At 40.7% G+C, this 107,884-nt stretch overlaps 5 protein-coding genes across 7 annotated transcripts; 2 read left to right on the top strand and 3 right to left on the bottom strand.

The window, feature by feature from the left end:
- Positions 1-33,993: 33,993 nt before the first annotated feature.
- Positions 33,994-42,675, bottom strand: ESM1 (endothelial cell specific molecule 1). 2 transcript variants are annotated; one of them, XM_074855589.1, is made up of 4 exons: positions 42,178-42,675; positions 40,368-40,478; positions 38,077-38,232; positions 33,994-35,965 (listed from the first exon to the last, which is right to left on the bottom strand). In XM_074855589.1, exons 1-4 carry the CDS (start codon positions 42,476-42,478, stop codon positions 35,865-35,867), a joined length of 669 nt encoding a protein of 222 aa, XP_074711690.1. In that variant the 5' UTR covers positions 42,479-42,675; the 3' UTR covers positions 33,994-35,864. The 2 variants fall into 2 exon arrangements, with proteins under 2 accessions (XP_074711690.1, XP_074711691.1); XM_074855590.1 differs by lacking the exon at positions 40,368-40,478.
- A 15,485-nt stretch (positions 42,676-58,160) lies between these two features.
- LOC141937878 (granzyme K-like) lies at positions 58,161-65,353 on the bottom strand. The gene is made up of 5 exons (XM_074856163.1): positions 65,293-65,353; positions 65,064-65,205; positions 62,212-62,359; positions 59,413-59,679; positions 58,161-58,727 (listed from the first exon to the last, which is right to left on the bottom strand). The coding sequence occupies exons 1-5, from the start codon at positions 65,351-65,353 to the stop codon at positions 58,566-58,568; spliced, it is 780 nt and encodes a 259-aa protein (XP_074712264.1). The 3' UTR covers positions 58,161-58,565.
- Positions 65,354-67,610: 2,257 nt separating this feature from the next.
- Positions 67,611-73,120, top strand: GZMA (granzyme A). Its single transcript, XM_074855817.1, has 5 exons — positions 67,611-67,686; positions 68,650-68,797; positions 70,468-70,606; positions 71,274-71,546; positions 72,322-73,120. Exons 1-5 carry the CDS (start codon positions 67,626-67,628, stop codon positions 72,478-72,480), a joined length of 780 nt encoding a protein of 259 aa, XP_074711918.1. The 5' UTR covers positions 67,611-67,625; the 3' UTR covers positions 72,481-73,120.
- Positions 73,121-78,652: 5,532 nt separating this feature from the next.
- Positions 78,653-99,987, bottom strand: CDC20B (cell division cycle 20B). The gene is made up of 11 exons (XM_074856938.1): positions 99,943-99,987; positions 99,355-99,571; positions 97,664-97,782; positions 93,530-93,635; positions 90,735-90,845; positions 88,912-89,108; positions 87,966-88,060; positions 84,307-84,535; positions 83,171-83,296; positions 82,344-82,461; positions 78,653-78,816 (listed from the first exon to the last, which is right to left on the bottom strand). Exons 1-11 carry the CDS (start codon positions 99,985-99,987, stop codon positions 78,653-78,655), a joined length of 1,527 nt encoding a protein of 508 aa, XP_074713039.1.
- A 2,176-nt stretch (positions 99,988-102,163) lies between these two features.
- Positions 102,164-106,519, top strand: GPX8 (glutathione peroxidase 8 (putative)). Of its 2 annotated transcripts, XM_074855818.1 has the most exons (3): positions 102,164-102,370; positions 102,987-103,248; positions 105,716-106,519. In XM_074855818.1, the coding sequence occupies exons 1-3, from the start codon at positions 102,164-102,166 to the stop codon at positions 105,877-105,879; spliced, it is 633 nt and encodes a 210-aa protein (XP_074711919.1). In that variant the 3' UTR covers positions 105,880-106,519. The 2 variants fall into 2 exon arrangements, with proteins under 2 accessions (XP_074711919.1, XP_074711920.1); XM_074855819.1 differs by lacking the exon at positions 102,987-103,248 and having other exon boundaries at positions 105,716-105,895.
- The last annotated feature ends 1,365 nt before the right edge of the window (positions 106,520-107,884 follow it).

The following is a 107,884-nucleotide window of genomic DNA, read 5'->3' as shown; positions in this document are numbered from 1 at the left end:
ATTAAAACATGCAGACATGCCTTCAGTTACATACATCTTCCGTGCCAGGAACAGCCTTGCAGTCATAAAATTTTCTCTGATGTTATCAGCTGGCAGGGAGCATTGCAATATGCCTCAACAGGTCAGTTGTTTTTTTAACTTGTTACTCCCTTACACACAGGTCAGTTGTTCTTTTAACTTGTTACTTCTTTACACACAGGGCTGGAGTTTGTGACCTGATATCTGACACTAAGCAAGCAGAATAAGTAACGGAGATAATTTTCCAAAGCTGCAGAAAGAAGAAGAATGGTGATGGCATGAACCGCTTCGCTGGGTCAGCCGTCTGGTTCTTCTCTTCCTTTGCGGTTTGCAGACATCATTTAGTCTAGATTTTCATTAGCAATTTCTGGCAGGCTTTGCTGTCTTTACATTTTTAGAACAATGTACATGGCGGGAGGGGGGATCTGTGCCCGGAAAGGAATCAAAGGGAGTGATCTTCATCCAGATAGCGCTTAACAACTTTATTAAAGATCTCAAAGGCAGAGGCCTAATAAAGTTTGTTCTCTTGAGACTGGCATTCGAAGAAGATTTGTGAAGAGCTGGAGAAGGAATTGTAAAAAAACCATCAATCTAAGATGTGAACAACAAGGGCAAAAAAAAAGGATTTAGCGTGGAGTAACAATAATACAACTGAGGCTGGAAAAGCAGACCTGCAGGTGTGCAGCAGTGAAACTCTGTGCTGTGACAGGGAAGCCTGGGAAAAAAATCTTGCCTTTGTACCATTCACGTGTTGCACAGGTCTTTCTTAACATATCCCCATCTAGGAGTATTTGGCTTCCCTAACCCTGTGCAGAGAAGTTTGCCATGAGAGTGGATTATACCTCAAAACACACAGCATCGCTTGCGCTGTAGGCCTTGGGAAGTAATCTTCACATCAGGAAAAAAATAGTGCAGCAAGATGCTTGGATGAGAGGCAGGCGGTAGGTAAATGGGAGTATCCCATACCTACTGGGGTTTTGGGCCTAAATACAGAGATAGCGGGACAGGGAGGCAAGAGCCCCAGTACTGCGTACAGGCTTGGTGAGACCACATGCAGGATGCCATGCAAGCGAGGGCACTTCCATACTGCACCGGATGACCAGCTGGAGGTCTGAGTTCAGAGAAGGGGAAAACAAATGAGTAATGTCGTCAGAGATATCACACTGGACACTGAGCTACCAAACTTTTGTGAAAAAGAATGAGACTTTTTTTTTAAGTACCTCGTGATTCATGGTATAGGATGAAATTTGGGAATATGATGCATTTATTTCAGGGTATGTGAAACTTAAAATCTATTCCACATTGTGTCTACACCAATACAGTCACAAAAATGTAATCAGTCCATTAATAAGTTATATGTAACTCTAGTGAATAACTCAGCAGTTACTGAACCAATATTTTCCTTAAACAACGTGATCTTTTTCTTAGTATGCTCATTTCAAAATTACCTCTCGTCCAAAGAAAGGCTATCCAACCTGACACAGGAGAAGGGATTGACAGAGCTGGGAATGTTCAGACCAGAGAAGAGAAGGCTTAGAGCGATCTCATCAGTGTCTATGAACAGGTGGTGGGTGCATGTGAAGAAGAGGGACTTCTTAGAGGTATCCAGTGAAAGGACAAGAAGTAATGGGCACGAAATGAAATACAGGAATTTTCATTTAAACACAAAAAATATTTCTCACATTGGGGTGGTCAGGCACTGGAACAGGTTGCCCAGACAGGCTGTTGGGTCTCCATCCTTGTTAGTATTCAAAACTTGACAGGACACAGCCCTGAGCAACCTGCTGTAGGTGACCCTACCTTGAGGAGAGGGGTTGGACTGGGCTATCTCCAGAGGTGCCTTCCTACCTCAACTGTTCTATGATGCTGTGACTCAGACAGAAATGTCCATGGTCATTTAAAACAAACATTAAGAGACTTCTGAGAAGAGAACGGCTACATCTTGAGAAAGGCCTAATTGGCTTATAACTTAAAGCCACATTTTCTTAAGTCACTGAGGAGTTTCCCACCATGAGTCCTACTTGCTTTCAGCAGGACTTAAGTTTCTTAAGAAATATAAATCTGAATTTTTGTTTGTGCACTTCTGGGGGTGGGGGGGTGGGGGGGGTTAACCATCTTTGCCTTTTATTACTCAAGGTTTTCTTATGTCTTGAAACCATAACAGGACTTGTTTCCTAAACAAAAAAATCCTGGTCATGTGGTCAGACAGGCAGAAATCCAGTATGTAAAACATTCTAGTTTGTGTTCATTTTTCCTCCTCTGGTTCCTGCATGCCAACTGCATATCCAGTAGTTGACCTCAGTGCTGAGTACTTCTGTGCAAATATGAAAAATCATTCAACTAGTTGACAGATTCTTTCTTATTAATGATGGAGATCTGTTTGTTTACATCTGACAGCCTATCAGTCTAATAGTTAAAATAGAATGCATGGTGTTACTGACCATTATAATAAACCACACATCAGTTTCTTTTTATTTGATTTGATTGGAGAAAGGCTCCACTGAGAAGAAAGGAGTTTCATGTGGTAATACAAACCACTTTAGAGATTAGTTTCTATTCCATTTTCAACCAGCCATACTCTTTGCAAATTGCTGCTGCAGCCAAGACTTCCTTAGGGTTCCCCTAGGCTTTCAACCAATTAAAAAAAACCCAAAACAAACAAAACAACAATAGCAAAAAAATCCTCTCCACATGTTTTGAAACAACTTCTGTCAGATTTCTTTGGTTTGAGTTAAGTTATGCTGAAATTACTGTTGTGGATAAGTAACAAACACTCAGAAGACATGCCTGAATAATTCTGATGGGAAAGACTGAATACTGGCTGCAAGTGGTCAGGTAAGGTCCTGTGCTAATAATGTAAAGATCTCCAGCTAAATAGAAGAAATTAATAGTCTTTAGATAAAGCAGTAGTAACCCAACATTTATTGCATTAAAATGACAATTTGACATCTTAATTTAACACTGTATCAGATGGCAAATATACAACTTGGATTTCCTATGTTGCTGAGGGGGAGCATAGTGGAACAAAGCTTCTTAACATCTCAGATATAAATAAGAAGTTACAGATGTATGCTCTGTAGTCTTCATGGAAAGCAAACAAACCTGCAGTGGTCCATACAGATCCCCAGAGAGCCTGTCTGTGATGACACTAGAGGGAGTCCTGACGCTGCAAGAAAATCTTCCCCCGTAACAATTTCTTAAATAAATAGTGCCTTATAAATGAAAATGTTGTTGAAATAGAGCTTCTGGGGAAAATGAAGGAGCCATTCAATTCAGATGAGATCAAACAGTATTCAAGTTCTAAATTCCAAGTTTTCCAACAATTCATTAAGCCAGCCAAGAGTGAATGAAAAAAAGGACATTGTTAATAAGGACTTTATTTTTTCAGTACAGAGAATATTTAAAGCCAGCATTCCAAATGGAGTAAAAGAATCTCTCACATTATTGTTCTGGTAATTTAAATTATAAGGGCCCTGTTCTACAAAATCTATGCTCTTTTTGTGATTCCCTCATTGAAGACTTAAAAGTGAGACCATGTTGTCCTGAATTAGCGAGTTAGACAACTGAATTTTTATTGAAGTCAATGACAGCTGTCAATGCTCAGCACCTTGAAGTTACTACACATTTGCAATTAAAAAAGGTTTCCCAAAAGTGCATAGGTGCATCACATAAGTTAGTGTGGGCTGCTGGTCCATGCATGTTCCTAAACCACTTCAACAATTCTGAATTTTGTAGGTATCTGAAAGAGAAATTCACGTGCACCTAGGGCTTGCAGTCCTCAGTGGCTCAGAATGATAGTTTATCCTGTGCCACTGGGATTGGGAATACTGTGCTCTGTGTGGGAGATCATAACATGCAAGCCTAAAGCAAGGCAAGACTTTATGCTCTGAATGGAGAAGGCAGATGGCACACGCATTCACGAGGGATCCAAATTTCTTCCCATTGGTGGCCTATATCTCAAACCAAGACCCCTTAGTCTGCTTCAGGTATTCACCATACAAACCCTGTCCCTTCCAAGATATCACAGAAAGAGTGCTCAGCTGTTGCTCCTCTCCTGATGTTGGGTGAGCTGTATCAGAGAGTTCTGAGATTGCATTCAGGAACAGGTCATCCAGGAAACTAAAATACTCCTCTTTTTCAGCCAGAGTGGCATAGCCTGAGGGACTGCAGCTGCTATTAGAAGGAAGAAGTTTGACTGTTGGAGGACCCAGAGGGGACACTGGTGGGATGACACTGGTGGATAGTGGTGACCTTTACCTGCACAGCAATAGCATGCCTTTGAGAAGAAGCTGCTAAGTGTCAGTCCTTACTGGGCTGCTCACATGGCCAGCCAGATGGATATCCCCAGTATAATGTTACGAGGGCAAGAGAAAAATCACAGCCGTGTAGGCAGGCCAGATACTGCATTTTCTCCTGGAGCTATCCATGGGGTGAAGGCTTAGGCCTGCTCCTCCTCCTCTTAGCCTGTGGGTGGTAAGGCCCACCTGCTGTCCTCATGTTTGTGCATGGCTGCTCAATTACACTACTAAAGGCTGCTCTTTCTGCTAAAGCAATACAGTTCTAGAAAAGACATGCCGTGAAGGAGCATGAGTGTATATTACGATGCTGCCATGGTGTAAACTCTGCCTTATTCCCTACAGGATATGTGCTAGCAAACGTAAGATGCTCTCCATGTGGTATCTCCTAGTCACAGATCAACTTCTCATCATTTCTTAACAACACAATTCCTTAATTTACAGAATATAATAATGAGTGTGTTAGCTTGCTATGTTAGCAGACTATGATTATTAAAACAAAGGAGGCAAGTGCACCGAACAATGCAGTAGCCTTAGCTTGTATTATTTTAGCTTGTTCAGTTTCAGTATGTGGAGACGTGTTTCTTTATCTTGGGTATTTACTGATATACATACATGCAAGAGTCTGAACTGCCACACTGGCCTTAAATACTAATTTGCCCCAGGTTCAGTGTTAAGTGTTGCAGTTTAGCGTTCTCTCTTCTGCAAATCCATGCGCAAGTCTCAGGTCATTTCTTTCAAGGGAACCTATTTAAAAATTTCAACTCCAGAAGCTTCCTCAGAGATAATCTGCCAGAACTGGGAATTGTGACCCAGATCTTCATCCCCATCTGCCAAAGCAAAACAACTGTCAGTCAGCCAAAAGTCCATCAAAGAAAAACCAGAAACACAACTACAGCAAAACTATGCAATTTATCTTAGCACACAGAGGAGGCTAGAATCTGGCTTTTGTACAGGTCAAAGGAGGGAGGGGAACTTGAAGGGATGGTGCTGAAGAAAATGCTTTCATGTCCCTGGCTTCAGTGTGCTGAAAGGGAAAAGAAACTCCCCAGAGAGGGCCCCACTTCTAGGGCAGTGGTATGTGGTGTCCCTCAAGACATCTGCAGAATTTAAGTTCTTAGGTTTTAGTGAAAAATATAGTCTTATTCCATGACATGGCTGATTTAGAGACTGTATAGGGATCAGACACTGCAACAGCACATTTACAAGCAATGTATGTCAGAATGCTGAATAAAAGTAGTGAAATAGAAAAAAAACTTTCATACAGTTGTAAGTTTGGGGTGGTTTTATGTACTTTGCTTCACTGATTTATGCAGTTTTACTAATCCTTTTTGGCTTCAGCAGGATTTTTATGCCACTCATTATTTTTATGCAACTTCATGATTGTTTTTTGTAACTCAGTCCCCTTTCATTAGACCCTTGTTGTCTAGGAAAATCATTTATATTCATCCACAGTGATCTGGTTTTCTCATTTGCCTGTGCAAGCAGTTCAGATTCTTCCAAAACATAACACATCTTTCTTTCACCCAGGGAATGCTGAATTAGTGAGAACTGTCCTCAGCATCATTGTTATTACTCTGAGCATCTGGTGCTTTCTCATGTGCTGCCTTTAATATCACTAGAAGTGAGTGATGTCTTTACAGCCCTCCTGCTCTGATACTCACGTGGCCCTCATTCCTACTGCCTATATTAAAAGGTGCATTTGCAAATGCACTTTGTACAGCTTTGCTTTTGAGATTACTTATCAAATTGCAGCTGTGGTAAGTTCACACCATTACCATGCAGAAAGCTGCCTCTTCCTCTAAATCAATACCCTCTGTTGATAGTTGCTTTTGCATCTATGATTTTGCATCTATGGTTTTGCATCTAGCTATGCAGCTATGTCCACAGCTTTCACGATTTTGACCATTTTGCTCTTATTAAAGAACTTGCATTAGAAGTAATGGGAGCCTCTCTTTTTGTCTGTAGGTCATAGGTGCAGAAAAATGTTGGCTGCAGGTACATAATAATGTAGGATGGAAGTGACAACATGAATCATTAAATTCCCCCTCCCAGCTACTGCAGCCATTAGCTCATATAATAATCACTGTTATTCATTTATTGAACTCTTAAAAATACTCAGATGGCTTGGTCTCATCCCTGTCCTGTACCTGATTACCCCTTTGTAAAACTGCCCCTGAATGTGATTATTCTAATGGTTTGGAAACTTCTGGTTTTCAACTGATATGTCATTGTGCCAACTTTGCTTTTTAACCTAAACAGTTACCAAACCCTTGGTGCTGAGCTTTTTCCTCAACATATTTGTAGATGGCACTCTTTTTCCCCTCAGCCCTGGCTGAACAAGCCTAGCTTGTCTATCTAGCCTTCTCTCACAAATTAGGTTGTCAATACCCTCACTGTTCTTTTCAGCCTTCTCTTACTCCCTTTGTAGTTTGAAACCATCTTTCAGAAACACAGATACACAGGTGACCAGAATAATGTGCAGCCATCCAGGTCGCAGAAAGGCCTTGTCTCACACCTTCCCCTTTTTCCTTCAGAAGGTCTATCTCAGCCTTAGTCCATGGACCAGACTGTCAAATCAGAGGACACTCATTTACCTCAAACCTGGCAAAGGAGGGGACAACTATAACAGCTGGGACATGAGGTGGTAGTCATCATGGTGCTCTCCAGAGGCCCCAGCTTTCTCTCTCTGTGTTGTCTGATAGTGACCTCTCAACGATGGCTCAAACCGATAAGAACTGCTGGACTAGAGCGTACGCTTCCCCACGCCAGAAGTGTGGAGCACAGTGGGGAAGGGTGTGGGCCTTGTGCCACAGCAGAATTTGCCACACCTCTCACGGCAACCTGGAGCCTGTGTAGTACACAGTATGTTATGTTCATTGTTGTGGCTCTTTATTCCTTAGAATTTGGACATTATTGATTTCACGCACCTTTTAGAAGCTGTGTTTTGTTTTTCTCATATCTAAACAAGTTGCCTCACTGAAGCGTTTTCTTGAGGACTCTCTGCCAGTTCTCTGTCACTTCATCATTGTCATTTATTTGCCTGGGGTAACAGAAGTGCTGCACTTCTCACTGTGTAGGCAGTCTAGAAACAAGCACAGCCCAGTGGGATAGGAAATGGATCTGACGAATAATGAGGAAAACAGTGAAATGGTAGACTGAGATGAGGTGTGATGAGCTGGGCTGCAAAAGGGACATCATGAAGAACTGCCTCTAGGTTTTGAATACTTTGGTGATATGTTTCTGTAATGGTTAATAGCGTTAATATTTCATATATTATGTAGTTTTTGCCACAGAGTTTGGAAGAACGGGATTTGAAGGCTTGGGTGTTGGCTTGACACTCAGGTACTTGGGCACATTGCATCAGATAAGAGGACCTGGGAAAGTACAGGAGGGATTTCGAGTGAAGAGAATATCAAAAAAGACTGTCAAAGCTGCTGTCCTTGAAGCAGATGCCACAAACTCAGTGATGTATGTCCTTGAAGAAAGTACTAACCTAAAGGCCTACTAACACCAGCAAAATCATTTGCATTGAGCTTGACAGGGCTAGGATTTGATCAAAAAATTTTTAACCTAGTATACATAGAAACATGGAGACATGGCAGGTCTGAAGGTGACTTGGTCACTGGTAAAAGCTGATTCATAATGGCTACAATTTTTGCAGGCCGGGGGCACAAGTCCTTACATAGTTTCAGTTTTTGTTACTCTGTGGCTAACTTGTCATCCGGCCAGGTTTCCCAGTGTTTCCCAGCCAGGACAATTCCTATTACAAAGAAGAGCAAGATTGTTTTAATTTTTAATGCATTCATTTCCTTTAAGACAGAGGGTGTCAGTTTGAAAAGCTACCTCTCAACACTTCAGGCATGATTGACTCATCCTGTCTGGCCGACCCCTCAGTGCCCTAATAAACCTGGTGTGAACACTTTGTTCTGGTGTGTGGTATTTCAACCCCAAGATTACATTTTGGAAGCAGCCTCGTTATTGTATCCCACTCCACTGTCCAGACCAACTGAACGGGAGCCAGTTCACTCTGCATTGTTACTACTGAGGAATGTTTCAGTGGTTTGAGTAGCCCTGTGGGAGCTGGGAGAGAGAAAGACATGCTCTGAAACCAACACAAGCTACAGACTTCCCCATCTGTAAATGGTGTCTATGATACCTACTCCATTTTATAGAGTGCCTTCACTACTCCAGGTAGTCTGCCTGTAGACTACTATATGGGAGGTACTGGACTCTTAACCCCTTCCCTACCCTGAGTGTAAGCAGTCCATAAATCCAACCATTGCTCACCCACTGGCAGTACACATAGTACCTCACTTGACTGCACATCTGCCCAGCCACCCATTCAGATAGGGGCTACAATAACAGTAATGTTGTCGCTCCCTGTTTTTTCCATCTGTCTGATCACGTACTATTCCTGTATCTTTTTTAGACTGATCACTGCTGAAAGCTTGTTACCTTGCTGTCATTTAGCTAGGAGAACTTGGTGTAAAAGCCACAGATGGCAACAAGATAATCTGAGAGACATAAAGTTTCTCCCTTGTTCATGACGGACTGCTTGTAAGACAAGAAATATGCGTTCAGGCCCTGATCAACCAACCACAGGTGATGGCAGGGCTCATCTGCAATGTCTTTCAGTGCAAAATCTCTGTCACATGTTGTAAGAGCTAGTTTCTCCTTCAAGCTTTTACTGGTCATCTCAGATCTACATAGTTCTGTTCTTCAGCTGGTGCTTCAGGGTTCAGGGTTGGGATCAGAATCACTTTTCTCTTTAGCCCTTTAAGAACAACAGCTCTCGTCTGAGCAGGCTTTCCCCACGCTTTCCCACTGTCCCCAACCGGGCAGTAGCACTATCAGCACTAGTAAAACTTGTGCTCTTGTTTGAGACTGGACTCTCTAAACTTGTAATGACACTCTAAGCACTAGGTATGGTCCTCCCAGCCAGGGCAGTGTAGTGATATGGTGGTTGAAAACCACAGCTGGGCCTGGAGAACCACCTTCACTGAACCATGGCATCATACAAGTGGACTTGAGTTAGCACTGAGGACAGAAATAAGGCCAGGTATGTGGTGTCCAAAACTATATCCAGGCTGCCTCAGGCTGCTTTAAAGGTACGTACATTCCCTGGGGCAGTTTCAAAGTAGAAATTCTTCACAGCAGCATCGCTGGAGTCAAAATCTGCTCGAGGGTAGGGAGGCTCTACAGAGAGATCTGGACAGGCTGGAGCGATGGGCTAAGGCCAACTGTAGGAGTTTCAATAAGGCCAAATGCCGGGTGCTGCACTTGGGCCACAACAACCCCCAGCAGCGCTACAGGCTTGGGGAGGAGTGGCTGGAGAGCTGCCAGTCAGAGAGGGACCTGGGGGTGTTGATTGACAGCCGACTGAACATGAGCCAGCAGTGTGCCCAGGTGGCCAAGAAGGCCAATGGTATCCTGGGTTGTGTCAGAAATAGCGTGGCCAGCAGGGACAGGGAAGTGATCTTACCCCTGTACTCAGCACTGGTGAGGCTGCACCTTGATTCCTGTGTTCAGTTTTGGGCCCCTCACTACAAAAAGGACATTGAATTACTCGAGCGTGTCCAGAGAAGGGCAATGAAGCTGGTGAAGGGTCTGGAGCACATGTCGTACGAGGAGCGGCTGAGGGAACTGGGGTTGTTTAGTCTGGAGAAGAGGAGGCTGAGGGGAGACCTCACTGCCCTCTACAACTACCTGAAAGGAGGTTGCAGAGAACTGGGGATGAGTCTCTTTAACCAAGTAACAAGCGATAAGACAAGAGGGAATGGCCTCAAGTTGCGCCAGGGAAGGTTTAGACTGGATATTAGGAAGCATTTCTTTACAGAACGGGTTGTTAGGCGTTGGAATGGGCTGCCCAGGGAGGTGGTGGAGTCCCCATCCCTGGAGGTGTTTAAGGGTAGGGTCGACATAGTGCTTGGGGATCTGGTGTAGTTGGGATCTGTCAGTGTTAGGTTAATGGTTGGACTAGATGATCTTTAAGGTCCTTTCCAACCTAGATGATTCTGTGATTCTGTGAAAAGCAAGTAGAAATGAGTTGCTTCAAAACAGAGGGAGCCTGGATGCTGATGGTCGATCCGACTTCCATCAGGAACCAGGAAGACCTAGAAAGGATTGTGAGGGATGGATAAAGAATAGTAAGAAAGAAATGTTGACAGACAAGGAAAAGCAGAAAAAAAATGTTTAAGGGAATAAAGAGTAGAAGGAAAAGAGTTTCTTCCTTGCTTGTACCTGCCTTGCTGTCTGACATGCAGACAGTAGGTAGCTATCTGTAAATGTGTGGCTGGAATATAGATACCAGAAAGAAGAGTAAGTATCCTAATGATTTAGAGAGGAGGTTCCACTGATCATTTATTTTGACAGTCTGTCAGCGTTTTCCCTAAAGCCAGGGTAATCCAGAGAGTTGATAATTATTTCATAGGCAGACCCCCAAGCTTCCAGTTGCAGTCCTGTTCCCCTACAAAAGAGGGGAGATTCTCTCCCTGCTTTTTTATGCTTACAATGAAGTGTGATTTCCTGAGGCTCTAGATCTGTATTCTTTGCACAGAAGAACAATACTTTTTATTGTTACATACTCTGGCCACGCTTCTTCTGCAAACACTTTAGCTTTTAAGCACAGCATGTCTGGTTTATTTTGGCTTCCTTACTCTCTTTACCCAGCATGTGAAGAAAATAGACATGCATCTCCATTGCACTCTGCTCAGCTCTGTATTCACAGCACACTGATCTGTGCCATTTTCTGGAGACACTCTTGCATCTTCTGGCAGGGTTGATCTTGTGCTTCCAGTAAGACCCCTTTGAGGTAGACGTTGATCAAAACACCCTAAAACTAGAAAAAGCTTTGCTTTCCCAGTATTGTCCCAATTTTCTCGTCAACAGTGGCAGAGGTCAGCCAAATCTAATACAATTCCCGTGACAAGATCTCAGGCCTAACTACTTGTGTGGGTGTTTCCTGAGGAACAGTGGGCCTGTGGAGAGCCCAACTCCTGCCTCACTCCTACTGATGTGGCACCATCGAATTCAGTTGAACTCCAGCTTGAAAACTGCTGACAATAAGAGCAGCATCAGACCCGCACAATGGTGTGCGTTTTATAGGTCTCTAATTTTTTCTGACCCACTCCTGACTGCGTCAGGGCTGTAAAATTGATGCTCATAAAATATAATGCTTGATAGGTCAAGTGAGATTTTTTTGTAGTTCTTAAAGAGTGTAGAGTTTTGAAAGAAAGCAATCAGTTGCCTTCCTCTGTGCGAGTGTGGTTTTTCACATGGAAAAAACAGAATTAGTCATTTGATAGCTAACATTTGAATAGTGTTCTGTTGCAGATAGTTATTTTTCCCTTAAATACGGTGTGGAGGCTTTTTTTTTTTTTAAGCAAGTAAGCCGCACCTTTCAGCCATGTGGTCCAGTGAAAAAAATTAGAAGTAGGAAAGGGACTCCCTATGGATCTCAGTGATCCAAGTCTCTTTGACTACACAAGTACCTGGTGTTTTGACCATCAGAATCCATCTGTTGTAAAAATGTCCTTAACATTTGGGTTTGCTCACAGAGGTAGTTTTAATCCTCCACCTCACAGTCAAAAAGGGATTTTGCTACTATCATCCACCTTAGAGCTGTATTTTGCAATTGCTCAGAATTCTCTGAATGCAGCATGACTTCAGAAATAGACCCACTGAGAGCGTTACTTTCCTTGATACATAATCTTTATAAGCTATTTCCCCATCTGTGTCGCAGTCCTCAAGAGGGAAGTAATAACAAAGGGAGAAATTTACTTGTTCCGTTATTCTCCTCCTTTGACACTATTGCCATGCAGGGTGTGCATGGATGAACTCTCTATCCTCCAGCAGAAAGAAGGATTTCCTTTGTGCTTCCAGTCCTTTTCCCTGAAAGTGTTGAGCATCCAGCACCTCCTTCCAATTCCAAGACAAACTGCTCTGTGGCCAGTTTTTTTCAAAAACCAGGGAGTCTATTCACCTGCCTAGAAAATGGAGTTAGGAGTTGTATGCATCTTAACCAATGGGCTTAACATCTTGTCTTTGTCTTGAAACCTAATACTCCCCAGTTGCTGCTGTTTTGGATAATCAACTTAAGCAATTATGTTGTTTTGACTGTTTAACACTTCCCTCATTATGTTAATTTTCAGTGGAAAGACTTGCAGTAAAAGGTCAACATTTGCCAAAGAAACCACAAAGTCACCAGTTATTTCTATTTGTGAAATCAGAGAATAACTGTGGAATTTCGCATAGGCTCAGGAGTGAGGATAGTTACATGCCAGCACCAATGTGACAGACACCACAGCAATATCAAGCAAAGAAAACTTTTGAATTGTGAAGGGAGATGCTTTGGAGACCACTGAGACTTAGGGAGAAATGTCCATTAATTAATCACTAGAATATGAACACTACAGTGATTTGCTTTCCCATGAAGACTTTGTGAAAGCTTCTATCAGACTAACTGAACCCCAAGTCCAGCTGAGACAGAAATCACCTCAGCTCTGCTTCAGTGAGTGCAGCAGTGCTGATTTACACCATCTGAGCATCTGGGTTTGTGTTGCTGCTTGTAACCATGGTGAGAAAGTTATATTCCAATGAGCTGAGTGAATAGCATAGCATGCTGGGCTTTAACTCTTATTTTCTTCTAGTAGTACTAAATCATATTATAGAGCCTTCCCATAGAAAAAAGAGAGCTCCTCACTTTCTCTTCATCTGATTAATGTTATAAGCAACAGCAAAAGTGATATGAGAAAGACAAATACAGATACAATTTTTTATGAGTAGCTTTTACAGATTTGTACTTGCTGAGATGGGGACACAGCAAGTTGGTATGTTTATTTGTCTGCAAATATTTTGGTAAATTCCAGGAAATATTATCTATTGTCTGGTCAAAAGATCAAAATCTTAGAGTATTATATACCATTCATTTTCCAGTGTGAATGTGATTCACTCCTGATTTTTCTGATGACTCATTCCCTCTTCTCATCTTGGCTTCTCCAGATGTAAACTGGAAAATATATGCAGCCTTTGTCTAATTCTCAGGGCTGTTTTGATACCTTGGTAAAATTCACTAGGTGTTTTAAATAATTCTTAGGAAGCATGCAAGACAGTCACATTGTTCTGGCAACAATGGAGAATACTGCTTAGATTAAAATTATCTGCTATCTTTCTTGGTTAACAATTTTCTGAAAACACCGAGAACAGTCAGAGGATCAGTTAACTCTAAAGTATTTGGGTTTTGGTCATATGCTTGTGAATTGTGTGAATGATTTGATTTTTCAATTAGGGGGGGCTAAACCAAAAGAAAACATGGGGAAATATTTTGAGCCTACTTTGGAAAAAAATGTGGTTAAAAAATGTGGTGAAATAAAATATTTTATTAGATCCATAAACCAAACATTTATTTATTTTTCAGCAGTGCTGGGAAGCAAGCAGAGTGAAACAGAGTTTGCTTGCTTATAGGCATGTGGATGTTGAAGTAGTTTTCCTAAATAACAAGCAGATGAGTTTGCCCACTTCATCACAACAGCAGTGATTTCTTCTTTGTCAGAGGCAGCAGGAAGAAGAGGCTTCTTTAAAACTTTTCTAATTGCATTTAGCTGAGCTTAATTTTAAGCATGTCTTTTAGCTTTGGTTTTTAGTCATAATAAATAATCAATTGAAAGAATACTTTTAAGAACTCATAAGCCAAAAATAACAATTCTATTGCTGACAGCACCTCCCCTTTCCCTCCAGCTCTGGCAAGTATTTCCCTTCCTCTCTTTCTCCTCTTATTCAGCCATCTCCTCCAACACAACCAGAGGTTGGGGTCTGAAAGTATACAGGAAGGCAGCTGGGGAGAGAGGAGATAAAAGCAGTTTAGGTATGGAGAGGACAGAAATGTTTTCTCCTATTCCTTATATACTTTCTAAGCATCCTGCCTGCCTTAGAGGGAAAAGACACCTTATCTGCCAACCAGCTTTTATGTCTTTTAAACTGATATCCTTTTCCTAATCTTGGAAAACTGGTATGCAAATGGACAGTCCTGAAGTGTCATTTCAAAAGGTTGATTTGGAAACTTTTTATAATTACTCATCTTGAATTTTCTAAAAATAAATACATTGTCTCCTTTTTTTCACTCTGAAACTGTTTACAGAATCTACCTGACCCATACTGATAGCTCTATCCAGCCCCAGCAGTGCCTTTTTTAACAAACAGAATGTCTACAGCCTGCTCTAGTGCTTTGTCAGATCCTGAATGTCATCTGCAACCTGCCTGCCACTGACTTAGATCTTGATAAACGGTGTTTTTCATTCCATGTGAACTGGATTTTTTGTTCTTGTTTATACCCAGTGGTATAGAACAGCTCCTATTGTTCATTGTTCCCTTATGTACTTTCAGAAAACCTGTTTGCTTCTGGCAGCCTTCTCTTTGAGGAATGTGATGCAGAGCACAGATAAAAGCGCGAGCATCTGTTAAGATGATTGGCATTGTCCTGACAACAGTGTAGAAATTGTCTGCTTGGGATGGCAGGCAGGCACAGCCAAACAAAATTAACAGTAGCTTCAATTTGCAGTAACTATGATAAAGCATATGCTTTAATTCAAGGAGACTGTACAAAGCTTGCTACTTATTTCCTATGCTTCCAATGCATGACAGTCGTGCACATGCTGATTCATTCAGCAGGAGCTGACACTTACATAGGGGCTAAGCTCCAAAATACTTCTGAGGATAATAGTATGGCTAAAGGCAAAAAAAAATTAGACTTCTTCAAATATTAGTTTGTTCTTGGGAGCTTTACGGAATGTTTGTAATCCTAGAAACTGGTACTTGACAGACTTCAAGTGTTGATGCTTTATTTCAGTCCTGAATGATGGAGAAAAGTCTCCCCAGTCATCGGTGCTATTTCAGGCAACACTAAGAAATTTCTTGATGTTTTCTCATTCAAGCTTTGACCTGACCTGACCCTACTTAACTTTAAAATCTGACAGGCATGGTCTGGAATTATTTTTCTGTAGCTAAGGTTTGAATGCATATTTAGATACTTTAGACCTTCTACTATCAATGTTAGTCCTCTGTTCAAAGATATATTGTTCTTTTTGGCTTTTACAGAGCTGATTTTGCCTTGGCATCCCTAAAGAATAGTTCTGTAGGGAAAAATTCCTGAAAACTGACAACCTATGTGTTTTTTATATTTCTCACTAAAATACATTTTAAATAAGGAACTAAAAAGCTTCACTGATGTCTGTTGAAATTTACTGCTGTGTTTCTGCAATGGTGTTTTTTATCATTATTCCTCATTTGCTGGCTAGATTCAACAATATAACTTTCCTGAAAGAGACCAGCTGTTTCATTCTCTCCTCCCCCAGTGTTTTATTTTCAGTTTTGTAATGCAAAATGCAAGAAATCATTCTAGATACTTTCAGCAAATACAAGTGTCAAATTCCCTAAACATCAGCAAGCAAAAATAGCTGTGGAGAGTCTTCTGCAAGACCCCAGTCCCCAGCACTTTCATAAAATCATCAAAGTGAGATGACTGGCATACAAACCAGGGAAGGACTCTCTCCCATCACTGATGTTTCTCTGTGGGCTGCACAGAGATATCAGGTTGATACTTTGATAGATTGCAATCTGTTTTCAGCAGCTGACCCAGACATAACATCATCATTTCCTGATTATATTGATATGTGTTTCTATTATTTGCTTATTTTGCGCCTTGAGAAACAATTCCTTTTTGTTGTTAAACTGTAAACAGCATTGCAAGGCCTCATATTAAATCATAATTATTTACCATGCTGTTCACGCACCTTTGTCCCTGGGGAATGTGGTGACGTGAATTTACAGGAAGATCGGGGTATTTCTCACCAACAGTTTCCTGTTATTGATATGCTTTTGTTTAGTTGTGATCTTTTTTTTACCCTTTCAGGTTCTCAGGGGAAAAATAAACAGGCACATGACATTAATCACAGTCCTCGCGTATCGTATTGGAGGCCTCACAAATACTTGTGATATGGAATTGTGAACTGGATTTGGATCTTTCAGAAACACCAATGACAGATTATTGTTTATTAGTACTTACTCTCCTATTCTGATAAATTATTCTAATAATTCTTAAAATTCTTTTGTGATTGTATTCCTTTTTAGAAGTCAGAAGGGTTCAAAAGTTTATGAAGACAACCTTGAACAGTTTGTGTCTGTGGGTGTAGATTTGCATAATTGGGCTGTTTCTATTTGAGAGAAGACACAGATCACGTAGAGGTAATTCAAAAATCCAGAGTCCTTTCAGCAAATACTAGTAAACATGGCCAAAAATGTTTTCTTCAAGTTGGTTTGCCAACTTCTTTCTTTATAAATAAATGAAGCCCATATTCTTTTCGCAAAAAAAAAGTAGCATATAAATTGCATTCACTAGTGTGTCAAGACCCACCAGCATAACTACCAGGGTAGTTATGTAACACATCTAACATGTAGATCTTAAATCTTTTTCAGTGGTTTTGGCTATCCTACTTCTATTTCTGTCTCTGTGGACATGTGGTACACTCCTAGCCTTTGCGTAATATCTTGATTTTGCAATAAGGAGCTGCAGCAGAACAACCAAGAAATTTAATGTCAAACCATTTTCTGGGAGGTTTAGATTTATTGCTTCCAAGGCATTGTAGAAATATTGTGGTAAAAGGCAAAATGGCAGTGTGTCTTAGAGAACTCACACCAGGAAGACCACCAAACCATTAAAGTAAGCTCACAAATTATGTAGTAGCTGTTCATTACCAAATTCTCAGGGTTTAATATCTTTGTTTCATATATTGTTAAGTAGCATCTTTCTTAGAAACTGTGTTGTAAGATTCAGAGCAAAATCTCAGAGTCAAACCTACATGTCTACATCCTATTAGTGACTGCGGATTTATTGTATTTGGTACTTAGTGTTTGGCTTTGAGTGTGTGACACAATTGTTTTCCTTCATTACTGCTGCTAGCATTAAGGACTACTAAGAACAGACCAACAAAAATTGTATGTGATATCATACGAATAAAAATCCATGTTATATAACTTCATACAGAGGTTTTTTAATTACCTTCTATTCTCCTTTGGAGTATTTAACTTCTGGATAACATGTAGATTTTATTTAAATTCTTAAAAAACTCAATTGTTCCCTTTCTAGCAGGCTATGTAATCCAAAAGACTCTGTAAAAGTTTCTCTATGGCCATGCACAGTCCTGCTCCCACTGGATTTCTGTGAATTTGTCCTCACCTGTAAACTCAGCCAGCTGAGATCTGACTGACTTTCAGATGAGGCAATTCTAAGAAATTTCAGGTTATTAGGTTGTTCTAGCTGTGACATTTCATCCTCTGGACTTCCAGGCCTTGAAAGCAATTTGGTGGTTCCATTACTGAATCAGATATATTTCCTCCCAACAGCATCAGTTTAAGATTTCACAAGCTGAACAAAATAGCTTTTTCTTTCTGGAAATCCCAATGGAAAAAAAAAAAAAAAAAAAGAAGTGAAAAAACCACAGATGTTTTATTAAGCAACCATAACACAGCTTCCTATCCGATTTTATCCTCTAAGCACATTCATCCCTCAAAACATAAAAGTGTGCATTTCCCCCAGTCAAGTTCTTTCCATTTCAAGTGAAGCTCAGGACTAATAGATGAAGTCCTCAGCACACCAGCAAGCTCACCTCCCACTCTGTTACCACCCTTGAAGACATTTGGTGCTGGATTCTCTCGCAGCACATAGACCTCTAGGTTAGGGTCTCCTCTTACTTTTTCTTCCAACATGCTGCCTTTTTAGCAGCACCTGTTGGGATGTCAGCTTCGAGCTGTGTACCCATGCACTGTGCCCTGGCTATGCCTGAGCAATTGTGTGGTCTGAACAAAACTGTGGCTTACTATTTCATTCATACAGCTGATGTATCCTTTCACCTGCCACCAGAACTGATTGACCTGGTGAAGATGGACTCAGTTAAATGTTTTAGAAATGAATGAAATGCCTAACTCCCTTGTCATATCCGCAGTTACTCACCCTCTCACACTCAGAGTTTTAACACAGTTCTTCCTTCCTTGGTAAGGGCTTAAGATAGGGATCTGGATCTTCTATTTAAGTACCAGACAGGACGGAAGGAAGTCAAAATTACATTTCATCCAAGACATTTCAGGCTCTTCATTCCTCCTGGTTGGTGTTTGAGATCAGTCCTCATCAGAGAGGAAGAGAAAGGGTCCATCATTTCTCTGAGTCATTGGACATTTTGTTCCTGTGTAGTTCTTACTCTCTGCTAACCACCTCAAGAGCCCTTTCCACTAAGATGATGAGACCAGCTTGTATTTTGTTATATCCCTCTGAAACCTTAGTTAGTGATTTTGATACTTCTATTATATCTCTGGAGAATTTTTATTATTATTCTTTTGTGCCACAGTAAAAAGTTATTTCTATTGTTGTTAAGTGCCTTTGGAAAGCAGAGATGTCAGTCATGATCATTACAGAATCATGGCAACAGATCAAGATGCCTTTCCTTCTGCATGGATGCTCATGACCACTGTGGTTGGGTTTATGTTCCACTAACTGATTGCTTTCATATTTGTCACACTTAGGAGGATAGATGTTCAAGATAACAGATGAAGGCTAGGTGTTCAGATAAAAAACACTTATTCACAAACACTGTCCCATTTTCAGAAATACCAAGTTCTGGAAAACTAAACTTTCTTAAAAGCTCACAAGTCTCTCATGTTTCCACAGTTCAATGTCTTGTTGAAAAAGATTAATTTCACCCAGGATATGCACTTATCTGTTAAATCAGCAGATATTTTGCGTATTCTTCTCTTTATTCCCTAATGACAACTCTATAATGTTCTTATTACTTCCCGCTGGTCAAATAACATTAAAAAGGCCTTGATTTTCTTGCCACTGCATTTTAGCTTTGCATGATGTTTAACTGGTCAGGCATTTGGACTAGATGATCATTGTAGGTCCCTTCCAACGGAAATATTCTATTCTATTCTATTCTATTCTATTCTATTCTATTCTATTCTATTCTATTCTATTCTATTCTATTCTATTCTATTCTATTCTATTCTATCCTATCCTATCCTATCCTATTCTATTCTATTCTATTCTACTCTATTCTATGCTATGCTATGCTATGCTATGCTATGCTATGCTATGCTATGCTATGCTATGCTATGCTATGCTGTTCTAACTTCCATTCACCAACTGCAGAGTAATGTACTCCCTTGATGAGCTCGGGCACTGTGTTATCCTCATGATATTGGTTCACTATTTCCAATCTCTAGGTAGCTATAGATGTTATCTTGACACAGGGGCCAGAAGAATACTGTGGTATTTATCTCACTTGAAAGCATGAGGTAACTCAGACAACTGCAATGTGGACACGTACCGCTGACCTATTCTCCCTAGTTCCCCTACAGAATCTATAGAAAAAAAAAAGTTACCTGAGTGAATTCCTCTCACCCTCTAGAGGACACCAAGAGTAGGTCAGATGAGTCTGTACAGTTGTTGCAACTGATGTGGGTTTAGGAGCATAGAGGATTAGCAGGAAAGCAAATGACACTGCAGCTACAGCTGTACAAACACTTTAAACACAGAATTGTGGAAGTGGTGGTTGGAGGGGACACCTGGAGGGCTCTCCAAGCAAGAGTCACCATCACTGGATCAGGTCAGCCATAGCTTTGTGTAGCCCCATGTAGCCCTGGGACTAACACACACTAACTGGCCACACTATTAAGCTCTCTTAGACTAGTCTCTTGGGCTCTGCAGCATATCTCCATTTAGTGTGGTAAACCCCATTCAGAACCCTAGCACTGCGTGTGCATCCCCTTCTTGCTTTGGCAGTCTTTCATTGTTGCTGAGGGTTTTGGCACTGTTCACCATCTAAGTGTGATTTAAGCCTTGAACTCAGTCTCTCAGAGGTACCCAGCACACAGTAGGCAGTGCAAATGGAGCACTCTGCAAATTGTCACCAGGTTGTGAAATGAATGCTCAGAGGGCTCAGCCACAATAACAAGGAACAGCAGATATATTCTGCCTTTGAGATGCAGGGTGCAATCAGCAGGTCAACTTTACGTGGACCTGTGCACTGTCTTAGATTCCTAAATAAGATCTCAGTGTTGCAATTTAAAAGTATATTGTCTACCTGAGAGGTCAGTTACACAGGTGGGACTTCACATGTGCAAATGCCTATGGGTTAAATGTGCAGCCCTCTTACCTGCTGTTTTGTTTGCAGAGAGCAGTGTCCCTTAGTATGTAAATCTGACTGATCTGAAGGTAAATAAATGTAGGCTGAAGTTGGGCCTGAAAGCCAAGTGTAGATCCCAGAGTTACTGTCTTGCTGGGCAAGGCTCTCAAAGCGATTGGCTAATGTTGCCCTGGACACAGTCTGATCTCATCGATATACTGCTCAAACCCAACCCAGAAAGAGGGAAAGCAAATATAAAATCACTCCACTCTGTTCAAGAATTCCAGTGGCAGGATCACCGGCCCCAAAAAAAGTCTCAATGAAATCCAGACTGTTCAAATCCGACTTTAGTTTTAGCTGAGAAAGGGTAACACAGGTATATTCGAGTCCAGGTCCTGAAGACATTTCAGCTGTGGTGGTGTCCTCTGCTGACTTACTAGTTAATGAGAGGTGAGTTACAGCAATCAGGAAACTCCCAGAAATGGGAGTGTTTGAGTGCAGACACCCTCTCCATTTATTCCAGAGGTGTTTATGGTGTCCCACACCTGTGAGATGCAGAGCACTGTTATCTCATGCAGACAAATTTCCGAGTACTTTTAAAGATGCACAGTTGAGTAGAGCTTACAGTATTACTTATAAGCTTAAATTTAAACACAGCAGTCAGAAAGCTGATCCCACTGGAGAACTGAGCTCCCAGCCACTGAGGTCTACCACAGAGAGTACATTTTTAAAACATAAAAATCCACTATCTTTTCTCCTGCAAAATATTTATTCTTGCTTTTCCTAAGCTTTGTTTTCCTCTGACATTTTTCAGATATTGGTGCCAATGTCGTTTTACAATGATTTTGGCTCAGAGTACAATATATTAAACTCTTCCTCTCCACACAAAACAAACAAATGAAAAGAGAAACAGAAAATCCTTTATCTGTTGTCTTTTTTTTTCTTGGAAGTAAATAATTACCCATTGTTATGATAACCACAAATCACTCATTAATGTTACCAACAACATTCTGGGGAAAATGAAGAACAATATAGATGCTACTAAATAGTTCTTAGTTTAAAAAAAAAAAAAGAATATCATAGCAATAGGCACTGATTTTATTTATAGAACTTAATTTTAAAGGACAAAATGCTTATTTGCACTTGTGATGAATTATGGCATAATACAAAGATGTATGTTTTTCATTATTTTTTCTCCAGATTGTATATAAAATTCAGCAAGCTACAACTGAAAATAAAAGTTCAGTAGAATCCAAACGTCCAGTGTTCTCAGAGCATTTTGCTGCCACTTTTAGGAAAAAATAATGCAATAATTGTTCAAAATTTCCAGGTTGCATCGCTTGTCAATTCCTTATTTGATCCCCCCTGATTTCTTCCATTGCACTTTCAACTCCCCAGATGCCATCCAGTAAAAATCCTATTTATATAAGAGATTTAAATCAGCATGAGCTAAGCAAAATTTTTTTAGTCAAGGTGGTGGAATACAAGTACAATCCCAGGAAAGTTTACGCAAGTAGAGAAATTATTTCATTCTTAATGACAAGAAGGGAGTGGAGCACTTGACCCTTTCCCTTGGAAATGGAGTTCTTTGGCATTATGATTTGAATGAATTGTCACCCCACAGTGGGCTAGTGCATTATGCTAACATTGCCTGTGAGCCTGAAGAGAATTGCTAACAAAAGCCTTACTGGGTATGCAGTTATCCTGGAAAAAGAGTCACCTGCCAGCGGAGCTTATTCCACTCTGAACTGGTTTGAGCAACACCAACAAAAGTAACCTCTTGCTCAGGTGAAGACATGTTGCCAGTATTGCTGAAACAGAAAGCCTTTTACATGCAGACAGCTCAACAGTGTGAGTGCAGCATGCGCTGCCAGTGCTGCACTGCTACAGAGTTGATGGGTGAGCCCTGGGGGATGCACATGGCCTGGCTGGTCCCCCAGTGCCTGTTTTGTATAAAGAGATGGTTTCAGATTGGCAGCAAGAGGAACAAGAAGGACCCACTTGTCAGCTCCCTGCCAAGCTGCTTCCATAGGTCCTTGATCCCTTAACCCACGCATGCATTACTGGTTGTGTTCATGTCACCCTGCAGAGGTGGCCACCCCAGGAAGGGCCACAATTGCAGGTTCACATTGCCAAGTCTGGAGGGTAACCTCCACACAGCCCACCTAGCTCTACCCAAAGCATTTTCAGGAGGTCTGTGAATGAATTGCAAGACAGAAGCCTGGACAGAGTTTGGGAAGCATATGGTGCTCAGCAAGCAGCGTGCCTGGGAGGAGGGAGGGATAGCCAGGGAGAGGATGAAAGCACTAGCAGAGCAAGCACGCCTTGGGGGAATGAAAGATAAAAAAGAAATCAAGGTGGAGGGAAGCAATGTGACAGACAGGACCTGACCAGGGCACAACCTGGTAGGCAAAGATGCGGCATTTCTCCCCAGTAAGTGTTGCTGGTTGTTGCTTTATGTTTTCTCTTTCCTTTTGATTTATATGTTTGCTTGGTTTTATTTCTCCCCAGAAGTTCAAGTGTGTGTGTGAATTCAGTGCTTCTTCTCCCAAACTCAGAAATACTCTACAGGCTTTGGGATTTATACTTCCAACTTGCAAGACACAAAGAAAGTTCTCTTCCCAAAATGATGCTTCATTTTAACAAACCAAGTAGTAAACAAAAATCCCAGGCACAAGGAGATTTGCTGTTCAGTTGGTAGTGAGTGTCTGAGTTTAAACAAGGTTTCTGGGGTTTTTTGAAATGTACTTTATTAGACTATTTCTCAAATATAACTTTTGACTGAATCATTTATTTCAAACAAGAAGACAGCATCCTGTGGCTGATGAAAACATTTGAAAGTGCTAAGTGTACAGATCAGAAAGAAAAATATTTACCTTTCATGAAGACATGATAGCAAATGAGACATTTTCAGCTGCTGCTTGGAAACTTGGCACCATGGCCAAGGGGCTCATTCTTTCAGTCTTTGTGCCTCTCATAGAAAACCCCACTTGCCCTCCTGTAAGCACTTACTGGGGAAGCACTGCAGAAACAGACCCATTCATCCTCAAGGACAAAAATCCTAAGGCATAAGCTTAGTTTTTAAAAAGTCACAAAGGATTTTCAACATCTCAAGGATTAGCAGGAGACATGAGTCTGTTTCCAGCCCTCCCCCATCAGGTGGGTATACCCAGCTATGTTAGATCAGTACTTTGGGTCTCACTTTCTTCCTCTTTAAACAGGAAAGGGAAATGTGTTTTAGAGATGAAGATGCAATCATACAAAAGGTAAATGTGGCTATTATTTTTTATTACAAGTGTAGGACAGTCATTGCACTATAGTGTTCAAACACTGGCTCAATGTTTCTTCTATTTTTTTCTGTTTATTGCATGTTCCAGATCATGAAAGAAACTTATCCTTACCAGGAAAAAATGGTACCAGAAATAGTATAAAGAAGTAAACATTTTAAATTTAATTGAAGAAAATAATTTAAACTTGTGGTGTGGGAGAGGGAATAGATAATCAGTTTTAGAACAAGATGTCATTCTGTCTTACAGAATTAGAGGAGAATGAGATATGGTTTGTCTGCCGAAATAACTTTCACTGCACCATGGAAAAACATCTGTGGTGATAAAAATATATAAAAGAATTTTTTATAACAAGAATTAGAAAAAATGCAGACAGGAAGAAACAAATGAGCATAGTAGGCTGAGTTTACTTTAGCTCAGCAAGAGTCAAGAAGAGAACACTAAACAGAAGCTCAAAGAGCTACTCTAGTACAGGCAGCAGTAATATATAACATATTGTCCATGTATGAGGATATACTGCCAGTCTGATTCTCCTTGTGTGTAACTCATGCTTTAGAGTCATAAAGGGAATATCAGCGATATTGAACCATTATTGTGAGTTACAGGTGTGATACATCACTATGCTTGTTAATTATAGCCAACATTTCAAGTATACGTGTTTGCATATGTGCACGCTTAGCTGCTGAGGTTTATATGCGTGTGCTTTCCTCAGAGCAGCATGAGTTTGCACAGCTCCGCACAGGACTGGGACTTCTTTGTACTTTACTCTGTGTAAGCTCACAGGAAGACATGGTCTTTGTCCCAAAGCATTTTAATGTCTACCTAGAAACAATGGCATGAAACAAAAGGAGGGAAGCAGAGAGGGAGAGGGACAATGAGGTCTCACGTGAGTCAACTCCATGTACAATAGAATTGACCTGAATCATCTGACAGGCTCCTCGGGTAAATAGCTTTGCTGTCCTGGTACATGTCCGGGCAGCTGGTGCTTTTACACGGCTTTGATGGTGTGTCTATTCAGTTTTTGTTCTGATGTGGAGGATGTTGTTTGCTTTGTAGGAGAAGCAGGCCTGGTTTTGAGGAGGGAAGCAGGACTTCCAGGTTTCCATGCCACTGAAATGAGTTTGGGAAATAAAATAAGATGTAGGACATACAATATTTTTTACAGCATGTCTGAGGACTACAGCAGGAACAAATATTGGTGTTACTACCTGTTCTTCTGGACTTTTCTGCTTCTACAGTCTCAACAGGTTCGGAGATATATGTGGGCAGGGACTGTGGAGAGGATCCTCCTGTGATTTATGTTCCCTTAGAAATCATTAAAATGTAATCACAGGTGACAGTCAGTCAGCATCATTCATGTGCACCTCCTGTCTTACATACTTACTTGTGTGAAAAATGCAGGTTCCCAAAATATCTGTGTGAACAAAAATATTTTCACATGAGTCTTCCTGGAGAAACAGTTGTGAAGATGTACAAGCCTGCTAGAAGCAAACATCTGTCCAGAGACGTAGGAAACATTCGTGACTGTTGTGCAAACTTGCTGAGTTGTTATAAACTGCAGCTGTAGCCATCTCATGCTCAGAGATTCTTCATTAGAATTATAAGGTTCTAGGATACAGAGAAAGTGTACACCCTGCACCCGTACCAAATCATAGCAACCAGAAGTCAAACTAATATACATCCTTCTTATTAAGCCACTGGATGCCTGGAGTTTTGCCTTGCAAACATTTTCAAAGCACTATGTAAAGGGGATGATCCAATATGTAGGTCACTAGTCTGGTACCTTCAACAGCTGGCTGCAGCCCTTGCTCCGGAGTACCAGGGGGGTCCTGGGTGGGGCACTTGGCCTCCTCTTTCCTCTGCCATCTGCAAGGTGTAGTGCCTTTCTCTCTATGAGTGCAACAATGGGGAACACACTAAAGAGTGAAAGATGCTTGTGAAATGGTGGAGGCAGCACCACAAGGTGGTGGAATGTTTTTGTAAAACATAGAGCTCCCCATTGTTGTTTTCAGAAGGAAAATATTCCTACCTGCTCAGTACAGATTCAGCTGAGTTCCTATAGAAATTGCACCTGAGCTTCTCAGAGCACAAGAGCTACAGCTAGCTCATTTGCTGTTTCTCCATATGTGAGCACTGCCAGTTGAACTCTAAACATTCTGCCTCCTTTCTTATTAAGGGTGCTATTTATAGCCCCTCTGGCTGCATTCCACCTGAAGGTCAGATTGTTTACGTGGAGTGAGGATATATTGTGTTTTTCTAAATAGAGGGCACATTTTTTGATTCATTAAAAAAACTCTTTTCCCTGCACAACATAAGGGACAGACCTTACTTCTCATTCACAGCAGAGACCTGGCTGCAAATCCAAGGAGTTCCAGAGAGCAGAGATGGCTGAAAAATTAGGAAAGTACAGTAAGGGTATTCAAATGCATGCAGGAAAGTAAAGAATATCCAAGTAATAAACACAAATAAATACAAATAAATGCAAGGGCATTTATCTCTATTGAATGTTCAATCCAGTTTTATGTTTGTATTTCTTGCAGCAGCTCCTGCTCTGCTAGTAAGCAGCATATGGAAGTCCTGCACAACTTCATACTTCTCAGGCAGTGCTACTGTTCCCATTATTTATTTTCCAGTCACAGAAATTTTCCTATTTCCTTTATTGGATACACAATTGGATCAAAAGCTTTGGAGATCTACAAACCCAAACAGAAAAGGAAAATGGCTGATGCTGTATAAAGTTAAATGTCAGTTTATGTGGATATATTATGTATTATATCTTTTTTTTGTTTTCCTACAAAATTCCCCATGTAATATAGAAGTACTTCATATTCTGGTGGAACAAAAGAGCCCCTGAATAAGACATGATATGGCTCTCTCCTTTCTCTGTTGTTTTTTAGTTCTTCAGTGTCTCCTCACCTTAATATAACATAGGGGGAAATATCACAAAGATAAGAACTATTCTCTCCATTCCAACATTTCAAGACATAAATAAAGAAGATGAGCCATTTTAGGACTTTGATAATGCAGTAGTTTGCAGGGTAGAAGCACATGGAACAGGTAGCAACTCTTACACATGGAACCAGGTAGTGCACATTGATCAGCCAAGAGAGCTATTTTTGTCATTTTATTTTGATCCTAGGAAATTAAGTGTCCTGAGAAAGAATTCTTATTCAGTGTACAGTAAGAGATGCCAGTGTATGACCATTGAGCTGATTATAGGCTCAGACTTAATTGAAGAATTAAGGTCTTTAGCCTCTCCTCTGCCATTAGTTCCAGCCACTACTATGTCACACAGTTGCAGCAGTACAGCCTGCCCCTGAAATACAGCCTTTCAATGGCCTTTAAGCCAGGTCTTTTCATTCTGTTACTGAGACTACTACAAAGTTAAGAGCCTAATTAAAAGAAAGAAAAGTAAGGAAAAAAAACCAACAGTGTTTGAAATGAAGTGAGTGAAAAGGTCTGTTGAGTACCCATCACACTGCAAAGGCATCCAGGGAGTTTTGAGTGGGGTTACTGCCCAGCTGAGCTCTGCCCAGACATACCCCAAGGGGGAAACAAGCAGGTTCAAACCCCACAGTTGAAATTGCTAATGTTCTGTGAGCCTCTGGGAGGCTCACGTGACTCACATCAGAGAATTAACACTGTGGGGCCAGAGGTTAACGTTGTATGGTACTTCTTCAAGAATCACTCAAGATAATAGAAACCCAAGGGTTTCAAAGAAGTCATCCTATTTCAGTCTAAAAGATGTGAGAAGCTGCAGATGGACCACCAGTTCATGAAGTGATTAGACTGGGGTCTGCCCAACACCTCCTTTCACAGATGAGTCTTTCAGGGCTATTCTGCAGCACAGCACAAGCATCTCTGCCACCTGCATTGGTAGGTGCTTCCCAGAACAGTCCCCTGTCTTGTTGTTATGATAGACCTGATCACTGGAAAGACCTGCCAGATCCTAGGGAGGTCCTGAGAAAAAGACAGCAGTTTGGATGGCTGTTAGGGAGCTAAGGGTCATTATGAAGAGGATATTGGACTAGAAGTATCTTCAGTCTGATCTAATATGACCATTCTTACTCCCTCCTTAATTTACGCTCTTCACTGAGGTGAGCAGCAGCACGGGAAGACAGGTCTACCTTACCAAGTGTTAAGGTTGAGATCAGCTACCATGTACTTCCTATGTGAAGTCATCAGGTTCCTGGTGTCCCAGTATTTGCCTCTTTGAGTCAGTTGAGATTGGTCTCACCTTTTATTTTTTTGTGGTCACCCCAGGGATCAATAGAAAACAGCCCCCATGCTATGATCATCTGCTTATCCAAGACAGAGCCAAGCTAGCTATAGACTTGAACACCATCAGGACCTGGGAAAGATCTGAACCCGGGTATAGCTATGCTGCCTTGGTAATTATTTAATTTTGTGCCCAGGGCATTTGTACATAGTTTTCATCAAACATTGTTTTACCAGTGTTAAGCTGGGTGTTGTGGTGGAAAGGTTGGCAGTGCTGGGTATGCCTGCCCTCATGCTGGCTGAAGGGAGCCAGTTGTTGTTGCTTGTCATGGTAGCAGTCAAATTTCAGCAGCTTGAGGAGGCTTTTTAGAGTAGGTAGATGAGAGAATTAGGGGAGGGAAACATATGCTTTCACTGTTCACCCTCCTTTGTTGTGTCCTGAGTCTCTGTGTGCATACCAGCAATGAAGTGCATTCCCCTGCAGTGAGGTTTATTGTGGGGGAAATAAAACCTTTCCCAAAAAAACTTTCTATTTTTTTAAACATCAGCTGAGGTTCCTAACTAACTCTGTGCAGATAGGTCCTCGGCTGGTAACAAAGCATTGAGTAACGTTAAATTTGTGGTATGGCTTTAAGAGATGATAACATTTCCTGTTCTGTAGATCAGCTATATGGCTGTACAAGATTACAAATGCTTCAATATATAAACAAGGGGGAAAAAAAAACCTTCTTTATAAGACAGTCAGGCTCACTAGAGCCCATTTTGTTCCTCTTTTTTATTAAATGCCATCATGGAACTTTAATGTGGGACTGGATACTGGTGGTTTCCCAGGTGCAAAGATCAGGACATACTGAAAAGCAGACTGGGGCTCTCCTTGTATGCTACTCTTTTCTTATGCTTGCAAAGCCTGAGCACGTTCAAAGCTGAAAACTATCAATGTAAATTTCCTAAATGCCTTCAGAAAACCAAGAACTCAACCACTGCCAAGAGAAACAAGAGTTCCTGAAACTGGACAGCATTGCTTGGGTTTCCTTTGAAGGGAAAAAAAAAAAAAAAAGAGAGAGAAGATAAAAAAAAGAGAGCCAAATGCTTGAAATATGTAAGAAAGAGCTATACCGGAGTTAAAGGGAAGCTACATAGGAAGCAAAGCAAAGCCCAAAATAAAAAGCGGGAATGGAAAACTAAAAATAACAAACAGGAAAGTGTGACACAGCTGCAAGGGCTCTGGTGCATTCTCCCCCAGCATTGTACCTTTTTTTTTCAGGAACATACTAATATTGTGTTTGGATTTCAATGGCATTCCAATCCATTATTTGTTCTTCAAAAATAGATGTTTCTCTTGTGAGGAAGAAAGATATTTTCAAGTAATGTTCATATGATTTCAGTTGTCCCAGTTTATCAACTAGCACTTTTATAGGCTCAGCATTTGCAGAGCAGAAAGACTGCATCAGTTATGTCCTTTCAAGAACGATTAATCTGTGTCATGTTAGAATGGTGAAGATCAGCTCATGCATAATCAACTGTTGCCCTTAATTTCAGTTGAATATTTCTCTGATAGCTTTCAAAAGAAGGAAGGGAGCTAGCACATGAATCTGAGTTGCAGCTACTTTGAAAACCTAGTGAATGAGAGGGGATCAGGGAGGATCAGGAGCATCGTGTACTAATAAAGTTAAGGAAATCTCTTTTTCTTCATCCAAACACAGGTTTGTTGTTTACACAGAGCATTTTGCCTACCCTGAGAATCCTGCAGGAAGGCAGTGCAGTGGATACAGGGCTGCTGGGACTGCTGGGGCAGCAGCCAGGTTCCAGCCGGCGCCTGCAGAGAAGCCAGGCTCTCCAGGCATGGTTGCACCCAACCTACTCAGCCATGACCAAGGCACCCAGCACATGCACAGGGGTCACTGGCAGCTGCTGCGTAAGGAGGTGGGAAGGAATGCTTCAGCATTCAGAAATCTTGCTGTATTAACACCTGTTTAATTGCTATACTCACACATTCTGCAAAAATTAAACCATGCATCTCTGGGTTGTGCCTGGTTTGTGGCCACCCAGAAGATGGATGGACAATTGACAACACTTAAACAGTGCTGGTGCCTATTTTGAGAGAGCAAGAAAGCCAGAACATGCCAGTTTGTCAGCCCAGGTTTCCTCAAACAGTCACAAACCCCAGTGTAAACCACATTAAGACCTGCCAAACTGGAGATCCTGGTGTCTGTCAAGTTATCAGTCCAACTTGTAAAATTCCTGTTTTCAGCAGACACAACAAAAACAGGAAATATTTACCAACTTTGCAGGTGTCAGGAAATACTTTCAAAACACTGCTGTGACCTGACAGTCCATTTAAATAGATAGCAAGCATGTACAGCGGTGATAATAAATATATTTTCATTTAAAATATATACTTTGGTGTGTTTGCTCTAATATGTATGTCCCAGCAGATCAGAGTGGCAAATTTATACTGTTAATCACACTACAGTGAATAGACAGTGATATATCTCACAATACTTGTGTGAATGTATTTATATAATGAAATTGTGCATTAAAGTACGTTAAAGATGTTTTGCACAGCTGAAGCTGATAATGCTGTTTTTCATTAGAAGTTGTCCACACTGGAAATATATTTATTACATCTGACTATATTTCAGGCTTTTCTATTCAGTGTATTTCAGGCATCACTCGAAAACATTTGATGATATATTGTATGAACTGTAATGGTGTCTGCAACATCCTATAATACAAGCTGTAATAGAAATTATAATATTGCATTACAGCATACTTCTTATCAGTGTCATCGCACATTAAACATAAAATAAGAGACTATATTACTAGTTTACTGTTTAGTAGTTGAGAAAATAAAGTCTACCTACTAGAAATTAGGCCTATTTGCCAAACGTATTCGTACTGGAAATAATATATGATCCCACTAAAAACAAATCTAGAAACTAGATGACAAGAGTAGGTTGTGTGATGAACCATCTCATGACTTTTACCCCAGGAGATAAGAGCATCTGTAGCTAACTTCAGGCTTATGTGGGAAGGAAAGGTCAGCTGAAAAGAGGATGTGTGGAATATGGAGTTGGGTGAAGAAAGGAAAGAAGTCTAAAAGAAAATCCACATGTGCAAAATAGGGGAAATGAGTTGGAGTATGCAGCAGGGAGCCAGGAGAGATGTGAAGGGAAAGGTAGAAAGATAAAAGGGTGGAAAATAAAGAAGATGCTGGTGGAGAGTCCTTGGTTCCATGAATATCACTTCATGTCCCTTGGGAAGCAGTCCTGAAGGACAAAGGAGTCCAGGAAGGCTGTACACTCTTCAAGAAGGAAATCTTAAAGGCACAGGAGCAGGTCATCATGATGTGCTGAAAGATGAGACATCAGAGAAGAAGACCGGCCTGGTTGAACAGAGAGTTTTGCCTGGAACTCAGGAAGAAAGAGAGTTTATGGCCTTTAAAAGAAGGGACAGGCAGCTCAGGAGGACTACAAGGATGTCATGAGGTTATGCAGGGAGAAAATTAGAAGGGCTAAAACTCAGCTAGAACTTAATCTGGCTACTGCCATAAAATACAATAAAAAAATGTTTCTATAAATAGCAACAAAGGGCGGCTAAGGAGAATCTCCATCCTTTATTGGATGCAAGAAGAAACATAGTGACAAAGGATGAGGAAGAGGCTGAGGTACTTAATGCCTTCTTTGCCTCAGTCTTTAATAGTAAGACCAGTTGTTCTCCGGATACGAAACCCCCTGATCTGGAAGACAGGGACAGGGAGCAGAATGAAGCCCCCATAATCCAAGGGGATAATGGTCAGCGACCTGCTGCACCACTGAGACGCACACAGGTCTATGGGGCTGGATGGGATCCAGCCAAGGCTACTGAGGGAGCTGGTGGAAGTGCTCACCAAGCCACTTTCCATCCTTTATCAGCAGTCCTGGCTAACTGGGGAGGTCCCAGTTGACTGGAGGTTAGCAAATCACAGAATCACAGAATCACAGAATCATCCAGGTTGGAAGGGACCTTGAAGATCATCTAGTCCAACCGTTAACCTAGCACTGACAGATCCCAACTACACCAGATCCCTCAGTGCTATGTCAACCCGCCTCTTGAACACCTCCAGGGATGGGGACTCCACCACCTCCCTGGGCAGCCCATTCCAATGCCTAACTACCTGTTCTGTAAAGAAATGCTTCCTAATATATAGTCTAAACCTTTCCTGGCACAACTTGAGGCCATTACCTCTTGTCCTATCACTTATTACTTGGTTAAAGAGGCTCATTCCCAGTGAGTGACGCCCATCTACAAGAAGGGGCAGAAGGAGGATCTGGGGAACTACAGACCTGTCAGTCTGACCTTGATGCTGGGGAAGTTTATGGAGCAGATCATCTTGAGTCCCATCATGCGGCATATACAGGACAACAAGGTGATCAGGCCCAGCCAGCATGGGTTTATGAAAGGCAGATCCTACTTGAGCAACCTGGTCTCCTTCTATGACAAGGTGGCTCACTTCGTGGATGAGGGAAAGGCTATGGATGTTGTTTACCTGGACTTTAGTAAAGGGATCTGGACAGGCTGGATCGATGGGCTGAGGCCAATTGTATGAGGTTCAATAAGGCTGTGCCGGGTCCTGCACCTGGGTCACAACAACCCCATATAACACTCCAGGCTTGGGGAAGAGTGTCTGGAAAGCTGCCTGGTGGAAAAGGACCTGGGGGTGTTGGTCGACAGCTGGCTGAACATGAGCCAGCAGTGTGCCCAGGTGGCCAAGAAGGCCAACAGCATCCTGGCTTGCAACAGAAATAGCGTGGCCAGCAGGACTAGGGAAGTGATTGTCCCCCTGTACTCGGCACTGGTGAGGCTGCACCTGAAATACTGTGTTCAGTTTTAGGGCCCTCACTATAAGAAAGACATTGAGGTGCTGGAGCGTGTCCAGAGAAGGGCAACGAATCTGATGAAGGGTCTAGAGAGCAAGTCCTATCAGGAGCAGCTGAGGGAACTGGGGTTGTTTAGTCTGGACAAAAGGAGGCTGAGGGGAGACCTTATTGCTCTCTACAACTACCTGAAAGGAGGTTATAACAAGGTGGGTGTTGGTCACTTTCCCCAAGTAACAAGTGATAGGAGGAGAGGAAATGGCCTCAAGTTGCGCCAGGGGAGGTTTAGATTTGATACTAGGACAATTTCTTCACTGAAAGTGTTATCAACCATTCCCTGGCTGCCCAGGGAAGTGTTTGAGTCACCATCCCTGGGGGTATTAAAAAGATGTGTAGATATGGTGCTTAGGGACATGGTTTAGTGGTGGACTTGGCAGTATTAGGTTTATCATTTAGGTCTTTTCCAACATAAAAGGTTCTATGATTCTGTGATAATTTGCATTATTTCTTTTACCTGTGTAGTCCCATTGCCACAAGTAGCAACAGGTAGACATTTCAAAGGATAATGGATAAAATTAGCTTATAATTTCATCCTGGAACCTATTCTGTGTGGAGCAATCTGTCACCAGAGAAGCTGAGGAAATGCAAGAGCATTTTATAAATTTGATGGAAAAGAACAAAAAAAGTTTGCAGGCATCCCTCTCCGTCTCCTCTGTCCTCATTTGCCAGGTGTGGATCCACACGTTACTCCTATATCAAACAGTGTCAAGGAGTTGCAGTCACTGACCCAGGGCTAAATGGTCCCTGGCATGGCTGTGGCCAGGTCAGCAAGAGGAATCCCAAGCCCTTCCTGCACTGGGGTTGGCCAGGGAGGGTCTCGCCCCAGTAGGCAACCTGGATCCAGCCCCCTTGTTTTGGAGGTGAAGATGACTGAATGGCATGGACACAAACCATTCTGGACATATGCACCCACTCAGCTTCAGCAATGGAGAATGCTACCCAGCAAATTCACTGAAATAGATGCAGCCATTGTGAAGGCATTTCTGTGGATTTGGGAGGAGAACTGTGCCTAGTCTGGATGCACCATGGCTATGCCATCGCCAGCAGTCTTACTCTGTCATTAATGGATATACACAATAGACAACAATGCTTTCAGTTGTTTTTTTATTGAACAATAATAATCATATACTTTTTAAAACTGACCAGCTTATTAGATTTACATTCAAGACCTCATAATGTCATTTATGACACTGTTGCAAAATAGTAATAATGTATGCAAATATTTACTACATTCTTTAAATAATTCTCTTCAGTCTGCTGAAGGACCGTGGGTTTGATCCTGCTCTCACTGAAATCAAGAAAAAATTACTTTTGATATCAGTAGATGAGAATCAATACACTTGCTTGTAAATAGCCCAAGATAGTATTGCTCCCTCTCAGTCCTAAACATTCAATACAGATTAAAATGTGGTATATGCTAGTTTGAGATGTATGTTTATGTGCCTCTAATTATCATGGTAAGAGAGCCTGCCCTGCCATACTGACATTTGGATGTCTGCTGCTGCCATCATCCTCTTGTTCTAGAGCAGCACAGTTCAATGCTGCTTTTCCAGGTGAAAGCAGCCTGCTTCCACCGACATTGGCTTTGGATCAGGACTTGTACTCTTTAAAGGCTTTGGAGTTTCTGCTGTTTGTAGTTTTAAAAGTATGTTTTCAGATCCTGCACCAAACTTTGGCTGCAGTACTGTGTGCTACTTCTGTCAAAACTCACATTGATTTCAAAGGAAATATTCAATTCAAACCACATTTCCAATAAGAGTGCTCTGCACTCTGACACAGTTACATCAATTTCCATTATCTGACAATCTGGTTGTTTCCAGACATATTAGCAAACCCATCTCAGTGTGGATTTTTATGTTACAAATACATTGTCCAGTCTGAACTGAATGAGGGACTGACAGTTCCTACAACACTCTAATGTATATGTTATTCTCCTGGCTGAAATGGGACCACTTGCTCATGTAAGTAAGAAACAAAGGACTAAGTACCAAAGTACTGTAAGCTGTGGCTGCACTACCACTCACTGAGGGTCCAAGTCTTCCCTGTGCTGGATCAGATGAACTCCCTGTGAGGCTGCAGCTGGGCTTCAGCCAGTGCTGAAGATGGAAAGTATGAAGGTCCATTTGCTGGCCTCTGGCATCGAACCCCCTCTTCCCCAAGAAACACAGATGTTGCCTTGATGGCACTAGTAGCTGCTATATAGAAACATATATATTTAAATAATGTTAAGCAGCTTCTTTTATATTGGGTCCCCCTCTACAAATCTGTATAATGTACCAAGCTGCTGTTTCTCTGTATAGAATTTAACTTGAGAAATCCACCTCAATATGTCTGCAGTGTCTTGGCTATGTTATTCACAATGTATAAACAGAAACACTGAGTGTTTTTTCACTAAAGGAAGGTGTATTTATCTCCAAGGAATTGTCATCAAACTTCCAAAAAACAGATGACTAATGACTAACAGTGGTTTATTTTAATCATACTGTTGTGCTCCTATGTTATTATTATTCTTGTGATTCAGGGGTGTGCTTTCTATCCTGGGATTTGTTGATGTGTGTTTCTTTCACCTTGGCTCCACACCAATGGTTTCACTCACCCAAACTGTCCACTGAATTCAGTGAGAGCTTTCCCAGCCTCAGGCTGCAAGAGTCAGCCTCTGGCATTATTTAAATGAGGAGGGTTGAACTGAGTTGTTTTTTTAATATTACTATACATTCAGGAATCCACAATACATTTCTCTGTTCAAATATGTATCAAAACAAATATCAAAAATCATATACACTGTACAGTCTATTTTTAAGTAAACATTTTTCTCATGAAAAACAGAATCACAATTGGCCTTCAGAGGTTACATTTTCATATGCTATAGATCTACTTTGTTCTTAAAGTGTGTTGTTGCATATTCGATAATCTGTGAGAAATGCATTCACTTGAAAGTCTTATGAGTGCAAGTAAATATCAGCGAGGATTTAGCCATTTTGTTACCGGAGAGCGAATAGCTTTCTCCTTAACGAATTCCTCTTTTACAGAATTGCCATCCCCTGATGCCATGTCATTCTCTGAAAATATACAAAAATAAAAATGGATTTCATGAAAATGAGAGAATTAAAATATTGTGCTGCAGCAATGTCCCTGGTTTTGGAAACACTTCAGAAAAACCTTAGCCAACAAATCTTGCAGGAATCTCCCTGAATGCCTCCAATTATCTAGTTACAAAATTTCTGCCAAATTATGGCATAAGCCAGATGTGCTTTCTAATAGTTTAAGCATAAAGCAGGTGATTTGACTTCAGTTTCCAGTTCTCACTCTAACACTCCAGTGTGACATGGAACCAAGAAGCACATACTCAGTAGCTACTGCAGTAAATTATACATGCCTGGAGCTGTTCTCTGACTGAGGCCAGCTGGCATGGAATAGCCTGGTGCATGCCACTAAACTCTCTTACTCTCAAAAAAAAGGTAAAACATCCAGTTTGTCTACTGGAAACGATCCCTGGCTGACCCTGATTCCTGAGGTGTAGCTGAGGTTGTTTGGCATGTCTAGCTAGGCTGGGACAAAGCATGCTGGCCAGTGTCCTACTGTTTGACCATGAGGGTGGTCAAATTGCAATACACAGGAACACACTCTCGCACTGTGAAATTTCCTAGGGTATATGTAGCCGTAATCTCTTCGGAAAATATATGGGCCAGAAACTCACCTGTTTAAAACACAGAAGTATTCACAGCTGTTTTAATTTGCTGAGGATCTGTCCTAGATTCTATAGCTACATCTGAAGAAAACTATTAAATGCAACCTCGTGTGACCATCCTACTACCCACAGTGTCCCTGGTCTACTTCCAGTGCCAGACCTCTCAGGACAGAAATCGGTGTGAAACCTTTGCACGGGTGAAGAATACTGTTTGTTTCTATGGGGTCAGTATCTCATCCTGGCTGGGATGAGACAAGCCGCTAAACGTTGAGGCAGCATAAAATTTGTGACCAAAAGCAAGGGAGTGAGAGGAAAGGGGAGGACGTACTGATGAAAACAGGCTACCTGGAAAGATTTGGAATGTTGTCTACATACAGAAGAAAGCAAGACAGGAATATTTTTTCATGTTATTTCAGCACCGTTAGTAATAAACAAAACCTGGAAAGGCAAAAGAGCACAATCATGTAGAAAAAATATGAAAGGATCAGGACTGATTCATCTCACAAAGTTTTTTTTTAAGATCATTTTAGATGTGGTATGAGCATAAGTTGAAGAAGTTTGCTTCTGTCTACCTTTCTCTAAACAGAGAGTGGGGGGAAGATAAATCATGTTTTAAGACAGCAACCTCTAGATATCTTAATATAACAGGAGAAAATCAAAATAAGGGACACAAACTGCAGTTGGAGGAGAAATAAAATTCAAAGACTTTTGGATTAAATTCTAGAAAAGCTACCAGTACGTCTAGGATTAAATCTCTGATATTTATTTAAAATCTTTACATTTGTATTGATTTTGATTGGTGTTTAAATTTAGAGTAAACATTGTTCAGTCAAATGTACTTCAGTATCATCAGGTGGAGAACAAAGGCGGAAATTTTAATCCCAGCTTTAAAAACTTCAGTGATCTCTCCTTCCTGCCTCAAAAACACTCCAGTTGGTCACACATCTTTTTTTAGTTCTGGAAAGATCTGTTACAGGCTTCAGACATAATTTTAAAGGTAAGAACTTATTCCAGAGATACTGCAATAAATTACTACAATAAAACATTTCATAAAACACTTCACTGACATCTGAAAATGTAGAAAGCTCTATCTTCATGGAAAAAAGGTGTTATTTTTACCATATATTAGCTAACAGTTGTAAATGCAACCTAATGAAATCCTATTCTGCACAAAGCAGCTACATGCATCGCAGGTGAACTAATGCAAAACCTAGCATAGCCTCTCATTGCACAGGTAACATTGTACTGCTAGCACATGCAACGAGCTGTGAAGTATTTTGCCCATGTTAGGATTTCAAAATGTTTTTACCATGTGTCACAGGTCATCTAATTCCTTGCCTTATGTTAAGGGAACTGCCAGCAAGAAAAATAAATGTACTAGGTGTTTGCACAGCTCTACCAAAGTACACAGCGTACCCAGCATGGCAGTAGATCATGTACAGGGTGGTTTCTGCTAAAATCAACTGCCCCATGAAGTCTTACCTGTGTGTGAAACTATCTTTCGTCGATTTGAGGGCTTTGAAGCAGACAGTTGAAAAAATGGGAACTTCAAACACTTCCCGGTTACTCTGTCACAGATGCCAGAGGGACAGTTGCAGGTTTTCCTGCATTCCATTCCATAGGTACCATAGGGACACTCTGAAAAAAAGTAACATAGCAAAGCAGTCCTCAGTGATCCAAGTCAGCTGCCAGCACGCTTAATAGCTGATCTGCTTATATCCTTAAAAGCGGAAAGCCCTTGTGTGGAGGTCAGCTAAACCTTAACTACAGGATTTCAGCATGCCAACTGCTTGTTACAAGTATTTTCCTGTTTTAACAAACCTTGACATATGTTATGTATATAATTTCTTCTACTATAACTTATTTACAATGTGCTTTTGGTAATCCTCTGAAACACTCATAGTATAACATGCAGATTAAAGACATGAATATGTAAGTATGTAATCATAGAGGATGTAGATAAAGGATTAGCATTGGATTTAGACAAAAGACGACTTCAGAAAGTTCCTGAATTCACTGTTTGGGCATGATATTATCTGACTTAGATGACTGTCATGATTTTGAGCTGCAATCTATTGCTGGCACCAGGCTGCTTGTGGCCAGGGCTACTGCATCTAGGCTGGGTATGTGCTGCTGCCCCGACCCTGAGGAGCTATCCAGCAAATGCACCCTCCCCTGGAGATGCTCATGGCTCTTGGGGAAGAGACTTCACCTATGCGACAGCTTCTCAGACATCAAAGATCTGCCTTCCCATGGCAGACAGCAAAGAACTCACCTACATCTCCAGCCTAAAGAGTATGCTCTAAAGGGATCACTGGCACTAAGGTTATAGTGCATCTGGTCATATACTGCCCCAATTCATATCTCCCATCCTTGAGCACACTTGTAGAGGAGCACTAAAGGGCAGCTGTCAGGATGGGACCAAATGTTTTTCAAAAAAATTAAGTCAGGTTCAGAGGATTTGCCCCATCCCATAGCTGACTTGTATCACATGCTGGATCACATAACTTCCCAGAGAGTTTAAACCTGGGGTCACTTGTCTTCCTCTGCCTTGCTATTGAACAGGGTACCTTCCCAGGACCATAGCTGAAGAGATGGAGACAAGAAAAATCCAGCTCCAACATCCCCTTTCCAAACCCCCAAACAAGACATCATCCCAGGAGAGGTTTGGGATGTTGCAGGAGCAAGGTCTTCATGCTCAGGCTGTCCTTGCCAACCCAGGGTGCATAGTCACCTTAAATGGCAAGTACTGAAGAGTTTCCAATTCAACTCCTAAGGGTAGATGAATGACCATTCAGGGCTGGACCAAGAATCCATCCAGCCCAGGCTCCCACAAAACACTTAAGAAAGAAAATGACCATGGTAAGCAAAAATTATACCTCGTCCCTCATATTCTCCCCCATTTTCAGCTCTGATAGCTCCTAAGTCAAACACAGTTTCTGTATATGTAACACCCCACAACAGGGTTATGCTTCTCAGTTTGCCCAGTCTCCTCTCAGATCAATGCAAATATTTTGTTTTGCCCTATGGTGCGGGCTATCTGAAAATCAGGCTAATGCCCCAAACTGAAACCAACATTTTACAATTCACGGCATGTCCAATGGGTATGCTTTTATAAATGAAAAGCACTGGAAAATCAACCAACTCCCTGCTAGGGACTACACAGTCAATCGCTCCAGCCTGGAGGACCTCACTGAGCTTCACCATACTCCCCTTCCCAAGCAAGGACACTCTTTGATCTGCTGTTTGTCCACATAAAACAAAAAGAAGATCCTGCCAAAGCAGAACAGTTTTTCTGTGCACAATCCTCCCTGAGGGACAAGCTCAGAGCACACACCACATGGAGCATCAATCTGCCTGCTGCAGGTGCTCCACCACTCAGCCCAGAGAGGTGGGATGCAAAGCTGTCCACAACAGCATGGGAACAAGTCTGAGCCCAAAGCACTTGGCTCCCTGTGGAATAATCCTGGCATTGATGCTGCTCCTCAGATTTGATGAAACTGAAGTCAATTTTGCTGTTAGAAGGCTTTGTTCATCAGGAGCCCACTCCTAAACAAATTGCAAATAGCTCCCGGTGATCTAAGGGAAGCAAGAACAAGTTTTTTACTGGGACAGTTATACCTTAGGTTTAGAGGGTATTTATTAATAAAAGTGCAGAACACCAGTGTTTCTTAGTCTGTTTTGGACAATAATGACATTGCTATTGATAATAATATGATTCACTCTTATAATACTAAAAGTACTCAAAAGATTGCTCTGAAACATGTACTGACCATGTTTTACCCATTTTAGAAATAAGAAATTGAAGAACAGAGATTTCATTTTTCCACAACTTCGATGTAAATCAGTCGCAGGCAACCAGAGAGAATTTAGCCATCCTGACTCTGTGAATTATTACAAACATGGAAGTTATTAAAATGAGTGAGTGATCTGGTATCATACTATAAATGGATATATAAAATAACAATACTTGGCCCCATACTTTGGCTGATAAAATTCACATATGTACAGAGAGAGAGATTGTACTGTCTCAGAGCTGAGATGAAAAAAGAGTAAGAATTAGAAATGACATATATAATACTTAATGTAAATAAATAAAGGGGGAATATAAGCCTTAAATACCGATTTACAACTCTAAGTCAAGATATGTCTTTATTGAAATTAATGAGAGCTTTTCCACTGACTGACTGGAAAAAATAGAACATTTTAATTTACATTTTCTACAGAACCTCCAAGATTCAGCTACAGGGATTCAGATCTCATGTCCCTCAATGTTTCTTCTTTCCCCTTTGAAGTGTGCTATTGCAAAGAAATTCCTATGAGGAAAGTGAAAAGTATACAATCATTCAAAAGAACTGTTAAAAGAATTATGGGTGGTATCTTGCACTGCAGTAATTTTTAGTAAACTGAAGATCAGTCAACTATCTCAGTAAAATACTTTCCTGGTGGGTGCACCAAAGAGACGATCTTATGCGTAAATTCTAGTCTTTAGAAATAAAAGTAGTATTCTGGGTTTCACTTTCAAACATGCACATAAATTTGTTTTTAAATACCAATGTTAATAAGTGTGTGCTGGCGTGAGTCAGCCTGAATGATTTTTGCAGCATCTGGTCGTAAGTCATTACTTTAACTGAGGCTATTAATACTCCTGATATTTAACTGCCAAGACATCTCCACTTTTAAGGAAGTTATTCAAAGGCATATCTGTATCTACTTATTGAAGTGGTACACAAACACAGGAAAACTCACTGCATTCACGCTTTTCAAAGCCTTTTTTAAAAATTATTTATTTTAAAAACTTTAATTTCTTGGTAATTTAATACGTCCTCTTCTTTTAAAGATTCTCCTTTTTGCATGGAGAGAGGATAGCTCTTAAATGAAAAATGCCACTATAGTCTATGACTAGAGAAATCAGCATGCAGCATACCTGGAATAAGCCGAGAGCAGTGGCTGGCTGCACACCTCACAGTCAGCTCCTGTTATGTTATTCCCATCTTTCGGGCAGGAGGGTTTCTGCCTCCCCTGACCACATCCCTAGGGTAGTTGAGCACCTCAAAGGAAGGACTGAGTTAAACACCACAACGTCCCCAGGTACTCAGGCAGTGCTGTCACCTCCATCACCCAGACCCCAGAGAGACCACCTGCTCCCTGGGCAGGCAGCCGGCAGTGCCCAAGGGAACCTTAACCCAGGGGGAGTACAACAGGAGCAGGGACCCGATGACAAGGTTGGACTTGCAGCATTAAAGTCTTTGCAATTTATAGAAAGCCACCCACCAAATCAGCGGAAGGATCAGGACTAGTGCCTGGGTATCCCAAGTCCCAGTCAAAAAATCTGATCTCTGAGCGCACCCCATCCGTATTTCCTCACACATGTCCACAAGTCTAAACAATATTCTCACATTAATAACCCTGTCCCATCTACATGTAACACCTTTTAATACCAACAGGTATATTTCACTTTCTTCTTGGCTAAGGGCTGAGCTGGAAAAATCCCATTTTAGACCTTTCAAGCAGGAGGCAAGCTCTATATGTAGGTTGCTGTCAAATTGCCACAGTGGGTGCATGCAAAGTGAATACTGTTACCTTTGCAGATACCAAATTCATCACCAAAGTCATCCTCCTCAGTGTAAAACTGGCACTTCAGCCCAGGACCACACTTGACACCATCCATACCCGAGACCGTACGATAGCAAGTCTCCCCCAGAGCAGCTGCACACACTCTGCAACAGCCACAGTCATCCAGCACCGTTCGCTTACAGCGCAAGGTACTTTTGCATGCGTTACTGTCACAGGGCTCAGGACAATCTACTGCGTATTTCGCACTCCAAGCAGTTCCAGCGTGCACGGGCATCAGGAGGAGTGTGAGAAACAGGAAGCCCTTCATGTCTTGCAGGGGTAAATGCTCCGTCCCAAAGAGCAAGCTTTAAAGCTCAGCCTTCTGGTGCCTTGTGCCGAGAGAAGGCAGCAGTACAGAATCCAAAGTGGTAGCTGCACACATCAGCCTACAAGTTTATGAGCTTTATACAGTGTGTTGCCCACATGCTGCACCGTCGTCAGCTTCCTCAATCCGGCAGCGCTGCTCCTGCCAGCCTCCCTTGTTTCAGTTTATGAAATCCAGGATGAAGGTTGGATTAGCACTCTGCTGCCATCCAGGAATTGAAAAGCCTGAGCTGATGTAATCTGTTATGTTTAGTTGGTTGTTTTGCATGAGGACTAAAAACTCTCTCACATCCGTCTCAAATGCTCAAGGACGTCTGCCAAAAGAAAAAAAAACCCACACACAACCAAAAAAAAACCCAACCCTGAGTAGGTTGCATACCTTCCTGCAGGACAGGGATCACTCTGACATTGGGCACACTGCTGACAGGACAGCTCTCCCTCACTAACACAGCTCATGTGGCCAGAAGAAAATCACACTGAATCATCTCACTGCTGAAAGAATAATCTTTAAAAGAATAAATCTTTGCCATCCCCTTCAAGGGGACACAGACAGTTACTTTAAGGAGCAAAGTAAGATCATGCCATGTAACAACCAAGCTCACATATTTCAGTAGTGGTTTTGCTTCCTGCATTGAAATGGTACTTTTTAATCAGTATTTAGGTGGAGATGAAGTAAATATTTCACTCAAAGATCACTGCTAGAATTAAAACCAGGTCAGACAGAAACCAGCATTTTGTGAGATCTTCCACATGAAGTTTAGGAGAATGATCAATGAGCTGCCCCAACCTCACAACCAAAGGGGGAAACCCCCATCCATCGTCAGCACCTTCTGCACAGCCTTAACATGGATCTGGGGGGGGGCTGATTCTTCTCCCATTTACACCATTTCTATCCTGATCAAATTCTGTGGGATGCTCTGATGTTGCTCTTCAATGAAATCACTGTAAATAAACAAAAATTAAGTCTCAATTTCTCCCATCCCCCCTCTTAGACTTTATTCATGTTGCCAGAGCCTTGACAAGAAACAGCAAACAACTGAAGAGTTCAGTGAAACAGATGAGCCACCAGAGAGATGGAAATTTCTGCTCTAAAGAAAGATCTACATGAAAGGAAAAAAGGAATAAAGCTAGCCATAAATAAGTCTCTGAATACCAAAAGTTGCTGCCACTGAAATTAGTGGGAACCAAATCAATCTAAACTTGTATATGACCAGCTTGCCATCTGGGAATCTGGTGTCTCCAGTTGGCTAAGGACACTGCCAGTAGGCTGCCAAATAAAATGAAGGGCTATGCTGGAAATACAGGAGATCAGGAAAGCCTTTTCTTCCTGAATCCCAATGTGAATTGATAGATCCAAACGAAAATGCTTAACTCTTCTCTCTTGTGAAGAAGATGATTAAACCAACATACTGTATGTAGAATTTGGGTAGATTGTTCATATGCTTCTGGTAAAAGTACGCATAAGAACCTGAAGAGGAGAGGAGAGGAGAGGAGAGGAGAGGAGAGGAGAGGAGAGGAGAGGAGAGGAGAGGAGAGGAGAGGAGAGGAGAGGAGAGGAGAGGAGAGGAGAGGAGAGGAGAGGAGAGGAGAGGAGAGGAGAGGAGAGGAGAGGAGAGGAGAGGAGAGGAGAGGAGAGGAGAGGAGAGGAGAGGAGAGGAGAGGAGAGGAGAGGAGAGGAGAGGAGAGGAGAGGAGAGGAGAGGAGAGGAGAGGAGAGGAGAGGAGAGGAGAGGAGAGGAGAGGAGAGGAGAGGAGAGGAGAGGAGAGGAGAGGAGAGGAGAGGAGAGGAGAGGAGAGGAGAGGAGAGGAGAGGAGAGGAGAGGAGAGGAGAGGAGAGGAGAGGAGAGGAGAGGAGAGGAGAGGAGAGGAGAGGAGAGGAGAGGAGAGGAGAGGAGAGGAGAGGAGAGGAGAGGAGAGGAGAGGAGAGGAGAGGAGAGGAGAGGAGAGGAGAGGAGAGGAGAGGAGAGGAGAGGAGAGGAGAGGAGAGGAGAGGAGAGGAGAGGAGAGGAGAGGAGAGGAGAGGAGAGGAGAGGAGAGGAGAGGAGAGGAGAGGAGAGGAGAGGAGAGGAGAGGAGAGGAGAGGAGAGGAGAGGAGAGGAGAGGAGAGGAGAGGAGAGGAGAGGAGAGGAGAGGAGAGGAGAGGAGAGGAGAGGAGAGGAGAGGAGAGGAGAGGAGAGGAGAGGAGAGGAGAGGAGAGGAGAGGAGAGGAGAGGAGAGGAGAGGAGAGGAGAGGAGAGGAGAGGAGAGGAGAGGAGAGGAGAGGAGAGGAGAGGAGAGGAGAGGAGAGGAGAGGAGAGGAGAGGAGAGGAGAGGAGAGGAGAGGAGAGGAGAGGAGAGGAGAGGAGAGGAGAGGAGAGGAGAGGAGAGGAGAGGAGAGGAGAGGAGAGGAGAGGAGAGGAGAGGAGAGGAGAGGAGAGGAGAGGAGAGGAGAGGAGAGGAGAGGAGAGGAGAGGAGAGGAGAGACGAATCTTACTAGAATTGTAAAAAGCACTTCCAAAAGTGCCCAATACCTCAAAGGAGTTCAGTTTCTTCAGATGGAAGGAGGACCTAATATGTTTAACACATGTCAAAGGGTCACTACACTCAGGCAAATATTTGCAGGCATCCATTTTATACAGAATATAGTTACTTTAAATACAGTTCTTCTAGATACAGTTCTTCTAGTCACAGTTGCCAGCTGGCAGATGTTTACATGCACTAGCTCATGCCTGTTTTCACATGTAATCTTGGACCAATCAGTAAATTTAAAGTGTAAAAATTAAAGCATTAAGTTGAAGCCTCATATAAACTGACAAAGTGTCATTGGTAGCCACGAGATGACAGCAATTAGCAGTAGCAGAAAACTTCATCTTCAAAGTCCAAAGCAACTATCTTCTGGGAAGTGAAAGGAATACTTCAAACATGGAAGTGAAGTTTGCCGCTAAAAGCCAAGGAGGCACAAAAGTGCAAGGTTATAATGAGCAGATAAATTAGAAATGGATGTGCTGTCCCTGACTCCATCACAACTACAAAATGGCAAAAGCCTATTTAAAAAAAAAGAAAAACCCAGCCCAACATCTCCCCTATAGTTCACAAGTCAGCAGAGTAATGTAAACCACTGCCCATTTCTGTTGGCATTAGCATCAACTAAAATTGACATTGGTTTATATTAATAGGTCAGGCTGTAAGCTGTGGGGCTGAGGAGCCTATATAAATCCCACTTGGCAGTCCCTCAGTGGGAGAGAGAGGCTAAGTTTGATTGAAGGGCCAGGGAGCACAGCTAAGTGCAGTAACCATTTCTGTTCCCCGGCCAAATCTGCTCGCAAGGGAGAAATAGCCCAAAGAAGCAGGTTGCATACTTAGTGCATGAGACTTCATAGGTCTGCAGCAGTAAGGAGCAGGAAGGCTTTCACTTAAGTGTCTCCCTTAAGTCTCCCTTGAGTTAATTCACACCTGCCCTTAAATTCATACCTGCTTGCTCACTCAGAGGAGATAACAGAGGAGTGTGCAGACCTATCCACACATGCACTTAGACGTTTGTGCCTGATAGTAAACACCAGCTGGTAAAATCCTGTTCTGTAAATATTTATGAAATGTTCCTTGTATAAAACACCAACCAAGATCTGAAAGGGCTGCATTTCATATTTGGGTTTCTCACAGGGAAAATGTCCTAGGGAGATGATAAACAAAAAATATTACACACAGATGTGGTGAGGAAAAGAAATCGTAAAAGAAATCGGCACACTCCCCTAGCAACTAGCCAATATTATTTGGAATAAGATGGAAACTGTATTCTCTGCTTGGAGCTAGAAGCCAAAGTAAATTATTACAATGGATCAAAAAATACATGTAATGGAAGAAAACAATATGAACAGATAGAGGTCTGGCTTATACATGAGTATTATGGAGGAAATAATGACACTATGATCTTCCACACTCTTCCCTGGTTAAGTAGTGAAATAAGTCCAATGTCATTCCCTCTGATTTTAATGTTTCTTTGTTGTTTTACCTGTTGAATCCATTAAGCGTTTCTTTCCAATAAATGGCTTGATGCAGTAAAGTCCTGAGCTAAGCTCTCCCTTGAAAACTGATGCAACGGGAATTAATGAAGCTTCCCCAGCTATTAACAGCAGAAAGTTTCACACCATTATTTAACTTGTGGTAGAAATATACTTTAAATTTGGAATATTTTCTTGATCAGATCAGATCAATGCTTTTTTTTTTTTTTCCAAATTTACAGTATAAGTTATCTTGGTGCCAGTTTACATCATAATTACATCACCGTATATAATGTTTGGCGTTCCTTCGAGAAGCAGAAAAGGTTTCAACCCTTAGGTTCAACAATTCACAGGGAGCTGAGCAATTACTGGTTTAGTATCAGTGAGAAGTGTGTTTCCAACTGAATACTTCAGAGCACAATTTTTCTAGTTTTTTGACAAATAATCCTTTCTCAAGCAAAAGCAGCTTATGTGGGGGTCTTGAGCTTGTATTTATGCCCTCTGAAAAGTTTGACCCCACCTGTTAAAGATCCCCATGAAATTACATGCCTCATGATACATGGTTAATCTGTGCTGATACATGGGAGCAGTCTATTCATTATGCCAGTACTCTAAGGCTTTGCCCATTTTACTCTTTAGATTGAGAGAGTAATGTTCATTTCAATTCTTCTGAACTTAAGCATGCTGGCCACTGTCATTATCCAGTCCTTTGAACACATAAAGTCAGGATAAGCAGGAAGCATTAATACCTCTTTAAACATAGGAAAAGGTTTAACGCATGACCCTTGTTGCTCATTTCCAAAAGGCAGTCCCTAAACTAAAAATACGTTACCGTACATTCCTGAACGATCCAACTTTTTCCCAGGCTTCCTTTACAAAAAGCCATAAGCACAATGCTATACAAGAAGCAAAGATTCAAAGGGAAACACCGAAAGGAAGCTGAGCTGCAAAGTCCAAAATGAAAAGCCAGAAATAGGAAGTAAAAGATAAGAATCAGGAAAGTGAGATAGCGGCACGGACTCCCCTTTGTATGATTTCTTTTCTTGTATCTTTTCAATGAATTGCTAATTACTCTTTGTTTCAACTGTAACATGGCAACTCAACTTCACTCTGGTAAAAATAGATGCTTTGGGACATTTCCTATTTGTTGATGGCAAGAGGTGTTTACATCCTTTCTCCAGGCAGACCAGGTGCTATGCAGAGAACTGGGTAAGTTGCAACTACCTATGCACAGACTTCAGGAGCTAGTATAGAAATGAGTGGATATGGTGCATTATCTGCAGGGAGTCTCAGGAACTAGAGCCATAGCTTGTTCGGAGCATGTTAAAAATATACTTGCCCATAACTCCACATACAAATATGTGGCATGTCCAGCCTGAGAACTGGAAGCTAAATTCACTGCGCATAACTTCTGTTCTGAATTTCCTCCCTCAGACCTATGGCCATACAAATGGAGTTGGGCACTTTTCAGGTGTGTGCTACTGAGTCCACGTGGCACAGTCCTGTTCCTTGATGGGTTACAGCCATGGTCTGGCTCTGATTGAAGGATCTCTGCACTGTGTCATCCCTGCACAGTGTGGCTATTCCCAGTGAATTTACAACCACTGCAAAGACCTGCATAGCAGAAATCACTGGCTTTCCCTCAATTAATTCATTAATTGAGTCAAATAATTTTGCTGTGCTTAGAGAACATGTTCAAGAGACAAAAAACATGACAGAGTGGTGGAAAAACTCTGCTATGTAGCAACAGGGGTCAATTTTCTCCAAGGCAGGCAAGTCTGCATTTGTGACACACAATAAATAGGTAGTTGATGTAAGTGAGGAAAAATGGTTAAAAAATAGGCTGTGATTCTGTTATGCTGAAGCCTTTTTTTCATGACTTTCAAATCATCTACATTTCCAGAGGAAGAAAGGGGTTTCAGTGCCCAAGACCTCCTAAGATCTATATCAGAGAGTTTCTTAAAAGCACGGGAAAGTCACATACCTTCTTTGTAGTTTAGAAAATTTACTTCTCTGAATACAATGCTAAACTTGACTGATCACTCACAGCCGAAACCAGTGGTCTGCCATCACACCCCCACCTTATCAATAGTTTTTTCAGTAGCTGTTTCTTTTGTGAGACCTCTTGGTCCTAGGAATCTAAATCACCATGATTAAGTCATATGTTCATCTAGGCAAAAAAAAGCCTTTCCATGTAGAAAAACATCTCAACTATGTTTCACAGTTACTGATTTTCAGCCATTTGCAGAAAAAAAAAAATCTATATGGAATGAACTTCAAACATTTAGTTTCATTATCAATAAAAGAAAACAAGATGTGAATGATGGTTCTTCACATGTTCTACTTAAGTGCTCGGGTGCGTGTATTCTGCCCATATGGTACACAGTTTTAATGCTGACATAATGTGAAGGATACTTTGTCTGTCACTATTTGACATAATGAACTGATGTAGGAATACACACTCATTTCTCCATTGCCATGTAGTCTATGCTCAGTAGTTCTCTGTAGAACTAGAATAAAACATATTAGACTTAAACAAGCATTTTCATCAGTTTTGTTGGGACATAAACAATAACACAATAGTAAATAAAATGAGTAACATTGTGAATTTTATCCTTTCCCTACTCAATGCGAATTGTAATTGTACTCTGTCTCTATCACTCCCTGATAACTAAGCCAAATTCCCATTTGAGAAATATTTATTCTTGATACCTGGGCAGAATCTTAAAGTACACCATTTAGTTTTCAAATCCTATGTATAAATTTTAGAATCAAATATTTTAGGATTGGTGCTCTCCATTTACTTGCAACTCAAGATTACTTTGATCTCTGCTCTTCAAGAAAAAACAGGTGACATCTCTACAGACACTTACAGGAATAGAACCATACCTTAAATATTAATGCGATTTCTGCTTTTCTGTACTAAAATGTGGTTTTGAAAACTTTGTTGCAATTAAGCAGTGCTATTGTCTTACAACATTTCTACAAAAGTTTTAGCTATGCTTTATATATAGTTTAGACTCGACTAAGTAGCTGTTTCCTGTAATGAATGACAAAGCTATTAAAAGCTGAGCTCTTGTACTCCATGGTTGCTAACAAGAAAATCTCTGGTCACATGTGAAATGTTCAGTTGTTTGAGTTCGGGTTAGGTGTCCTCATGAGTTAATATTTCCATACACTCTTTGCAATATCACCAGGACAATAACCTTTCCATTGGCAGAGAAAAAACAGTTTGAACTAATTAATTTAATTAAACAAAATGATCAAATCGGTATCAATCATTTTTCTTTAAGAAATCTCTTCCTTTTCATAAGTACCCATCTTTGAAGTGTAAACACTTTCCAGAATAATTAGATGATCTCAGAAGGCCATAAGAGGACTTCAGCATCTCCTTGGTAGGAAAACTTCAGGGAAGAGCCAGCCAAAGGCTGAAAGGAGTAAGGACACTGATGGGAAATGTTAAAGAATTTTCCACAGTGTTACACACACCTTTTTTTCCTTAGGATGAGTGTCTGTCTTATCCTGGCTTCTCTCTGCCACACAATCTCTCCAGCTCACCCTTAGCCCTCATTCTGCTCTTCTACTTCACTGATGACATTTTCATCTCTATTTAAATATGTTGTCTCTGTGATTTACATGCAGCTTTATTCTTTGCAAGTCTACTTATGCCATGCACAAAATACAACCTAAAAATAAGAGTCGAACAAGACTATCTCTTTGGCCCATCTTAATTGCTTTCTCTTGTTCACAGTCCTCACAATTTGTCCATCTTGTCTATCCAGACTGAAGCCTCTTTGGGCTAACTGGTGCAGAGCCTTTTTCAAGGACACTTTTGATAGTTGGTCTTCAGGCATTTCCATGCTATATGCAATTGGTATCTACTTCAGCAAACAAGACTGGACACAAATTGCATTTTGGCTTCCATGAAGAGGGACACCAGTCAAGGTCTCCCACAACAATGTTCTTGGAGGGATCTAGCACAGGGCCATTTGTTTCCCCAGGGTATCATCAACAGGATTTTCATGCATTCATATGCTTCCTACATCCTTTGTCCTTTGCCTCATCAATCATATGGCTGTATTTTCATATATTTGAATATTTCATTATTTTTTTTCTGGAATACACATATTGTGGGTGAATGCTGACCCCAATGACATAAATGCTTTGCCACTTGTTTCAGTGGGACCAGGATTTCACACAATGCTTTCAGTGTGTTATGGTCTTCTCTGCTGTAAAGAAACCAAAACCAGTTCAAAGCTTTTTGTGTGTGTTTTTTACTCAAAGTAAGGATAGGAAGGTTTGCAAACAAGCTCTAATTAGAAAGCAATGAGGGGTAACAGCCACATATTGCCTGTGATAAGTTCGTGTTTCATTAAGTGACAAAACTGCCAGAAAGCTTAGAATTATAAGCCATAAACCTAAAACCACCCATCATTTCCAAATCTATTTTAACTCGTATCTCACTATTTTCAGCTTTCATAATATATTGCTAAAAGAGGTGTTATAATTAAGCACTGTTACAACCTTGTGTTCTTACTCTGAAATTTGATAATTTATATGTATTTATATCCATTCAACATATTTGAGAGAATGAAATAAAATATGGTGAGTTGTACTGCCTTTTTGTTTTATTCATAGATCAACTTTAATTATTTGATCAAAAACTTGATATTAATTTTCAGTCATTTAATCAGATGTCCAGAAGCTTTATCCTTTAAGACAAATGCCTGAAAAAAAATTTGAGTAAGTTATTCAAAGCTGCAGCTATTTTCCCAAATTATGAATCTGACAGACTGAATATGTGATTTCTCCATACTGGCATACGCCTCTCTTTTGCTTTAGCTTCTGAATTGTCATAGACTGACCATGTGTTATTTTAGATGTTTCCTGTCCCTGTTAGAATAAACTATTTAAGCAAGCAGAATTTCTGAAGTAGTTCACAATCAGATATACTTTCTTAGGTGATTTAACTAAAATCAGATAGTTACTGCTCAGCCCCCAATCCTATCTTCTGATTGCCCCCCATGCTGTATTATGGATCCTCTTCACTGTGCCAGAGCTTGGCCTATAATGTTACATACTATAAGTGCTGGCTGGGTGCTGAGTGAGTATCTCATCCTGCCTGTCAAGAAGCTGCAAAGGGGACCAAGACGATGTCCAGCTACAGATGCTTGTTGAGAGTAGGAAATAGCCCCCAAAGCTGTGGTACATGAGATATTCCCTCATGTGGATCCGAGGAGGCCAGTTGGGCCAGAACTGGTCAACAGTATCTTCAGTTCCGGCTTTAGTGGCTTTTTCTGTTTTATAAAATGAAAAATGTTTTTTCATTTTTAAAGCATTGGTAGTAAACAAATAAAGTTGTTTTCTGCAACTAACATAGAGGGAAAGGATTTTTTTTGTTTGTGTATTGCCTAAGATAAGTGCCTGACACAGGACTTATGAACCACTGGCTGTACCCATTGAAACCCACCCAGAGTCACCAGCAGTTTTTGGCTAGGCAGATGAAGACTGCCCAGGATGGCTAAACTATAACCAAGCATCATGAGAAGGGAAAAACTCAAACCAACACAGCTGGTGGAATAACAAACCCTTCTGAAAACCACTGTCCCAAATGTGAATATCAAAACTGGTAAATGTTACTGTGACTCTGACTTCAGTAACTGGGTGCAGGACAAACAAGGGGAGGGAAAGAGGCCTGGAAGAGAAGCATTTTTAATATCCCATTAGAACTGAGTCCATTTCCTGCATCATCTATCACCAGCTGTGCTCTTACCTTGTGCAGATACTCTCAATATTTCTGCATAATGAGGCCAAGACCACCCGCTAAGATCAACACCACTGTTCATAAGACAGAATATACAAATTGGCTTTGTTTAATGATTCAGGGCTCTGATGTGCAGTTCCTGTCAAATCTCACTGTGGCACTGCCTGGCTGATTGATGCTGCAGCAGTCTCATTTCACAGCTCCACAAACTAATTCACAGGGCAGCAAGTTAACTCAAACCACCTGCTTCCATTCCTGGAGGAGCACAAACACCACACCCCTTCAGCTACGGAGGTGGTAACTTCTGAAGTTGGTGCACCTTGAATCATGAGCACCCTAGTCCCCTGTATCACACTTTTCAGCACATTCATGTTCTCACATACTCATGTTTTAGTGGCATTTAGAGGCATCCCCAAGAAAACTTGCAGTTGGAAGACATCCCTTTGAAATACTGCAGGAGGAAAATTAACTACGCAACAGTATCTGCAGGTTTATCTTTTGTCTCCATGTGTGTGAGATCCTTAGTACTGCAAGTATAGTTGCTGCCTCCACATTATTCTTTTCATTATGATGTGGACTGTACGTAGTAGGATCTGGCTGGACCACCTTGGAAGATGGGGCCTCTCACGATCCCCAATGAAAGGAAGCAGTACAAGTTTCTCCACAGTGCTCCATCACCATGCCCAAAGCCTCAGTTCAGAGAATAATTGTGTGCTCAGTGTAATCATTTGTTACCTGAATTCTGCTAAGACCAGTGCTGGGACAGGACTGTGGCTTTTGGCATGAGATGTGCAGGCACCAGATTTTGATCAGTGAAAGCCACATCACTGTCAGTATGGTTCATTTGCCATTTGAAAATGTCAGGGTGTTTGCAAACATGCTAGTCCAGAGCTCCCCTTCTTTTCATGCATCTGCTTTTATCTGGTACCAAGGGGGCTGAAAGGATGGGTGATGCAGCTTTGGTCATAACAGCTTGAGATATGGATGTTCCAAGAAACCTGGACACTGCATCTTAATAGGTAACATCCGCTACACAGTTTCAAGGTAACCTAAACCAACAACCATGTGTCATTTATTCATTTAAATGGAAATGGTTAATTAAATACTCATGACTAGTATTTTTTTATGACAGCAGTGATTAAGAATTATTAAAGTAACATTTATTTTTTTCATTTACTGATGTCACTGTTTTAATTACTGCTTGTCTTAATTTTCTGTGTGGCTGCAGAGAGGTTTGATATTTTATTGAACTGAAGGTTTTGTGAGAGTGTGTTAAAAGTGCAAAGTTTCTTGCTTTTTACAAACAAACGTAGATAAGGGTGAATGCTGTGAAACTCCATTGTTTATACATTGAATATAATCTGTGCCTTTGGAAGTAGTTAAGATCTGCAAGTTTCTGTTCTATTTTTCATTAAAATAAGGCCTTTTTTGCTCATATTTCTGTGGTTTCCTCTTCATCATGCCAAGGATGTGGGTCTTGGTACAGCTTTTAGACTCAATGACTTTTTGTGAAATTAGTGGCTGACTTTCAATGCACATTTCACAGCTGATTTCAGTGGCTTTGAAGCAACCTGTGCCATCTTGAACCGAATTACAGTTAAATTTAACCTACTTGCAATCTGCTAGATATTGATTATTAAATATTATTAGTCAATCCAAAAAGAGTTTAATCAGATGAACGTGGGGTTACAAACATACTGGTTTGGAGTTGTCTGAACCATCTGCCAGATCATTAACGAGATGAGGATAAATTTTGGAAACTAGTAAAAATTGTAATTAAAAGATGTAACAGGCATATTAAAATTACTTGCTGTAATTTGTATGACTATGGTGAACTGACCTATTCAGACTTTGAAAGAGTTTATCGTTATTTCTCTTTGGCAAGTATCCAAGAAAATTATCTTGAAAATCTGATGGCTTGCTTTGTTTTAATTCTGTTTTCTAAATGTTTCTTCCTGATGCCAGATTGAGTTGTCCAAAAGGAAGGTTACTTTTACAGCTTGCTAGATGGCAGGCTATTCTGTAGTCAGAAGATAAAACAAACTTTTGACTAGGAGCAGTGAAGGCAATCCATGCTCCAAACATATCACTGCACTTTCAGGAAACAACAGTTGTTGACAACAGATAATGCTACCCTCTGTACTGAGAACTCAAAGTTTGTTTAAAAAAAAATAGATTCCCACATTGAACGTACAGTGCACTAGATGTACAGCCAAAACAAGTACAAAACATCAGCCACTACTGCCCAGTACAAGGGCAGAACAAACGTAAGGACTAAAGTTAACTGGCATCTGTATCCCTGTGTGATGTGTGAATATGAATTGTCAGCCCTCTCTCTTGGATAGAGAGCCATCAGCTGTATATCAGCACTGTACATTCTACGCCAGTGCCATACATTGCATATCAGTGACATATGTCATGTCTTTGCACGGCCTGGTCAACCTTAGGAGCTGCTGTCTATGCCCAGATATGATTATGTGACAGGTGACAAGCAAGTCAGACTTTTCAGCAAATAATCCTTAAGAAACATCGTTTACCTGGAAGATCTCAGTAAAAACAGGGATAGGTGCAAATGTCTGACAGAGAAGTCAACTCAGCAGATACCAAGCTGCACAATGCAAGCATAGACAGGAGCCCAGCCCTGGCCAAGGGCAAAAGGATTCCTGGGGCAGAACTCCCTTAATCTGCTCAGAAATTTCCAGTAAAGATAAAAACAGATAGTATGGAAGAGCTGGTCTGCTACAAGAAGCCAGTATTTGGAAACTGGGATGTAATGTGCAAGGGAACACCTCACAGGCACCTAGAGATTAGTGTTGAGGCATGACAGGTTAAAAGAGACAAGACTAGATTTCTCTTACTGAAGAAAAGTGGAATTGCAAATGCTGTGCTGGAAACAACTGGAATCTATAGTAAACTCTGCCACAAGCTGCTGAATATGAGTTCCTCTCAGTCTAGTAAGAATGTGTTTCTAGCTTAATTTTGTCAGGATTTGTGGGTGTCTGTTATCGTAAAACTGTAACATACCTGGAGCTACTCTCTGTGGCTTTCCTGTTTTCAGTTCTCTTCTGAGAACCAGCCCAGCAGTGACACCAGTGGTCACCTTGTTTAGCCGACACTCACCCTTTCCTGGACCTTTGCCTACCGCTGGCTGCAGAATCAGTCATCCTTCCACTGTATACTTCCGCAGGTGTTAACATAATGCAGAACTGCAGGGCATTTTGCAGCGCCACTGCAAAACTACCACGCTTCCTGGCCCAGACTGCCCCTTACCCAGAGAGGCGGATGGGCAGGCACTCTCTCAAGACATGGGGATTTCAACACCAGCAAAGTCTTCCCTCCTGTTGCACATGGAGGGAATAAAGTTTCTACTTGCCTCAGGGTGGACAGAAGTTGAGTCAAGGTTACTGCTTGGTTCACTGCTCCAGTTACCTCCATGAAGACGGGCTAAGGCCAGGCTGGGACATTGGCCTGTGGGTAGGCCCAGCTCAGCAGGGCCCATGGCGGGGCAGGATCAGGCTGAAGGAAGCTGGAGACCAGCACTGCTGCGGTGTTGCTGGGGCAGGAGCTGATGACTCTGGGTGTTGACATGGATCCTGGGCCATGGGTGGTAAAGTGGGGAAGCTCCGGGGTCTGGACAGGAGCAGTCAAACCTGGTGGTACCCTGGGGGCCTGGCAGTAATGCCCTTCCACCTGCTACATTGCCTGTAAAAGCTGCATTGCCCACAAAAGGAAAAAAGATGCTGTAAATGAAGTCATTACAGGAGTGTGGTGAGTTGACCCTGGCTGGACCCCAGGTGCCACCAAGCCACTCTATCTCTCCCCTCCTCAGCTGGACAGGGTAGAGAAAATATAACAAAAGGCTCATGGGTCGAGGTAAGGACAGGGAGATATCATTCACCAATTACCGTCACAGGCAAAACAGACTCAGCTTGGGGAAATAAGTTTAATTTATTATAATCAAGTCAGAGTAGGATAATGAGAAATAAAACCAAATCTTAAAACACCTTCCCACCACCTCTCCCTTCTTCCCTTGTTCAGCTTTACTTCCCATTTTCTCTACCTCCTCCCCTGCCACAGCACAGGGGGCAGGGGATGTGGGTTGTGGTCAGTTCATCACCCGTTGTTTCTGCTGCTCTTTCTTACTCAGGGGGAGAACCCTTCACACTCTTCCCCTGCTCCAGCGTGGGTCCCTCCCACGGGCTGCAGTTCTTCATGAACTGCTCCAGTGTGGGTCCCCCACAGAGTCACAAGTCCTGCCAGGACCCTACTCCAGCATGGACTTCCCACGGGGTCACAGCCTTCTTTGGTCAGCCACCTGCTCCGACATGGGGTCCTCCACAGGCTGCAAGGCACAGCCTGCCTCACCATGGTTATCACCACAGGCTGCAGGGGAATCTCTGCTCTCTGGCGCCTGGAGCACCTCCTCCCTCTCCTTCTTCATTGACCTTGGTGTCTGCAGAGTTGTTTCTCTCACATATTTTCCTTAATCCTGTCCACAATTGCCCTTGCACAGGTTTTTTTCTCCTTCTTAAATACGTTATCACTGAGGCACTACCACTGTCACCGATGGGCTCAGCCTTGGCCAGTCTGGCATTGACTCTATCAGACATGGGGGAAGCTTCTAGCAGCTTCTCACAGAAGCCACCCATGTAGCCCCCCCACTACCAAAACCTTGCCACGCAAACCCAATACAAGGAGATCACACACACAAAGCCCAGTATCTGAACTGGAATTAACCTTCTGGGTTATGGTTTCCAGAATATATTACTCATTATTTCCCATCCGTGACTGAAATACAGCCACTGTTCACATGAACAGAGCGAGTGAAATCTTTGCCTTTGAGAGGTTAGGCACTAATTAGTTGTTATTGGGCTGCAGGATACAAAAAGTCTCCTATAGGATGGGAAGAAGCATATCCTTGCTGTTATTTACCTTACAAAGGTAAAAGGGACTAATCTGTGTTTGCAACATCCTCTGAGACCCCCAGCTGAAAAGTGTTAACAGTGATATGTTAATTCTTTCCACTTTTATATTGCTCCCCCTTTTTTTCTCCAGTTTTTCCCAGTTTCTCTCTGTATTCCAGTCCTGAGCCCATTCTCACTGGCATTTTTTAAGATCTTCCTTCCCATGACCTTCAGTGAGAATTGGATCAAGCCCCCATACATCACATCGGCAGGTTTTATTGCACCATGGCTGACTACCAACCCAGTTTTGCAGTGTCTGTTTGCTCCTTTATCGGCATAGCCTTTATGATACAGAGCTTGCTCTGCTCAGTGCAGTGACACAGCTGCTGGTCAATAATCAAGGCCAGTATGTTGATGTGTTGGAGTTATTTATTCATGCCTCTGCAATGTTCAAAAATTTACAGTATTTGGTACATATTAATGCAATAATCAAAGAAGCAGAGAAACCCTGTAGATGGTCACTTCCAAACTGTTGGCAAAAAAAGACGTAGAGAATATTTGAAAGATAATGGGAATACATCAAATTAGCCACAGGCTTCTTCAGAAACACAGCAGGTCCTTCTGTTAGTAGAAGTCTGTTGAAATTCAGAGCAAAATTCCTGTTTGTTTTGACAGATGTTAAATAAGCACTGTGTTAGAGAAGTATAATTATTCCCATTACAATCAGTATTTATACTTTTTTCAACATACCATCCACTGAAAGGGTGAGATCATGAACAAGGCTGTGAGAAGAGATGATTTTCTTGATTTGATCACTAAAAAAAAAAATTAGGGAAAATAATCTAGGAAAAAAAATACTTTTTTTTTCTTTCTCATAATGAAAGATTAATTGGAAAAAATGTTTATCTGTTTTATACTTTAATTCTTTGAAAATTAGTTAACTATTTAGTGAGGGAGAATCGAAGTATTTGGTTTTGAATAATATCACAGTTAAATATTTGAACACTTAAAGCCTTTGTTCTGTTTTTTCTCATTCAGCAGACATCTCATTCACTATCAGTCTGAAACCAAATTTTTATGTAAGTGCACATTCAAAAATGTTGCCTCATCCCAGTCACAATGAATAAGGTGGGCAGTACTTTCCCATCACACTAAGAAATAGGGTGAAGTCCAATACAAATTGTGTTATCTAAGAGGCAGTTTCCTACTAAAGATGAGTAAACATGTTATCTGTACAAAGGGGAATATTTTTAACTGTTCTCATAAAGCAGTGGTTGTGTCAGTAAAGCTGTAAAGCTGGGAGGTACTTTTTAAAGGTGACGCACTAAAGCAGCAGCATCTAGTTCTAATGCAAAGCACAGTATTTCTTAAAACTGTCTTGTCTATCTCATGGATCTCTGTGAAGGGAAATTATTTTTTTTATCCAGTCAATATATTTTTTGGTCAGTCGTGTATAAACTCCAGGCATGTTTCTTCTTCCACATCCTTTTCCAAAAGAAACGATCCCACTGTATCTACTGGCACAGATTAACGGCCCACCTGAATCTCCCTAGAACACAAAATAGAACTATCAACGTATGTTCATTTCTCCCCAGAGGAGCATGCAGTGCCACCTGCAGTGCATAAGCATGTTTGGAAATGTTGCTTCTAACCTGTTCCAACCTATGAAATGGATCATTTGGCTTACATCACTTCATGGAAGTTCAGTGAGGTATAAGGAGAGGTTACTTTTCAAGCCTGAATGAGCCTTTGATGTAAATGTCGTAGACCAGCACAGTGCTATCATAATTCTATTTCAAAAGGGGTTCTTTTATTGTTAGTATAAATTGATTCTCACTTCTTTTGTAATTGGCCCTTCTGGAGACAGCACAGAAGACATCAAAAGCAAGATCCAAACAGCACTTTTGAGTGTACAGTTAATTCTGTACTATTCAGATGTTAACAACTGGAAAGGATCTGATGATTCAAACACTTAGCTAAGGAAATGCACCTGAAGTTAACTGAGATAATCCCAGACTCAAATTCCCATACTCTTGATCTTGCCACCTACATTGACCTAAACTACTCAAAGTTTTAACTCTTCTTTTTCACAGCAATAAAGTCTCTTACAAATGTGGTTAAAATCACTATGAATCTGATCAGTCTCATGAAGTGTCGAGCACTGCTTTGTTCCCAGTAAAAAGGAAACAGTTGTTAAAAGCACATCCCCTTCTCTTTGTAACTTTTCTTCTTACCTTGCAAGCATCTCTCTGCAAAAATTTATATTTTCCTGCAGCACACAACATGTTGTTGGTTATTTTTGTGGAATTTCTAAATTTTCTCTCACAGCTTTTTCTACCAACGATTTTAAGAGTTGTTTCCTGAAGATATTTTGATGGCTTTCCTGAAGATGTGACTCCCCAGCCTGCCACCTTGCATGTTGTGCCAGGTTTGATATCTTCACAAGAGTCAGGCAGAGACAACAGTTGCACATATTTATTCAGCTTTGCAATACTGTTCAGCTGGAAAAAAGAAGAAAAAAAATGCTTTCTCATGCAGAAAGGAAAGCATAATCTAGTTTCAATTGGCATTTTCGTCTCATTTACCTATACTTTCCTTATAAATCACTTTTCAATATTTAAGAACTGATCCTGTGCTTAACTGCCCCTTTGCAAATCTAAAAGAATTTCCCTGCTGTCTGTATAGCAATTCCCTATCTATGGCACCAGTAGTGAGTTCAAGCGCGGCTTCCCATTGACTACAGTAGGAAATTAATAACCTGCATAGCAGTTAGGCTGTTGGATCTATGTCCTATTTGAGAACCTACCTGGCCACTGAACTTCCAACTTGCAATCAGACTCTGTTGTTTGACTGACACACAGAAAAGTCTAAAGCATGGTGCAATGTACCCAGTAACAAAGATGAAAACAAAAACTATAACCAATTAGACATGACAGCAGTGACATAATTGGCGAAAAATGAGGTCTTGAACTCTGACTGCCAATTCTTTGCTCTGAGAGATTCAAAGGGGCTTAAATGATCCAAACTGTCTGTGTTTTGTTGGCCTTTACCTGACAGATTCCTCCTTCAGCAGAGGACAGCTTAAGCCTGTAAATGAGAACATAGCTGAATGCTAACACATATCCCCAGTGTGCTTGGTAACGGTTCACAGCTACCTAACAGACATTTTCTGTTTTACACACGATCACCGCACAGTGATTTGTTTCACAGGTGGTTATACATGTTGCTGAATGGTTGCCAGTTAAACGATTCTGCCTTTACACATTTTTAAAACGTGTTGGCAGCCACTTTGGTGACTTGCAATGTTTGACACCACCACTCCCCTCAAAGAAGCAGACCACCAAGAAAAAACATCGGTTTATTCCATGCACTCAAATTCTCCTTTGTCTTTGCAACCTTAGAGGTATTCTAGTATTGTTCTGTAGTACAGATTTCTGGTCACAAGTTTAACAAAATCACAAGTTTATCCAAAAAATCCTTACAGTTTATTATCACTAGTGCTGGTGGGAATTTCCAAAGATGAAAAATTTATCCCAAGTCACTTAATACTACATTACAGCAGAACTGTAGAGATGGTAGGTGAGCCCTGGTACTAATGCTATCCTGTGTCAAATTCAGACAAACAATTTTATGGTATCCATGTCATTCTGGAACAGAATTGTAACCTTCAGCTCTAGAAATACTACTTTCTGGGGATCCATTTTGATACTGTGTTCACAAATAACCTGGTGCTCCTGATAAGCTGCTGGTGGCCACAGGAGAAGCCAGTGAAATGAACACGTCTGCCTTTGTAATGAAGCAGATGGAGAATGCTTACTAACATCTGGGGGAAGGAGCTTCTCACACTTGGGCAGTGATAAGTCGCTGTGGGCACAGTTGTCTGTAAATGCTCCAGCTAGTTCCAGAAAGGGACATTGCTAGTTTCCTCCCTGTGTCATTGTCATATCAAACTGGTGATGCCATCTAAATATTAAAAATTAGGTTCAAGTCATCACTTTCTTTTCCATATAATTCCACCAATTATTTCAAAAGTGTGGTAACTTTCATAATATACTGTACCTAGTCAGTTATTTTAAATATACATATTGATCTTTTACATGAAACTATTTCTTCACTATCACAGCCTTAACACTAAAGCATAGCCCAAATAAAGATCCATCCAAGATTTCTTAGGCATCATACTGAAGTCATAATGTTGATGTTTTTAAAAGTATAGGCAAGATGATGTACATCATCTTGCCTATACTTTTAAGGGACTTTGAAGCAGCACTACAACTGCTGGTACCAGGAAGACAGTTCTCCAGAACCATTTGACCATCTACAGGTTTCCCACATAGAGACTGCCCTCTCCCTATTCAAAACACCCATGGTTTCCTCCATGTCAACCTCAGAGCTGGATTAACAGAGTTTTCAGTGCAGGAACACGTGAGATATGAGCCAGGCTGAGCAGGAGCAGGTATGCAGGAAATTCTTACAGCCCTGCCCCACTTTGGCATCCAGGAAGATGATGTTGGTGAGGACATCTTTCCATGCTTCATTCTGCAGCGTCCTGAGCCGCCTTCACTATGTTACCAGTCTGTGCTTCTACAGATTAATTCATCTATGTCCTGTATTATCCGTACTTTTACTTTATGTGATTGCCCCAAATAATTAAGAGTAAGTTTCATCCCCATCTTGTTTAGTTCAGCACAAGGTATCCCTTTGGGATACAGGTGTGACCCAGACTCCATTGCACACATCACTTCAGTATTGCCTTTGAAAAACCACTAAAGAATGTGTTTTGAGGTTTTGGAGGGGTTGCTGCAGTGAGTGGGTTAAAGGGAGTTTTAGAGCACAGAATGGGCTTGAAATGTCATCCCTGCTCACAGTGCCAGTGATCCTGTAACCTTATCTAGATTAGTACAACCAAAAGCATAATGTTCTGTGACATTATTAAACTAGCTAAACAATGTACTCTTCGATATCAAAGAACAGCCAAAACAATCATCAGCAAAATTCCTTTTATAATAATACAACAGTAATTAACATAATACCTTGAGGAGCATTATATCATTTTCCATAGAAGACGTGCCAAACTGAGGATTAGGAAAGTACTGCAGAACCTCAAATATCTGCTGTTCTTTTTCAGCTATGGATGCTTGGTGGGCCCCAAGAACGACTCTAACTTCTGATTTCTTTAATCTGTAATTTAAAGAAAGTACAGGGAGAGAAGGTTACTACTGGAATTGAGCAACATCTCTCAAGATAATCAAAAGACATGTAACATAATACAATTTCATTTTACAAGAACATGATTAAAACATAGGGAAGGATATTGTTCATTTCAATGTTTTGACATAAGCTCGTTTTTTCCTCTACAAAGTAACATTTCTTTACTGTAAATCTAGTTTGATGAAATAATGGTGTGATAGCTGACCTTCAGGGATTTCCAGAGTTCAGAATTAATTTCATGAAAAAGCCTACTGGCTTTTTAAGGAACGTTCCTTTGCACAAGCACTGCTGGTACTGATGCCTTTCATTAATTTTTTAATGCTCTCCTTTGGACTTATGACCTAATCCTGCAAAAGACTGAAACATGCCTGACTAATAGCATGTAGGTCATGTTGCTGACATCAGTGAGATGTCAGAACATACATTGATACCCAATACTCATTCTGAGCATTATGCATACGGTAAGATTCGCTGAAGTGGACATCTTTAACATTAGTAAGAGTTTTGTCCTTAACTTCGCTAAATACAGGATACAGCCCATTAAAGAAGGATGGGTGTTGCCTAATTCAAGGCAATCCTATAGTGAATATTAAAAAGGGAGACCGCCAAAACCGAGAGTTATATGTCCAGTTTCTGCTAATAAACAGTAAAAGTTAGGCAACTCATAAATCTCCCTCTCCCCCAAGCTGAGTATCATCAGAAATGTATTTATTAAAGTTTGCGTTTCTTCATTTTGCTCTGCTAAATTTAATGCAGCCCAGTAAGATGACATTGCCAGAAGACATACTGCTGGTTTTCTGTGCTTCATCTTCAGAACACAATCTCACTACACACAGGAAAATTTATTGAAGCCAGAACAAAGATTTTATCAATCCAAACAAAAAAAAAGTTATTTTCTTCATTCCAGCTGCATGTTTCCCTGAAAGATGCAATTAATTTATTTGTACGTGAATGTATGCTTGTGAAAACAGCTGAAAAGGCAGTGCTGGATCCTACAAATTTATCTTTTTATCTACAAAGCACACTTACACAGTGAGAATTATATAAGACTCATAAAACTCCATCCCTGGGACTGTTTCATGTGCCATCCTTAACAGAGGTGCAATTACTGGACTTGCGGAAAGCCCAGGCAATCAGCCACTGTGCATACAGAGAAGCCTGGGGAAAAAAAACAAAAACAAAAACAAAAAACCCCCAAAACAAACAAACAAACAAAACAAAACAAAAACCAAACAAGCAAACAAACAAACAAAAAAACCTCACTGCCACCTCATCCTGATCTCTGACGGGTTGTTCTCAGGCCACACAGAGACATAAATTATTTCAGAATTGAAATACAAAAGTCTAAGACAAAAATTATTTCAGAACTGATTATCACATAGTATTCATTAGTTAGGAATGCCTACATGCACTGCAATTGCATCTGCTAAGAATAGTCTAGACATAGCATACTGGTGGGTGGGTTTTGCATGGGAATCATGCAAAATCATGCTCAGGAGAAGGAGACCAGACCGATGTTCATTCAGTTTGCCCCAGTAGCAAGACTTAAAGTCAGCCCAAACTGATGTGCTTGTTAGAAAACCAAACAAGTGACCAGAGCACACTGTCCACAGGACCAGAGACAACCAGTGCCCTTTCCACTGAATAGCTCCCAAATCTGAATTTTTATAACCATAACTGAATCGATATCTCTGACCCATTGACTGAAAAGTGAAAGACTCCATAACCCATCAAAAAATCCCTTAATTCCAAAGAGGAAGGCTTGGATTTTGTTTTGTAAATGTTCAAAACAGCACATGCTAGGTGTGAATATTTTCTACTCTTACAAAAAATGCAACCAAACCTGATTCAGTTGAAGAAATGTGAAAGCCAAATTCACTTAGAAAGAAGGAGCTGTGTCCTCTATTTCAGACTAACTGACGGTAGAAGGCTGGCCGAGCTGCCCACGCTGTGTTTGAGGAGGTCAGATTTGCACAGATTTATTGTAGTTGCTAACTTTTAGTTACTCAAAATACAGAAGAAAAAAAAAAATGGAGAACTAAAGTTTAATTTAGAGAACATTTTAGCAAAGCCAGGGCTTTTCACTTCCTAACATGAACAGTAGATGTCCTCCTTACCCCGAGCCTGCTGTTCGACAGCTATGGCAGCCTTGGAGCATCCCACCTGGGGAAGGAGCACTTGTGCTCACATTTGACTTGTCAAAAGGATAAGGCTCCTTGTCATAGTCGTGACTGACATTCAGTTTTTGTGAGCCCAGATCATTTAAAATGGGAGGAATAATGTTTCCATCTAATTCAACTTCATCTCTCAGGGTGTTTCGAGGCTTAGTCCCAGTGCACACAGGTAAGATTTGTTTAAAGCACTTTAGAATATAACCCCTTCTCTAAGACACCGATGTTTCAGATGCATAAATAATGAATTGGGTCTTTTATCAGCACAGTCTGTATCCTGTGGCACTAGCAGCATTTGACCAATAAGGTAACTATGCAATACAGATCAGTAGTTTACAAAACAACTTTAAACAGAATGATAAGTTCTTAGATCAGTTTAGTAAGAGAACTGCAACTTTTACCAATTCTTAAAAATTCAATATCCACCTTTCTTTACTTACAAGCTTGCACACCATGCCCCACCTCAATGAAGAGTTAAAATTTCCCCAGCATAAGATACTTACTGACAATGTGCTGCTGTCAAAACCCATTGCTTTTCCACGAGAACTCCTCCACACTTAGTTAAATTCTCTGTCTGGATAGCAGCCATATAAGGCCAGGAATGAGGTCGCACAATGTGTCCTCCGATAATATCCGTGCAGCCATCTGAAATGACACAGAAGTGCAATTATGTTACATGTTATCCAGAGGAATTGGGAATTCAGGTATTTTTATCCTTAGATGAGTACTCACATCTTGGGGGTAGGGTAATAGCAATTAAAGAGAGCAGGAGAGCTGACAGGTGGCTTCTCATAGCTGCTGCTATTAACTGACAAGAGCATTGTAAATTAAGATACAGCCTTTCTTATTTAAATGTCCCCTACAGGAAATGGTGGTTGAAAGGTTTTATGAATAGCATTCTCTCTTGTTTCCCTTTACATCATTAATGTTGTATTATTTAACTGCAGCTTGGTTTCTTTAGGTTTCTTTAAAACCTGTTTCTTGAATCCCAGACATGTGTCAATATTAATTGGTCCAAGTCTTACAGGAACTTCAACAGCCCTTCACCACAGGTATTAGAAACAAGCACATAAGAAAATTCCTGAGCATTACATGGGATGAATGTATAATGACATATAAGGTCTCAGAGAATTCAATGCTCTTTTGACTTTAAAGAAAAAAAAAATGGAAATACATGAGATAATTAAACTGGCCACCTTCAAGCTTGTGAACAAATGAGAGAATGAATACAAGGGCCACCTGAAAAGGCTTCACAGTACAGCAGTGAGAGGCAAAATTCAGGGCACATAGAACACTAAAGTCATTCGTAAACTGTGGGCCAAGATACATCAGCAGCCAGCAAATCCTCTGCAGAATTATACCGCCCAGGTAACATTTTCAGTTGAAAGGCTGAAAAAGATTCATACGTGAATTTTATGAAAGCAATTGAGAGTTGGCAGACATCTGTTGTCTGATAAGCTTAGGAATGCCTGACACAAAAGACAAGCTACACACATGGAGGGCAGAGCAATTTGTGTTTTCTTAGCAATAATTTTTGAGGGTGCAGGATTCAGATTCAGAAAACCCTAGAGTGTGCAAGTGACAAATGCAAACAAAGTATCTACTCAGTGGTCACAACAAAAAGATAATAAGACACAGTGGTGGGAGAGACATTTCTGTATTGCAAACGTCTGTGTCTGCACCCATGTTTTGCACACTGTGCTGGTAAACCACTACAAAAAAACAGCATGCCCTTGTGTAGAGAATTTAAAAAACCTGCTATCATCTTAAGTACCTTTAGAAAGAATCGGAAATGTAACTTGCCCAATATAGCTAGCTGTCATTTTTATTCAAGAGTTGGAGAACAGCAGCTCTCCAGATTGTTGAATGAGATTATAGCACTGAAATGCTTATTTCTATGGCACAGAATCTTACTAGCTATAACCCAGTTTGAAAATGTACATGATGCAACACAATGTAACACATTTCACATTTCAGAAGACTCTTCCAAAGCTCTTTTAAAAGAAAACATGTGACTTTTAGACTTCATCAGCTCATGAAAGAGACAGCTCAGGTTACTCCAAAATCACTCTCTATCCTCCAGCTAATCCTGGGATTATTCGAGTGCTGGAGGTTATCTCTGCAAAGAGGGTTCTAAAGGCATAATTATGTTCAAGTCCTTTATGCCTTTGCCATCCCCCTAAGGGCTATCTTAGAAAGCAGCATAAGAGACAAAACGCGCAACAGACCCACCTTCTGACCAGACAGGAGAAGGCTTGTGTTTCAACAAGATAAGAATGCTAATTAAAATGTCATAAAATCAGACTTTGGCAGATATTTATAAGTGGTAGATGAAAGAACGGTACCTATGATACCTGGTGATACTGTGTTTGGGACAAGGTTGAAAAAAAGAATGGCAGTGCTAGAAACTGCTGATAGTTACAGGGGAGGTGCAGGTAGTGAGGAGAAAAATAGAAGAAAATTCAAAACTTGGTGTGGTTTTACAGTGACAAAGACCTCTGCAATCTCCAAAAATAGCTCCACATCTGCCGCCTTCAGAGAAATCACCAACAATTATCCAATTAGTGCAAAGCTAATGAGGTAGGATCAGATGCTGAAAGGAACGAACATCAGATTCCTTAGCCCTGAGAGGCTCCTGAACAGCCCATATAACTCTTCAATGGGGAATGGAATGGGATTCGTCTCTGATCCGGAGGCCAGTTGGGGTGTCTAGAATGAAACTATACATCTTTATGTGGGCAACTGAGTCAAATCTAAATTTATGTGAGCTGAGTCCCACTGTGTAACTGGACACATAGTGACTTGCAAGGTTTCACCCCAGTACTCATATGTTAGCTCTCTGCCAGTGCTACAGAGAGACATGAAGGGGGGCAGATCCTGTCTTCACACCACAACAGATGATGCAATTTCTCACTAAGACCTCTGCTGTGAGCTACGTTGTTAGGGAGGTTTTTGCCTTTGTCGTAGTTACAAATGTCAAATATCCTTAAGAGGAAAAACAAAACCCACATCCTTTTCATTTAGATATATATATTAAACAGTGGGGGGAACACCAGACGGAAATCATGGGAGCTTTCATCAATTTGTCCACATCTGCTGCTGTCATTCTCCTGGTAATTCATGGAGGTAAGTGCCCAATTCGATCCTTTTGAAGGTAAATGCTGACATATAGAGTTCCAGTTAAGCCAACATGTATTAATGTAAAGGAAGTAGTCACGATTATTATTTGAGTTCTTGTTATCAGCTCTTTTCCACTGTCTGCATGTTTTTGATCTTTCATAAAGACAAAATAATTTCTGAATGGGTAGTATGAATTAAAGCTGCAGAGGACAGGCTATCTGAAGGAGTTCTGAGGAGTTAAAATAATGATTTTCTGACCTTTCTTTCCAGAGGCATACACATACATTAATCTTTTTATTTTCTGTTTTTCTGAAAAACAGATTCATGTAATGTGACTTTCACTATGTAGCTCAGTTTCCAGATGTCCACATAAGTCACATACTGTACATTTATCATGTGGCAGATCAGAGGTTGTTACTCACAATGAAAGCTAAGAAATTAAACTTAGAAGAGAACTTCAAAAGAAATCTGTGCAAGAGCAATACTTTGATGTTTTTCTAGCCAAAGCACACCTCACTGATCTAATTTTGGTCCCAATGAAGCATACAGAAGTAGTACTGTTAAGCAATTTTAAAATTGTCTACCCTGAAGACTAATACTGTGACATATATACATACTTGTGTGTCTGTATACTTCATAATTACTTTAACTGTTTTTTCTAAGAGACTTTGAGTGTCTTAGAGTATTTTTTAGCCCAGCTGTGTATCACAGAATCACAGAATCATCTAGGTTGGAAAGGACCTTGAAGATCACCTAGTCCAACCGTTAACCTAGCACTGACAGATCCCAACTACACCAGATCCCTCAGTGCTATGTCAACCTGCCTCTTGAACACCTCCAGGGATGGGGACTCCACCACCTCCCTGGGCAGCCCATTCCGCCTAACTACCCGTTCTGTAAAGAAATACTTCCTAATATCCAGTCTAAACCTTCCCTGGAAGGTTTATTGTGGCTTATTTTTATTTTTAGGTTTCTGTGTGGATATCATCGGGGGAAATGAAGTAGCACCACACTCCAGACCATTTATGGCCTTAATCACTGGATCAAATGGAAAAGCTATTTGTGGAGGAGCTTTGATCAAGGAAGACTGGGTGTTAACAGCTGCCCACTGTAATGTGTAAGTTCTGACTCTGATTCAGAGATTGTCCTTAGTGGGTATCTGGTGTCTCTGTTCAAGAAGGATAGTTAATATCCCTGGTGGGTTGTGCATTTAGCATGACAATGATCATGTTCTGATTACTGTGTTTTATAATTTATATTGACAAATGTGCTTTGGTGAGTAAAAAGTAATATAGCAAGGTATACTGATATTTACTCTTTCTGAAGAAATATTTTGCAAGCTTCTATCTGCATGCAAGCACAGAATAACAACACTGAAGTAGTGAATTTGGGCGAAAGGTTTATCCCTGTTTTCTCAGTCGACCAGTGCACTAGGCCAGAGGACGAGCCAGTCTAAATAGCTGCTCAGAAAACAAAAATAAATTCTTGTCATTTTATTCTGTAAAAGATATGCAGTTCACCACAGAAAGAGACAACATGCAGTTATACAGGAGCAAAAATCCTCCAGACAGATGACAGGAGACACTGAGAGATCTCTGCTCTACTGGATATGTTGGCTTGTCAGTCAACCTTTCTTCTTCCTGTCTGACTCAAGATGCAAATGGATATTTGGCCCTGCAGAGTCCCTCAGCAAGACAAGATGTGAGGTTTAAATGACGTCCCACCCCTTGCCTTTGTAGGGAGGACTGGAGCTGCTGCTGAGCCAGACCTCACACAGGCGCTCTGTCAACGGCCTGCCTGGGACCAGTGAATCACTGGACTCTACAAGCATCAGAGAAGTGTAGCCATCTCTCCTGTCCCCATCCAAACAGGGACATATATGGGACCTACTACAAAGAGACCATAGGGCCCAAAAGCCGTTGTATTAACATAACGTAATGAGTGTTTCCAAATGAGATCGCATTTAAGAGAATATACAATAAATCATTAACCTAATGATGCTCAGTCAACAGACAGCTCTTAAGAGCTGAAGGAAAGGAGCAGCTCCTTCCTAGGGGTTGTGTTTACCACAGTAAGAAGCAAATGAGAGTCCACATACACATCTGCTCAAAGAATATTCTCCCATCCATCTGTAACATACATTGTCCTCCCACCAAAGGCTATACACCTGTAGTCTGATATAAAGGTCCGTTTGGACTGCTTGACCAAGGAGTGCTAGACTCCTGGTTTCTCCACCAGAGAGCCCCAGCAGGCACAACTCTGTTACCACTTTAGTATCTAGTAAGTATATGAAGTTTCAGAAGACATTAGAGAATGAGCTATGTCTCACATGGACTCAGAAAATGGTGTTGAAATGGTGTTATGGCAAGGCAATGGTACAATTCAGTCCAGTCATGATGATCTCTGAACTAACAGTGCTGTGAGCTATGCCCTAAATTTTCAGCACAAATTGCAGAGCGCAGTTGGTGAGACAGCCAGGCTAATGCATCCACCCCTCATTCAGTTCCCAAAGGGAAACAATAGCGGTAGGTTCAGAGTTAAATACCTGAACTCTGTCTATGCTCCTGGGAAGCTGAAAATAGGATAGAATTTCAATTACTGAGTCAATTTTTTTAACTACTTCTAAAAACAGGGTAATCTTTTATATTTTTCTAAATTACTGTTGCTTTTCAGGCATGAGAAAAGAGACTCTGTAGCAGCTGGACATTATAGCACCACATTCAACAGCAAAGAATTATGGAGTTACGGCAAGTAAATCCCATTAACCACGTTGTCTTCTCTTCTCAGGGAAGGAGGGAGAGTTATTCTTGGAGCTCATTCTCAGAAAGCAATAGAAAGAGAAAAACAGTTTTTTCAGATTGCAAAAGAAATTCGCCACCCATGCTACTGTTCCAATCATAAGGCAAATGACATTATGCTTCTGCAGGTATGGACTTACACATCAGTGATGGAATACTCATCTCCTACGTGTATCAGTTTCTTCTTTCTTGTGAGGGAAATGAGCCAAGGGAGTTTCTGGTGACTTTTTTCTGGGGTGACATAATCTGGTCTGCTAATCCAGTAGACTGGGGAATCGGGGATGCACTGGGAACTAAGGCAATCAACAATTCCTGTAATGCATGCCAGTGCTAGAAGTAGAAAAATTCTGAAGCTTGACCAAGATATTTCAGTTTCTGGATTTTCAGTGAAAGAATAAAGATTGTCCACAAAAAGAAGTGTATTTCACATACAGAAATAATTTGGTTAAAACCCCTAATGTTCTGTCTGAAAAACAGTTCTAATTAAAAATGTCTGACTTCTCTGATTCTCAATTTTGCCAGCTTCAGTGATTAGTTATTTTGTCCTCCCGATAGGCTGAGAGGCAGAGAAGTATAATAGAGTGTCTTTTAGAGCTAATATTTCAGCAGAAGCTAAATGGGCTTTCATCAGACAAAGAATATTCATTTTTCTCATTCTTACATTGATTACATAAATTCTGTCACGAAGAACTGAGGAGTCTCAAAAGGATTTGCAGTAATCCCCCATTACCACAATGGAAAATATCCAACGGTTAAACTCTGCCCTGTAGTAACTATTTTCCACATCTTTTACAGCTTCAGAAAAGAGCAATACTTAATAAAGCTGTGCAGCTGATTCCCCTGCCTACTTCAGAAGATGATCCCAAACCTGGAACAACTTGCACAGTAGCAGGATGGGGACAAACTCGCAATCATCTGAGAAAGCTTTCTGATACCCTGAGGGAGGTCAATATCACTGTCATCAGTAGGAAAATCTGCAATGACAACAAGCATTATAAAAACAACCCTGTTATAACAGACAACATGATATGCGCAGGGGATAAGAAAGGAGGAAAGGACACATGTTTTGTAAGTATTTACTGTCTATATCCACATAGATTATACTAAAAATAAAACATAAAGTACTAACTTTTCACATTTATAATTTCTGCCTCTCTTCAGTTCAGTGAAGAATTTTATTAAAAATCAGTGAATTTACCAAGGTTTGTTCTTCTAAGCCTTAAAATCAAAACTTCTGATTGATAAATTCACCTTCACTGACTTTGGATATTGTGGTTTTATCTGGGCATGGCAGATAGCTATTCTCTTTTTCAATAAAATTATTTTAATAGAAAAATCTCCACAAAATAGCTTATGAGCCCATTCTCAAGCAGGTAACCTCAGTGGAACAACTTCTCTGATGTCAGAAAGCTTTGAAACAGGTTTTGCTGATAAAAAGTATTTTGTCTGGGTCTCAAGTCAAATGCACAATTGTGTAAGAACTACCACATTTTAAAAGATTTAACTATTGAAACAAAGTTACGAAAACGTAACAATTTCTAGAGACATTCTGCTTTTCAAGAGGAAAGATTCCAGCTTTTTCTTTTCATACTCAAAAAGACTGCCTATTCCTTAGCACTGAGCTAGATTCAGTCCCCATTACTCACACTTGAAAGATCAGATTGAAGTCTTTTTTTCATTTTTGCTAATGAAAATCTTGACTTGCAAGGAGGAAAAAAAAGAAATCCACAATAGCAGTATCTACATTTTTATTTCCTCCATGCAACTGGTGCAAACTTTATTTAAAAGAATCATTTTTTAGCTTTTCTAAATTTGAATGACAATTTTTTTTCCCTTTTTCCAGGGGGATTCTGGTGGACCTTTAAGATGCAATAATGTGATGAGAGGCATCACTGCTTTTGGGAAGGCAAACAAGTGTGGTACTGTTGATGGCCCTGGTGTCTACACTCGACTCACAAAGCAATACCTTCAGTGGATAAGGAAAACCATAAGGGGAGCCTAATAGCTTGGGTTTTGACCAAGTGATTTCCCACCTGGTATTTGTGTAACAGTATCTAGTTTTGAAACATGCTTTCAAAAATAGCTTCATTATAATGGTAAAAGAGGTATTCTCACACTGAATTTTAGCAGCTTGATGTCCTTGTAGATGAACATGCATATGTCTCTTTGCAGTACACAGAGGTGATCTTAACACAGTCAGAACACAGTGCTCTGCTACAACAGCATTTGTAATTTATACTGTCAGCCATGGACTAATTTGACGGGTATTTGTGACTCAGGATTCCAACATTCTTGTGTTGCACATTCAGTCTGAGCTCTATGTGGATGAGTATTTCTGACCAAGAATCTAATCCAGCTGTTTGTGTCCTCACTGCATTTCAAGTATATACTGCACTCTTCTGTATTTGCACTTCTGCAAATAACCCTGTGAGATGCTAGGTACAAGTCCAAACACCTGAAAAACTTGCTGGTTTCTCCCCAGCAGAACTCCTGATTTAACAGGTGTAGGGGACGGGTAAGTTTCAGCAAATTAAGTTTCAGCAACTGCACTTGACTGTGGGACATAAGAAGTGTGCATTTCTACCTGTCTTGTATTTGAAACCTTTAGATTTCATTCCTTTATGTACTTTGCATTTAATAAAGATATGGCAATAAAAATCTGCTACTTGTAGTTGTCAATTTATGTGGAAAGCCCCATATGTTGCAGTACAGATAGCCTGTGTACACAATGTTTTGGATGTGCAGTGTGTCTGCAGAATGCACCAAGATCAGCAACATTATGTTAAAAACTCAGCTGAAAACCCATCCTCCAGAGAAATGACAGAAAGAGTCTCAGCTGGAGTATCAGTATGATAAAGCACTGTTCATAACATAAAACAGTGTTAATTTTATGATGCCACTACTGCTGTTTCAGATATGCAGTGAAATTTTTAAGTGTTTCAACCACCACTTGTCAAATAGCAAACAGACCTATCGGGAAAAACGCTTCTGCCCATCTCTGTATTAACAGTCTTTGGCATTTTCAATGCCACGAACACCTCAAAAAACAACTGACTTCACCTGATCTTGCTGAGAAGAAATATTAGTTTTGTCATAGAGGAATAATGAGGGCTGGGGAGGGAGAGGGCCTAAACTACAGGGATCTCTACTGAAAGTTTTGATGCCGAACATCATCTTTTATATTTTCTGTCCATTACAAACAGTCAGGACTTTTCACATTCATTATTCTTATTCCTAAAATGTTTGTTCTGACTCTTGGGCTGAACACACAAACAAGCACACAAACCATCACAGAGACACACACAAAGACAGAAGCAGAGCAAGAGCAGAGAGGATTCCCAACCAAGTAAGATGGCAGCAGTGAAACTGACAGGAGAATTTGTCCGGCTGACTGGTACTGACACCCAAAGTGGTGACTTTGACTCTGTCTTTAAACACATGTGAGACAAGTCCAGACATGTTCTATTCTTGCAAACTACCAAACCCTTGCTTAGGAAAGAACTGATTCTGAAAACCTTTGGAAAACAAAAATTTCCTTATAAATCTAGCGAAAAATCTGTGGCTGATCTTCAAGACAACTGATCACCTAGGGCTATTTTACTCTTCCATACATTAGTCTTACTTAATTTCTTTCCTCCTTGCCCATTTTTTCACTGTCTTTCTTTCATCCTGCTATAGCATTTTTTTCATCTTACTGGTCTTTGGTCTCCTTCTTCCTCTTCCCTGGAAGTCATAGGCAACATCCTTGTCAGTAGAAAATCCCACTCAAAGCCTATCATTCAGTATTTTTCAGACAGTCGTTCTGACCAAGTGTTGCAGAACCTTAAGAGACCAGGAAGGAGAGGTTCTGACCAAGAAGTTTACAATGCATGAAGAAATATGCAGGGAAAAATGTACAGCCTTCTCCTTCTAGCTTGAAATTTAGGATCTACCCCAAAATACTTTAAAAACTTTTTTTTTTACATGAGTGTTATTTAGTGAATTGTGCAAAATGAGCCAGTGCACTTACATGGTAAACAAAACATTCAAGCCTGTGTCACCACTGCCAGTAGTGGAAAAAAAGCAGAAGCAAGAGCAAGATAGAACTGAGTTTGCATCTAGGTGGGGACTTTCTCTGATCAAGAGGCATGAACCCACGTCCAGTACAGCTCCACCACTATGGGATGAAACCCATACAAGTTTATGTACTAGCTAAGAAAAATGGTATGATCATTTGATGTCATTGTGACACCTAGAATGTAACAATTTCTTCTCTGTGGGGGAAATGAACAGGTATAAACTGCATTACACAAATTAATGCAACATTTATGTAGATGTTGGGGATGGAAATATTAACACAGTAATGATTTAGCAGCAAATCAAGATTTATTAATGACTAGCAGTACTTAACCAATTTCATAATTTACAAAATAATTCAGTAAAATACATTATAATTAAAATAGTAACTTAACTACACTTAACTACAGATTCAAAGATGACAAGATTCACACTAACTTACTATACGGTACCTTAAATCAATACATATATGCATTCACAAACACAAGACATACAGACACAGAGACAAAAAGCATTTGGATTCAGTGAAATATGTGTCCCCCCACACTTGTGAAAATAACTGTGTATACCCAAACACATCGGTAAGCAGAGAGAGAGTGGGTGAAAGAGAAGCTAGCTCAAAGTTAAAGGTTCCCTCTCCTCGAGTTTAAATACTCACAATGCATCAGCTTTCCTCAATGGGCAATAATTGAGACTCGAGAGGGTCGACTTCGCCCTGGCCTCCCGTCAGCTCTATGGACGGTGCCTTAAGGGTTTTGGTACCTGAGAGGTGTCCCAGCTCAGGGGAGATGCTGGTCACAGGCCCGCTGCAGTCCAGGAGAGCTCAAAGGGTCTCACTTGGGGTCACTATTTATAGGGTCCGAGATAACTGACTTTTGTCAGGTGCTTTTCACTCTGGCCCAGCTCGAACAATGAAGTATTCTGGTGTCTTCCACCAGCTGCACAAGAGCTTGATGGCTGTGCAATTCTGTTACTGTTCTCCTTCGGCCACATCCCAGGTGCAGACGTACCAGGCTGTCAGAGGGTGATGGGCTGTTATAGCTGTTCCCAAGAGACAGGGAGGGCAGAGTCAGGCTTGTCAAAGGGGTGCCTTAACATTCTGTTTACGGCCATTAGCAGTCCTTACCTCCCCAAGTTGGAATCACACTAACCACTGAGCAGCCCAAGAAGGGGGCAGGGGAGGGGGGGCACCACCATGGTAGGTAGCCTCAAGTCAGATCATACAGTGGCTGAAGAACAGGGGACTGTCTGCTACAGACTAGTGCATTTATGTGTGGAGACAAAAGGATTCCCCAGTCTGAGTTCCTTTAATCCACTTCACTGCATTACAGACAGACACTTTATCACATTGGTATACGTGGGAAGACACATGCCCTGTATGGGCAATGAAGTTTTTCCTCTTGCAATAATTATTTTTGTCCCAAAGTTTTGGATTCTGTGTACTGTACAGTGCTCCACCTTGGACAGGACTGTGGGGATGAAGGCCTGAGTTTAAGCAACTTAAATTTTACATAATCCTCTGTGCCACCTCTGGAGACTTAGCCTTTACTGCATACAGATCTCAGGTGCAGAACAAGCTGACCTCTTAGAAACGGGTTCTGATTTCTGCCTTAGACTGGGCCTGAACAGGCATGTAATAGGCAATGAGCTAAAAATATGCATGTTCTACAGGGCGGAAGTCAGGATTTCACACTTTGACCAAGACTTCGTATGTTAAGACCTCTGCACTGGCAGAATGAGGCAGCTATGCAAGAACAATGATACACTTTCAGCAACTGCACTCTCTATACCTGCAAGTATTCAACAACATTACCTGCAAAAAATTAGTGAAACAGAATCACACTGCCTACTCAAGTCCTCAAATTCCTATTACAGAAAGATAGAAATTTGCCATGTGAAAGAAACTGGCAGTAAAGAAGCCTATCTAGAAAAGAAGCACATCCAGAAAAGGCACTCCAGTATGTTTAATTTCACTCCATATTAGTCACAGTCTGCAATTTAAACACATGCTTAAATGCTTTCTCAGACGTGGTCACAGAATAGAGCTACAGGTCACACATACAAGATTCTCTCATATTTATGGGGTTTTGGTTAGTTCTACTGAAATCAGTGACTTCTCCCACTTTTAGATACTATGTTAAAGTACTTCTGAGACAATACAGTTTGACCACTCAACAATGAACAAGCATAATTAACTAAGAAATGAGCACTTCTCAGTCTGAAAGAAATGTATTTTCTTATTTTGACAGTTGAGCATCCAACAGAACATGCTTGGCTTCAATATTGACCAGCTCCTTCCCTGTCACAGCCCCCCATCCTGTGTTATACACTTCCTATATTTGGCAAACCAATACCATTTAGGTACTTTCAAAGGAAAGAGATAATTTCAGGAAGAATCCAAAAAATATATGAGTAAACAGATTCATTCCACTTTTTTCCCCATTCAAAAGAGAAAAAAATATTTTTTAACATTTTTTAAAACACTTGAATTATTTAAAATACTATTTTGAATATTTAAATCAGCTGGTAAATATTTGATAAAGTCTGCTGCAACAAACATGCTCATATTAGAAGACAGGCACAGGATAAGTTATTTCCCATTCTTAGACTTCAGCTTCTTGGTAGTGATTTCTCAATTGATAATCAACATTCCCATTTTCTAACCTGTTTTGAAGACCACACGAGATGACATCAGAAACCAACAGTTTCGTAGCAGATTTATTGTAAATTAACATCTTACTAGATAAAAAAGATGAGTGGTCTTAACCTTCCAGATATAAATTTAGCAACCACGTGATTTATGAACAGCAGAAGATGAGGTTTTAAAAATGATGAGAACCAAAGACATGACAGTTTCACATTCATTTCCAGAGATACTTGTGCCCCTGTTAACACTGCCTATCTCTTTTCATGCATATGATCACAGAGTAATTTTCCATGGGCTGACACTGCTCTACTCCCCTAATCTCCCTCAACTACAGGAAATAGTCTAAATAAATCTCCAGCAGAAAAAAAAAAAAAATCCAAACAATATGAGTTTCTGAGCTCACAGGGCTTTTAATATACCAATGCAAGAGTGAATCATTACCTCTTGCCCCTCATAATTCTTAATAAAGAAAGCAAAGCTCTGTAGATAGAACACATTTTGAATAGCAATACTGAGTTGCAGCTGAATAGCACTGAAGACCAATTCTGACATTCTGACTTAACTGTTGACAGTGTACAAGTCTTACACAGGCAAACCTGTCCAAGAGGTTTGGTCCTTGTAAGCACTAAATAAAATTTGTAAGAGGGTGACAGCTGCCAGGTTCACTGACACCCAGAATTAAACTGGTACCCTTAACGAATGAATAAACTAACTGTTGTGTTTGATCCAAACAGCATGCTTCTTTTACTATGTCCATCTGGCTTATTAACCAGTTGATTACATAATTATGCATAATAATTCTACTCTATAATAATTCTATTATTATGCAATTATTTATATTTTCAATCGTTGTCAAACATAGTAGGTGGATTTAAGGAAAGGAAACAATTAAAAATTCAATAAAGATAGTTTTCTAATTAAGCTAGTTATCACTACCACTATAAAAATAATAAAGAATTCCCAAGAAATCAGTTATATTTAGTTACAGTTACATATTTAACGCAGATCTCTAGAAATATTGAGATAGATTCTGTACCATGATCTATGTGATATATAGAACAATACAGACCCCTGGACTGGTCTCTGCTGGTTCTAGCCTTTGAATGATTCAAGGCAATTTATACAAATTGGCATGTGGTTTCCAATGGGGATGCTGAGATGATGCAAAATTACTTATAAGAATCATAGCTAAAAGCAGGACCTAAGACTTTATGCTGGCATTTGACACAGGGTGGATTCCATCCATGCTTGCCAGTTTAATGAAAATAAAGATGATGTTATTCTTCAGATTTAGAGTATTTTTCTTCTAGGATAAGTAAGACAAGTTACTAACACTTCACATGATGGACTGATGGGGAAAACTGCCTGAATTGTACTATCTTTTGCCATGTTTCCACTGGAAGGAACACACATAATTTGAATTATTGAGTAGACTAAATACATTTAATCACTTGCTTTCAAGGAAAAGAAGTCAGAAGAATGAGCTCAAATAACCATTAGAAAAAGTCTTGCTGCTGTGCTTGCTCTCCCCAGGCTCATGGCATTTCCACAGACAAGCTATTCCATCAGCTGCAACAGAAAAGAGCCTCTTCTGATCTGGGCTCAGGGCCATATGCAAGACTCTCCCTTTGTGACCTGTAAAATAAAATGTATACAAAAAAAAAAAAAAAGATACATCACAATTCTACACTGATTATGCCAGTCACTTTCACCACCCCCACCCACACTATGGCTTGTTCCACTTCTACTGTAGCAGCAAAACATGCTGCATAGGATTTAGGAAGCTAGCATTATCTATAGAATATTTTCACATTAAGAAAAAACTGAAGGCAATATTTTCTTATTAGGGACAAGGCTTTAACTGCCAGGGCCGCACCACATTGACAAGACATTTCTGTCAGAGAACAACACTGAACCTGAACCCTTGATTCTCCATGTATTTACATCAGTCTCATCTGTGTTTGGTAATGTGTCTCACTGCTGAGCTTTCCCATCTGGCTGCACACGCCTCACAGACAGTTTGCAGCTGATCCAACAATAATGAGATAGTGTCTCCAGCTGCTCAGTTATTACTGTTAAGGAGACATTTTAACAGTGATCCCACTAAATAATTTATTGGAATTGTATATTGAGTTTGTCTGCAGTTGTAATAAACTTTGGGAGCTAGACACTGCAGGCCAGAAGCTAGCAGCACAAAGAACGTACAAAATTCATTAACCTGGTTATACAAGAATTGCCCTCAGCAGAAGCAACTGAATTTGAACTGAAGGCAGAAAGAGTCTGGTACTAAACTGAGACTGTTGTGACCTTTATTTACCTTACTGCTCTGCCACAGACCTCCTGTATCATCTAGCACAATGTCAATGCTAAGCACACAGGGGTATGAGAAATAAGCTTTTTTACTGCAAGTTACTAGCCATTAGCTTCTCTGGCTGGGTGAGTTACTGACAATCATATAGCTAAGCTTGTCACCCAAGGGGAAAAAATAAACTTCTGAGACACAGTGTATCTCATCTAAAACAGACCAGATGAACCACATCCTAAAAGGAAGTGTGAAGGTATGAAGTCTTGGGTGACCAACTTGAATGAATGTAAGTGACCCATGGCCTCCCATGATCTGTACCTGAGTTCTCCATGGACATAACGTGATAGAACTTCTCTAGCTCAAAATAATTTTATCAGGATAAAGATGTGAGGAACTATAAAGCCCTCTGAAACTGTGGTACTTATCACAATGGTACCTGATGAACATCCATAGGACTGTGGCAGATGGACAGTCTGCCCTAACTTTGAGAAGATGCTACAATGGGTCTCTGGAGCCACTGTGACTAAAATCAAATATCTGCTGTCCTGGTGCTGAGTAGCATGTGTCCCTCCTAAACTCTGTGACTAGAATTTTGACACCACCACTAAATTACTTCAGCAGAGATTAATTTTCAGGCTTTGCTCCTTCTCAAGTTATTGAAGTGTACATGATCTTTGTCAATATTTAAGACCATGAGTTTTCAACTCAGCAAATTCTTTACACTGTCTCCGTTTAGTGTCTGTAATGACTTTGAAGGAAGAGCTGGATACGTATTCTTTGGAGACATCTAAAACTATCCACAACAGTAACCAAAATTTGATTAATAGTTTCAGTCAAAAGAAGGGGAATAGGGAGAAATCAGAAAAGTTGAAATTACTAATTTCCGTGTTTCCTGAGTGGAGTTTTTCTGGTTTTATTTCATTGTTTCAAGATCACATTCAGATATCTTTCAAAGGAATTACATATTTTGTTAGCTTATATGTTTCTTTGATCTACAGTAACTTTTCTGAGGGCAGGGCATTTACATCCCAAATGAATCTTTTTTCTAGTACATTAATAGTTCTATCAGAAGTATCTCAAAAATGGAGTCAATACTATAAAAATGTTACTTTCAGTTGATATTCTGTTCTGAATATGCCCAGTAATAGACAACCTCAGCTACTAAAGTACCAAACAGTAGCTGACGGTGTTTCATTGTTAGCTGAGGTCTTCAGCATTTTGCAGGAGGATTAAACAATGAGATTCTGTTACGATTTATGTGTTCATTTATTTGGGTGTAAAACTCATGTGATTAAGGGCATCTGAGGCTGACTTAGAACCATCTCACAATCATCCACCACAGTATTTTTTTCTGAATATATTTTGATACATTCACAATTTCTTCCCACATTCAGTTGCTTATAGTAAGGTATTAAGAGTCTTCATAAGCAGGAATATATCTGTGTAACAATTACCTCATATTTTTGTTCATGAAAATTAGTTTCTCTTGCAGATAAGTAAACTCAATAGGAAACAGGATGATAAGTAACCCTCCAGCTTCACCAAATTACCAGTGCATTTGACTTTTATGGTAAATGCTTTACACCATATGCTATTCTCAAAGGTAAGATTAAATCTGGGTTTCATTTCAAATAGTATGTTCAAGACTTACAAAGATTTGAGAAACCTCAAGCTAGAGTAATTAAGACTAATGATTATGTCACTTTCCAGATCATTTCTCAGAACATCACAGGACATTACCTTAAGAGCTGTACATAAACGAGGTAGAGTAAGGAAGGAAAAGCAACACAGACAAGCTGCATTACACAAGGATAACGTGTAACCAGATCCACATATATCTCTTCTGCCCATCTTTGTTTTGACTCTCCTGTACTTTCCTCTTAGAGCCTAGTGTTGAAGCCAAGTCCCTGGTTCCAAGGAGAGCATCCCCATATAGTTGGGATTTAATAAATCAGGAATTTAATAAATGCCTTCAAATGTAGCAACAGGGTACAAAACAAATTTGTGAATATCAGCTGTCAGGTTAAAAATCCAAAGCTTCTTTGGGCATATCTTGTCAGTGAGTGTAAAAAAACAACCATAGTTGGGAAAATGCAGCCAGTGTGCAAAGAATTTGTTATTTTCCTTTAACTTCAGCTGCTTCTATTATATCACTTCAGTTAACACTGAAACAAGTAAAACTTAATGGATAGGAGTGACAGCAAGCACCAGAAATAAGAAAGCTTAATAGCATGGAACAACTTTTATGTGTGATACAGCCCTACAGCATCATGGACCAACGCAGAGCTGCAAGGAAACTCCACTTTTCTCTAGCTGTCAGCAGGGTACAAGGGAAACACGCTGCACCTCATTGCTTCACAGTCAAAATCATTCATTAAAACCCAGGCAGCTCTAAATAACACCTGGAGATTTATTTCAAACATCGTTTGGAAGCTGGTTCAGTATCCTTGCATGATGAGCTGCAAAATCAAAGAGCCAATCTAGTTTGTGTTATCTAGGTGGCCATCAGCCTAGAATGTATTGAAGCAACCTGACATTTGCACACTCAATCCAGGCCTAGTAAACCTTAGGGAGAAGTGGAAATCCACGTCCTGCACCTAGGATGGCCTTAGAAATTACAAGAGAGAATCCCATCGTTAAAACCAAGGAATTTTACAGAAGCAACGTATACTACTATCTTAAGAAGTCAACCTTTAAATTCCCATGAATCAGGATTGTATACATGAATGTGTATAGGCAAAGGGAGGATGTGTAGGTGACCGCTCTTTTAACTTTTTTTTACGTAAATACATACTTGCAAAAACACACTGATTAGACAGAAACTGAAATAGTTAGAACTATTAACTGAAATACTTGCCATAGAGTTCTGATGAATTGATAAGCATGGGATACTTCCATATTTTCATCTGATTTCCAGGAAGGCCTTGTCCAGTCATCATTTCACTGGTTTGGGGTAACCAGAGCAAGGAACAAATCTATTGCAATTTAAAATTCTGCTTTAGTTTTTAGAAACGGCCAACGTACCACTCAGTAGATTTGAAACGTTATCTACAATGTTTAAACAAGCTACTGAGAAACAGCCCCAGCAGAATATTTTATTTAGAAGGATACTTCATTCCTTACAACACTTCGAAGTACAGTCATCTTATTGTCCTATCTAAATGTGGTAACAGCTTATCAGTATAAAACCAAAGCCCTTCAAACACATCCTCAGCTAAATTGTAATAGATCCAGGAAAACCAACAGTTATGCTGCTTTACTCCAGCTGAGAATCTGTTCCTCTATCTCCTAATATTCGAACTCCAGAGATGGATGTTTGCCCTCTGACTCTTACACCTCTGCTCACCCCAGCACTCTGGGAATTTTCCCTCCCCCTCAACATTCTCTCTACATCTAGAATTTTGGCCAAAACTATTATTGCCAATAAGGAAAAGATGATGAGAAGTGTCTGGCTGCGAGACCACCTCCTCTTCAATCACTTCTATGTGGAGACAGAAGTGGTGAATGAGAAACAACAAACTGCTTCCGAGTCCAGCCACACACTGCAGTGCCAAATGCAGCACAATTGCACATCTAGAGAAAATCCTGCTGTTCCTCTGACCACAGAACCACCCTCAAAGTCAGTGGGAGTTTGCCAAATGAGCACAGCTATACAAGAAGTATGCAGACATTTCATCATTTCACCTGAGAATCTGTAGCTGCACTTTGGATTATTTTCTCACGATTTATGTCCCAGACACGCAAAATCCCATCTTTCATTCCACCCCCTGTAGCAAGGACTTTGGACTGCCAAGGACACCAGTTCATAGCCTAAAAAAAAGAAAACAGTTGCCAGAACAGACTAGAAAGTTAGCTGGAAAAACAAGAGTCTTTTTGCTTAAAAGTCTAGTTGGAAAAATTAACTGCAACAAGCACCCAGAATGTACACACACAGCAATGTAGGATCCCAAAACTCCAAATGCTGCTTCCCTTGTCATTGCTTCACAGTAGCCTACAGTGTCCCACATACATTCAAAAGGGCTTTCACAGGCCTCAGACTCACATCTCAGTACCAGAAGAACCCAGCAGGATAGAGTCTTACTGCCTAAGCCAAGCCACCACAGAAGCCTAAGCAACGTGACTTACACGGGTTACAAGAGACCTGGTTTCTTCTGAGATATTTCCAAGATATGCCTAAGGCCCAGACTCTACCTGAAGAAAAGCTACTAAGAACTGAGTTCCACCTGTTTCAATAAACTCCTCTGGCCCTTTAACACCAGCACTTCAGGCCAGCCTCAGACTCTGCTAGACTCCTCTGCCTCTTATTGCTAATACCTATCCTCTCTCACACACAGACTGTGACTTTATAAAGATGAAGAATCTTAATTGTTTCATTTCCGGTTTCTTTATTCAGATTATTTGTTACCAGCAATTACAAGAAAATATGTGCAGGAGGGCAAAAGAAACTTTATATTTAAATTAAATGAAGCAGAGAGAATTTTCTGAAACTAAAATAATTGAAAGATGTTGTTTGTTAACTTGTAAGCATTGTGCCACCAAATGTTCCTGTGTAAGGCAGAGAGAATGCTGCAAATTTTATTTCTATTTGGCGTTATATTTACAAAGGCCTACTAATCCAGTAAAATTTCCTAATCAAAGTCCTAGCAAACTTATCTATGACTTGGAATGAGAACTGGTCTTAAAATTAACTGCATCACAGACAGGGAGAAGAAATTAATAGATATCAGTGAGATGATTTGAAAAATTCCCTAACTGTCCACATCAACAATGTGATTTCAAGAGAGCAAATACAGAAAAGCAGACATTCCTTCTCCATATACCTTAACTGCTGAGGAATGAGGTATGGTTTTCAGTGGCTGTGACTGCAATTTCACACCAGGGTCACTAGGCCAGATATTCAATATACCATCACTGGATCCACTTGCCAGCAACTGGTTGGTTAGTGACCATTTCAGGCTGCAAATGCTTTGTTTGTTTTGGCAAAGAGTCCCAACGTGGTGTTGAGCAACCCGAACATCATGGTGATGAATAGATCCTAGTCGTGAACCACTGTAGATGAGAAAAGACAGCATGGGTTTAATGTTAAAGAAGACAAGCTACATCATCACACAGATGTTTCTTCAGGAGTTTCAGAAGCAAACCACATCAGAGTGAAATGTGTCTGCTGAACAACAGTATTGCAGTAAAAAACCCACAAACCAACTATCAAAAGCACCACCCTAACTGTAGAGGTGGCTGACAACAGAAAGGAGCCAAACAGCCTCTCAGTTCAAGCCAGGCAGAATACCTGTTCCCTGTCATGATTTTCATTTCCCTGAAGATATATTGCATTGTATGTCACTAATCCGCACCCCGTTCAACTGTCAAGCCATTAAATGTAAACTATTGCCTGTTCTTCATGAAAAATCATTTTGCAAGATGATTTTTGCCAAGGCCAGATATGACTCCACACCCAACAAAGAGGCAGTGTAAAACTGCACTGCTCTAGGAAAGGGCTTACTAGCGAGTAACAGTGTGTTCTTTGGTTCTGTCCCTTCCCCTGGCTTCTCTTTCCCACTCCAGGCTTAAAGAAAATCTGCACAGCTTGACACTGTTGCACTAATTGCCTGTTAGGAAATGGATGCATGGTTCTACAGCCAGTATCATCAGACTGCTAAAAAAGGAAGAAATACCCTGCCTGGAAGCACAGCTTCTATTACAGCTTAGCTCCCAGATACGGGTTTTAAACATCCATAGTAGAGTTGAACTGAAAATATTGAAAACACCTTGCAGCACATTTTCTTTTCCTGCCTTTCTAAGGATATGACCTATATTAAACCTGTGACAAAACTTTCTGCTGGAAATTCGCACTTCCAGCTATGATGATGACACTGAAAAATTCAGCAAGTTCAATACCATCTTTCTGGGTATCTGAGAAACAGGTATCTGACATTACTGCAATAGATTAATTTAAGGTAATAATGACTGGAGACTTTCCCATACTGGCTCTTAAAGATTTTCAGATGCAAGTTGATTGATGTGGAAGCTCTAAATGCAGTCACAAAACTGACTAATTGCAAGAAACACCATTTTGTTGTGCTTGTATTATGGACTTGTCAAGCTCCTGAAGTTCACAAAAGCATGAAAGACTCCAACCAAGCAGTGCTCCAGTGAACATTAAGCACATCTTCATGGAAAGTATCTATGAAAATACATGGGAATATGTGCATTATGTGCAAAGGCATCATCATTTGCCTCCTGAAGATTTATATAGATTTTTCCTACTACATAATAAGCAGAAAATCTAATTAAGTGTATTGGGTCTGGCTGAGATGGAGTTAATTTTCCCCATAGCAGCCCTCATAGTGCTGGACTTTGTATTGGTAGCTAGAAAGGTGTTGATAACACACCAGTGTTTTGGCTACTGTTGAGCAGTGCTTGCATAGCATCAAGGCTGTCTCTCCAACTTCCCCCCCTCACCAGTAGGCTGGGGGTGGGCAAGACTTTGGGAGGGGACATAGCCAGGACAGCTGACCCAAACTGATCAAAGGGATATTCCATACGATATAACATCTGCTCAGCAATAAAAGCTACGAGAAAGGAGGGCAGGGCAGGGGGGCATTCGTTATTATGACATTTGTCTTCTGGAGCAACCACTATGCGTACTGAAGCCCTACTCCCAAGGAAGTGGCTGGACATCGCCTGCTGATGGGAAGTAGAGAATAAATCTTTTGTTTTCCGTTGCTTCCACATGCAGTCTTTGCTTTTGCCTTTATCTTGACCCATGTGGTTTTTTTCCCATCTTATTTTCTCCACTCCCCCAGCCTGCTGAAGAGGGGAGTGATAGAACACCTTGGTGGGCACCTGATGTCCAGCCAAGGTCAACCCACCACACCAAGAGAAACAGAATTGAATTGCCAGTGTTGGCCATATTAAGGTTTTCAGTAATTCTAGTGGTATGAGTGGGAAGGAATTGGGCACATTTTTCCACTTTGCATAAAAAGAAATCAGAATTGTTTGCTTTTGACACAGAAGATGGCATCTGTTTTCCCAAAGACAAAGAGAAGCCACCAAAATTTTGTGATGGGTTAATATATGGTAATGCAACGGGTTCAAGACAATGTGGTGTTGGACTATTTTTAACCACAGGAATTAGCATGTAATCTAAAGTATCAATTGTCCACAGTGAAGTTTACTGTAAGAATACTGCTCTTATTTTAGTACAATGAATATTAACTCCACATCTTTTTTTCTCTTATACAGAATTTTAGCTCTGCCCTAATGTTAGAATGAACTGGTTAGTTTCAAACCTAGCCAGAGAAATAAATGTTATCTCAACCTAATTTGTCAACCCTAACTGTAGTTCACAGGTTATGCTAAATTTTATGATCAATTTCTACTCAGAGAGAACTGTAATTTAAGTTTCTGTTGGTTTTACTCCTTTGGCCAAGCTGAAATGCAAACTGAAACTAATGCTTACGGTAATAAAGTTATGCCACTTGGCATTGGCAGGATGTTGCACCTGCATCCTTGTAACTTAAGCCACCCAGTGTACCTGCTCCAGCAACATCATTTTATTAACTGGCTGTTCAGCTGGTATCCTTGTACCTCACTCCACCCAGCAGACCTAAACCGATCAAAAGCCAGAGCACCTTGTGAAATCAAAATAAAACTACCTCTAGTGTTCCTATCCAGATATACTGGGTTTGAATTTAATAATGAAGTCAGTCCACCTTTGCTACTATTTCTGCATTTAAGTAAAAGAGAAGACTATCGTATGATTTTAAAATTGCAGAAGCATCCATCATAAACAAGTCTCCCCTCAGACCCTTCAAGTGTGAGTCAAAGATCTGAAACAGAAAGTGGGAGGAAAAAATCCACAAAAGAGTACACTTTTATCTTTCTCATCTGAGTCCCCATGATCCCTAAATATAAAAATATTCACCAGCTGGTATAAAATTCACCCTTGGCAAAGCAAAGATCAATCACTTAAATCCTCCTTGGGTTGTGGATAGCAGTGAGCTGGCTTGTAGATACACAGCTAGAGGTGTGCAACTCTTAACAGTTCCGTTTTGCTCTACATCTGAAAAGACAGATTCAGTCTTGCTATCAATGGAGTGACAGTCTAAACTATGTGCCCTCTTGCTGGCATGGGGCAGGCTATGATTTTTGGAGTCCAGACCCACTGGAGACACCACCATTTCAAGCTCAGGCTTTGTACAAAACTAGGGCCACAGCCTCCATATCCTAGTGAAATTCTGCGAGTGGTGAGTTTTCTGGAAGGAGAGTAAGAAACAGAGACTAAAGAGGCAGGCTAAATCCCCTTTGACCACTTTCCTGCCGTACAGTAAATCTACATATGATTTCTGAGATGGCCAATAAGTAGAGGGACAGGATAAATCATCTCTGAGCAAAGCCAAGGAAAACAGCTAAAATGAATGGGACATTTGTCTAAGTAAAAGCAGCAGCACTCTTTCTGGGAATATACTATACCACTCACCTGCTCAGAATATAATGATTCCAGCTCAGAGCTCCAACTACAGACAGATGACCAAACATATTTCTCAACCTCTTTTTGGTTTCAATGTCCCACAGCTGCCAAACACATAAGAAATACAAATTTAACAACAAAAAGAAAAAAGGTTTTCATTCTCTTCATTTGCTCCAGTTTGCAAGTAAACCACTGCCCAGTTCTGATTTGACATATGGACAACCTCAAGCTCATTTATTCCACAAGACAAGGAGTATTTCCAAATTTGGCCACCTATATCAGTGATGCCGAAGTCAGAGAGGATTGAAGGGAATGCACGTGTCTGAGTTTAAAGCTATTCATTTACACGTCAGTATTTGGAAGTCCATACTTGAAAGCACTGGCCTTCAGTACCATCAGACTGCTGACTCAGGCAGACCTCCATATTATCTAGCATCTCAGCTGAAGTCGCACAGAAATCTTTTAATAGGACTGTCCTATTAAAGCAGGCTGAGACGTATGTGTAGAATCAGACTGAAGTCAAATTCTTGTGTGTGAATCCATAAGGAGAGTTTTGGATTGAGTTCTTAAGGTATTGATCACTAGAGTGATCTTAGCAAGAGATATACAAGAAAAAATAGCCTATGCTGAGAAAAATAATTTAATGAAAGTGTTCCTGTTACTGGTGGGAAAAAAATCTGATTGTCTCTGGACAACTGAATCATTAACTCAGTCATCAGCTTTTTAGTGACTTCAGAGGCTCCATTACATACAGGTAACACTGGATGTCACTAAGCCATTCAAGTAAGGTGCAGCATGATACAAGAAGTGCTATATATTGTCTCTAGCAGAATCCTTCTGCAGTTTAGCCAATCTTTTTCATTTGTTTCCTTAAAAAAAGAAAATCAGTATCAAGCCGTCTGTGGTCACTTCAGCTAAAAATGGAGAAAGACTAAAAAAGTAAATTATCTAGTACTTGCACTTCTCCATCACTGGTGCCAATTGCAAGGCAAGTTCCTTCTTTTATCCAAGCCAGAGATGAAATGTATTTGGAACTGGAATTCAAATCAATGCTTTCAATGGCTTGAAGAGTCCCTCCATTGCAGATGTGTGCAGCAGGTCCTACAGCAATAGCAATGAGATTTTCAAGGCTCCAGTCCAGTATGTTTAGATCTAGAAGAAAGCTACTAAAAATTACTGCAAAAAAAATGTAGGTAATAGGATGGGGGGAGGAGGAGTATGGTCTGGTGGAGAGAGGCTTATTTTTTTTTAATAGCTATGGAAAAACTTCAAGGGAATGCTTCCACGAAACCATTATTAGGCATGAAGGAGAGTACCTCTAACAAGCTGAAGTCTTCATAAATCTAATCTCCACAAACTGGTATGTTTGCACAGCAGGATCTGACTTAACAGCTTCCCCACTATAATTTTTTAATCTATCACTCTGCATTTTGCATCGTCACATCACTGATTCTAATTCTACCATTCTACGGCTCCTCCACCAACAGCTACAGTTCCAAAAACACCCCTGGTGAAAGGTGGTTCTTGATATTGAGAAAGACGTTGGAGAGGGTCTGCATGCTACAGTCTGTCCTACAACCTTGGGTTAATGATAACATTTACCCTGCACATGATAGGAAAAAAAAATGTAGAAAGGAATTAGGGAAATTCTGCTCCTCACCTTCAGAGCTTGCTCAGCATGCGTATGATGGAAATACTGTTTCCACTGCCCCTGATGCTGGGTGTATTGCACTTGTAGATCCCGGCAAAGCAAGTCACTACAGCAATTAGCCTCAGTACAGCCTGCTATGTCAGGTAAGCCAGAAGAAGTTGGTATACAACGTCTAATATCAATCAATACCATTCTTCCATGTCAACAAAAATCCTCAGCTGTCCATTTAGAGCAGCTTAAAAGTCATTTTGCATGATCCCAGAAGCACAGAAGATTGTTACCAAAGGCCAAGGTCTGACATCATATTCTGGTAACTAAAATCACTCTGAAGAACAGTTGAACCTGTCAGTCAGCTGTTTGACTACAGTCCTGGTTGATGCAGCCAGAAATCACTTCTAAAGATTTCTGTTAATGCTGTTGATCTTGGGACATGCCTTGTGCACAATCAGTGTAAATCATACAAACAAACCTTTGTTCTATTCATAGATATACATGAACACTTGCAAGGATATGTTGAAAAAAATCTCCACAGGGACAATTAGGAACACTTGCACATAGAGAGTGTTTCATTAGATCTTATGAAGTGTTAAAACATGTATTTGCTGCAGTAGACCAGAGATCCATGTGTGTTCATGTGTAACTTGGGCATGTTGAATTTTTGCCTGTGCATCACCAAAGACATAAGTGAGAACTTACTTCAGAAGGTATCTATCATCCAAACCATAAACAAGGTCACCGATGTCTCCCAAAACAAGAGATTTCAAAGTCTGCTCAATAAAGTTGCTGCTGTGTTGACTGGCTGCTAGATACCCAAGGCTGACAGCTGAAACACTTAATTAAGCAGAGGTAAGTATATTGGTTTGATTTGAAAACTGTATTGAGATCTATAGCTGAAGGAAACTGCATGACAGTTGGATAGTATTAACTATAGGGTTTGATCAGTCATGTCTCCATCCTGGGACAGGTAGTTTTCAAAGATGCATCCTTATATGAAAAATGACATCATATATACGTTCTGCAGAGTTTCCATTTCATGTGAAGGGGACACACCTTCACCATCTTTCTTGAAACATACGTAAGAATCCCCAATCTCTACAAAAACTACTACACAGGAGAAATTAACTTACAGTAATCATTGCGCAAGCCAGGAATATGAAGCCTCACTTTTGGCTGCAATGCTATGGAAGGCTTCATGGTGGTAGCCGCTCTAAACTCATCCTGGGTCCACTCTCGGCATCCTGTATTTGAAGATTCATCACACACAAATCAGTAATGCAAGCAACCACCAGTTTTTCTCAGGCCTAAGCCTTTCATATTCTCACTACATTTGTCTCTCCATGGTCCAGAGGAGGCCAGAAGAGTCTAATTTATCCTGGATAGGCTCAAAACACTAGACACACTAAACTAGGTGAAAGCCACCTTTTACCACTCTTTCAAACCTCCATGGATTTAGTCAGCTAGAACAGAGAATAGGGTCCACTATATTTTGTTTAAATTGTTCCACAGCTCAACGTGGGTTTTTTTGTCTTTTTTGCCTCAGTTTTCTGTCAAAAGTTGTTAGTAGGACAATGTTTCATATGTGCTCTCCCACTTCAAAACCCTCTCATACAGCAATTAACTTTTTTGCTTTCTGGTGTTAGTTTCTCACCAAAAGGTCTCCCCCATCAATACCTAACCACAGGAAAAGGTTTTAAAGCACACACACTTTGATCACAGTACACTAAACCTGTGACAACACATAAGCGAGAAAGAAAGGCAATGACAAGGATGAGCAAGCAGAAGACTCATCCTTTGTGGTGACTGCCTATCTTATACTGCAAGGACTCCTAAACATCACAGAAAAAAAGTCAGATCAATTACCACTCATTTAATGAATCATTTAATGCTAGATCTTTTTGTGTAAGAAATTATCATGCTGTAATGTGCAGAGCAGAAAGCTGGAGATTCACATTTCTGCGTTCTTCTCTGTGTTTTGACTTCCTTTTTGAATTATTCTCCAGAGAGGAGTATTTAGAACTAATATCAAAAGTTTCAGGGGCAGAAGATATTACTTATCTCTACAACTAACCTTCTCTGTTTGAAAAAATTCAACACTGACAAAGTTTTTGTACTCTGTAGCTTAAATACACACATAAACATCCTATATGGAAGTCCAGAGACAAAATATTTCACACAGTCCTTCCCTACTCTGTCCTGAATCTTCTCCCCTAATCCAAAATTCATTTCTGCCAGACAAAAAATGTTTCCCCTCTCAGCTGTGGTACACCGTCTCTCTCCAAATAAAGACTGAAGATGAGCAAGAAGCAGGCCACAGTGATTTTCCTCTGTATCTAAAATTTTGTGGAGTTAAACAATCAAGCAGGCTTGCAGGAACAACCTTCTCAGACCTGCCCAATGGGATATGTAACACTGCACTCTAACACTAAAAATGTGAAATGAGATTTCTCTCTACAGAAAAATCTGCATTTCTAATATCTAAATTTTTTGTTATTTTTTGAAAACTTTACCAAATCTTTCTCAACCCAGCCAAGTAAGATAATTCAGGAAAATTAAGGCACTTAATTGTAATAGCTGAATGAATGGCAACACTTCTGAAACACTCTGAAAATGTTTTTCTTCTTTAATATTGGTAGTTGGTATTGAGCAGTGAGATATAAAGGATTAAATCATCTCTGCAACTCATTTCAGGTTTCTCTTCTCTCATGAGTAATTCATCTGCCCCAAATTCACACTGATCATGCTTTCAGCTCTATTCACCTGCTTCATAGACACACAAATGTGCATAACTGGCTTTTTAATTAGAGGAAATTAAGCTTCATTACATCATTTGGTGTTATTTTGCCAGAGTACTAGCAGATATCACTAACTTTTGATAGAATTTTGGCTCTCACGTGCCTGTGTCACTTCTCAAAATGAGACTCAGGAAGTGGTAAGTAGTCAGTACTGTCACACCAGACCACTTGATCAACAAGTATGTGGGTGGAATAAACTTGGTATTCCTAATACCTGTATTCATTTGCCAGCAAGAAAAAAACCACTGTGACTAATCCCTATACTGGTGCTATTGACTGCTCTGAAATGAGTCTTATCTGCACAGAGAAGAGCAACAAAGGAGTATAAAATGTATCACGTAGCCCCAAACTTCTTCCACAGGAGCTGAACTCCAGATTCATAAAGAAGCTCTTTCTTACTGGTTTTAGATGCCCTGACTGGCAAGAACGTGTCATACAAAGAAATAGCCAGATCACCAAAACTGTCATCTGTCCAGGACAGAACACAACAAAATATTGGTCTGATATTTAATGAACTGTCTCATACTCAAATAACTCTGGGAATATATGTATTATTTCACAGGTTAGCTCCCCACATCCTACCTGTTTTCCAGTCACCTGATCATTCACACTCCCTTATGCTCCTTCATTCCTAGGATATCTTTTGGAGCAAATTAACCAACAGATGAAACCAGAGGCAGTGCTAGGGACAGTTTGTTCCAGCTACCTTTCCCTACAGAGCAACAAGATCCCACCATCTCTGCATGTCTTGCACTCTCATGTACCTAACAGTCCATATGATACATATCCTGTGCCCGTTCTGCAGCATAACCCTACATTATTTGTAGGGTTCTGAAACTGAAAAGCTGAAAGGAAATGAATGTTTTAGGGCCACCAATGCGTCAGATGGGGCCCAAAGGAGAGCCAGGTAAAATACTAGGGGTTAACAACACTGGAAGAGGTGGAATGCTATCTCTTCACAGGTGATGGGAACTCTAGAAATAGCCCCGAACAGCGTAAATCTCAGCACTTTGTATTATTCTTTAACACTCGCTGGTACAGGTAGATGCACCTGCTTTTCCAGTGTAGATGCAGCCTGCTGTATCTTACTGTTCAGTGTGCATGAGAATACTTGCTATACTGGAACATACCTTTCCAAATGCAACTGGTATTTTCACAGACCTTCACATCACCATTTTCTGAAAGACTATATCCAACCTCCTGGACCACTGGAAGCTGAGAAGGACATTTCTGCCAATATATTAAAGGGAAAATGTGACTGAATGAAGAAATCTGTTGAAAAACACATTTAAGCATCATGGATAACACAACTCCCAGCAAAGGACTCAACACTTGTTACATAAAAGCTTCAAACCAGCTTGTCTCTTGGATGGGAGATGAGTAACAAACACAGAATTGGTACCAGTGTCCAAATCATGTGCTCTAACTTGAGCCACCCTCCTTCTTTCCATAAACCACCAATTCACTGCTGATGATCACACAAACTTTAACAAATCTGTTTGAACAAGGCCATCTTAGCAATGAAAGAGGTCCCAGGACTGTACATCTGTAGGTACTACCACAGGTCACCTGCAAAACTATAGTGACCTCTTGTCCTGTTCTGAATTGGCATTTGGGCTAATTTTACCAGCATACAATAACATGCTTTCTGCACGCAGACAAGAAGTATGATGCCTCAGGCTTGCTCTATGAGGGAAGATCAGTTTTGTGGTGCATATGCTGCAGGGCCATTGATTCCAGCATGAGACCTACTGGATGTCCCACGGTCCCAGAGGCTGGACTCCATGATCCCATTCCTTAAACCAGTATTACAGTATGAAACCAAAAATATATAAAAGGTGTCTCAGAGGAATAAATTACAATTTACTTGGGTGTCAAAGAAACAGATGATGCAGCAGACAAAGATAAGAAAATGGAGATCTGAATTGTTATTGGAACTTTTTCTTTTTTCAATAAAAATTAGCTTTAGCCAAGATTCAGGCAAAGGCTCAGATCAGCTCACACAGGATATGAATCTCTTCACCAACCCCCAGTAATATGCATTTTTTCAAAATGTTCAGAGTTGAATGCTCTGATGCCAGTTGTCTGTTTGGTCTGTAATTCTTTATTTACAGTCAGGTGGAAATGAAACTGTTTTTACCAGCCACTAAAGATTAGTATGTTCTTCCTCCAGTGTCTTTGAAATCTTTACTTCAAAGCACACTCAGTATAACTCTTCTTCAAAACTCTGCTGCAATCATGATAAGAAATGTCTTACAAAAACATATGTGGAAAAAAAGGGTTCCTCCCTTATATCCCAGCTGCTCTACAGGCAGGCCTTCAGCTTTCAGAGGTACTTTCTGTATGATTTATGTAGACAGCTTGGCAGAAAGCTAATCAGATTGCTTGGATCTGTGTCCCTCTAAAATAAGTGCAGACATTTCTGTGGAAAACTGACTGTGTATACAAGGAAGTAATCTTTTGGACCACACACATTCACTGGAATGTGAGATTTTATTTTCAATGCATTCCATCCCTTTATGCTATCAGGCAACACAAATTAAATAGTCATTAATTACTATACCTAAGAAGATTAATAGATTTTTGTATGGTTTTAGCCAGGACTGACTTCCAAATGTTTTTGGAAAGAACTTAGGTTTTGTTCATCCCACAATGTCTTCTCAAAGACCCCCACATCACACTTTTAGGAAATGATTGCGGTCCTTGATGTAGAACTCCAGATACCTCAGTTCTAACTTAACTCCTGCTTGTAAATTACAGTGTAATTCTAAGTTACTTCACTGTAGGTGTGAAAGACTGAAACATGGAATGCTGACACCCAGTCCATACTGGGACCAGCACAGTTTAGTACCTTCATCAGCAACACAGACAGTGGGATTGAGTGCACCCTCAACAAATTTGTAGATGACACCAAGCTGAGTGGTGCAGTTGACACACCTGAGGGACAGGATGCCATTCAACAGGACCTGGACAAACTTGAGAAGTGGGCCCATGTGAAGTTCATGAGGTTCAACAAGGCCAAGTGCAACATTCTGCACTTGGGTCTGGGCAACTCCCACTACCAATACCAGCTGGGGGATGAGTGGATTGAGAGCAGCCCTGTGGAGGACCTGGGGGTACTGGTGGATGAAAAGCTGGACATGAGCCAGCAATGTGCACTCACAGCCCAGAAAGACAACCCCATTCTGGGGTGTCTCAAGAAGTGTGGTCAGCAGGTCGAGGGAGGTGATTCTGGCCCTCTACCCCACTCACGTGAGACCCCACCTGGAGTCCTGTGTCCAGCTCTGGAGTCCCAGAAGACAAGAAAGACATGGACCTGCTGGAGTGGGTCCAGAGGAGGCCACAAAATGATCAGAGGGATAGAACACCTTCCCTATGAGGAAAGGCTGACAGAGTTGGGGTTGCTCTGCCTGGAGAGGAGAAGGCTGCAGGAAGCCCTTATCACAGCCTGTCAACACTTAGAGGGGGCTTATAAGACAGATGGTGACAGACTTTTTAATAGGGCCTCTCGCAGTAAGACAAGGGGCAATGGTTTTAAACTGAAAGAAAGTAGATTCAGACTAGCTATAAAGAAGAAATTTTTTAGTATGAGGGTGGTGAAACAACAGAACAGGTTGCCCAGAGAGGTTGTAAATGCCCCATCCCTGGAAAGATGGGGCTCTGACCAACCTGATCTAGCTGAAGATGGCCCTGCTCATTGAAGGGGGTTGGACTGCATCACCTTTAAAAGTCCCTTCCAACGCAAACCATTCTATGACTAAGAGTGAAGACAATGACATGTACTCATCTTTTAATAGACGTTACATTTTAAGGAAAAGTGGTTTACATACATTACTTCATAGCAAGTTCTTATCATCTCACAAAAAAGTTTTATTAAATTTCTCTGTGGGGTAGATTCAGCTAATATTACTAAACTCACTGAGTTGTGATCTTAACAATTCTAAAATTCACAGACATTCAATCAAACCACGAAGAGGGCAGGAGGAACGCACTGTTGTTGAAAGGAGGATTTTACAGACTATTTTGTTTATTTATAAAGGAAAGTGATTGCCCCAAGGACCAGATTTCCCAGAATGATCTAAAAGCATGGTCTCCCTCCAACAATTATTACAAGATACCAGTCAACAAGCCTGTTAGTTCACCTGTCAGTACACTACCTCCTTTTCTTAGATGCTGAGCTAGATATCCTCACAAAGTTCTCCATAACATTAATTAAGGATTATAAACCACTATAAGCAAGGACATTGAGTATGCATCTCTGATGCATCCTTATCTAACAGTTATGGTCAAAAAAGTAAATCACATGAAAACGGCCATCAGCATCTTCAGTACTGACCTTGCAACTGGTACACTCAAGAAAAGGAGAGCACAAGAAAAAGAGTGATCACTGACTACAAGTTTACAATTTAATATATGAACAGTCACGATTAGGTAGGACTAAAACAAAGAGGTGTTTTTTGAGTTTAGTGTTACAGTAATAATTTTTACTAATACAGACAAGTATCACCATACTTCATATGAGAAGTCAATTTTCAAAAAGTTAGTGAACAGAAGCAGGTGGGTGGCTGGAGCATAGGTTTATTTAAGATGACCAAAAAGCAATGGATAAAGCCTAAAAAGAAAAAACAAAACTAGTGTGTTAGTGTCCACTAGTAAAAAATAAAGCATACAATAATAGAAAATAACACCTAAATAAGAAGCGATCTGAAGTCTTTGTTTCACATGTTCAGCAAATTCCATGTGTTCTTTCATCCTTGGCCAAGAATCTGACCTTCTATTGACATGATAAAAAATTTTACTCTCAGAAAGTTGCTTTTTAGCAGATTTTTTCATAGCACCTCGTTCTGTCTATGTGACAAAATGAACATCTACATCCCGCACAACTGAAGAAACTATCTTCTTCACACAGAGTGGTTAAAGTGGAACACTGAGTCATTCATGTTTTTCATGCGTATTTTTTACAATACACATTTTCCCTCTGAGGTAACAAACGCATCTTGAGGGCTTCATTAGCTTGGTTTCTATTTTAGTATGCAGGACGATAGCCTGGAGGAAGGGGAGAGAAGCTGAATCAAATAAATTATGAAGCAATTGTTCCTGACATTTCTCTAGCAGACACTTCCTAAATGGAGTCCCTCACGTTACTGTTCCTCATGTCAATAAGGTAGTATCCACATAACATTTCAGGCCAAGCATAAAGTAAAAAAAGCACATCAGAAAAATAAATACCCTACCATGCATTTGAATGTTGCATTACTCTCCTCTTTCTTTTCCATTTCAGCTCTCGTGTTATCACTCCTTTCCAACACTGCTGCAGCATGACTGCTAGATAGAATCACAACAGTTTTCATGATGGAGACTTTCTTAGGCACCTGAGGTGTCACTGGAAAAACAATTTGCATGGAAACAATTCCTTTAAAAACCATACACAGGGGTATTTTTCGAGTACTTTTCAGAATAGCACTGATTTCATAATAGCAGCACTCTAAAAACCAGATCTAACACGCTAAGTAGGACAACGCAAATACTAACATTTGAACCAGTCACTCTGCTTTCCTTTTGTCAGTGAAGAGAAACAGACATTTCTACAGCACTATTCATCTTATCCTAAAGGAGATGTCTAAAAAAGGTTAGATTAATTCCCTTTATAAAGAGTGACTGTTTACTACTGCAGCTCATATCCAGCTTTAGATTTATTGACTTGTTAAACAAGATCCTACCCCATAGGAAATCAGCATGTGATCTCCCAGAACAATACAAGCTTTCACCACTACTAGTAGACACAGCATGCAGGACTTTCTGTTCTAGAAACTGAAGCAGGGAAGACTTCACCTTGGTTTAGAACCCAAGTTTCCTACAGCTGGGCATGTATTATTGAACAGCTCTGGTATTCTGCTTAGTAAAGATAGAATTGCACTTTCTGACCAACAGCCATGGCATCATAGGAACACATCCTGAACACTAAACCGCATCTTTTATTTGATCTCTAAATATTTCAATTATTAATCAAGAAGTGAGCTATGTTTAGTTCCCTAGATCTTCCAGGAAGTTATTCTTGTACCCGCAGCACGTAAACCTTTCCCCGCTTTCCCCTAGCACTGCTGGAAGTAGGAGTCAGTGAGTTCAAAGGCTTATTTAACCTTTTGTCAGCTCGGTTGCTGATGGAGAGAAACAGCCTCCCCTAGAGTCAGTTCTTCTCCAGAACAAGTCAAGAGTACTAGAAGTTTGATCTGTGCTCTGAATGGCCCTCAGATAAGTCTCTGCCTAAGGTGAGTTGAGTGTGAGTGTGCCCTGGCCGCTGTCCCTTTGTCAATACCTGAAGCCTTACGCATTAGAGGACAGACAATAACACAGGGCAAGCTTCTCCTTCAGTGAGTGTGCACTACACCACATCCTGGCAGACTAGTCCAAGTTCTGCAGTTATGGTTGGATCTGTGAAGGCAAAGGAGAAGCAGAGGAAGGGAAAGGGAGAGGCCTGTGTGAATTCTGCTCTCCTGCCAGTTATTGTTAACTATTTCTGTGCACTGTTACAGCCCACTGCAACTTACACCCAGCCCCCATCATAGAGGAAAGAAGACTGGTCTGCAACAGGCATTGCTTGGTTAGGGATAAGACCTTCTCTTCTCTCTTTCCTTTCAACCCTCTCTCAGTGTCAACTGTCTGTATGACCTGACCTGTCCTAGGCTGTCTGCACACTGGTAGCAAGAACCTTGGGCCCAGCTTTCCTATCACGACAGCAGTGTTCTCCTGCTGGTCCTGAGCTTGCTCTGCCTGTGAAGGTCTGCACAGACTGCTGTTGCTGCTGCTGCACACTGCGATACCCAGAGGCCCTGACAACGGGACAGGGAGAAACACCAACCCACACCTTACACTAACTCCCCACTCCGGGTTATTTCAGAAGTCCCTGCATGAGGCCATCCTCTACAGGAAAATGTTCCTTTGTATCCTGGCTGACCTGGAGTCTTCCCAGGCGAGTGGATGAGCCTGGACCCCGCCGAGGCACAGAGATCGGTCACACACCGAGCCCTGCGCCGCCCCGCTGCGCCGCCTCTTGCGTGCAGCTGCTGCCACCTTGTGACAATGGGGCTGCTCGCCACCGGAGCCCTGGACGCCAGCTTCCTCTTCATGGAGCTCTTAAAACTGGAGTACGTGGTCCCTTCTGAGTCTGGGACCTGCAGAAGTGAAAGGAGACAAAACACCACAATTCGTCATGACTTAGTATCATTCTGTCCCTTCACGCTGTTTCCAGTTCTCCTCTGCTATGCCACGTGGGCTCAGTCCACCTCAGAGCAACAGGCCATCAAAATGGATGTTGGGCTGAGGATGGCTCCAGCAGTCAGTCACCTGAATGGAGAAAGAGTGAGGGGTGAAAAAACCATAAAGAATCCAATGTTTCTGGTCAGATAAGTACCTCTGAATCAGCTGCCACACAGAAAGCCTGTGGCAGAGAAAAAAATCCTGAATTTGTGTCCCTCATGCACTAGGCTATTGGCACTGGCCTCTGAAAGACCAAAACATCTTTGGACATTTAGCATACACTCACCGGTCCAGTCCTTCCCGAGAGATGTGCATTTGGGCAAACCCACATGTTGGCGTCTAGAACCAGGCTGGTTTTCTGATCTTTACCCGAAGGACAACTTAGATCTCTTCTGATTTCTGAATCTTCTCATCAACACTGTGGCTTGCTCATGTTATTATTTTTAATGTTATCGTACACTTTTTAATATATTAAGGCATACTAGATAAAGATTAAATGACAGATTGACATTTCTTACGTTCAAATTCATTCACAGAGCAGTGTGTCAGAAAAACAAAAGAATGTATCAAAATTTGAAATGTAAGAGCCTACATACTATTGAACACAAGGTTTTGTTTTTCAGACAGTTTTAAAGCAATGTTTTAGGTGAGATTAACAATAGTAAGGAAGCACAGCAAGTATAATAGGCTTCTGGATCATTATTAGGTACACCAGTAAATACTTATAATGTATTAAGTCTTGTAATTTTTTTTTATTTCTGAAATAACATTAGATGCAAATTACAAGCTGTTGAGATATAACTTAGACACCAAGATCTTGCATGGATTTTCTAAATCAAACACATTCAGACTTGCTTTTAAAGTCGGCATTAGTCACCTGTGCTTCCTTGTTGAGTACAGCTTTTGTTCATTTGAGCACAGAAGTCTGTGCCTTTTCTGTCCCCACCACCAAAACACCATGCTCACAGGCCTCACTGCCAGGCAGAGATCAAGCCTCGAATGTCCTCACCACACAGAACACCTATACAAACACTGAAATGTCACAGTTTCCCAAGCATCTCTGTTACATAGAAATGTGTGAGACTCACTATATAGTCTTGTCAAACAAAAGCAACATGGGACTTCAGCTACATAGAGATTATAGAAATGGTTGAACATACCACTGTCATAATGTACAAATCAATGATAGTTGAGGCAATACCAAAATCACTGAAAAGCAACAGACACCCAGACTCCACGTTTCACTTTCAGAAAGTCCCATTCTATTTCCATCCTTTAAAATGTAGTCTATAAGTGCAAAAAATCAGTGTGATAAGAAAGACATCTGAGACAGAAATCACTTTTCAATGGTGGTTTGGACTGGGAGGAGAAGAACATTAGCAGAGACTGACAAGCAACATGGTCTGAAAGATAAGTAATAGCTTAGACAAGCCAAAGAACAGAAATGTGAGCAAGACAAAACAAAATCCTGAGAGCTGAAAGGAAGGGAGGGAATAGCAAATGGACAGAAACAAAGAGGGATGAACTGAGCAAGGGAAGACATGAAGAATGACAGAGAAAATTGTTTTTACCGTAACTGAGTTTTAACCACTACATGTTGAGGTATCTTCAGAAACCAAGAACTACAGGCAAACATCTTTAAAATATAAAACAATAAAATGAAGACAAATAAGACACCAGAATTGTGCGACTCTAAAGTTCAGTGTCTTTCACAACAGCCTCAGCAAAACACCCCTGCAGCTGCCTGGCTTATATCTGAGATTCTCAGCTAACTCATTCTTCTCTTATGCAGATCTTCCATCTTCTCATCACAGCACAACTAGTTGCCAGTTAGCCAGTAGCAATAAAAAAAAAGCAACCCATTTTCCATCATCAGCCCCTCCTGCCATTACCAAAAAAAATGTATTATCTTCCTTTATGCCAGCCTATAAGCAAGGAGATCTTCTCTGCCCCGTGTGCTGTAAAAGAGTTTTACAACCAAAGTTGCCTGTGATCCCACAGCAGCAGGTAACAGGCAGGACTGAGGCTGTGAACACGGTGGTTTCAGTCACACTGCCCTTCCTTCTACCTGAAGAGCTGGCCCCCAAACTGCTTCTCCAGGACTGTCTGATAGCAGACTGCTGCTGAACAACTCTGTCAGGGACAACTGAGGGGCCCAGGGTCTGTGCTAGAGCTGTGCTACAGACCCGCAAAAGGCCACAGCAGCTCTCAAGACAACGTACAGACAAACACTGGAGTATCCCACACAGGTCAGTTTAACAGAACACTCAGCATCCTTAGGCGATGGGAACACACATTTCATTAATTTATTTTCATTTTTTCCCCCGGGAGAGATTTCTGTACTTTACTCAAGAGCTCTGAAGCCCAGCAGATTCACTGTGACATGAAACAGTCACTTCTGCAACAGGGACAAAATGAGCAGCTTGTTCTTTCAAGTCTGAGTTTCGTATTTCAGCTCCTCCTTCACATTCCAGGCCTGCCCAGGCTCCTCTCCAAAGATTTCGAAAATGGAGCCTCTCACAACTACTTATCCTCTGAAATACTCAGTGCCCAAAGCCAGGGTCTTTGTTGTCTTTCTGTCAATGGTTTTGTGTACCGCCATTCTCTGCCTGCTGCAACTCAGATTTTTTAAACCTAAAATCAAAGATTTTTATTCTTTTGAAGTCAAGGATTCACGAGGAAGGATCGTTTCCTTGGAGAAGTACAGAGGGAAAGTAAGTTACAACTGCATTACATCTTTGTCTTGAATCTTTACTGATAAACGGGTGTCCATTTGTAGGTAAACAAAAAGGTTGTTTATGGGAATTTTCGGCTGAGATTTGTCCTAAATTTCTGTTCTTCAAACAGTAAGCTGGAGAGACATTTATTTTATCGAGGCCTGCTCCAGGAATTAAGTATTTGATCTAATAAATCAAAAAATATGTTTTTCCATATTCCTTATTATAAATCAATATAGCCTAACAATATAATTTCTGCATTTTAATCTTAGTTAAGAATGGTAGCATGTTGTGTTGAATTCTGGAAGTTGATCTAATAAATATAATTTTACTGCCTGTCCTAAATACCTGCTTTTTTACATGCTTATATTTAAACAAAGCCATAAGTTGAAGTTTAGTCATTTACTGGATTTTTAAAACAGGTTGTCTGCAAGTAAATATCTTATGCTGCTATGATCCTTACCTGTTTAATGAAATTGTGATCAGACAAACTAAATTTGGCCTTCTGGCAGGAACGATTGTGGTAGTGGGAAATGCCATTTTAAGACTTAATTGTAATCTCTATGTCATCTCTAGGTTTTTTTCTTACTATTATAACATTATTTCTCTGAAGGCAACTTTGGTTGTAAACGTGGCCAGTTACTGCCAACACACAGACAAAAATTACATCGCACTGCAAGAACTACACAGAGAGTTTGGTCCCTCCCACTTCACTGTGCTGGCTTTTCCCTGCAACCAGTTCGGAGAATCAGAGCCTAGCTCAAGCCAGGAAATAGAATCTTTTGCTAAAGGAAACTATGGAGTAACCTTCCCTGTCTTCCACAAAATCAAGATCCTAGGATCAGAAGCAGAGCCCGCCTTTAAATTTCTAATAGGTAACTGTTTTGTTTTCTATATCAAGCTGCCTGTAATCACGGTGTTCTCCCTAAATTTCAGTCTGAGTTTGTTTGTGAGGAAACATCATAGTCTTCATAGTCCATGGAGAGAAACAGGCACTCAGCATACAATTTATCTTGTTTCAATGTGGACATTAAAAATTTGGTCCTAAGAGTTGTCCCCTGAAAGCATCTGTTTCTCCTCCCCAATTATAAAATCAGCCTTCTGTGACCAGCCCAGCTAGAAACACCCATTTTGTGGATGTAAAAACTTGAGTGTAAAGATTCCAACCTACAAAATCCCATTTCAAATTATGTGACTGTTGTTGAAAACCACCTTTACTTATGGACAAAAGTATAACTATGGAGGGTTGTATAATTACTGGAAGATTTTACACAAACACATGCAGATGAGAAGATTCCTTTTTTAGCACAGTCATATATCCACCTTTATGTAAACTGTATTTGTAAAGCAGGATTATATATACACTGTAGTTATATATAATCACTGATTTGCATTAATTTGACTTGTGAACTTCAGGCCCAGCCTGTGCACAAATACTCCTGTTACAGTAAGCATTTACTGACTTACAGCTCCATACTCTCACAAGCAAAATGAAACTCTCTTCAGCTGACCAAAGAGCTCAGAGACCCAAAGCTAACTTGAAAAGCCTCTCTGAATTTTGCAGAGCTTTGGCCGGACCTTTGACCCATACTAAACACTGACATATGAAAGACAGAATATTTAGAACATAACCCTTCTCTATCACATCATTTTAACTAGCAAATAAGGTAGAAGGCCTAAACCTGTATTCCATCTCCCTGCCCCAAGACAGGATTACTGTAGGAGAGATTCCAAAACCTCTCACTCTACTCCAGTTCTTTACAGCCCCTCTTGTCAGAAAGCTATTTCAACATCTAAATGAAATCTTTCTTTCACCACCTAAGTCTGTTGCTTCTTGCCATATCCTCTGTGATACCTCTTGTACTGGAAAATTATTATCATTAGGAGTTATTTAAGTGGTCACCATTGTCACTGTAACTGTCTTCCTACCTCCCCTTATGCATGCCACCAAAGACATCAGGTAAAGCCTCACTGCTCTGAGTTGCCTCATGTCCAGTGAAATTATTGAATGCACTCTGGAGGTGACTCTCAGTTCATTATAGAGGAGACTAGAGCACACAGGCTCCAGCTGGGTGGGATGAATCTAGATTCTAACTACCAGTGCAATCAGTATCAGACATTAATACCTATACAGAAGCAGAACAGCCATATTCTCAGTTCTTATTTGACATGCTGTTCACCCACAAGGAGAAAGATGCTCTGGTACTTAAATATTCTGAAACAAGGTCTGTCTTTTCTTGCATTCCTCTGCTTCACATAATTACTGTGCAAATTAAATTAAAGCAGCACCTGTTTTCTTCACGTAGCTGTCTTGACAATCAGAAGGTTGAACACCCTTGTGCTACAGCCCTTAGTAACTGTGACTGCTAGCTACAATTTGTCCAGCACTGTCAGATAGTCTAGCTCAAAAAGAATCCACTGGTAGCGCAAACATGGTGCCAAGGCCTTTACACAGCTGCTCCTTGTTCATAGCAATAAGGCATTTTGTTAGACCAGTGCAAGGTTTGTGCCCTTGCCTCTCCTCAAATAATGTCCAGCTTCCTACGTGTTAGCACTTTGTATGAGTTACTCATATGCACTGATGAACACTGGAAGAATATTCAGAGATGGGGTTATGTTACTTCAGGACTGATCCTAGATACAACAACTCAGCAAAGACATAACTACTAGCTGGGCCAGAGCCTCCATGACATGAGCTTTACCATACCCGTTTGCTTGCCATGGTGTCCCCTTAGAGTCATGACATTACAAGTGTAGTCCAATGGCAAAATTTAACCCGTTGAATTTTGAATCAAGTGAATTTTGAATCAAGAATCAGTGTAGGGTTCAGCACTGCTCCCCAGTCAAAATTTCCTGGAGTTTTCTTCTAGGTCTTCTCTCAAAAAGAGATTTCCCTCTAAACCTGTAAGACTCTCCATGGACAAAGCCAGAGTCAAGAAACTGCTTCTGCCTCCTCTAAGAACCTGATAGCCCCTTGATCTCAAAAAATATCTTGCCAGGTATTCATGATAGCAAAGATACCAGTACGGTTTTGCCTCATGGGATGAAAGGAGCTGAATTAAGTCATCACCAGTAATGACTTCCTGCTCCTATTTCACTTCCCCTAAACCAACATAAAACTGGGGATTCCCCAAGTAAGTATGCAGCCCTCATATCCTCCTCCCTAGGAAGCAGAGTATAGTAAAAGTAGGAACTCTTGAACAGTTTCACTTAACCACATTTCAGACTACTAGCAACGAACAAGGTGGGACTACTTCAACATAAATAGTTGAAGAATCACTGCAAGGTAATGAAGCAGTTACAAGGATAAGTCACTAAAATGATCCGATGCCATTCTTACAGATTCATCAAAGAAAGAGCCTCGATGGAATTTCTGGAAGTACCTTGTCAGCCCTGAGGGTAAAGTTGTGAAATTCTGGAGACCTGAAGAGCCCATAGAAAGTATCAAGCCAGAAGTAGCATCATTAATCAGGCAGATTATCATGAAAAAAAGAGAAGACCTCTGAAAAAGCCATTCACGCAGTGAATCCATTCAACAGCATGGGTACACAGCCTTACTACATTCCTGGGAAGTGCTGCTAGAAGCTAAACCATCAGGTGATTTTACTTCTCTTCGGTGTTAGTATTTTCAGCTCCACTATGTCTATTAGTGTTGGATTGGCTCCTGCAACAGCCTTGTGAACTACTGAGGTTACTGAGAATGGCAAGGCACTCAGTACCTTGCAGGGATGGACCTTCAACATGCATAAAGTTTCTGAATGTTTCTTTAAATTGCTGAAAATAGCTACCTACAATCGTCACCAGGAGGAAGATAGCTAAAAATAAGAGGATTTGTTGATAAATTACTCAGTATTTGCACAGAAGAGTTTTGTTTCCCATCTACCAGTAACAAATAGATTTTGATATTCCATTAACATGTATCTGCCCTGACTGAAAGGCCTGGGGCCCAGAGGCATCATAGCAGGGCTTTTAGAGACAAATCCAACTAAGATACCAGCTTTGCAATATCTTCTCGAGGAAGATTACTGAATTGTGAAGCTGTCAACTTAGTTGTAAAAAAATGTACATAGAAAATAAAATTATTAAAAGAAAAAAACTGCAAAAATGTTTCCTTGCCTGCTTTGTATTTTGATTTTACGTTTCACCTTTACAGCAACACCTTTAACCTCTTTAGCCTTCTCCACACATTTGCGCTGCAATACAGTGCCTCAGCTGTGGGCTCATCTCCTGCTGGATTCCCAGTCTTCTGACCTGAATGAAGGTAGGGCCTGTGTCACTATACACGGTTGCTTACAGAAGGATTCAAGGGGCAACAAAAATCAACAGCTTAGCACTCTAACAGACGTATTTCTGAGACAGTCCAAAACAATGTTCCCCAGTCATCCACCTCACATCTTTAGAATAAAACAGTCTTCAAGTAAAGGTAGAAGAAGGGGATGAAGGTTCATGCCTCAAGCCCCACTCTTCTCACCCTGCAATCTCCCCAGTCCTGTATGTAACTGCAAACCCATCGCCAGTTCTGTTCCGCTGTTCTATTTCAAACTGCCAAGTGTTCTACCTGTTTGATGAAAGGAAACAGTAAATGGGAATAAGGAACTTATTCCAGCTCTCCAAATCCTAAAGGAGGGCTGAGAGAATAGAAACAACAGAAAACAATGTCTCAGAAGAGTTTTCTGTATGAAAAAGGACTGGTAGCATTAGTGCTGTTCTCCTGTAGGACTAACACTGACTGAAAATAGCTGAAGCACTTTGAAACGTTTTCCAATAAAGATAGCCACTTAACTGTATTAAGAAGGTGAGAAATTCAAAATCAATTTTCTAAAAATAAAAGTATATTTTCATTCATCTATGGAATTAATTGATAATTTCACAGAAAACCCCTGAAGGATAAGGACATATTTAAAAGACTGAGTAATGGTACTGATGTGGAAGATTAAACAAAGTCACTCTCAATAATAACAACCATAATTTTGGAAGGAAAGTCAAACCTTATACATGACAATTTTAGCCACTCTAGCTTTCAGACATCAGTTAAGGCCTATGTAGGAGTCTAGTTAGTCCAGATGTGCCTACTGCTGGTGTTTTAGACCAGTCTGAGGTGTTTGCCATTAGCCCACAAGATTCCACATCCAATCCATCAAGACAGTTCCTGTTCTTATGTTGAGGTCCTGTGTTTCACTCCACTTCTGTGCATGTACAGTTCCAGCCTTGGGAGCATTTAGCAGAACATGTCAGGTGACTTTTGTCACATGTCTCTGCTGCTTTGATGAAGAGAAAGAAAATTGAGATATGCATTCTCTCCCCTCACTGGAAGCAGCCTAAATTCCATGGAACTAAGTGGCAGGACACAATGCTTTTCCCATAAATGGTATCTCTACTTTAAAATGTACGTGACTAAAACATGCATATCTATTTATGTGCACTATTATAGTTCCCTGCTTTTTGTTATCACTTAAAAAAAAAGCTAGGTATAAAGAAATGTTGGGTGCTGTTAGTGGAATACCTGAAAAA

The sequence above is a fragment of the Strix uralensis genome, chromosome Z, assembly GCF_047716275.1.
Source record: "Strix uralensis isolate ZFMK-TIS-50842 chromosome Z, bStrUra1, whole genome shotgun sequence".
Taxonomy (NCBI): Eukaryota; Metazoa; Chordata; class Aves; order Strigiformes; family Strigidae; genus Strix; species Strix uralensis.
The sequence above is the reverse complement of the archived record's forward strand: the minus strand, read 5'-3'. Positions and strand labels throughout refer to the sequence as shown.

Coding starts and splice junctions, on each gene's coding strand:
- GPX8 (XM_074855818.1), top strand. CDS start 102,164: ATGGAGCCTCTCACAACTACTTATCCTCTGAAATACTCAGTGCCCAAA. Junction 102,371..102,986: donor TGGAGAAGTACAGAGGGAAA/GTAAGTTACAAC, acceptor ATTTCTCTGAAG/GCAACTTTGGTTGTAAACGT. Junction 103,249..105,715: donor CGCCTTTAAATTTCTAATAG/GTAACTGTTTTG, acceptor CCATTCTTACAG/ATTCATCAAAGAAAGAGCCT.
- GZMA (XM_074855817.1), top strand. CDS start 67,626: ATGGGAGCTTTCATCAATTTGTCCACATCTGCTGCTGTCATTCTCCTG. Junction 67,687..68,649: donor TCTCCTGGTAATTCATGGAG/GTAAGTGCCCAA, acceptor TTTTATTTTTAG/GTTTCTGTGTGGATATCATC. Junction 68,798..70,467: donor ACAGCTGCCCACTGTAATGT/GTAAGTTCTGAC, acceptor TTCTCTTCTCAG/GGAAGGAGGGAGAGTTATTC.
- ESM1 (XM_074855589.1), bottom strand. CDS start 42,478: ATGAAGGGCTTCCTGTTTCTCACACTCCTCCTGATGCCCGTGCACGCT. Junction 38,233..40,367: donor TCTAAAATGGGTAAAACATG/GTCAGTACATGT, acceptor ACTTTTTTTCAG/AGTGTCCCTATGGTACCTAT. Junction 35,966..38,076: donor AAAGATAGTTTCACACACAG/GTAAGACTTCAT, acceptor GTATATTTTCAG/AGAATGACATGGCATCAGGG.
- LOC141937878 (XM_074856163.1), bottom strand. CDS start 65,353: ATGAGAAGCCACCTGTCAGCTCTCCTGCTCTCTTTAATTGCTATTACC. Junction 62,360..65,063: donor TTGACAGCAGCACATTGTCA/GTAAGTATCTTA, acceptor TTTAAATTACAG/ATTAAAGAAATCAGAAGTTA. Junction 58,728..59,412: donor TGCAGAGAGATGCTTGCAAG/GTAAGAAGAAAA, acceptor TTTGTGTTCTAG/GGAGATTCAGGTGGGCCGTT.
- CDC20B (XM_074856938.1), bottom strand. CDS start 99,987: ATGTGGGTTTGCCCAAATGCACATCTCTCGGGAAGGACTGGACCG. Junction 97,783..99,354: donor CTCGCCTGGGAAGACTCCAG/GTCAGCCAGGAT, acceptor TTGTTTTTCCAG/TGACACCTCAGGTGCCTAAG. Junction 89,109..90,734: donor TGGCTTGCGCAATGATTACT/GTAAGTTAATTT, acceptor GCTTTCTTCTAG/ATCTAAACATACTGGACTGG.